Genomic DNA, 144,179 nt, shown 5'->3' on the forward strand with positions numbered 1-144,179 from the left:
GGACCTATGACATAGTGGTGAGGTGGAAGCAGCATGAGGAGACCATAGATTGGCCCAATGACAGAGTCTGGAGGTGGCGGCAGCATCAGGAGGCCACAGAGTGGCACGACGACAAAAGATTGTGGAGGTGGCAGCAGCATGAGGAGGCCACAGAGTGGCATGAAGACAAAGCGTGGAGGTGTCAGCAGCATGAGGAGGCCAGAGTAGCAAGACGACGAGAGATTGTGGAGGTGGCAGCAGCATGAGGAGGCCACAGAGTGGCACCACGACAAAGTGTGGAGGTGTCAGCAGTATGAGGAGGCCACTGAGTGGTACAATGACCAAGTCTGTAGTTGTCAGCAGTATGAGGAGGCCACCAAGTGGCACAATGACAGAGCCTGGAGTTGGCAGCAGCATGAGGAGACCGCAGAGTGGCCCAATGACAGAGTGTGGAGGTGGCAGCATCAGCAGGATCAGGAGGAGGCCACCAAATGGCACAATGAACGAGTCTGGAGGTGGCGGCAGCATGAGGAGGCCACATAGTAGCACAACGACGAAAGATTGTGGAGGTGGCAGCAGCATGAGGAGGCCACAGAGTGGCACGAAAACAAAGTGGGAAGGTATCAGCAGCATGAGGAAGCCAAAGTAGCACGACGACGAGAGATTGTGGAGGTGTAAGCAGTATGAGGAGGCCACCGAGTGGCACACTGACAAAATCTGGAGTTGCCAACAGTATGAGGAGGCCACTGAGTGGCACAAGGACAAAGTCTGGAGTTGGCAGAAGTATGAGGAGAGCACCGAGTGGTACAATGACCAAGTCTGGAGTTGGCAGCAGTATGAGGAGGCCACCGAGTGGCAAAATGACCGAGTCTGGAGTTGGCAGCAGTATGAGGAGGCCACCGAGTGGCACAATGACCGGGTCTGGAGGTGGCGGCAGCATCAGGAGGCCACAGAGTAGCACGACGATGAGAGATTGTGGATGTGGCAGTAGCATGAGAAGGCCACAGAGTGGCACGAAGACAAAGTGTGGAGGTGTCAGGAGTATGAGGACGCCACCGAGTGGTACAACGACCAAGTCTGGAGTTGGCAGCAGTATGAGGAGGCCACTGAGTAGCACAATGACAGAGTCTGGAGTTGGCATCAGTATGAGGAGTCCACCGAGAGGCACAATGACAGTGTTATGGCTTGGTGGTAGTTTGCCGTGACACTTTTGCCGTGTATGATGGTTGCCGGTGGCAACGTGTTGTTTGTTATGCATGCGTGTGCACTACCCCTTTAAGGCTGTTTCCCTTCCCATTTCTGGTGTGTATGGGGTTAAGGTGTGTGCAAGGTGGAGCTGGGTGTGGCCTCTTGGCTCTTATTGTTCTCAGTTGTGAGCCTGAGGTCAGATTGTCTTCAGTGTCTTGAGGATCTGGTGCTTTTCCATCTGCCCAGTCCTTGAGGGCCACCTTATGGGACATCAATGTCACCTTATGTCTTCTGATGTCACCCCTTTGTGTCTGTTTCTGTTACCCTACCTCACTTGTATGTTTGGTGTGGGTTTATGTTTAGGGTTATTGTTATGTCTGGTTTGGTGTTTCATGGCTGGCCTGTTTGGTGTTTCAGGTCAGCATGGATGCCAGACATATCCTTTGTATGTCCGATACCTTCAGAAGAGGGTCCCTGGAGTTCCCCGGAGGGGGAACTACAAGAAGAGCAGCCTGGTGCCGCCATGGTTCTTGTTGCATGGTGGTCCAGGTTGTTACCACTAGTTTCTGTGTTTGGTGTTCGTGCTGGGTCCTGCCTGGTGTGTGTGTTTGGACCTATGCGCATTACCAGGATCCAGTGGTAGCGGCGTGGACGGCTCATGTTCCTGTTGCTGCTGTGTCAGGTAGGTGTCCAATTTGGCAACCATGTCACGGCGCACACAGCCAAAGCCTAGACACTGCCACCACATGCCATAACAGCAACATGTTGCCACCAGCAACCGCAAGCATGGCACCAGTGTCACGGCGCACACAGCAAAGGCCGTGACACTCCCACCCCTCAAAGTCCCCCCAACTGAAAAAGGGGAAACTAAACGGAACACCCAATCAACAACAAGGGGAGGGGGAAAAAAAAGTAGCAGATTCAGCGTCAGTGCAAGGGAGTCTCCCCAGAACTGCCGCCAGCCCCTGAAGCAACACACAGTAACCAGGGCGCCAACCACTAAACAGCACGGAGAGACCGCACTGAACGCTGCGTCCACCTCAGACCCAGTTCACACAAGGTCGCTGCAAGCAAGCATTCCCCAACCAGCACACAGCCAGTACAACGAAGGAATACAGCCAGCACACAACACCAGCAACAGAACCACTGAGAAATGGACGAGGAGAGACGCAAACACAAGTGACGGTTCACACCTACTGCAACCACTGTCACAGAGAACCGCACTGTTAACAGCGTCTCACCTTTCACCCTCACTCTGGAGGATAAGCATGCGCGCCATAAAATGGCAGGCGACACATGCTCTTCCGAAGGCACCAAGCAAGGAGCCTTTGTGGTCATACTGTCACTGTGGGGAGTGGGGGAGACTCCCCACCGTATAGTGGGAACTGTTACTAGGTCAGACTACAGTAAAGGGAGCAGGCCACAACCTACAGCCGCTCTAATCATGACCCCGATCTCCTGACCGCATGAGCGAACTCTGAAGGTGGAAGGGCTCATGCACTGGAACCTGGATCCTGCTGACCCTGACGGTCCCTGGCATAGGGGTCAGGAATAGGAGACAACCGGTTCCTCAGGGAATCAGACGAACCGGAGTCTCCAGCTGCCTAGTAACAGGTGGAGGAAAAAGACCATATGCAGCAACTGAATGGCAGGTAAGTACACAGTGTAACAACAGAACACTAGTAACAACCAACACTTACCTGCTGCAGCAGAGATGGAAAGACGGCACCAAACATCTAACCGGACCTCCATGTGAACACCAGATGCACGGAAGCTCCAGGCAGCGCTGCATACAGGCTTATGGTTTTCCTCCGGGAAACCAGCCCCATCGTGGAGGTACAACACACACAGGCAAAACGTCTTGTACACATGCAGGAACGCCCACCAACAACAGCCCAGACATGTAACAACAAACAAGATGTACAACAAACCCTGAACATAAACCCACACCAAACAAACAAGTGAGGTAGGGTACATAGAGGATACAAGGGAGAAACTGGGAAGACCTTGATGACCACAAGAGTGGCCCTCACTGGACAGATGGTAAAGCCAGGAGCAGTGAACCACCAGCAAACACCAAGCCTGGAGGAACACTGAGCTACAGGCTTCCAGCAGAAGCTAAATAGCCCAAAGCGACCACACCCAATCAGGGGGTTAACCTTTACAGCATCAGACAGGGGAAGGCTACAACTTAAAGGGGTAGTGCACACACCAGCCACCACGTTGCCACCGGCAACAGCATGCGTGGCAACCATGTCACGGTGCACACAGCCAAAGCCGAGACACTGCCACCACATGCCATAACAGCATCACGTCGCCACCAGCAACCGCAAGCATGGCACCAGTGTCACGGCGCACACAGCAAAGGCCGTGACACTTAGTTGGTTTCCAGCTCCCTTTTCCCTGTTTTTAGGACTTGCTGTTACCTGATTCTCCTCACATTGTACGGTGGGGGGGTTTACCCCACTCCCCACCGTGACAGACAGAGTCTGAAGTTGGCAGAAGTATGAGGAGTCCACAGAGTGGCACAATGACTGAGTCTGGAGGTGACAGCAGTATGAGGAGTCCACCGAGTGGCACAATGACAGAGTCTGGAGTTGGCAGCAGTATGAGGAGGCCATAGAGTGGCACAATTACCGAGTATGGAAGTGGCTACAGCAGCAGCATCAGGATGATACCATAGAGTGGCAAGGTGATGTAGTGTGGAGATGGCAGTAGCAGCAGCAACTTCAGGATACCATAGAGTGGCAAGGTGACATAGTGTGGAGATGTCAGTCGGAGCAGCAGCATCAGGATACCACAGAGTGGCAAGGTGACATAGTGTGAAGATAGCAGCATCAGGATGCCACAGAGTGGCAAGGAGACATAGTGTGGAGATGGCAGTAGCAGCAGCAGCATCAGGATACCACATATGGTGACGCTGCATATGTTGACACAGGGCTGTGGTGCCAACATTGATACCCTGGTCACGCTTTATCTTCTGCCCACATATTCTACATATGGCCATGTTAACCTCCTCCGGCGGCTTAACAAAAAACTGCTACACCGCCGAATAGGTGATTTTTGCCCCAACAATCCACACTGACTGACTGCTACCGCTGCTGCTTCCGTGAACCCATGCGCCACTACTTCCTGGGCAGGTAGGCATCGGTGGTCTACCCCTGGCATGCTTGGCTCCCGACCTCGCACTGCTGTCACCTTGCTGACTCCCAGCCATGCTTTCAACACATATAACCACCGAAGTGAACTGAGAATATATTTTTGTTTTTGTACTGAAATAGGGCACTAAATGTTTTCAATGTATTCACGTCGGCGGTTATACGTGTATGTGTTAAAAGCATTTATTGGCCTATTTCTGTACAAATAGAAAAATATATTCCCAGTTAATTTCTGCAGTTATATTTGTTGAAAGCATTTAGTGGCCTATTTCGGTACAGAAAGAAAAATATATACGCACTTCACTGTTGCAGTTATTTGTGGCGAAAGCGTTTAGTGGCCTATTTCAGTACAAAAAGAAAAAAAGTATTCTCAGTTCACTTTGGCGGTTATATGTTGTCAGGATTCGAACCCGTGACCAGCCACATCCCAGGCGGTAGCCCTGCTTACTAGGCTACCATCCTCTCTGGACATTCCTCCCTGAAACCTATTATGTAACCTCAGTCTTGCCAAGCCTTGCTCATCACCCTTGATTTCCCACACCTGGTACTTCCCTATATAAGTCCAGCCCCTTGCACTCTAGCTTGCTGATTATTGAGCTCCTGAGCCTTGATCAAGCTTCTCCTCATCTGCTGCTCTTGCTACTACTGGAAGTCCACTGCTGACCAGGAATTGCCTACCGACTACTCTTCTGCTTTGTCCCTACCTACTGAACTGCTACCACCGTTGCCATCCGGATTGTCTGACCACGCTTACTGCCGCCTGCCCTGACCCACCGCCTGCCTACCGACTACGCCTCTGCCAGACTTCCTGCACCTACTACCTGCCTGCGGTCCTTGCCACTGGGCTCCACTCCTCTGACTCAGGTGAGCCTGTAGGACTGTTACATATGTTTTCTTTCTGTACTGAAATAGGACACTAAATGCTTTCAACACATATAACTGCAGAAGTGAACTGAGAATATATTTTTCTATTTGTACTGAAATAGGACAGTAAACGATTTCAACACATATAACCGCCAACGTGAACTGAGAATATATTTTTCTTTTCTTTTCATCCTGAAATAGGCCACTAAATGCTTTCAACACAAATAACCACGGGAGTGAACTGAGAATATATTTTTCTTTTTGTACTGAAATAGGCCACTAAATGCTTTTAACACATATAACTGCAGAAGTGAACTGCGAATACATTTTCTTTTTGTACTGAAATAGGCCACTAAATGCTTTCAACACAAATAACTGCCGAAGTGAACTGAGAATATATTTTTATTTTTGTACTCAAATAAGCCACTAAACGCTTTCAACACATATAACTGCAGAAGTGAACTGAGAATACATTTTTCTTTTTGTACTGAAATAGGCCACTAAACGCTTTCAACACATATAACCGCCAAAGTAAACTGAGTATATATTTTTCTTTTTGTACTGAAATAGGCCACCAAACCCTTTCAACACATATCACCGATAAAATGAACTAAGAATATATATTTTTTTCTGTAATGCAATAGGCCACTAAACGCTTTCGCCACACATAATTGCAACAGTGAAGTGCGTATATATTTTTCCTTCTGTACTGAAATAGGCCATTAAACACTTTCAACACATATAACTGCAGTAGTGAACTGAGAATATATTTTTCTTTTTGTACTGAAATAGGCCAATAAACGCTTTCAACACATATAACCGCCAAAGTGAACTGAGAATATATTTTTCTATTTGTACTAAAATAGGCCACTAAATGCTTTTGCCACAAATAACTGCAACAGTGAAGTGCATATATATTTATCTTTCTGTACTTAATAGGCCACTAAACGCTTTCAACACATATAACCGCCGACGTGAACTGAGAATATTTTTTTCTTTTTGTACTGAAATAGGCCACTAAACGCTTTCAACACTTATAACCGCCAACGTGAACAGAGAATATATTTTTCTTTTTGTACTGAAATAGGCCACTAAATGCTTTCAACACATATAATCACCGACGTGAACTGATAATATATTTTTCTTTTTGTACTGAAATAGACCACTAAACACTTTCAACACTTATAACCGCCGATATGAACTGAGAATATATTTTTCTTTCTGTACTGAAATAGGCCACTAAACACTTTTGCCACAAATAAATGCAGCAGTGAAGTGCGTATATATTTTTCTTTCTGTACTGAAACATGCCACTAAACGCTTTCAACACATATAACTACAGAAGTGAACTGAGAATATATTTTTCTATTTGTACTGAAATAGGCCAGTAACGCTTTTAGCAGAAATAAATACACCAGTGAAGTGCGTATATATTTTTCTTTCTGTACTGAAATAGGCCACTAAACACTTTTGCCACAAATAACTGCGCTAGTGAAGTGCGTATATATTTTTCTTGCTGAACTGAAAAAGGGCAACAAAACACTTTCAACACATATAGCTGCAGAAGTGAACTGAGAATATATTTTTCTTTTTGTACTGAAATAGGCCAGTAAAGCTTTTAGCAAAAATAAATGCACCAGTAAAGTGAGTATATATTTTTTTTCCTGTACTGAAATGGGCCACTAAACGCTTTTGCCACAAATAACTGCACCAGTGAAGTGCATATATTTTTTTATTTCTGTACTGAAATAGGCCACTAAACGCTTTTGCTACAAATAACTGCAACAGTGAAGTGCGTATATATTTTTCTTTCTGTACTGAAATAGGCCACTAAACGCTTTCAACACATATAACTGCAGAAGTGAACTGAGAATATATTTTTCTTTTTGTACTGAAATAGGCCAGTAAACGCTTTTAGCAGAAATAAATGCACCAGTGAAGTGCGTATATATTTTTCTTTCCCTTTTTCTGGGAATTTTACAATTACCAAATTTCTGTTGATCTGACTTCCATCACGTTCCACCATTTTCTGCTCAATTATTGCTATGTATCCAGCATATACTTCATGTGTATCTTTCTTGTATGTATACTTTTCTGCATAGTATAGCTTTTGCACAGCTATTATATATATATATATTTTTTTTTTTATTTATTTATTTATTTATTTTTCTATGCATGTGTATGGTTATATTTTTGTTTTTTCTTTCATTTAATTTTCATGGGAAGAGTTAACTTAGGTGTGGCACCTTTTCTTGGGGGCGGTTACAGGCCTGTGGAGACAATCAGTGAACACAGGTGCACCCTCCCCTCTAAAAGGTCTCACTTTTAATGTCTTTCTGTGTCATGAAGAAGGGCTGGAATTGTCTCTGGTAGCCCGAAACGCGTAGACAAGACTGCTAATTTTTGTAATTCATGGATGAGTTTTTAACCGCAAGCTGAATAAACGCACATTCCTTTATCCAAGTGGAGCTGGATTTCTTTCAACATATTTTTCTTTCTGTACTGAAATAGGCCACTAAACGCTTTTGCCACAAATAAGTGCACCAGTGAAGTGCGTATATTTTTTTCTTTCTGTACTGAGTTAGGCCACTAAACGCTTTTGCCACAAATAAGTGCACCAGTGAAGTGCGTATATTTTTTCTTTCTGTACTAAAATAGGCCACTAAACGCTTTTGCCACAAATAACTGCACCAGTGAAGTGCACATATTTTTTTTCTTTTTGTACGCTTTCAACACATATAACTGCAGAAGTGAACTAAGAAAATATTTTTCTTTTTCCACAGATATAAGCCACTGAAGGCTTTTCAACATAGCACTTGCACCCCAAGAACAAATTGCTGGAATGACAGAGCTGTATAATGGCTATTTGGATCCCCAAATAATCTTTCCCTGCACTTGTAAATCGCTTTTGTAGCACTGTCCCTAGCTCCTTCTGACGTCTCTCCCTGCACTAAGATGCTGTGAAATAATTCCTCCCTCACCTTTCCCTGCACTTATAAATTGTTTTTTCAGTTTCTTTGTTCGCAATGAGGTTTTTCCTATTGCTGTCCCTAGCGCCTTCTCACGTCTGTCCCTGCACTCAGAATGCTGGAAAATGGCAGAATCTAAAATGACTGCCTTATTTATAGGGCTGTGACATCACAGGGCTGTCTGACTGCTGATTGGCTGCATGCAGGCATGTCAATCTGGGTGATCCCGCCTTCCCAGAGTTTCTTGCTCCATGTCCTCATACGTGTAGCCTCGATTTTAGGAAAAATTGTGATTTGTTGGGTAAGTAACTGGCTCAATGATAGAAAACAGAGGGTGGTTAGTAACGGTACACACTCAGATTGGGTCACTGTCACTAGTGGGGTACCTCAGGGGTCAGTATTGGGCCCTATTCTCTTAAATATATTTATTAATGATCTTGTAGAAGGCTTGCATAGTAAAATATCAATTTTCGCAGATGACACTAAACTGTGTAAAGTAATTAACACTGAAGAGGACAGTATACTGCTACAGAGGGATCTGGATAGATTGGTGCTTGGGCAGATAAGTGGCAGATGAGGTTTAACACTGACAAATGTAAAGTTATGCACATGGGAAGGAATAATGCAAGTCACCCGTACATACTAAATGATAAAACACTCGGTAACACTGACATGGAAAAGGATCTAGGAATTTTAATAAACAGCAAACTAAGCTGCAAAAACCAGTGTCAGGCAGCTGCTGCCAAGGCCAATAAGATAATGGGTTGCATCAGAATGGGCATAGATGCCCGTGATAAGAACATAGTCCTACCACTTTACAAATCGCTAGTCAGACCACACATGGAGTACTGTGTACAGTTCTGGGCTCCTGTAAACAAGGCAGACATAGCAGAGCTGGAGAGGGTCCAGAGGAGGGCAACTAAAGTAATAACTGGAATGGGGCAACTACAGTACACTGAAAGATTTTCAAAATTAGGGTTATTCACTTTAGAAAAAAGACGACTGAGGGGAGATCTAATTAATATGTATAAATATATCAGGGGTCAGTACAGAGATATATCCCATCATCTATTTATCCCCAGGACTGTGACTGGGACGAGGGGACATCCTCTGCGTCTGGAGGAAAGAAGGTTTGTACACAAACATAGAAGAGGATTCTTTACGGTAAGAGAAGTGAGACTATGGAACTCTCTGCCTGAGGAGGTGGTGATGGTGAGTACAATAAAAGAATTCAAGAGGGCCTGGATGTATTTCTGGAGTGTAATAATATTACAGGCTATGGCTACTAGAGAGGGGTCGTTGATCCAGGGAGTTATTCTGATTGCCTGATTGGAGTCGGGAAGGAATTTTTTATTCCCCTAAAGTGGGGAAAATTGGCTTCTACCTCACAGGTTTTTTTTTGCCTTCCTCTGGATCAACTTGCAGGATGACAGGCCGAACTGGATGGACAAATGTCTTTTTTCGGCCTTATGTACTATGTCACTATGTTGCCACTAAGCGTGAGGAAATTCGCATTTGTTGCAATTCCACTCCGTCAGCTTCGATTCGCTCATCTCTATTTATAATATTAAAGCGAAATGATGTTTATTGGGGAAAACTGTACTCCCTCTGGCCTGGATACAAGACAAAATATGGTTGGACACAGAGACATACTGGAGCTTTGTGGAATGTTCAAATTATTTTTTTTGTCTCGCTTTTTAGTTGAATATTACTTTGGGGTTCTTTCTCCAGTTCATCTGAAATGAATCTTGAAATGGGTAAATGGAATTGCTCATTCTTAAAGGGGTTGTCTCCTTTTGCTATATTGATAACCTATCCTCAGGACAATAAGAAGGAGCGATCCCATTGACGTGAACAGGGACAGTAGAGCTGCAATTACACCTGCTTACTGCTGCACTGTAAACATTGAAGAAAACACAGCACTTGTATGACTGCTGCATTATCCTCACACAGTTGATTGGTGTGGGTGCCTTCCAGCCTTTTAAACATTCTTATATAGGAAAACTAGGAAAATATAAGCCACATCTGCAGTTTGCTCCTTCAGGAGAAATGCCCTATATCAGAATAAAGCAGATAGAATCAGCTTTTCTATTTGCAAAGCTTTGGGGGGACCTCTGGGTGGGTGCTATTTCTATTATAGATACCAGTTAATATATGTCATGACCATTGTAGGCTAGACAACGTTCCCTCTTGATTTTTCGAAAAAAATATAAGCAAATTATCATTTCTAACATCTACTGGCCTCAGGTAGACTTAGGAAAGCTAATTTGAATATCTTTCCCAGAAACTGAGAGGGGCATTGCCTAGCCTACAATATTGCACACATGTACTCCTCACAATAGGCGCTCTCCATAATGATAAAGAATACGCCTCAGACAACACATATATATATATATATATATATATATATATATATATATATATATATATGTTGTCGAGAAACACAGAGCAGCATACTGGGCTCTTGCTTTCTCTCATCAGTCAATCCAAACTTTTTGAGAAATTTGGAATGAATCCCGAACCAGTAGAATTTATTTGCTTATCCTTACAACAATACTACAAGATAGCTGAGTAGATCATCACATCAGCAGTTGGGGCAGTGTGTTTCTCTACAAGATTGAAGCGCTCACCATAAGTCCTCCATATTCAAACTCAACAATCCCAGACAGAACCAGTAAAGGGAGCAGGCCACAACCTACAGCCGCTCTAATCATGACCCCGATCTCCTGACCGCATGAGCGAACTCTGAAGGTGGAAGGGCTCATGCACTTGAACCTGGATCCTGCTGACCCTGACGGTCCCTGGCATAGGGGTCAGGAATAGGAGACAACCGGTTCCTCAGGGAATCAGACGAACCGGAGTCTCCAGCTGCCTAGTAACAGGTGGAGGAAAAAGACCATATGCAGCAACTAAATGGCAGGTAAGTACACAGTGTAACAACAGAACACTAGTAACAACCAACACTTACCTGCTGCAGCAGAGATGGAAAGACGGCACCAAACATCTAACCGGACCTCCATGTGAACACCAGATGCACGGAAGCTCCAGGCAGCGCTGCATACAGGCTTATGGTTTTCCTCCGGGAAACCAGCCCCCTCGTGGAGGTACAACACACACAGGCAAAACGTCTTGCACACATGCAGGAACGCCCACCAACAACAGCCCAGACATGTAACAACAAACAAGATGTACAACAAACCCTGAACATAAACCCACACCAAACAAACAAGTGAGGTAGGGTACATAGAGGATACAAGGGAGAAACTGGGAAGGCCTTGATGACCACAAGAGTGGCCCTCACTGGACAGATGGTAAAGCCAGGAGCAGTGAACCACCAGCAAACACCAAGCCTGGAGGAACACTGAGCTACAGGCTTCCAGCAGAAGCTAAATAGCCCAAAGCGACCACACCCAATCAGGGGGTTAACCTTTACAGCATCAGACAGGGGAAGGCTACAACTTAAAGGGGTAGTGCACACACCAGCCACCACGTTGCCACCGGCAACAGCATGCGTGGCAACCATGTCACGGTGCACACAGCCAAAGCCGAGACACTGCCACCACATGCCATAACAGCATCACGTCGCCACCAGCAACCGCAAGCATGGCACCAGTGTCACGGCGCACACAGCAAAGGCCGTGACACTTAGTTGGTTTCCAGCTCCCTTTTCCCTGTTTTTAGGACTTGCTGTTACCTGATTCTCCTCACATTGTACGGTGGGGGGGTTTACCCCACTCCCCACCGTGACAGACAGAGTCTGAAGTTGGCAGAAGTATGAGGAGTCCACAGAGTGGCACAATGACTGAGTCTGGAGGTGACAGCAGTATGAGGAGTCCACCGAGTGGCACAATGACAGAGTCTGGAGTTGGCAGCAGTATGAGGAGGCCATAGAGTGGCACAATTACCGAGTATGGAAGTGGCTACAGCAGCAGCATCAGGATGATACCATAGAGTGGCAAGGTGACGTAGTGTGGAGATGGCAGTAGCAGCAGCAACTTCAGGATACCATAGAGTGGCAAGGTGACATAGTGTGGAGATGTCAGTCGGAGCAGCAGCATCAGGATACCACAGAGTGGCAAGGTGACATAGTGTGAAGATAGCAGCATCAGGATACCACAGAGTGGCAAGGTGACATAGTGTGGAGATGGCAGTAGCAACAGTAGCATCAGGATGCCACAGAGTGGCAAGGAGACATAGTGTGGAGATGGCAGTAGCAGCAGCAGCATCAGGATACCACATATGGTGACGCTGCATATGTTGACACAGGGCTGTGGTGCCAACATTGATACCCTGGTCACGCTTTATCTTCTGCCCACATATTCTACATATGGCCATGTTAACCTCCTCCGGCGGCTTAACAAAAAACTGCTACACCGCCGAATAGGTGATTTTTGCCCCAACAATCCACACTGACTGACTGCTACCGCTGCTGCTTCCGTGAACCCATGCGCCACTACTTCCTGGGCAGGTAGGCATCGGTGGTCTACCCCTGGCATGCTTGGCTCACGACCTCGCACTGCTGTCACCTTGCTGACTCCCAGCCATGCTTTCAACACATATAACCACCGAAGTGAACTGAGAATATATTTTTGTTTTTGTACTGAAATAGGGCACTAAATGTTTTCAATGTATTCACGTCGGCGGTTATACGTGTATGTGTTAAAAGCATTTATTGGCCTATTTCTGTACAAATAGAAAAATATATTCCCAGTTAATTTCTGCAGTTATATTTGTTAAAAGCATTTAGTGGCCTATTTCGGTACAGAAAGAAAAATATATACGCACTTCACTGTTGCAGTTATTTGTGGCGAAAGCGTTTAGTGGCCTATTTCAGTACAAAAAGAAAAATGTATTCTCAGTTCACTTTGGTTATATGTTGTCAGGATTCGAACCCGTGACCAGCCACATCCCAGGCGGTAGCCCTGCTTACTAGGCTACCGTCCTCTCTGGACATTCCTCCCTGAAACCTATTATGTAACCTCAGTCTTGCCAAGCCTTGCTCATCACCCTTGATTTCCCACACCTGGTACTTCCCGATATAAGTCCAGCCCTTGCACTCTAGCTTGCTGATTATTGAGCTCCTGAGCCTTGATCAAGCTTCTCCTCATCTGCTGCTCTTGCTACTACTGGAAGTCCACTGCTGACCAGGAATTGCCTACCGACTACTCTTCTGCTTTGTCCCTACCTACTGAACTGCTACCACCGTTGCCATCTGGATTGTCTGACCACGCTTACTGCCACCTGCCCTGACCCACCGCCTGCCTACCGACTACGCCTCTGCCAGACTTCCTGCACCTACTACCTGCCTGCGGTCCTTGCCACTGGGCTCCACTCTTTTGACTCAGGTGAGCCTGTAGGACTGTTACATATGTTTTCTTTCTGTACTGAAATAGGACACTAAATGCTTTCAACACATATAACTGCAGAAGTGAACTGAGAATATATTTTTCTATTTGTACTGAAATAGGACAGTAAACGATTTCAACACATATAACCGCCAACGTGAACTGAGAATATATTTTTCTTTTCTTTTCATCCTGAAATAGGCCACTAAATGCTTTCAACACAAATAACCGCGGAAGTGAACTGAGAATATATTTTTCTTTTTGTACTGAAATAGGCCACTAAATGCTTTTAACACATATAACTGCAGAAGTGAACTGCGAATACATTTTCTTTTTGTACTGAAATAGGCCACTAAATGCTTTCAACACAAATAACCGCCGAAGTGAACTGAGAATATATTTTTATTTTTGTACTCAAATAAGCCACTAAACGCTTTCAACACATATAACTGCAGAAGTGAACTGAGAATACATTTTTCTTTTTGTACTGAAATAGGCCACTAAACGCTTTCAACACATATAACCGCCAAAGTAAACTGAGTATATATTTTTCTTTTTGTACTGAAATAGGCCACCAAACCCTTTCAACACATATCACCGCTAAAATGAACTAAGAATATATATTTTTTTCTGTAATGCAATAGGCCACTAAACGCTTTCGCCATACATATTTGCAACAGTGAAGTGCGTATATATTTTTCCTTCTGTACTGAAATAGGCCATTAAACACTTTCAACACATATAACTGCAGTAGTGAACTGAGAATATATTTTTCTTTTTGTACTGAAATAGGCCAATAAACGCTTTCAACACATATAACCGCCAAAGTGAACTGAGAATATATTTTTCTATTTGTACTAAAATAGGCCACTAAATGCTTTTGCCACAAATAACTGCAACAGTGAAGTGCATATATATTTATCTTTCTGTACTTAATAGGCCACTAAACGCTTTCAACATATATAACCGCCGACGTGAACTGAGAATATTTTTTTCTTTTTGTACTGAAATAGGCCACTAAACGCTTTCAACACTTATAACCGCCAACGTGAACAGAGAATATATTTTTCTTTTTGTACTGAAATAGGCCACTAAATGCTTTCAACACATATAATCACCGACGTGAACTGATAATATATTTTTCTTTTTGTACTGAAATAGACCACTAAACACTTTCAACACTTATAACCGCCGATATGAACTGAGAATATATTTTTCTTTCTGTACTGAAATAGGCCACTAAACACTTTTGCCACAAATAAGTGCAGCAGTGAAGTGCGTATATATTTTTCTTTCTGTACTGAAACATGCCACTAAACGCTTTCAACACATATAACTACAGAAGTGAACTGAGAATATATTTTTCTATTTGTACTGAAATAGGCCAGTAATGCTTTTAGCAGAAATAAATACACCAGTGAAGTGCGTATATATTTTTCTTTCTGTACTGAAATAGGCCACTAAACACTTTTGCCACAAATAACTGCGCTAGTGAAGTGCGTATATATTTTTCTTGCTGAACTGAAAAAGGGCAACAAAACACTTTCAACACATATAGCTGCAGAAGTGAACTGAGAATATATTTTTCTTTTTGTACTGAAATAGGCCAGTAAAGCTTTTAGCAAAAATAAATGCACCAGTAAAGTGAGTATATATTTTTTTTCCTGTACTGAAATGGGCCACTAAACGCTTTTGCCACAAATAACTGCACCAGTGAAGTGCATATATTTTTTTATTTCTGTACTGAAATAGGCCACTAAACGCTTTTGCCACAAATAACTGCAACAGTGAAGTGCGTATATATTTTTCTTTCTGTACTGAAATAGGCCACTAAACGCTTTCAACACATATAACTGCAGAAGTGAACTGAGAATATATTTTTCTTTTTGTACTGAAATAGGCCAGTAAACGCTTTTAGCAGAAATAAATGCACCAGTGAAGTGCGTATATATTTTTCTTTCCCTTTTTCTGGGAATTTTACAATTACCAAATTTCTGTTGATCTGAATTCCATCACGTTCCATCATTTTCTGCTCAATTATTGCTATGTATCCAGCATATACTTTATGTGTATCCTTCTTGTATGTATACTTTTCTGCATAGTATAGCTTTTGCACAGCTATTATATATATATATATATATATATATATATATATATATTTTTTTTTTTTCTATGCATGTGTATGGTTATATTTTAGTTTTTTCTTTCATTTAATTTTCATGAGAAGAGTTAACTTAGGTGTGGCACCTTTTCTTGGGGGCGGTTACAGGCCTGTGGAGACAATCAGTGAACACAGGTGCACCCTCCCCTCTAAAAGGTCTCACTTTTAATGTCTTTCTGTGTCATGAAGAAGGGCTGGAATTGTCTCTGGTAGCCCGAAACGCGTAGACAAGACTGCTAATTTTTGTAATTCATGGATGAGTTTTTAACCGCAAGCTGAATAAACGCACATTCCTTTATCCAAGTGGAGCTGGATTTCTTTCAACATATTTTTCTTTCTGTACTGAAATAGGCCACTAAACGCTTTTGCCACAAATAAGTGCACCAGTGAAGTGCGTATATTTTTTTCTTTCTGTACTGAATTAGGCCACTAAATGCTTTTGCCACAAATAAGTGCACCAGTGAAGTGCGTATATTTTTTCTTTCTGTACTAAAATAGGCCACTAAACGCTTTTGCCACAAATAACTGCACCAGTGAAGTGCACATATTTTTTTTCTTTTTGTACGCTTTCAACACATATAACTGCAGAAGTGAACTAAGAAAATATTTTTCTTTTTCCACAGATATAAGCCACTGAAGGCTTTTCAACATAGCACTTGCACCCCAAGAACAAATTGCTGGAATGACAGAGCTGTATAATGGCTATTTGGATCCCCAAATAATCTTTCCCTGCACTTGTAAATCGCTTTTGTAGCACTGTCCCTAGCTCCTTCTGACGTCTCTCCCTGCACTAAGATGCTGTGAAATAATTCCTCCCTCACCTTTCCCTGCACTTATAAATTGTTTTTTCAGTTTCTTTGTTCGCAATGAGGTTTTTCCTATTGCTGTCCCTAGCGCCTTCTCACGTCTGTCCCTGCACTCAGAATGCTGGAAAATGGCAGAATCTAAAATGACTGCCTTATTTATAGGGCTGTGACATCACAGGGCTGTCTGACTGCTGATTGGCTGCATGCAGGCATGTCAATCTGGGTGATCCCGCCTTCCCAGAGTTTCTTGCTCCATGTCCTCAGTCCTCATACGTGTAGCCTCGATTTTAGGAAAAATTGTGATTTGTTGGGTAAGTAACTGGCTCAATGATAGAAAACAGAGGGTGGTTAGTAACGGTACACACTCAGATTGGGTCACTGTCACTAGTGGGGTACCTCAGGGGTCAGTATTGGGCCCTATTCTCTTAAATATATTTATTAATGATCTTGTAGAAGGCTTGCATAGTAAAGTATCAATTTTCGCAGATGACACTAAACTGTGTAAAGTAATTAACACTGAAGAGGACAGTATACTACTACAGAGGGATCTGGATAGATTGGTGCTTGGGCAGATAACTGGCAGATGAGGTTTAACACTGACAAATGTAAAGGAATAATGCAAGTCACCCGTACATACTAAATGATAAAACACTCGGTAACACTGACATGGAAAAGGATCTAGGAATTTTAATAAACAGCAAACTAAGCTGCAAAAACCAGTGTCCGGCAGCTGCTGCCAAGGCCAATAAGATAATGGGTTGCATCAGAAGGGGCATAGATGCCCGTGATAAGAACATAGTCCTTCCACTTTACAAATCACTGGTCAGACCACACATGGAGTACTGTGTACAGTTCTGGGCTCCTGTAAACAAGGCAGACATAGCAGAGCTGGAGAGGGTCCAGAGGAGGGCAACTAAAGTAATAACTGGAATGGGGCAACTACAGTACACTAAAAGATTATCAAAATTAGGGTTATTCACTTTAGAAAAAAGACGACTGAGGGGAGATCTAATTAATATGTATAAATATATCAGGGGTCAGTACAGAGATCTATCCCATCATCTATTTATCCCCAGGACTGTGACTGGGACGAGGGGACATCCTCTGCGTCTGGAGGAAAGAAGGTTTGTACACAAACATAGAAAAGGATTCTTTACGGTAAGAGAAGTGAGACTATGGAACTCTCTGCCTGAGGAGGTGGTGATGGTGAGTACAATAAAGGAATTCAAGAGGGCCCTGATGTATTTCTGGAGTGTAATAATATTACAGGCTATAGCTATATAGCTATAGAGAGGGGTCGTGGATCCAGGGAGTTATTCTGATTGCCTGATTGGAGTTGGGAAGGAATTTTTTATTCCCCTAAAGTGGGGAAAATTGGCTTCTACCTCACAGGTTGTTTTTTGCCTAGCTCTGGATCAACTTGCAGGATGACAGGCCGAACTGGATGGACAAATGTCTTTTTTCGGCCTTATGTACTATGTCACTATGTTGCCACTAAGCGTGAGGAAATTCGCATTTGTTGCAATTCCACTCCGTCAGCTTCGATTCGCTCATCTCTATTTATAATATTAAAGAGAAATGATGTTTATTGGGGAAAACTGTACTCCCTCTGGCCTGGACACAGAGACATACTGGAGCTTTGTGGAATGTTCAAATTATTTTTTTTGTCTCGCTTTTTAGTTGAATATTACTTTGGGGTTCTTTCTCCAGTTCATCTGAAATGAATCTTGAAATGGGTAAATGGAATTGCTCATTCTTAAAGGGGTTGTCTCCTTTTGCTATATTGATAACCTATACTCAGGTCAACAAGAAGGAGCGATCCCATTGACGTGAACAGGGACAGTAGAGCTGCAATTACACCTGCTTACTGCTGCACTGTAAACATTGAAGAAAACACAGCACTTGTATGACTGCTGCATTATCCTCACACAGTTGATTGGTGTGGGTGCCTTCCAGCCTTTTAAACATTCTTATATAGGAAAACTAGGAAAATATAAGCCACATCTGCAGTTTGTTCCTTCAGGAGAAATGCCCTATATCAGAATAAAGCAGATAGAATCAGCTTTTCTATTTGCAAAGCTTTGGGGGGACCTCTGGGTGGGTGCTATTTCTATTATAGATACCAGTTAATATATGTCATGACTATTGTAGGCTAGACAACGTTCCCTCTTGATTTTTCGAAAAAAATATAAGCAAATTATCATTTCTAACATCTACTGGCCTCAGGTAGACTTAGGAAAGCTAATTTGAATATCTTTCCCAGAAACTGAGAGGGGCATTGCCTAGCCTACAATATTGCACACATGTACTCCTCACAATAGGCGCTCTCCATAATGATAAAGAATACGCCTCAGACAACACATATATATATATATATATATATATATATATATATATGTTGTCGAGAAACACAGAGCAGCATACTGGGCTCTTGCTTTCTCTCATCAGTCAATCCAAACTTTTTGAGAAATTTGGAATGAATCCCGAACCAGTAGAATTTATTTGCTTATCCTTACAACAATACTACAAGATAGCTGAGTAGATCATCACATCAGCAGTTGGGGCAGTGTGTTTCTCTACAAGATTGAAGCGCTCACCATAAGTCCTCCATATTCAAACTCAACAATCCCAGACAGAACCTGGATTCATCAATCTAGACAATACGGTTCCAGTCCATAACGGTCCAGGTTTCTTGTTCATGACACCACTGCAAATGAAGGTGACAGTGGCTGGCTTTCAATGGCAGAACACATAATGAGCGCCTTGACACCGAATTTCCTTCTGCTAAGTGCCTGGAAATGGTCCAGCCAGAGACAGGGGTGTGTGATGAAGGTGCCACTTGTGTCTGGATGGTGACAACAAAACTGTGGGTTCTGCTCGTGCTTGTCTGCGGATCAAACAATCCTCTCTACTGTTAGTCTGTCTGGGCTACATAGGGCCCCCCAAACTACCATTAGGCAGGAACCCCACCAACAGAGAAATTCTCAAAAGAAAAAAGTTTGCACCCTCCATTCATTACACTGTGGCACATCTTATAGTCAGAGACACCAGATCTCACACACACATATCAACTGTGCTAAATGTTTGCAAGTGCTTTGAGGCATGTCTTGTGGTCAACGATCTCATAACTAGCAGTACACTACCCAAAAGTAACTTCTGAGAGCCATTTTATAGGACAGCAGGGGAAGCACTTTTATGTCCTCTAATCAGACCACACATTTATTAATTTACATATCTGCCTAAGACATACCTGTATGCTGAATTTTGCAGCGATCCAATATTTATATCTGAGTATGTTATTTTTTTCAGTGACTGTATATAGAAGAAGAATTTCTTCATGAATAATATATGTGTAGTAACATATATGTCTAATATAAAATTCTCATAATCCACAGTACAAGCATTACTTTATGATATATGTACAGTAATATATATGTATAATATAAAGGTCTCATAATACAAGGTAGGAGCATCATTACATGTATAATATATGTACTATAACATATGTGTGTAATATAAAGGTTTAAAATACAAAGTAGAGACATCTGTACATATATATGTACAGTAATATATATGTGTAATATAAAGGTTTAATAATACACAGTAGAGGCATCACTATATGTATAATATATGTACAGTAATATATATGTATTATATAAAGGTCTCACTTCCCAGTCCATAGCTCTACCTGCACCTATGCCCAGTGCCACATACTTGTGATATATGAATATTATAGGTTGCCACACAGGAGAACATTATACTTCTACTATTCTTGCTAGTTCTGACAAATTCAACTAGGTCTTGTCTCCCTCACATACAGGGGCGTAGCTATAGGGGGTGCAGAGGTAGCAGTCGCTACTGGGCCCAGGAGCCTGAGGGGGGCCAAAGACCCTTGTGCCACATAAGACACTGGCATTATAGAAAGTGCATACTGGTCAATTTACACCTCTGGCTGGAGGGAAGGGGTTAGGTTAAGAATTTGGCATGAGGGGGTGCCCTTTCAATGTTTGCCTCAGGCAGCAGGAAGGCTATGTGCTCCCCTGCCCCTTGCCAACAAGCACTGAGGGACGGGGGCCCAAGCTGAACTCTTGCACCAGGGCCCATGAGCTTTTTGCTACGCCCCTGCTCACATAATACACTCACACACACACACACACACACCATGTTTTCACACTTGCTGTACCAAGCGTGACCTGAAGGTGTTCTAGAGTAGTGTACCTTCTGTATAGACTCTCTCGATCCACAACCACTTACCCTGACAGCCACGTTGGCTGCCTCCCTGTTGTAATGCCTGTGTGAAGATGACAGGTAGGGGCTGGCTGGCAAATTTTAGCCTGAAGGGCAAACACACAGCACTGACACATGAGTAGCAGGACATCCTTAAACTCTTTAGCTACGATGGCAGTATAAAGGCATCAGAGGAAACTGGGCTTTAAATCCTGACACCATTAAAATATGGTGACAAGTGTTTGTTTTTCTAATGTTTTGAATTCTAGCCTACTTATGTCTCTACCCCACCCCAATGACTATTTATTACATGCCGTTAAGACCCCCCATTACAAATCAACTGGCCATACTATTCCCATGAATATATGATAAGTCATGCTGTGCCCAGGTAATAATATAATAACCACAACTATTACCTGGCATTCCCATGCCATCTTTCAACTGCTGCCTTAGCCTCTTCTGGATGGCACCGGTGGAACGATGCAGTGCATCATCTCATTACCTGCGTCATAGACAGGATAACGAGTTGAGGGACAGGGACCCAAGCAGGGCTTCTTCCAGCACTACTGTCATATTCAGTTGCATCTTAGGGAAACAGCTACAACTGATTCAAGTAAAGCACATGTGCCTACAGTACGTCAAGTAATACTCAAACAGCATGTTGTGGCCAGAATGTGGTCAAACTATTAACTTGCCAGAAGACTCTTGACCTGGAGCAGCCCCCTTAACCCTTGCACCCCTTATTTTTCCTCAATTTTCCATGTAAATAACTATATTTAAACATAAACCACAAAATCCAGCTTTTTTTGCACTGGCCACTAAGCGTCTCTTCTTGGTTTGTTCAGATCACTTTACTGCGATTACCTGATTATCTGTCATTCTAATCTTGTCTGTAATAATATCACCTCTGTGTATAGATAAGACAGGATCCACCATTCACAATAGGTGATTGTCAGAGCTTATCTACTCCTTCCTTGTACAATGACCTCTGCACATGACACAGAGCATGCCTATAAAAAAACTCCCCCATAGAAGTCAATGAGTCAGCTCCTGTCCATTGTGTCTATGGTCCATGTGGCTGCCATAAAGTAATTTTTGGAATGCTTTCTAAATGCTGTTAAGAACCGCTTCGACAAGATGGCCTCCCCCATAATTATGTTCAGGATATAGAATAGAAAAATCTGCAATCAGAAAAAAAAAACATATTAGAAAAAAGGATATGTGTTGCTATGTGTTTTTTTTCAGAAATATTTGGTGACACATTTCCTTTAAAACTGGGTGAGGACCAGCCAAACTCTGCTACTAAGGTGAGGTTGTGGGAGACAGTTTCATGTGACAGGTCCTACACCATGGCAAGACTGAGCATAACAACAAGACTCAAGGTAGTTATAATGCATCAGCAAGGTCTCTCCAAGGCAAAGATTTCAAAGCAGACTGGGATTTCATGATATGCTGTTGAAGCTGTTTTGAAGAAGCACAAAGAAATGGGCAATGTTGAGGACCACAGACAAAGTCATTGGCCAAGTAAACTAAGTACAGCAGAAGAAAGACACAACATGCTTACTTACTTCCGGAAGATGTCCAGAAGTGCCATCAGCTCTGAACTTGCAGAAACTAATGGGACCCAGGTACACTCAGGTGTGCAGGACCACCCTAGCCATCCAACAGATGCAAAATAACGTTGAGGTTTACAGGTTCTCAGTCAGAAGAGAGCTGGTTTGGAATATCTCATAGTGCACAAGGCTGCCATTATAAGGTATGCTGGCTGTTATCTGTCTCATGGATAGATTGGGCACATACCTGGCTTTTGGCATATAGGCTTTGTGTGGTTGTCTATTGTATGTCGTACATAATAGGAGTCTAAGATGCATCCAGATATCCTCTTAATGCTGTTGCCAAACCATTTTGATGGGGTTTCCATTAATTTCTAACCTTTTTTTTATGAACCAGACACCCTCTTCTCTTCCGAGCAGGGGGTGCCTGGGGTTCTCCCGTTTACTTCCATTGTATTTGAGCACCCGAATTATTCGGCCGAGCACTCGGATCTGCCGAGCATAGCGATGCTCGAGCCGAATAGCAGTTCGGCCGATTATGCTCGCTCATCACTAGCTGTAACCAAAAAGGGTTGTTCCGTCTGTAACAGGTGGCATATACGAAGATATATGTAGAAATCCGTATGTGGTATACGCAACCTGTCATGTAGGACAGAGAAGGGTTGCAAAGTATCTTGGAAAAAGAGGTCAGTCACTTTATGTATACCCTTGGAGAACCACAGGATAAGGAGCTCTAATGATTGTATCGGAGCAAACGGGAAAAGGGATATGTGTTAGTGTTGACCTAACGGATGGAATTTCCTCCACGCGGTGATAGCTGAGGAGACAGTATGTGGGAGTGTCTGAGGTAAAAATTTCTCATTTAAGGAGGCTATGAGGAGCTCTTTAAAATTGTGCGATGGAATAAGATAGAGCTCAATATGTAGCTAATGCTTTGAGACATCCTCACACCACCACTCCTTGAGTTGCCCCACACAGGTTGCCAAATAGTAATCGTGGATTTTCGGCAAGCTAAGACCCCTGTACCGTTTATGTGTCTGAAGAATGCTCCTCGCTATGCGGGATTTGCCTCTATACATAGTAACATAGTAACGTAGTATATAAGGCCGAAAAAAGACATTTGTCTATCCAGTTCGGCCTGTTATACTGCAAGTTGATCCAGAGTAAAGCAAAAAAACCTCTGTGAGGTACAAGCCAATTTTCCCTACTTAAGGAAAACCTTTCACCGATTATTACACTATGAACTAACTATACAGACATGTAGAGCGGCGCCCGGGGATCTCACTGCACTTACTATTATCCCTGGGCGCCGCTCCGTTCTCCTGCTATGTCCTCCGGTATCTCCGTTCCATAAGTTATGGTAGGCGGAGTCTGCCCTTGTTCTTCTGTAGAGCTGGCCAATCGCATTGCAGAGCTCATAGCCAGGGAGAAAATAACTTCCTAGGCTGTGAGCTCTGCGCTGCGATTGGCCAGCGCTAGAGCAGAACAAGGGCAGACTCCGCCTACCATAACTTCGTGACTGGAATCTCCGCCTACTATAACTTAGTGAGCGGAGATACCGGAGGACATAGCAGGAGAACGGAGCGGCGCCCGGGGATAATAGTAAGTGCAGTGAGATCCCCGGGCGCCGCTCTACATATCTGTATAGTTAGTTCATAGTGTAATAATCGGTGAAAGGTCCTCTTTAAGGCGGGAAAAAATCCTTCCCGACTCCAATCAGGCAATCAGAATAACTCCCTGTAACAACGACCCCTCTCTAGTAGCTATAGCCTGTAATATTATTACACTCCATAAATACATCCAAGCCCCTCTTGAATTCTTTTATTGTACTCACCATCACCACCTCCTCAAGTAGAGAATTCCATAGTCTCACTGCTCTTACCGTAAAGAATCCTTTTTCTATGTTTGTGTACAAACCTTCCTTTCTCCAGATGCAGAGGGTGTCCCCTCGTCACAGTCACAGTCCTGGGGATAAATAGATGATGGGAGAGATCTCTGTACTGTCCCCTGATATATTTATACCTAGTAATTAGATCTCCCCTCAGTCGTGTTTTTTTCTAAAGTGAATAACCCTAATGTTGATAATCTTTCAGGGGACTGTAGTTGCCCCATTCCAGTTATTACTTTAGTTGCCCTCCTCTGAACCCTCTCCAGCTCTGCTATGTCTGCCCTCTTCACAGGAGCCCAGAACTGTACACAGTACTCCATGTGTGGTCTGACTAGTGATTTGTAAAGTGGAAGGACTATGTTCTCATCACGGGCATCTATGCCCCTTTTGATGCAACCCATTATCTTATTGGCCTTGGCAGCAGCTGCCTGACACTGGTTTTTACTGCTTAGTTTGCTGTTTATTAAAATTCCTAGGTCCTTTTCCATGTCAGTGTTACTGAGTGTTTTACCATTTAGTATGTAAGGGTGATTTGCATTATTCCTTCCCATGTGCATAACCTTACATTTGTCAGTGTTATACCTCATCTGCCACTTCTCTGCCCTAGCCTCCAATCTATCCAGATCCATCTGTAGCTGTATATTGTCCTCTTCAGTGTTAATTACTTTACACAGTTTAGTGTCATCTTCAAAAATTGATATTTTACTGTGCAAGCCTTCTACAAGATCATTAATAAATATATTGAAGAGGATAGGGCCCAGTACTGACCCCTGAGGTACTCCGCTAGTGACAGTGACCCAATTTGAGTGTGTACCATTAATAACCACCCTCTGTATTCTATCATTGAGCCAGTTACTTACCCACATAAAGACGTTTTCTTCCAGTCCGAGCATTCTCATTTTATATGTGGTACAGTGTCAAATGCTTTGGAGAAGTCCAGATATATGACATCCATTGATTCACCACTGTCAAGTCTAGAACTTACCTCCTCATAGAAACTGATTAAATTAGTTTGACATGACCGATCCCTCATGAAGCCATGCTGATATGATGTTATTTGCTTGTTTTCATTGAGATCCTCCAAGATAGCATCTCTTAGAAAGCCTTCAAACAGTTTACCCACAACAGATGTTAAACTTACCGGCCTATAATTTCCGGGGTCTGTTTTTGCACCCTTTTTAAATATTGGCACCACATTTGCCATGCGCCAATCCTGTGGAACACTCCCTGTCAGTATAGTCTGTAAATATCAGAAATAAGGGTCTGGCTATGACATTACTTAATTATTTTAGGATACGGGGGTGTATGCCATCTGGTCCTGGTGATTTGTCTATTTTAATCTTTTTACGTCGCTGTTGTACTTCTTCCTGGGTCAGACAGGGCACATTTAATGGGGAATTTACTTTTACATTCTGCGTTTCATCTGACAGTTTATTTTTCTCAGTGAATACAGTGGAGAAAAAAATATTTGCCAGATTAATTCGGCAAAAAAGTCAGCTAACCTTGGTAAGGAAGGAGCTTGGCAAGAGAATTGGCAATGTCCTGAAAAGATACAACGGTTTAGGTAAAGAATGCTGCAGATTGGTTTAAGTAAGGAAGGTTTAGAGTACTCAAAAAAGGAATCTTTAGCCTCTTGTGAAACCACTGGGGCAGTGGGGTCGTCCTGCAAGTTGTATAAGGTGGAATAAAAGGACATAGATCTGTTGGCTAAAGCCTTGGGTTTATATGTTCCGGAGATGTCATGTAAGAAAGCTATATGAGAGTAAAAGGTTCTAGACTTCACTGCCTGGGCCAATAACCAACTTGCTTTATTTGACTGGGAATAATATTGGATTTTAAGCCTCTTAAGAGAAAGCTTATATTTGTGGAGAAGGCATTCTCATAGGCGGCTACGAATGTCTTGTATTTTTGCTGTTTTAAAAAAAAGGCATTATAAAAAAAAGGATTCGTTTAAAGCTGCGGCTATCTCAGGTTGATACCTCGAATCTGTCAAAAGATAGTTATTCATTCTCTGATTGGGGGGACATTAAATGTTTTATGTAATGTTAAGGTTATAATGGTTGGACCACGTGATTTTGAGGAATCTTTAGCCACAGATAGAGAATCCCTATCTAAAGTAAAGTAGTCAATGCGTGAGTAGGAATTGTGCGGCGCCGAGAAGAAAAAATAATCCTTGCTATGATGAATACACATCAAAAAGAGAAAATGTGAAAAGGTGTATTTACTGTATGGGACCTAAGTGGAGCAAAAAAGGGGGGGCAGCCAATAGCAAGCCGCAATGAGTACAAGGCATATGACATAAGAAACAGTGGCTTGTTTTGCCCAAGCGTTCAAAAATGATGTGTTAATAGTGGCAGAATATTAATACACTTTGAACAAGCCAGGAAAAATTCTCCCTTTTTATTTGGAAGCAGCAGCAGTACAGTATGGATGTAAAAAAGGTAAGGTCTGTAGGGGTAATAGTGGTAGCAAAAGTAGCGACAGCAGTATCAGCATAGCATAGAATCGACAAGGCAGTAGATGTAGGTGCGGCTGTGTTGGGGTAGTAGAAGTATTAGTGGCAGCTGTATAGGGGTACTGGTAGTGACATTAGAGGTAATGGAAGTAGTAGTAGTGGGATTAGCAGCAGGGACTAGCAGCTGCAGCGGTGACAGCAGCCATATGTTACGGAACATGATAGTAGACACGTAGACAGTGGCAGTGTTGTGATGGGGCTGGCAATCAATATCTACCATCAGCAATGGCAGATCTATTCATAGGTCTCAACAAAGGTGTCTGAAAATCCTCATGGATTCATGCTTAATTCGTTTTGATGAAAATGATGTTTTGTAGACTGCTGAAGGACAACTTTGTCATTTTGGGAATGATGATGCCACCTGCTGTGCTGAAAACCCTCTCCGAGATAGCATTGGAGGCTGGATAAGACAGTACAGAGAGAGCATACTGGGCCAGTTCCTGCCACTGTTCCAATTTAAATAGTGTTGTAGAGATCCGCTCACCCCTGCTCTCTCAAGGTAGGTGCACCAACCAAAATTTGAGACACCCCTCAAAAAATGGAATAAACGTGAAAAAAGAATATGGATGGGCACTCGTATATGGAAATACAGGACAGGATTTATTGAAACGTACAACAAAACAGCAGATAAAATACTATTAATAAAAATAAAAAAAATATAGAAAATACTTTTTGAACAGAGGTCGCCTGGTCCAAATAAACCTCACTGGAGTGTATCCCAATACAATTGTAAGGGGGAGAGGTTATATTGGATAGGCAGCCTTCGCCAAAAAAACTGATCTTATCCTCTATACCATTAAAAATGCATTAAACATTATAATCCTATATCCAAATGAAACATACACATGAGTATTGAACGCCGCTAATTGTCCTTAGTGAATAGACTGTTATGAATACACAAATGTATCAACTCTGTATCCTATTATGAATGCACAAATAGCGCTATGTGTATCAACTATGTATCCTGTTATGTATACACAAGTAGCGCTAGTGCACAGGTGACTTCTCCTATCTAATTGGCAATCTTTGTGAGAAGTATCCAGTCTCTATTTATCCGCGATATAATTCAAAGAAGGACTGGAAAATGTTCTTAAACAAATAACCAAGTATAGTTCATCAGTTTTTCGATCTTATTGATCTATTGCCTCTTGACTCTTTACCCACTATGTGGGCTTACCTTTTGCCTGGTTTTCAACTTTGCTGGGACTAGAAAAACGACCTCTGCTCCGTGCTACAAGCACCTTGAAGATCAGGATAGCAGAGCACCTAAATAATATCATCAAGGGTTATGACAAACACTCGCTATCCAGACACTTCAAGGTGGCACATAACCAAGACCCTGGGGGCCTCTCCTTCATGGCGCTGGAAAAGGTGGACAAACATTGGCGAGGAGGGAATCAGATTGAGAGACTATCAAGGGCAGAGTCTAGGAAGATTTACGAGTTTGGCAGTTTGTTGCCAAGGGGTTTAAATGCAGAATTGGAAATATTCGGATTCATATGAGGATAGGGTGGTCCGTGTGGGTGTCGACGCAGGGTTGCATGCCAGGCTGCTTTGTTTCAGCGCTGCAACCCTCCCTCTACCCCACATGGACAACCCGTTTTTCTACAATGCCTCACCTGTATTACCCTGAAATATCCCCTTTGGCAAAAATCTGTGTCATATATGTAGACTACCAAAAAAGATCCACACAAACAGAAGAACGTAGATAAAAATAGAAAATCACAAAATAACGCCAGATAGATCTATTCAGTGAATAAGTCCCCCATATATTGAAAACTGTTTATATTTAATTTTAAATATTTTTTGAATTTTTTACTTATATGTATTTATTGTGTATATATATGTTGCCATTTTTATTTGGTAATATGTATTTTTAAACAACAAGTGATAGGAATATGCATTGAAGAGATTGGTATATAGAAATATATATTAATATATAGAAATTCCTATATTAAAATGTATAATCTGAGAATAAAATGTTATTTTTGAAAATTAGTAAATGGAATAGACTAGAAATATAAAACTGTAACCATTAAAGAAAAAAACGCATCTTCATGAAAAAACCGCACAGATATCGCAAATAAGCCGCAATACCATAAAATGACACTTAACAATTCGAGCCAGACCGGCTTTCTGTCCGAACCCTAGGTCCGAACCAGATTTTGAGAGAGACCAAGAACAGGTATAAAAGAAGTGGATCTATAAAGTCGGGGTATACCACTGAGGAAGGGGAAAGCGTCTCCCCGAAACGCGTTTGGTGATAATTGGAAGAATACCCCGCTCTTCATGAAAGAAAAGTGCACTTTAAAGAAGAAGAACTACTACTATTTTTTCTATCTTGGAAAAGACCTCTAACACGTCATCTACCTGCGCCTGAAATTACAAGCACGCAGCTCTCACACTAAGTCAGCTGTTGGAAGTAGCTGCGCAACACACGTGGGACGCGACGGACTCCACAGCCGGGACGCCGGCTTGTAGCACGGAGCAGAGGTCGTTTTTCTAGTCCCAGCAAAATTGAAAACCAGGCAAAAGGTAAGCCCACATAGTGGGTAAAGAGTCAAGAGGCAATAGATCAATAAGATCGAAAAACTGATGAACTATACTTGGTTATTTGTTTAAGAACATTTTCCAGTCCTTCTTTGAATTAGAACGCGGATAAATAGAGACTGGATACTTCTCACAAAGATTGCCAATTAGATAGGAGAAGTCACCTGTGCACTAGCGCTACTTGTGTATACATAACAGGATACATAGTTGATACACATAGCGCTATTTGTGAAATCATAATAGGATACAGAGTTGATACATTTGTGTATTCATAACAGTCTATTCACTAAGGACAATTAGCGGCGTTCAATACTCATGTGTATGTTTCATTTGGATATAGGATTATAATGTTTAATGCATTTTTAATGGTATAGAGGATAAGATCAGTTTTTTTGGCGAAGGCTGCCTATACAATATAACCTCTCCCCCTTACAATTGTATTGGGATACACTCCAGTGAGGTTTATTTGGACCAGGCGACCTCTGTTCAAAAAGTATTTTCTATATTTTTTATATTTTTATTAATAGTATTTTATCGTTTTACTGCTGTTTTGTTGTATGTTTCAATAAATCCTGTCCTGTATTTCCATATACGAGTGCCCACCATATTCTTTTTTCACACTGTTCCAATTTGCCTGTCCAGAAGTCCATGGGGTCAGGGAACATGGTATGCATTGTATGGAACATCTCCCAGACATGGCCAACACTTTCTGCAAACCACAGTACATTTTCAAAAAATGTTGCACGACTATTAAATTTATCACATGTGCCATATGCAATTTCAAGGAGTGTACAATGTTCTATGCCAAGTGACAATACAGGGCAAAGATGGCTTTTTTGTTGAAATAATGGCAGCTAGGTATCTTCCAGCGAAGATGAGAACACACCATTAGTTCCCTAAAGGCAGCAGAATCCACTAAGTGGTACAGTAGTGACTGCACCACCAGCAACTTGGCCAGTTAAAAGTTAAGCTTGCACACGGTTGGATTGCAAGGTGTGTAGAGTTGTTTCCTTCCCACACTTTCCCTTATTGATGACTAATGATGAAGCGAAGTACAGTAGGAAGAAGAGAAGCAGTAACTTATGATGTTGACCTTGAGACTGTACTGCATGTGGATGCGGCCTGGAAGACGCAAAGCTGTTCTAGCTGGTGGCCAGTTCTATTTTCCTACTGGATTAGATGATGCCATTTCATTTGTTGCAATAGAGCCATAGTGCCTACTTTTGTGTTTGAACACCCACAGCTTATTTTACTCTTTCAGATCTTGCACACGTTGATGCTTTTGACTTCCCGGACTATGGAGAAAAACTGCTGGATGGGAGACTCTCACACAGCCAGAAAGCTAGTGGCAGCCAAGCTTGGCTTAGCTCTGGTATGCTTTGAGCCTGCACCCACAATATCAGCAACATCACCAGTTCCATAGCCGACCATGATAAAATCAGATCTGGTCCTGGCAGTTTTTTGGAAAGTTCTGCCCATACGATGCCTCTGCTCTTTACTGTGGCTGCTGGTGACACCACCCTCCTCCTATTATGTCACCTCCTCTTCCTTAGCACCCCAATCTGGCTCTCAGGTCCTGTCTAACACACAATCATCGTAATAATCATTCTCCTCCCTCCCACTTTTATCAGACTCTGATTGTGATTGAGGGCTCTTTGGCCCCCCCTCCTGATTCCCTGCTCTGTACTTGCCCCTAGTACCACTGCCTCTACTGCCACCACCATACCTACAATTGCCATTATGCATGGGGTCCCCTGCCTCTGCCTGAACCTCCTCCTCATGGCAGTCCAAACACTGACTGTTCTCACACAAGTCATCAACAGAGAGACTATCTTAAGTATTTTCCATGTTTTTTTTTTGTCTTTCCTTAGGAAAAAGAAGGTACCCCTACTAGGAGGGATGGAGAAGACATGATGAGAGAGATGATGCAACTGAAAGACTTCTCTGAGGGTTGTAAGGAAAAAAAGCAGTAGGAATTCTGTTACTCCTGTCTCCAAGCACGGTGTCAGAAACAGAGGTGACCTTGACATCATCCTGCTGTGATGATGAGGCATAGGTCTTTCATTTGCCACTCTTCTGTTTACTACACATTTTTTATTAGGATTATAAATGAAACGTTTGGAACACTGTTTATGAAATTGCAGATGTTTTCTGTAATTTAAAGACAGAAGCGCAATTAAATGTCCCTCCCCTTCTACAAACATTCTGCACAGTGGTATTGACAATTTACAATGGTAATACTGTTTTTGCCATAAAATGCTTTTGCTGTAACTGAATAGTATCATGCAGTAATACAACACTTTCACTAAAACGGGTATAATAATGATGCGATTGCAGTAAAATGTGTTTGCTCTAATACTGAATGGTATCTTGCTGTAATATACAACACATTCAATAATAGGGGAATAACAACTGAGTTATTGAAGTAAAATGTTTTTGCTATAACTAACCATTATCTTGCAGTAATATACAATGCATTCCATAACATGGGTATAATATTATTGCAGTTAAATGTGTTTGCTGTAACACTGAACAGTACCTAGCAGTAATATACAACACGTCCAATAACCGGGTAAGATAGATGCTTTATTGTAGTAAAATGCTTTCGCTGTAGCTACCTGTTATCTAGCAGTACTATACAATGCGTTCAATAACACGGGTTTAATAATGAAATTATTGCAGTAAAATATGTTTGCTGTACTTAATGGTATCTTGCAATATTATACAATGAGATCAATTATGCGAGTATGATAATGGTGTCATTGCTGTAACATGTGTACAGAAAAAGATATGACTATTCTATATTCTAAGTAGATTTAACTAAACAAATTAAAGGGGATATGCCACAATTCATGTAAAAAAAAATGAAATTCAGGCATCATATAGTACATGATAACCTATACCTTTCATGGATCCAGACTTCTCCCCATTCATTACTCCAATTGCTCTGCTATATTCTCTTCAAGCTGGCAGCTCGGGGGTGTGTCCTTTCTAGAGGGTGTATCCTTTCTATTGCAGCTCAGGAGATGTCTCCTTTCTCAGGGAGTGTATCCTTTATGCTGCAGCTCAGGGGGGGTGTCCGTTCTCAGGCAGTGTGTTCCTTCTGTTGCAGCTCTCTCCCTGTAACTGTCGCAGTTTCTAACAAAAGATCCGGCTGGTGGCAGTGGAGGGATAGAACTGAGCATGTGTGACCACCTCAGTAGGCTGACGTGCACATTACTACACAGATTAAACACCAGGGGGCACTATAATTAAGTAAAAATGTCTCACAACTTGAGTTTCTTGGAAAAGAAAGTAAATTACAAAAGTAAATAGTTTTTCATGCTGAATTATAGATAACATTGCAGCATGCCAGACCACAGGGGCAACAAGTGAGGCTATGGTGGGCCGATGGGGGTAGTAGTTGTTTGTACTTACGGTTAGCAGAGCCTCCCTGGGCCGGCAGTGCAGTGATGGGGAAGACAGCACTAAATCCTCCAGGGCACTCCCTATTGCAGGGAACACCAGCCAGATAAAAGTTGAGGTGCCCTTGTTGTAAATGGATATGCTTAGGGTGCTTTGGTGGCTGGGTCCCTGTGTTCATGACGCCAGCACTGTAAGGTGCAAATGTTGAGTGTAGTAGTAGAAATGATGAGGAGTCGGTTGTAATCAAACAGTTGAACATTTACTGAATCAATTGTCTTCAGGTAGTCAGTACAGATACAGTTCATTTGTATGGCATGAGTGATGACTGATGAAATAGGTTCAATATTATTCCTTTTATCAGGTTTAGGCAATTGTCAGTTGAGGAGGCTGACAATTTACAGGCAAGACTTCTGTAAGTCCAAACTATAGCACTCTGGTACTAAATATTCTGTTTTCTACTTATCTTGAGCTATCCAATAAGGGCGTTTCTCCCTCGCGGCAGGCAAACTCTCTGTGACATTATTTGCAGGTTGCTCCCCTGAAGTATTCAGGTTCACTATATCCCGGAAGGTTTCTAGTGAATAAGGATAATTATGGCCTTTAATCTTCCAGTCGTGTCTAGGAACTTGGAAAGTTACTCTTGGTCACTTGTGCTTGTGAAGTCCATAGGCCAGACCTCAGCTCTAACCTTTACTAGGCTTGCTTTATATTTAGACGTAGACTTACTGTCCAGTGCTTAGCAGTTTGTCCTCTCCTGATCAGGTCACGGAGGAAATAAATTGCTACATGGTGGATAAGGCCTGTTTCTCTCCTCCATACACTTGCTTCTCTCTTCTACAACACTCTGAACTGAATTCACTTCCTGTCTAATGTAATATTCGTGTAATGCGCGCGAAATACAGGCGTGGGTCACTTTTGATACATTTTCCAAGCTGCTAGAAGTTTCCTGATACTGGAGAAAATTGTTGGCCTGGCAGAACATTAAAAATGGCTTTATATGCAGTTAGAGTGCTCCAATATATTCACGATTGCGCAAATCGGCACTAACGATGCGCATTTTGGCGCAATATGTGAAACTTCACATTTTAGCAGGTCTGCATGTATGTATGGACAGCAGAACCTATCACAGTACTTAACACACTGCACTGGAACAGCTACACTATATCAGGATATAACCTACACTGACTATCTCCCACTATCTGTATTATATATATAAGCTAACTAACTATATATCTAATGTAGTGTGGAAAGCACAGAGCACATCAATGACACTGCTGTCTCTCTCAGAACTTTTAAAAACTGTAGAAAATGGCCGCTGGGGAGGTTCTTATATAGTAAGGGGTAGGCAACTTTCCTATTGGTTGCTAGGGATGTTGCTAAGCTCAGACAAAGACATTGGAGCCTTCTCATTGGCCCACAAGCAAGAAGGGAGGTTACTGATGGAAAAAAAATCTAGAATATTCAAAATTACGAATATATATCACTATATTATAAATATTCGCGAATTCTCAAAGTGCCGATATTCACAATTAGAATATTCGTGATCAACACTAGTAATGGCAATGCCAGCCTGATAGTAGGAAATACCATAAATTGCAAATACATTAGATAAATAAGCAGATGTTTAAAGGGAGTCTTTCACGCAGATTCACCCTATTAACCTAATGTGACGAAACCAACCTCGCCACTTGGTTTCGGAGGGGCCTGGCTACCAGCCTCTTGCCTCGGGATTATGGCCCATACTGACTTTAAAGGAGCAGACAGACCGGCCGCAGAGAGTAAATCTGTCTTTGCAATTGTATTTTATTATGTGAGGGTACCCAGATAGCAAATTTTATTGTATTTGTATATTCTGAGTGCCATTCACCTAATTATATGCACTCAGACTTGAGCTATCTGGGAATATGTTAAAAGTCTGTGTTTGCTGTGGGGGTGTGACATTGTGTGTTTGGGTGGTGATTCCTGTCCTGTTGTATCCACATGTGTATTGGCGATTTCCCTTTGTCCTGAAAGATAATTGAATTACTCCTCGGGTGTCTCCAGGGCAGAGAGGAGGAAACCATGATGCATTGTGGGGATGTGTTGTGTCTGTGTATCCTGAGTGCTACGTATCTGTCCTGTGTCACAGTCTTCCTTCTGGAGTATTTATGCAGATGGGGACCTGCATAAATACGGGCGGGTAGCCCTCAATAAAGTGTTCCTGTTTAACAGTCAACATAGAGCCTCGTCTCATGTGTGTGGGGATTGCTATACGTGTATACTCCCCTGGCTATTACTCCTAGCTCTTGTAAGAGCTGTTCCTGTTCCTGGTTCCTGTGGTGGTATCGCTGTCGAGTGGAGTGCTTGGTGTCCTCGGGAGGCACTGGGAGCCTTTATCAACGGAGGTACCCGGTCGGGGTGCTAGGAGATCCGTTACACCTAATAACAGTGTTATGTCCACGGCATCCCCCCTATTAAAACTGTGCTTACCGTTTGTTCCTTGCTAGCATCGTTGTGGAGAAAAACACATTAATCCGCATGCAAATGAGTCTGTGAAGGTAACCAGGGGCGGCGTTACAACGGCCGGTGCCCAGGCCCCTGGGTCATTTTTATACAAAGGCACTCCCCCCCCGCCGCGTATGCCCGCCCTTAGTCTCTGTTCTAACCTCCCTCCTCCCGTCCGTAATCCCGCACATGCGCCGATGAACGCGATATTGGCGCGTGCGCATTGAATGAGCACTGTCGGGCCGGGGCATCGCAGTTTAGCGTGCGGGAGGAGGGAGGTTAGAACAGAGACTAAGGGCGGGCAGACGCGGCGGAGGGGGAGTGCCTTCGTATGAAAATGACCCAGGGGCACCTTCACAGACTCATTTGCATGCGGATTAAAAGTGTTTTTCTCCACAACGATGCTAGCAAGGAACAAACGGTAAGCACCGTTTTAATAGGGGGGATGCCATGGACATAACACTGTTATTAGGTTAATAGGGTGAATCTGCGTGAAAGACTCCCTTTAAAGTGTCCTTTTTACACACACATATGTGGGAAGCTGCAACATTTGGCGCCACAAACCCTTTAAAAGAAAATCTCCAAGAAGTGGTCTGAATTCCACCTCCTAGCTCTCCAGGGGCTTATCCTGCTGTTCTGTCCCTCCCTCATGCTTTATACTACAGCGCTATCTGTTCTGCAGGAGCCCACCGGTAACTCAATAGCAAGTCATAAACAGTTGTCTTCCACTAGAAATATAACAAAACCCACATGTAAAAAAAGCTATACCTAGCTATAGCTAGTGAGGACATAGATTTTATAGATCAGTCCAAAGATTTAAAGAGAAGACTACTAGAGAGGAACGACCCCGAGAAAATAATTGATAATTCCTTTTTGAGTGCAGTGAAGGAGAGTGACCAAGGAGAGAGAAGAAAAAATAAACAAATAGAAAGAGAAAAAAGAGAGAGCAGTGTTAACCTTTAAATACTGTATACACCTATTACCATAACCATAACCATAAAAAGCCATCCTAGATAATTGGAATATACTTGCCTATGATGAAGATTTAAAAGAAAAAACAAAGAATACACCCTTGATCAGTTTCAGAAGAAGTCAGACCATTAAAGGGTTTCTGTCACTAGAAATACCTAAATTAAACTGGCTGACAATAGCGATGTGATAATTTCAGCTAAACCTAACTAGCCTATTCCTAGTTTTCTCCCTGCCCCCGTTACTCCATAAATGTAACTTTTATAAAATGCAAATTAGCCTCTAGGAGCGGGGGCGGGGGGGGGGGGGGGGGGGTGTTGTTCCTGCTCCTAGAGGCTCCGTTCTCCCACCTCTGTCACCTTCCTCCAAGTCTTGTTTGACATGCCAGGCAGCGTTCGCATCCTCCTGCCGGCCCTGTGTGCATGGTAAATCTCTCGCCTGCGCTGTGCTGTTCAGTATTCAGCATGAAGGATGCTCACTGGCCGAATTCCCTACTGCGCCTGCGCTAAATACTAAATGGCATGGTGTATTGTAATGCATTGCAGAGGGGATCAGACCCCCAAAAGTAAAGTCCCAGAGTAGTACAGAAATAAAGTTTAAAAAAAAAATCAAAAAAGAGTGTTTAATAAAAAAAAACGTTTCAAGTAAAAATAAGAAAAAACGCCCCTTTCACCTTATTGTATAGAAAAAAATTGAACAAAAAAAAGAAAACACACATATATTAGGTATCACCGCGTCCGTAATGAGCGGCTATATAAATATTTCACATGTTACACCCTGTCTGATAAACAACGGAAAAATAGTAAAATAAAAACTGTATAAAAAAAGCCAATTTTGTCACCTTACATCGCAAAAAGTGCAACACCAAGCGATCAAAAAGGCGTATGCCCCCCAAAATGGTACTAATAAAACCGTCACCTCATCCCGCAAAAAAAGAGCCCCTAAATAAGACAATCGCCCAAAATTTTTTAAAACTATAGCTCTCAGAACATGGAGACACTAAAACATAATAATTGCATTTTTGAAACCCAAAAAATTATGTTAAAGTGAAATAAATAAAAAAAAAGTATACATATTAGGTTTTTCTGCATCTGTAACAACCAGCTCTATAAAAATATCACATGACCCCTCAGGTGAACACAGTATAAAAAATAAAATAAAAACAGTGCTAAAAAAAGCCACCTTACAACTTACATCACAAAAACTGCAACACCAAGCGATCAAAAAGGCATATTCCCCCCAAAATAGTACCAATCAAGCCGTTACCTCATTTCGCAAAAAATGACTCTCAGACAATGGAGACACTAAAATATGATTTTTTTGCTTCAAAAATGCTATTATTGTGTTAAAGTGAAATAAATACAAAGAAGTAAATATGTTAGATATCGCCGTGTCCGTAACAACCTGCTCTATAAAAATATCACATGACCTAACTCCTCAGGTGAACACCATAAAAAAAAAAAACTGTGCCAAAAAGCCATTTTTTGTCACCTAACATCATTTAAAGTGCAACACTAAGCGATCAAAAAGGCGTATGCCCCCCAAAATAGAACCAATCAAACCATCATCTCATCCTGCAAAAAATGAGCCCCTACCTCAGACAATCGGTCAAAAAATAAAAAAGCTATGGCTCTCAGACTATGGAGACACTAAAGCATTATTCTTTTTGTTTAAAAAATGCTATTATTGTGTAAAACTTAAATAAATAAGAAAAGTATGCATATTGCCACGTCCATAACGACCTGCTCTATAAAAATATCACATGACCTAATTCCTCAGGTGAGCGCTGTAAAAATAAATAAATAAAAACTGTGCCAAAATAAACCAATTTTTTTGGTCACCTTACTTCATAAAGTGTAATAATGAATGATCAAAAAATCATATGTACCCAAAAATGGTACCAATAAAACCATCAACTCTTCCTGCAAAAAACGAGCCCCTGCACAAGACGATTGGCATAAAAATAAAAAAAATATGGCGTTCAGAAAATAGAGACACAAAAACATATTTTTTTCAAAAATGCTTTATTATGTAAAACTGAAACAAACAAAGAAAGTAGACATATTTGATATCACCGCATCCGTAACAACCTTCTCTATAAAAATAGCACATGATCTACCCTGTCAGATGAACGTTGTAAAAAAAATAATTAAAACAGTGCCAAAACAGCTATTTCTTGTTACCTTGCCTCACAAAAAAAACGTAATATAGAGCAATTCAAAATCATATGTACCCCAAAATATTAGCAATAAATCCCCTAGTTTACAAAATAGGGTCACTTTTGGGAGTTTCTACTGTAGGGGTGCATCAGGGGGCTTCAAATGGGACATGGTGTCTAAAAAACAGTCCAGCAAAATCTGCCTTCCAAAAACCATGCCGCAGTCCCTTCCTTCTGCGCCCTGCCGTACGCCCTTACATCAGTTTACGACCACATGTAAAGTGTTTCTGTGTAAACCTCAGAATCAGAGTAATAAATGTTGAGTTTTGTTTTGCTGTTAAAGAAAAAAATGGATTAAAATGGAAAATCTGCCAAAAAAGTGAAATTTTTTAATTTCTTCTCCATTTTCCTTTAATTGTTGTGAAACACCTAAAGGGTTAACAAAGTTTGTAAAATCGGTTTTGAGTACCTTGAGGCGTGTAGTTTCTACAATGGGGTCATATATGGGGGGTTTCTTTTATGTAAGACCCACAAAGTGATTTCAGACCTGAACTGGTCCTTAAAAAGTGGGTTTAGCCTTCTAACGTCCCCCAAAAATAAAATGACATTTACAAAATGATGCAAACATAAAATACACATATGGGGAATGTTAAGTAATAAATATTTTATGAAGTATTACTTTCTGTTGAGAAATTAAAATTTAGAAAATTGCAAATTTTTCTAAATTTTTGGTAAATTTGGGATTTTATCATAAATAAAGGTGAAATATATTGACTCAAATTTATGAAGTACAATGTGTCACGAGAAAACAATCTCAGAATGGCTTGAATAAATAAAAGCGTTCCAAAGTTATTATCACATAAAGTGACACATGTCAGATTTGCAAAAAATGGCCTGGGCAGGAAGGTGAAAACTGGCCCGGGGTAGAAGGGGCTAAATACATGTTTGTGTATCGTTGCCATAGCGATGACGTCAGATGCAGCATAAAGAGATGTGCGGGCTGACGCCATCATGTGGGAGGCCAGACAAAGCGCAGATAGCGCGAAACGGCCGTCGCTTGTAGCTGAGTGAGTGTCCGCACCAGCGACCATGTTTTAAACTTGAATAAACAAGCTGCAAAAAAATCTGGTGAGTGCCGCAAGTTTATTTCTTCTACAAATTGCATGAGAAATATAACAATGATGATAAATGATGTGATAGTTGAAGCCTTGGAGATCTGCCATCCTGAGAAATGGAAATGTATGTCTTATGCTGATTAAATTAGGTTTATTATAGTTACCACAGCAAACATATGTACATTGTCATTTGTATTCTGCATGGACATTTCCTGATCCAGGGGCACAGAAAATCATTGTAATAAAAAAATGTTGATTTGGTCTATAACGCTTATATACGGTACAGTGGATTGAAGTGATGAAATGCTGTTGCATGTGCAGGGATGGTTCGGTCTGGGCCCAGCTAGGTATCACACGTTAATGCAGTGGCGTAACTAGAAATGACTGGGACCCACAGCAAATTTTTGAACTGGCCCCCTCCCCAGCAACTTCTTCAGAAATCCCCTCCTCTCGTGCAACCCCCACTCCAATGGCTAGTCAAGATCTCACTCTCTCAGACGAGGCCCGGCAGCCGCTAGGTCAGTTTTCTACAGTGTCACTGTAATATAATGTCATTGTATGATACTGTTGAGGGTGCCCTGACAATAAAATCTTTTAGTACTTCTCCTGGGTAGGCCCCTTCCCAAAGCAGCCGCTTTCCCTATATCTATGCCCCTGAGTTAATGGGAGGTGGTCCCAATGAGAGAAATTTTCTCTGGTAGTACAAACTATAGCTAAATAAGCATGTATCTAAGCAAAACTGTGTCAAAACTGTATTACATGTACCCTAAGTACTCTGTACTCCAGGGGTGACAAGACTTTTTAATCATAGAAACTGTGCCTCTGTGGAATAGTCTACCTCAGGAGGTGGTCACAGTAGAAATAGGTGACCACTTCAGAAAAGTCTTAGATTACAGATGAGCTAATTTCCTGAAATTTGACTGGCTTCTGATTCTGTCAATTTGGCTTTTTGATTTTATTTGGTTTGAATAACTTCAATCAGAATTCAAAGTTCTCAATTGTCCTGAAAAGTTGTGTAAGACACTCTGGCTCTCTGCAGGGCTGTATCCAACGCCCTCCAGAAGATGCAATGGCTCGTTTTTAACAAGTAGTTAAAAAATATTCTCTTTTCGGGGGAGTAGTAACGGGTTGTTTGAAGGAAAATATGCACAGTTGAGTCACATTGTTGTGACCACTTCCTACTTTTGACGTTGGCAGCTCGTAGCTCATGAAGGAACTCAGGTGTCGTGAGCTGCCTTGGTGGGTATATTTGGTGTGCGATAGACTGTCTGCACACACATCCCTCATTACTGTCATGGGTAAAAAGAGCAATTTATTAGAGTTGCAAAAAGGGATGATTATTGACTTTCGGGCAATGGGTGGCAGTATTTCTGACATTGTGCTGCTGTGGTGAAAGGGTATTGTCGGTGGACAAATGGCACCATTGAAAATAAGCAACGGGGAAACTGCGGAGCAGCACGTGCCATTGATGTGAGAGGTTAACATTGGCTACGAAGGTGCACGAGGATGGACCAACACTCTACAGTGGATCAGCTTCAAAATAAAGCAGATGGCTACGAGATGTGTGTCTAAAACAATAGTTCAGTGAACCCTACAGTGTATGGGGCTTGTAAGCAGATGGATGGTCACTGCACCACTGCCAACGAAATTGCTTCGGCAGAAATAGGTTCAATTTTCACAGCAGTATCATAGAATGGATGGACATTGGTGTGTCAATCAAGAAACCTCAGGGAACAGACACCCTGAAACCATTGCTAGATGAACACAAGCTGGTGGTGGCAGTGTTATGGTCTGGAGAATGTTTTTGTGGCATTCTTTGGAAGGCACTCTCAACCGATTTGGGTATGGATCTATCCTTGCAGATCACGTACACCGTTACATGCTATTTGTGTTCTCTGAGACAAATAGGATCTTCCAGCAAGACAATAAGACCAGGGGTGTACATAGAAATCACTGGGACCCATAGCAAAAATCTAAATTGGGCCCCCCATGCACCATTCATAGCCCCTCCCTCTAACCGTTCCTGGCCAGTATATACAGCAGTGTACTGATATGAAAGGTATGATGTATACATTACAGCACGTACCTTACATATCAGTAAACTGCTGTATATACTATATATCTTAGAGAGAGAGCAGTGCACTGATGTGAGCAGTACACAGTATAACAGTGCAATGTGTACAGATTTATGTGGTATGTGGTCCGTTATATATTATGGTTATTGTGTGAGGTAATAGTACATGAGGTCGTGCTGGTTGTAACTGTCTGCAGTACTTTATATACGAGTGAGATATGAGTAAAAATGGGGAATGGGGTACAAATGAAGAGAAATGGGAGGACCTCCTCTTACCACTCCATTCTAATCTCAGTGGAGAGCTCATGGTGCAGTTCTTGTCCATGTTGTTGGGGGTTGTAGGACCTGTGATCATGCTCTGTGCAGTTCCTTTACTAAATTATGTCATCACAAGTTCTGGCTGATACTCCTAACTTACCTGGGAACTACTGTATACCATTCTTTGTGCAGTTCCTTTACTAGATGTACAGGACCTATGATGACATCATCAGAGGTCCTTTAGCTTTCTCCTCTGATTATAGGGTTAATATACTAGAGCTAAACTGTAATAAGTGTAATTAGGAGATGAGGCCTTTTGTTTCCTGTGGGCCCCTATTCCCCATGGGCCCCATAGCAGCTGCATGGTCTGCCTCTATTGGAGGTACACCACTGAATGTTACATATCACATTGCTAGAAATCTCCAATATTGGTTGGAAGAGCATGACCAAGATTTCCAAATACTACTTTGTCCCACAAATTCCCCATACTTGAACCCAATTGAGCATCTGTGGAACCACCTCAATTGTCGTGTTTCCTCCCCATGCACCCTCCATTCACCCTCCTGTGACAACCTACCAAGACCTTATAGCGTCACTCCCAGCCCGTCCAGCTGCTGTCTGTGCTGCACATGGTGGTTACTCTGGATATTAGCTGGTGGTGATAATAATGTGACTCGATTGTGTATATTGCCATGGAAAATGAAGAAGCAATGGCTTATACAAAATCCATCAATAAATTATCTCTTTATTGGGAGCAGTTTCAAGTTTGCAGGGTAGAGCTCCCAGCAGCAGCAGTATAGCATGGAACATGATAGACAAGGCAGGAGATGTGAGACTTTGTAGGGGTAGTAGTAGTGGTAGCAGGGGCAGTAACAGCAGTACAGTATCTAACATGATGGACAGGCAGACAGAGGCAGTGGAATCATTGATAAATAACCAGTCCCCACTGTCAGTAATGGTAGATACAGTATATTCAGTGGCATCAGCTGGAGGTTTGTAAAAATCCTCATTGGAGGACTATTTTCGGAGAAATTTTTTATCTTTTTTGTTGTGACGAAACCACCCACCTCACTGAATACCCTATCCACAGTACACTGGAGGGTGAATGAGACCACAGATCCAATCAGCTGACCCAAGAATTCATGGGGTCATGGATCATGGTATTTGCAAGAGAAAGGACAAAGTCTAGGTACAATTGAATCAGGTAATTCAGGTGGTGTGTATCCATTTGCTGATGTGTTTCAGGTTGGCAAAGAAAACTGTATTGGCTGCTACTGTTTCTGCTACTTTTAGCAGTAGAACTGGCAGAGGCGGTGAAGCTATGAGGAGCCATCTGCTTAGTGAATGCTGAAGCAATCTTGTTACAGAGCATATCCTGGTAATATTCTCCAAAAACAGCAGCGGCATCATATGTTCCAGAGCTGACCAAAGAAGATGGAGATCTGCCCCTGGCAGGTTATTTGATGTTTGTTCATACATTGGTTCCGCAATTTATCACCCTCATCACCTTCTCCCCACTTTTCATCCACTCCTTATCATCTCAGACTGTGATATGTCATTGGATCCTTGCACCCCACTTGATTCCTAACTCTGTATGTGACCCAAGTGCCAATATCACCATGGCTATTAGTGCCCCTGTTACCACCACCACCATGGATACAAGTGCCACTACTACCACCGTATTAACAGGAATCCTATCTGGAATACTTTCTTTAGTATCTGGGGTGTTGTCTATTAGCAGAAAAGCAGAAGGAAAGGTACCTGAAAGCAGAGATAAAGGGGAAAAAAAAAAAACTTCTATCAGGCCTCAAATTAACTGTTATGGAGGAGGAGCAGAAGGAACGAGCCCATGGGCACGGTGACAGACTCAGGGGTAGCATCAACGTTACCCTGCTGTGTTTTACACTATGAGTAAGTAATCTACTCCAAAACGTCATCAGCTTTCTTTGCAATAATAAGCTGTTGACTACCAGAGATGAGGGACAACTGAGGCCTTTTACTACTGGTCGGACAGCTTGTGCCAACCTTGCACTACAGCCACCCAAATTCCCATTAGTAGATGATGTTCAATTTTTCATTACCCCGTTCATTGCCACTCTTTTACTAGACACATTGAGCGAGTTTTATCTTCCCCTTTTGCCTGTTATCTGGCATAAAAAAGTCACAAACCTGGTGTATTAAACACCATTGAGACTAAATCTAGTTGCATTTGGTGTTTTTACACCTCCCTCACCACTTTCTGAAAATAGGCTGTAATGAGGGGAGGGCTCGGACAGGACCATTGGCCCAGCACATTTAGCATCATTTGCGGCAACACTTAGCTGGAATAGATTTAAATCAGGCATACGAGTATAAATTTAAGGCATCAAGACCGGTCTTGATAAATCAGGGTCTTTATTCTTAGCACAATACCTATCAAGAAAAACTAAAAGTGCACAATATTGTTGGAGAGAGTCCATTACAAAATAACTGCAACAATACGTCCGGCTAAATAGTGTCTGATCAACTGAATTTTTAAAGTGAATTAAAAACAATGTATTTAAAAAAAGGTCAGTTGGACAGAATCCAGAAGAAAACAACTGTCGCAGAACAATGCATCAGGCACAATAGTCTCTGATTAACTGAATTGATTACATAAAATGTTTAAAAGTGTCTAAAAAAAATGTTCAGTTGATACTTTAGTCTGCGATCAACTGAATAAACTTTGAAAAAGTCCACCACAATATACAATTGGTAATTGTAACGCACACCAATAAATCAGGGAGACTAGTATGTGAGTAACTGAAATTAAAAATTACATTTTTAAAGTATTTTTTAATTTTATAAGGTCTGTTGGAGAGAGTCTACTACAGTATATGGCTGGTAAATGCGACTGTCTGTGACTGTGAATTATGTAATGAAGATTGGGCTGATTCATAGTAATAATATATTGAGTAGTATAGCTCTACATTCTGCACATTGGCAGAAGCCGTATAAAACGCCTGCCACTACCAGCCTCCTGAATGAGTTAAACCCAGCTCTCTGTCAAATAATTATAAATCTAACTAGCTATTGTCTTCTCCTCACTGTAAAAAAAAAACAAAAAACTCTGACACTAATTTAGCTGTTTTCTGTGGTTTTAAATATATTTCCTCTCTCTAACAAACTTAATGTCTCTTCAATGTATGAGCCCAGAAAAGCATGGCAGATCCGGGCTCGGACGTTGCCTACGTGCTTATGACGCGTCCACTGACATCAATGCTTTAGTCCCCCATGATTGGCTAAAGCTGACTGCAAGGCATTGTAGGTAAGTCTGCTGGGACAGGGTCATGTTATTCTCCATCTTCATCTTCTCATCTACCCTGTATTCTAATATGTAAAATAGCAGATGCCATTTTGAGAGGTTCCTGTGAGACAAATTCCCAAAACTTTGAAATTGCTAGAAACTGGGGCTTTTGGGAAATGTGTACAATATATTTTTAGTGTAGAATCAATTGGCTCATATTTAGCTTAGATGATTTCTTAGAACAGAATAATATTCATTCTAACATAATTCTTGTAGGAATGTTGATCCAGACTGATTACCTTGTGTGGTCATGTAGGAAATGTTTAGCTTTGTTCATACTTTGTTTTGTTTTTTTCATTCCTCTGTATTAAAAATGTGGAAACTAAGTTTTAAAAATGTAGCCCAACCTCTTCCTTTCATCCACATGTATTGTACTTTTTCATCCTTAAGCTGGCCATACACATTAGATAACTGTCGTCAGACCGTTCATTCAACTGAAAACTATCTCTTTGGATCCCCCATGCACATGCATGCTCATCTCCATTGAGTGTGCATGTTCTCAATAAGGAGAGGGTAAAAGCTGCCAGACAACTCTTGTGGGGTTTCATCTCCCATGAACGAAAGGATCAGGAATGTTGAAACCCTTTTCTCTCTCTCCAAACATCTGCCATCGAGGAAGAGTCAGGATGTCCCACTGACAGTGGTGGGTTCGACTGACATAATATTTATGACCAACTTTGCTATCTATTCTGTATGTAACTATGTACTGGTTTAGTAGTTATCTAGACCAAAGGCATATAATTAACACAGTATATATAACCAGGAGAGCAAGATAAATTCGAAAGAGGAATGTGTCCAAAACATAAGCAACAAGTAGCCACTCTTTGTGAATGTTCTGGTTCTTCAGGTGGACTCGGATACCTGTGATCTCTTTCGCAATGTGATTTAGAGCTTCCAAGTATTTCATGTACACTGTTTTCAGTTGTGCTGGCACATAACATTCACTTTCCTTTTCAGTCTTGTAGTCGGCAGGTATCTCTGGAAACATGGAAGTGCAAACATGTCATTAAAATATAGAAACGTTAATGATTGAACCGTAAAATATAGAAACGTGCTCTATGTCTAACATCACAGTTTTTGGAATTTAACATTTTACAAGCATTTACAGAGATATGATAGTTTGATGTTAACATGAAGGTCCGGCTTGACCAAAAAAGCATGTTATTTCATTAGTGGTTTGGGCAGGTGTAACACGCCGGAGTGGTGTTACCACTCCTGCACCCCGCTACTATCTCTAATGGGCTAACCTGAATGTCATCTGTGTATCTTTATGCAACTGCTTTATTACATGTAATGTGCCTGGTTCACCAGCAGGTGGCAGTGCAAATGGCAGAGCTACAGTTAGAGAGAATGGAACTTACCATTCCATTATCCCCCCTTTGGGCAGAGGTGGACGAGTCCTGCTTTCTGCCGGAAGGGTGGGGCAGAAGTTTCCAGAGAGAGTTAGTGGAGTTCTAGACAGGGGAGGAGGAGTGTGAGCAGGGGAACGCGCAGGCGTGCCTACGCCAGCCAGAGTACCCTAAGCTCTGCTGGCCATGAAGAATGATGTCTGGAAGCCATATGGGCCAGAGGAATAGTTCTTCGGCCACCATAAAAAAAATCAGCAAGAGGAAGGGTTGTTCGGCTGAAGATAAGTTTTACTTAGTGTCTAGAGGGAAATAACAGTTGACGGCACCCCATCCAAGGATACCAGGACAGTCCTAGGTTATAGAGACCAGAATTAAGCAGAATTTAGTGCAGCATAAAGAAAGAAAGCAAAGCAGAGAAAGGGAACATGCAGAGTTATTGAAGAAGCCTGCCAGTTTATGCTAACGCCTGCTGGGACCAAGATAAAGCTTAAAGATTGTTTTGGATGAACATTTACTCAAGGAAAGCTGCTTTTCAACAACATAATTTACTCAAGGAAAGCTGCTTTTCAACAACATACAAGGTCTGGACTCAATCTTTCTTTTATCCCTTAATTATTCCCCCCTTTTTATTGCTTTGGAGCCAAAGTCTTGGGCCCAGCAGTATCCAGAAGGGAGCACCTTGACACATATAGAGACATTACACCACTTGGCATTCCAACTGAACCTGGGACGCAATAGGGCCTTGGGGCGTGGCGCACGTTGCACAGGACCTTCAAGCAGGAGTGGATGAAGACTAATCATGAATCCTGGGCTGTAGAAAATTGTGGGCTACCCACCAGTCAACATAAGCTGCCAGCTGATTAGCATTGCCTGGCCTATAAGACTCTCTAAGCCAGTTATGATGCTTTCTGCAAAGAAAAACTGTAACCCATGAGAGACACATGATTTGAATCGAAAAATACATTTTTTATACCAATAGTATTGTTCCTCCAATGATGGTAACAGCGGTCTCTCTTGGCTTTACATCTGTACTCTCCACTTTCTTGCTGTTTGTCAACATCTTTGGAGGTAAGTAATAAGGCAGTGCTCACATCTACATCTGAGACTCTTCCAACACAGATTCCCTCAAAAATATTGGAACAAATGGTCTTACCTGCAGGGCTGTTTTGTAAGCTAAAATGTTGGACTCCCTAATGGAAACTTGATGGACCCCATCATAGTCAATGTGGTCCATAAGCAGTAACCCAGTGAATCTCTGCTAAAAGGATAAATGTGTGATGTTTTATGTTGCTGCTTTTTTTATAGATGTATTTCTTCAGATACTGCTATTTTATAGTCTTGAAGATTGTGTATACAGGGTTATTTGCAACAGCAACTAAAAAAGGGGCAGGTCTAACCCATGAGCTTGGTTCTTTCCTATGTTAGCAAGCCATTGAGGGACATTTATCAAGATTGGCATTTCCTTACACCCATCTTTATCCCTGTGCGCTGGAGTGAGATGTGCCTAATTTATTAAGAGGCAGAACGCTGTACGGAGATCCGTCTTCGTACAGCATTCAAATGTATGCGCTCCGGTGGGGTGACTGCTTATCCCCGAAGCCTCGCGAGGGGATAATTTACATGATATTTGTGTAGTGCAGGTTGTTATGGACCTGGCGTTACTAAACATGTGGGGGAGATTTTATTTTTGCATTTTTTGCACTGAAAAGCGTATTTTCAATGGAAAAAAAGCCTTCCATCAGACAGGAGACCACAACCAGGGTGGCCCAAGGGGAATCAGCGTGCCCCCTGTTCACTCTGCCCAGAGAGCATTGGAGCAGGTCCCCAGACACCTTGAGTAACACCATCCTCTCCCAAGATTACCATTTCCATCCTTTCCCCCTTGCACCTCCCTTGAGGGCTACAACACCTGTGGCACCAGTAGTGTCAGATACGTTGCTGGCACGTCCATTATTTTAGTTATTCTGCTCCTGTAAATGAGCAGAACAGTGGAAATAATTGGCACAGATGTGAAAGCAGTCCAAAAACCTGTTCAGCAAGTTTGGTTTCCAACATGACTTTGTGCTGTTTGCACACTTTGGCAAATAATCCTTAACCCCTTAAGGACCCCCGCCGTACATGTACGGCGCTGTTGGATGTCACTTAAGGACCAGCGGCGTATATGTACGGTGGGCTGATTGGGCGGATGCAGGAGCTGCACCCGTCCGATCAGCGGCATGGACTCGGCAGTCACTGACAGCCAGGCCCCTGCTGCATACGCCGACATCAGTGAAGACACCGATGCCAGCGTATTAACCCCTTGTATGCCACAGTCAAAGCTAACCGCAGCATGCAGAGGGTTTGTGGAAGGTACAGGTGCCCTCCACATCTCCATCTGGGCCCGGCGCTGCAGTGGCGGGGATCCGATGGCAGAGAAGGCAAGCCCAATGCCTTACATAGTCATCGGGGCTTGCCTGCAACGAAAGCCTGTGAGATCAAGCCCCTTAGGGCTCATGCCCACGGCCGTGTGCCGGCCGGGCCCGTGCTGCAGACCGCAAATTGTGGTCCACAATGCATGGGCACGACAGTGGGGCAGCCGCATGCGGATCACGGACCCATTCACTTGAATAGAGTCCGCGATCCGCATCCGACGGACCGCACAGCAAAAAAGTAGTGCATGCACTACTTTTTTGCGGTGCAGAGGCACTGTCAGAAACACCACGGAAGCACTCCATAGTGCTTACTTGGGGTTCTGATCCGTGCCTCCATTCCGCATCTCCGTGATTGCGGACCCATTGAAGTGAATGGTCCGCGATTCGTGGTGCAGAGTGCACACGGCCGATGCCTGTGCATTGCGGACCACCTGTATGCGGGCAGTAATACGGCCACGGCTAAGGCCGTGTGCATGAGCCCTTAGGCTGGGTCTCACAGGCCGGCTGTCAGCATAAAAGCTGACAGCCAATGCATTACAATACAGGTTGTAATCTAATGCATTGCAGAGGGGATCAGACACCAGAAGTGGGACAAAAATAAAAAGTAAAAAAAAAAGTAAAAAAGTGTTTTTCATAATAAAAAAAAGTTTCAAGTAAAGAAAAAAAATATATAATTTCCCAAAATAAAAAACATAAAATTGTAAAACAAAATTGAAAAAAATGAAAACTAGACATATTGGGTATAGCCACGTCCGTAACGACTGGCTCTATGAAAATATCACATAATCTACCCCCTCACCCGAACGCCGTAGAAAAAGAAATAAAAAACTGTGCTAAAACAATACATTTTTTGTCACTATACATCAAAAGTGCAACACCAAGCGATCAAAAAGGCGTATGACCCCCAAAATAGTACAAATCAAACTGTCACCTCATCCCGCAAAAAATTAGCTCCTACATAAAGCTATCGGGCAAAAAATAAAAAACTATGGCTCTCAGAATATGGAGACAATACAACATAATTTTTTTTGTTTCAAAAATGCTTTTATTGTGTTAAAAGTAGAGTTGAGCGAACACCTGGATGTTCGGGTTCGAGAAGTTCGGCCGAACTTCCCGGAAATGTTCGGGTTCGGGATCCGAACCCGACCCGAACTTCGTCCTGAACCCGAACCCCGTTGAAGTCAATGGGGACCCGAACTTTTCGGCACTAAAAAGGCTGTAAAACAGCCCAGGAAAGGACTAGAGGGCTGCAAAAGGCAGCAAAATGTAGTTAAATCCCCTGCAAACAAATGTGGATAGGGAAATGAATAAAAATAAAAATAAAATAAATAAAAATTAACCAATAACAATTGGAGAGAGGTCCTATAGCAGAGAATCAGTCTTCATGTCATAGCAGAGAATCAGGCTTCACGTCACCCAAAACTGGAACAGTCCATTGTCAGATATTTAGGCCCCGGCACCCAGGCAGAGGAGAGAGGTCCCATAACATAGAATCTGGCTTCATGTCAGCAGAGAATCAGTCTTCATGTCATAGCAGAGAATCAGGCTTCATGTCATAGCAGAGAATCAGGCTTTACGTCACCCACCACTGGAACAGTCCATTGTCAGATATTTAGGCCCAGGCACTCAGACAGAGGAGAGAGGTCCCATAACATAGAATCTGGCTTCATGTCAGCAGAGAATCAGTCTTCATGTCATAGCAGAGAATCAGGCTTCATGTCACCCACCACTGGAACAGGCCACTGTCAGATATTTTTAGGCCCCGGCACCCAGACAGAGGAGAGAGGTCCCATAACAGAGATTCAGGCTTCATGTCAGCAGAGAATCAGTCTTCATGTCATAGCAGAGAATCAGGCTTCACGTCACCCACCACTGGCACAGGCCACTGTCAGATATTTAGGCCCAGGCACCCAGACAGAGGAGAGAGGTCCCATAGCAGAGAATCTGTCTTCATGTCAGCAGAGAATCAGTCTTCATGTCATAGCAGAGAATCAGGCTTCATGTCACCCACCACTGGAACAGGCCACTGTCAGATATTTTTAGGCCCCGGCACCCAGACAGAGGAGAGAGGTCCCATAACAGAGATTCAGGCTTCATGTCAGCAGAGAATCAGTCTTCATGTCATAGCAGAGAATCAGGCTTCACGTCACCCACCACTGGAACAGGCCACTGTCAGATATTTAGGCCCAGGCACCCAGACAGAGGATAGAGGTCCCATAGCAGAGAATCTGTCTTCATGTCAGCAGAGAATCAGTCTTCATGTCATAGCAGAGAATCAGGCTTCATGTCACCCACCACTGGAACAGGCCACTGTCAGATATTTTTAGGCCCCGGCACCCAGACAGAGGAGAGGTTCATTCAACTTTGGGTTGCCCCGCAATATAATGGAAAAATGAAAATAAAAATAGGATTGAATGAGGAAGTGCCCTGGAGTACAATAATATATGGTTAAGGCAGTGCTTCTCAATTATTTTCTGTCATGCCCCCCCTAGGAAGAAGAAAACATTTCGCGCCCCCCGCGCGACTGTAAATAGTATAATTTGTCTATAAAATTGTTATAAGTACACCTCTGCATAACACTGTATCCTTATTAACGTATAAGAGAATAAAAAAAGAAAGAAATGTGGATCGGACACACACTTATGGGGGTATCTGTGGATGACGGACACTTATGGGGGGATCTGTGGATGATGGACACTTATGGGGGGGATCTGTGTCTGGCACTGTTACAGGGGGATCTGTGGCTGGCACTGTTATATATGTGCCATCCACAGACCCCCCACCCCATAACAGTGCCATCCACAGTGCCCCCCCAGCCCATAACAGTGCCATCCACAGACCCCCACCCCTTAACTGTGCCATCCACAGATTCCGTGTGCCCGCCGCCGCAGTTTAAAGTTATTAAACATGCCCCCCTCACTCCTAATAGTACCGTATATCCGAATTTCTTCTATATAATGTCTGCGCCGCCTGCTTCATTCATAAAGCAGGCGGCGCAGGCACGTGACATCACTGAGGGATGCCTGCCGGCATTATACGGATATACGGTACTATTAGGAGTGAGGGGGGCATGTTTAATAACTTTTAATTCAATAATACATTTTATATTAGTATACCGGAGGGAGCGGTGGGGCGGGGCTATAGTACAGTGACCGCACCGCCCCACCGCTATTGCCGGCCCCCAGCTCCTCCTCCCAGTCCCTCCCCCGGCCCCCGCTCCGTACATCGCGTCCAGCGCCTGCGCCGGCCTCTGATCAGACGGGAGATGAGCGCTTCCACAATGGAAGCGCTCATCTCCCTGCCGCATATTACACTGCGAGCTGTCGGCCGCCCGGCGCCCCTGTTGCTATGGCGCCCTGTGCGGCCGCACAGCCCGCACACCCCAAAGGCCGGCCCTGAACGAGCCCCCCTTTACGGAGCCTGGCGCCCCCCCTGGGGGGCGCGCCCCACTATTTGAGAAGCACTGGGTTAAGGGGAGGTAGTTAATGTCTAATCTGCACAAGGGATGGACAGGTCCTGTGGGATCCATGTCTGGTTCATTTTTATGAACGTCAGCTTGTCCACATTGGCTGTACACAGGCGGCTGCGTTTGTCTGTAATGACGCCCCCTGCCGTGCTGAATACACGTTCAGACAAAACGCTGGCAGCTGGGCAGGCCAGCACCTCCAAGGCATAAAAGGCTAGCTCTGGCCACGTGGACAATTTGGAGACCCAGAAGTTGAATGGGGCCGAACCATCAGTCAGTACGTGGAAGGGGTGTGCACAGGTACTGTTCCACCATGTTAGTGAAATGTTGCCTCCTGCTAACAAGTTCCGTATCAGGTGGTGGTGCAGTTAGCTGTGGCGTGGTGACAAAACTTTTCCACATCTCTGCCATGCTAACCCTGCCCTCAGAGGAGCTGGCCGTGACACAGCTGCGTTGGCGACCTCTTGCTCTTCCTCTGCCTTTGCCTTGGGCTTCCACTTGTTCCCCTGTGACATTTGGGAATGCTCTCAGTAGCGCGTCTACCAATGTGCACTTGTACTCGCGCATCTTCCTATCACGCTCCAGTGCAGGAAGTAAGGTGGGCACATTGTCTTTGTACCGTGGATCCAGCAGGGTGGCAACCCAGTAGTCCGCACACGTTAAAATGTGGGCAACTCTGCTGTCGTTGCGCAGGCACTGCAGCATGTAGTCGCTCATGTGTGCCAGGCTGCCCAGAGGTAAGGACAAGCTGTCCTCTGTGGGAGGCGTATCGTCATCGTCCTGCGTTTCCCCCCAGCCACGCACCAGTGATGGGCCCGAGCTGCGTTGGGTGCCACCCCGCTGTGAACATGCTTCATCCTCATCCTCCTCCACCTCCTCCTCATCCTCGTCCTCCTCGTCCTCCAGTAGTGGGCCCTGTCTGGCCACATTTGTTCCTGGCCTCTGCTGTCGCAAAAAACCTCCCTCTGAGTCACTTCGAAGAGACTGGCCTGAAAGTGCTAAAAATGACCCCTCTTCCTTCTCCTCCTCCTCCTCCTTCTGGGCCACCTCCTCTTCCATCATCGCCCTAAGTGTTTTCTCAAGGAGACATAGAAGTGGTATTGTAACGCTGATAACGGCCATGTTGGTGGAGTACTCGAAACAGCGCAACAGGGCACACAGGTCTCGCATGGAGGCCCAGTCATTGGTGGTGAAGTGGTGCTGTTCCGCAGTGCGACTGACCCGTGCGTGCTGCAGCTGAAACTCCACTATGGCCTGCTGCTGCTTGCACAGTCTGTCCAGCATGTGCAAGGTGGAGTTCCACCTGGTGGGCACGTCTCATATGAGGCGGTGAGCGGGAAGGCCGAAGTTCCGCTGTAGCGCAGACAGGCGAGCAGCGGCAGGATGTGAACGCCGGAAGCGCGAACAGACGGCCCGCACCTTATGCAGCAGCTCTGACATGTTGGGGTAGTTGCGAATGAACTTCTGCACCACCAAATTCAGCACATGCGCCAGGCAAGGGATGTGCGTCAAACCGGCTAGTCCCAGAGCTGCAATGAGATTTCGCCCATTATCGCACACCACCAGGCCGGGCTTGAGGCTCACCGGCAGCAACCACTCGTCGGTCTGTTGTTCTATACCCCGCCACAACTCCTGTGCGTTGTGGGGCTTGTCCCCCAACGATATGAGTTTCAGAATGGCCTGCTGATGTTTACCCCGGGCTGTGCTGAAGTTGGTGGTGAAGGCGTGTGGCTCACTGGATGAGCAGGTGGAAGAAGAGGAGGAGGAAGCTGAGTAGGAGGAGGAGGAGACAGGAGGCAAAGAATGTTGCCCTGCGATCCTTGGCGGCGGAAGGACGTGCGCCAAACAGCTCTCCGTCTGGGGCCCAGCCGCCACTACATTTACCCAGTGTGCAGTTAGGGAGATATAGCGTCCCTGGCCGTGCTTACTGGTCCACGTATCTGTGGTTAGGTGGAACTTGCAACAGATGGCGTTGCGCAGTGCACACTTGATTTTATCGGATACTTGGTTGTGCAGGGAAGGCACGGCTCTCTTGGAGAAGTAGTGGCGGCTGGGAACAACATACTGTGGGACAGCAAGCGGCATGAGCTGTTTGAAGCTGTCTGTGTCCACCAGCCTAAATGACAGCATTTCATAGGCCAGTAGTTTAGAAATGCTGGCATTCAGGGCCAGGGATGGAGGGTGGCTAGGTGGGAATTTACGCTTTCTCTCAAATGTTTGTGAGATGGAGAGCTGAACGCTGCCGTGTGACATGGTTGAGATGCTTGGTGACGCAGGTGGTGGTGTTGGTGGTACATCCCATGTTTGCTGGGCGGCAGGTGCCAACGTTCCTCCAGAGGCGGAGGAAGAGGCCGAGGCGGCAGCAGCAGAAGAGGCCGAGGCGGCAGCAGCAGAAGAGGTAGCAGGGGGAGCCTGAGTGACTTCCTTGTTTTTAAGGTGTTTACTCCACTGCAGTTCATGCTTTGCATGCAGATGCCTGGTCATGCAGGTTGTGCTAAGGTTCAGAACGTTAATGCCTCGCTTCAGGCTCTGATGGCACAGCGTGCAAACCACTCGGGTCTTGTCGTCAGCACATTGTTTGAAGAAGTGCCATGCCAGGGAACTCCTTGAAGGTGCCTTTGGGGTGCTTGGTCCCAGATGGCGGCGGTCAGTAGCAGGCGGAGTCTCTTGGCGGCGGGTGTTCTGCTTTTGCCCACTGCTCCCTCTTTTGCTACGCTGTTGGCTCGGTCTCACCACTGCCTCTTCCTCCGAACTGTGAAAGTCAGTGGCACGACCTTCATTCCATGTGGGGTCTAGGACCTCATCGTCCCCTGCATCGTCTTCCACCCAGTCTTGACCCCTGACCTCCTGTTCAGTCTGCACACTGCAGAAAGACGCAGCAGTTGGCACCTGTGTTTCGTCATCATCAGAGACGTGCTGAGGTGGTATTCCCATGTCCTCATCATCAGGAAACAGAAGTTGTTGTGCGTTAGTGCATTCTATCTCTTCCACCCCTGGGGAAGGGCTAGGTGGATGCCCTTGGGAAACCCTGCCAGCAGAGTCTTCAAACAGCATAAGAGACTGCTGCATAACTTGAGGCTCAGACAGTTTCCCTGATATGCATGGGGATGATGTGACAGACTGATGGGCTTGGTTTTCATGCGCCATCTGTGCGCTTTCTGCAGAAGACTGAGTGGGAGATAATGTGAACGTGCTGGATCCACTGTCGGCCACCCAATTGACTAATGCCTGTACCTGCTCAGGCCTTACCATCCTTAGAACGGCATTGGGCCCCACAAAATATCGCTGTAAATTCTGCTGGCTACTGGGACCTGAGGTAGTTGGTTCACTAGGACGTGTGGCTGTGGCAGAACGGCCACGTCCTCTCCCAGCACCAGAGGGTCCACTAACACCACCACGACCATGTCCGCGTCCCTTACTAGATGTTTTCCTCATTGTTACCGTTCACCACAATAAGAAAATATTATTTTGCCCAATGTATTGAATTCAAATTCAGGCCTTCTTTTACAGACACCTAACACTATCTGGCTATCTATTTAGGTACCGTATTACATTAATACAGGCACAGCAGTAATGACAGATTTAGCTGAATATAAATTTGAGGCCTATTATTTAGGCGCTGGGTGACAGGTATACGTTTACGGACAGAATTAGACTTGGATCTGCACAGTAGCGTGGGTGTGAAGTTATTGAGAATGACCCTATCAGCACCTTGAATCTAATATACCCTTTTAGGGATAGATTTAAAGTAGGCCTGATACAGCAGAAACCACTAATTTAGAGAATTGCAAAATTGGGAATTGTATTTCAACCCAGAACAAAAACTGTGCTTTGACGGACACTAAATAACTTGACCAGCTAAAGCAATAATGACAGATTTGGATGAATATAAATTTGAGGCCTATTTTTTAGGCGCTGGGTGACAGGTATACGTTTACACACAGAATTAGACTTGGAATTGAACAGTAGCGTGTGTGTGAAGTTATTGAGAATAACCCTATCTGCACCTTGAATCTTATATACCCTTTTAGGGATAGATTTAAAGTAGGCCTGATACAGCAGCAACCACTAATTTAGAGAATTGCAAAATTGGGAATTGTATTTCAACCCAGAACAAAAACTGTGCTTTGACGGACACTAAATAACTTGACCAGCTAAAGCAATAATGACAGATTTGGATGAATATAAATTTGAGGCCTATTTTTTAGGCGCTGGGTGACAGGTATACGTTTACACACGTTTATTGAGAATAACTTTGTGACAGGCTCAGCTTGACCCTGATGTAGGATATAGCCAAAAAATAACCACACTATTGATGGTTAAATGCACTTGGTGACAGGCTCAGCTTGCCCCTGATGTAGTATATGGCCAAAAAATAACCACACTATTGATGGTTAAATGCACTTGATGACAGCTTGACCCTGATGTAGGATATAGCAAAAAAATAACCACACTATTGATGGTTAAATGCACTTGGTGACAGGCTCAGCTTGCCCCTGATGTAGTATATGGCCAAAAAATAACCACACTATTGATGGTTAAATGCACTTGATGATAGCTTGACCCTGATGTAGGATATAGCCAAAAAATAACCATACTATTGATGGTTAAATGTACTTGGTGGCAGCTTGTGCTGGCGCACCACAAGACACAAAATGGCCGCCGATCAACCCAGAAAAAAGTGAATGAAAAACGCTCTGGGCAGCCTAAAAACAGTGAGCAATTGAATAGCAGCAGTTCAATGATCCACAGCTGTAGATCGATCACTGAATGAAGTCTTTTGGAGGAGTTAATCACTGCCTAATCTCGCCCTAACGTCGCAGCTGCAACCTCTCCCTATACTTGTATCAGCAGAGTGACGTGCAGCGCTACGTGACCCAAGCTTATATAGAGGCTGGGTCACATGCTGCACTGGCCAATCACAGCCATGCCAATAGTAGGCATGGCTGTGACGGCCTCTTGGGGCAAGTAGTATGACGCTTGTTGATTGGCTGCTTTGCAGCCTTTCAAAAAGCGCCAAGAAAGCGTCGAACACCGAACCCGAACCCGGACTTTTACGAAAATGTTCGGGTTCGGGTCCGTGTCACGGACACCCCAAAATTCGGTACGAACCCGAACTATACAGTTCGGGTTCGCTCATCCCTAGTTAAAAGTGAAAAATAAAATAAAAAAGTAGACATATTAGGTATCGCCGTGTCCATAAAACCAGGTCTATTAAAATATCACATGACCTAACCTCTCAGATGAACACCGTAAAAAAAAAAAACGGTGTCAAAGAAGTCACTTTACATCACAAAAAGTGTTATACCAAGAGATCAAAAAGTCATACACACCCTAAAATAGTACCAATCAAACGGTCATCTCATCCCACAAAAAATGAGACCCTACCTAGGACAATCGACAAAAAAATAAAAAAATATGGCTCAGAATATGGAGACAATAAAACATGAATTTTTTTTGTTTAAAAAAGTGCTGTTATTGTGTAAAACTTAAATAAATAACAAATATATACATATTAGGTATCGACGTGTCCATAAGAAACTGCTGTATAAAAATATCACATGATCTAACCCCTCAGGTGAACACTGTAAAAAAAAAAAAAAAAAGTGTGTCAAAAAAGCCATTTTTTGTCACTTTACATCACAAAAAGTGTAATACCAAGCGATCAAAAAGTCATATGCACCCTAAAATAGTACCAATCAAACCATCATCTCATACTGAAAAAATTGAGCCTCTTTATAAGACAGTCGTCAAAAAAAAAAAAAAACTATGGCTTTCAGAATATGGAGACACAAAAAAAATATATTTTTTTCAAATATGCTTTAATATGTAAAACTGAAACAAACAACCCAAAAAAGGTATTTTTGTGTCCATAACAACCTGCTCTATAAAAATACCACATGATCTAACCTGTCAGAGGAACATTGTATATAACAAAAAATAAAAACTGTGCCAAAACATCTATTTTTAGTTACCTTACCACACAAAAAATGTAATATAGAGCAACAAAAAAATCATATATACCCTAAAATAGTACCAACAAAACTGCCACCTTATCCCGTAGTTTCCAGAATGGGTTCACTTTTTTGGAGTTTCTACTCTAGGGGTGCATCAGGAGGTCTTCAAATGTGACCTCCCCTCCAAAAACCATATGGTGTTCCTTTCCTTCTGCGCCCTGCTGTGTGCCCGTACAGCAGTTTACGATCACATATGGGGTGTTTCTGTAAACTAGAGAATCAGGGCAATAAATATTGAGTTTTGTTTGGCTGTTAACCCTTGCTTTGTTACTGGAAAAATTGATTAAAATGGAAAATATGCCAAAAAAGTGAAATTCTGAAATTTCATCTACATTTTCCTTTAGTTCTTGTGGAACACCTAAATGGTTAACAAAGCTTGTAAAATCAGTTTTGAATACCTTGAGGGGTGTAGTTATCGAAATGGTATTCCCTTTTTTGGAGTTTCTACTCTAGGGGTGCATCGGGGGTCTTCAAATGTGACATGGCAACTTAACCACTTAAGGACCACAGGTTTATACCCCCCTAAAGACCAGGCCCTTTTTTACAAATCGGCACTACACTACTTTCACCGTTTATTGCTCGGTCATGCAACTTACCACCCAAATGAATTTTACCTCCTTTTCTTCTCACTAATAGAGCTTTCATTTGGTGGTATTTCATTGCTGCTGACATTTTTACTTTTTTTGTTATTAATCGAAATTTAACGATTTTTTTTAAAAAAAATGACATTTTTCACTTTCAGTTGTAAAATTTTGCAAAAAAAACGAGATCCATATAGAAATTTTGCTCTAAATTTATAGTTCTACATGTCTTTGATAAAAAAAAAATGTTTGGGTAAAAAAAAAATGGTTTGGGTAAAAGTTATAGCGTTTACAAACTATGGTACAAAAATGTGAATTTCCGCTTTTTGAAGCAGGTCTGACTTTCTGAGCACCTGTCATGTTTCCTGAGGTTCTACAATGGCCAGACAGTACAAACACCCCACAAATGACCCCATTTCGGAAAGTACACACCCTAAGGTATTCGCTGATGGGCATAGTGAGTTCATAGAACTTTTTATTTTTTGTCACAAGTTAGCGGAAAATGATGATTTTTTTTTATTTTTATTTTTTTCTTACAAAGTCTCATATTCCACTAACTTGTGACAAAAAATAAAAACTTCTATGAACTCACTATGCCCATCACGAAATACCTTGGGGTCTCTTCTTTCCAAAATGGGGTCACTTGTGGGGTAGTTATACTGCCCTGGCATTCTAGGGGCCCAAATGTGTGGTAAGGAGTTTGAAATCAAATTCTGTAAAAAATGACCAGTGAAATCCGAAAGGTGCTCTTTGGAATGTGGGCCCCTTTGCCCACCTAGGCTGCAAAAAAGTGTCACACATCTGGTATCTACGTACTCAGGAGAAGTTGAGGAATGTGTTTTGGGGTGTCATTTTACATATACCCATGCTGGGTGAGATAAATATCTTGGTCAAATGCCAACTTTGTATAAAAAAATGGGAAAAGTTGTCTTTTGCCAAGATATTTCTCTCACCCAGCATGGGTATATGTAAAATGACACCCCAAAACACATTCCCCACCTTCTCCTGAGTACGGCAATACCAGATGTGTGACACTTTTTTGCAGCCTAGGTGGGCAAAGGGGCCCATATTCCAAAGAGCACCTTTCGGATTTCACAGGTCATTTTTTACAGAATTTGATTTCAAACTCCTTACCACACATTAGGGCCCCTGGAAAATGCCAGGGCAGTATAACTACCCCACAAGTGACCCCATTTTGGAAAGAAGACACCCCAAGGTATTCCGTGAGGGGCATGGCAAGTTCCTAGAATTTTTTATTTTTTGTCACAAGTTAGTGGAAAATGATGATTTTTTTTTTTTTTTTTCATACAAAGTCTCATATTCCACTAACTTGTGACAAAAAATAAAAACTTCCATGAACTCACTATGCCCATCAGCGAATACCTTGGGGTCTCTTCTTTCCAAAATGGGGTCACTTGTGGGGTAGTTATACTGCCCTGGCATTCTAGGGGCCCGAATGTGTGGTAAGGAGTTTGAAATCAAATTCTGTAAAAAATGACCAGTGAAATCCGAAAGGTGCTCTTTGGAATATGGGCCCCTTTGCCCACCTAGACTGCAAAAAAGTGTCACACATCTGGTATCTCCGTACTCAGGAGAAGTTGGGGAATGTGTTTTGGGGTGTCATTTTACATATACCCATGCTGGGTGAGATAAATATCTTGGTCAAATGCCAACTTTGTATAAAAAAATGGGAAAAGTTGTCTTTTGCCAAGATATTTCTCTCACCCAGCAGGGGTATATGTAAAATGACACCCCAAAACACATTCCCCACCTTCTCCTGAGTACGGGGATACCAGATGTGTGACACTTTTTTGCAGCCTAGGTGGGCAAAGGGGCCCATATTCCAAAGAGCACCTTTCGGATTTCACAGGTCATTTTTTACAGAATTTGATTTCAAACTCCTTACCACACATTTGGGCCCCTAGAATGCCAGGGCAGTATAACTACCCCACAAGTGACCCCATTTTGGAAAGAAGAGACCCCAAGGTATTCGCTGATGGGCATAGTGAGTTCATGGAAGTTTTTATTTTTTGTCACAAGTTAGTGGAATATGAGACTTTGTATGAAAAAAAAAAAAAAAAAAAGAAATCAGCATTTTCCACTAACTTGTGACAAAAAATAAAAAATTCTAGGAACTTGCCATGCCCCTCACGGAATACCTTGGGGTGTCTTCTTTCCAAAATGGGGTCACTTGTGGGGTAGTTATACTGCCCTGGCATTTTCCAGGGGCCCTAATGTGTGGTAAGTAGGTAAATGACCTGTGAAATCCTAAAGGTGCTCTTTGGAATATGGGCCCCTTTGCCCACCTAGGCTGCAAAAAAGTGTCACACATGTGGTATCGCCGTATTCAGGAGAAGTTGGGGAATGTGTTTTAGGGTGTCATTTTACATATACCCTTGCTGGGTGAGAGAAATATCTTGGCAAAAGACAACTTTTCCCATTTTTTTATACAAAGTTGGCATTTGACCAAGATATTTCTCTCACCCAGCATGGGTATATGTAAAATGACACCCCAAAACACATTCCCCAACTTCTCCTGAGTACGGCGATACCAGATGTGTGACACTTTATTGCAGCCTAGATGCGCAAAGGTGCCCAAATTCCTTTTAGGAGGGCATTTTTAGACATTTGGATACCAGACTTCTTCTCACGCTTTGGGGCCCCTAGAATGCCAGGGCAGTATAAATACCCCACATGTGACCCCATTTTGGAAAGAAGACACCCCAAGGTATTCAATGAGGGGCATGGCGAGTTCATAGAAATTTTTTTTTTTTGGCACAAGTTAGCGGAAATTGATATTTTTAATTTTTTTCTCACAAAGTCTCCCGTTCCGCTAACTTGGGACAAAAATTTCAATCTTTCATGGACTCAATATGCCCCTCACGGAATACCTGGGGGTGTCTTCTTTCCGAAATGGGGTCTCATGTGGGGTATTTATACTGCCCTGGCATTCTAGGGGCCCTAAAGCGTGAGAAGAAGTCTGGAATATAAATGTCTAAAAATTTTTACGCATTTGGTTTCCGTGAGGGGTATGGTGAGTTCATGTGAGATTTTATTTTTTGACACAAGTTAGTGGAATATGAGACTTTGTAAGAAAAAAAAAAAATAATTCCGCTAACTTGGGCCAAAAAAATGTCTGAATGGAGCCTTACAGAGGGGTGATCAATGACAGGGGGGGTGATCAATGACAGGGGGGTGATCAGGGAGTCTATATGGGGTGATCACCACAGTCATTGATCACGCCCGTGTAAGGCTTCATTCAGACGTCCGTATGCGTTTTGCGGATCCGATCCATCTATCAGTGCATCCGTAAAAATCATGCGGACATCTGAATGGAGCTTTACAGGGGGGTAATCAATGACAGGGGGGTGATCAGGGAGTCTATATGGGGTGATCACCACAGTCATTGATCATGCCCCTGTAAGGCTTCATTCAGACGTCCGGATGCGTTTTGCGGATCCGATCCATCTATCAGTGGATCCGTAAAAATCATGCGGACGTCTGAATGGAGCTTTACAGGGGGGTAATCAATGACAGGGGGGTAATCAATGACAGGGGGGTGATCAGGGAGTCTATATGGGGTGATCACCACAGTCATTGATCACGCCCCTGTAAGGCTTCATTCAGACGTCCGGATGCGTTTTGCGGATCCGATCCATCTATCAGTGCATCCGTAAAAATCATGCGGACATCTGAATGGAGCTTTACAGGGGGGTGATCAATGACAGGGGGGTGATCACCACAGTCATTGATCATGCCCCTGTAAGGCTTCATTCAGACGTCCGGATGCGTTTTGCGGATCCGATCCATCTATCAGTGCATCCGTAAAAATCATGCGAACATCTGAATGGAACTTTACAGGGGGGTAATCAATGACAGGGGGGTGATCAGGGAGTCTATATGGGGTGATCACCACAGTCATTGATCATGCCCCTGTAAGGCTTCATTCAGACGTCCGGATGCGTTTTGCGGATCCGATCCATCTATCAGTGGATCCGTAAAAATCATGCGGACGTCTGAATGGAGCTTTACAGGGGGGTAATCAATGACAGGGGGGTGATCAGGGAGTCTATATGGGGTGATCACCACAGTCATTGATCACGCCCCTGTAAGGCTTCATTCAGACGTCCGGATGCGTTTTGCGGATCCGATCCATCTATCAGTGGATCCGTAAAAATCATGCGGACGTCTGAATAAAGCTTTACAGGGGGGTGATCAATGACAGGGGGGTAATCAATGACAGGGGGGTGATCAGGGAGTCTATATGGGGTGATCACCACAGTCATTGATCACGCCCCTGTAAGGCTTCATTCAGACGTCCGGATGCGTTTTGCGGATCCGATCCATCTATCAGTGCATCCGTAAAAATCATGCGGACATCTGAATGGAGCTTTACAGGGGGTTGATCAATGACAGGGGTGTAATCAATGACAGGGGGGTGATCAGGGAGTCTATATGGGGTGATAACCACAGTCATTGATCACGCCCCTGTAAGGCTTCATTCAGACGTCCGGATGCGTTTTGCGGATCCGATCCATCTATCAGTGCATCCGTAAAAATCATGCGGACATCTGAATGGAGCTTTACAGGGGGGTGATCAGGGAGTCTATATGGGGTGATCACCACAGTCATTGATCATGCCCCTGTAAGGCTTCATTCAGACGTCCGTATGCGTTTTGCGGATCCGATCCATCTATCAGTGCATCCGTAAAAATCATGCGGACATCTGAATGGAGCTTTACAGGGGGGTGATCAATGACAGGGGTGTAATCAATGACAGGGGGGTGATCAGGGAGTCTATATGGGGTGATCACCACAATCATTGATCATGCCCCTGTAAGGCTTCATTCAGACGTCCGGATGCGTTTTGCGGATCCGATCCATCTATCAGTGCATCCGTAAAAATCATGCGGACATCTGAATGGAGCTTTACAGGGGGGTGATCAGGGAGTCTATATGGGGTGATCACCACAGTCAGTGATCATGCCCCTGTAAGGCTTCATTCAGACGTCCGGATGCGTTTTGCGGATCCGATCCATCTATCAGTGGATCCGTAAAAATCATGCGGACGTCTGAATGGAGCTTTACAGGGGGGTGATCAATGACAGGGGGGTGATCAATGACAGGGGGGTGATCAATGACAAGGGGGTGATCAGGGAGTCTATATGGGGTGATCAGGGGTGATCAGGGGCTAATAAGGGGTTAATAAGTGACGGGGGGGGGGGGGGTGTAGTGTAGTGTAGTGGTGCTTGGTGGGACTTTACTGAGCTACCTGTGTCCTCTGGTGGTCGATCCAAACAAAGGGGACCACCAGAGGACCAGGTAGCAGGTATATTAGACGCTGTTATCAAAACAGCGTCTAATATACCTGTTAGGGGTTAAAAAAAACACATCTCCAGCCTGCCAGCGAACGATCGCCGCTGGCAGGCTGGAGATCAACTCTCTTACCTTCCGTTCCTGTGAGCGCGCGCGCCTGTGTGCGCGCGTTCACAGGAAATCTCGGCTCACGCGAGATGACGCCTATTGGCGTTAGCGTAGCCTGGGGGAGCCGCCGCAATGACGCCTTTTGGCGTTACAGTTGCGGGAAGTGGTTAAAATTATCCCAGTGAAATCTGCCCTCCAAAAACCATATGGCGTTCCTTTCCTTCTGCGCCCTGCCTTGTGCCCGTACAGCAGTTTACGATCACATATGGGGTGTTTCTGTAAACTAGAGAATCAGGGCAATAAATATTGAGTTTTGTTTGGCTGTTAACCCTTGCTTTGTTATTGGAAAAATTAATTAAAATGGAAAATCTGCCAAAAAAGTGAAATTCTAAAATTTCATCTACATTTTCCTTTAATTCTTGTGGAACACCTAAAGGGCTAACAAAGTTTGAAAATAAGTTCTGAATACCTTGAGGGGTATAGTTTCTAAAATGGGGCCATTTATGGGTGGTTTCTATTATGTAAGCCCCACAAAGTGACTTCAGACCTGAACTGGTCCTTAAAAATTGGGTTTTGGAAATTTTCAAAAAAATTTTAAGATTTGATTCTAAACTTCTAAGCCTTCTAATGTCCCACAAAAAGAAAATGTCATTTACAAAATTATCCAAACATGAAGGAGACATATGGGAAATGTAAAGTAATAACTATTTTAGGAGGTATCACTATTTGTTTTAAAAGCAGAGAAATAGAAATTTTTTCACATTTTTGGTAAATTTGGTATTTTTTTTATAAATAAAAATGAAATATTTTGACTCAAATTTACCACTGTCAGTAATATGTGATGAGAAAACTATCTCAGAATGGCTTGGATAAGTAAAAGCGTTTTAAAGTTATCACCACATAAAGTGACACATGTCAGATTTGCAAAAAATGGCCTTAAGGTAAATAAGGGCAGGGTCCTGAAAGGGTTAATAGGTGAATCTGACATCATCAAAACATCATTTTAAGTGTAGACAAATGAACTTTGAAACCATCCATGATATCCCATCTTGCTCTTCATCTTTTTTTCACTCACTGCCCCTGACACTTTGCAGGCTCCATTCTAAAGACCCACACCTATCAGACACTGGGGACATATCCTAGCGATATGCCCCCAATGTCTGATATCCCCTTTAACTATGAGACAAGCCCTTTAATTATTTTGCTGACCTCTAAGCTATAGACATGCATGTAAGGTAAAAGCAAAGTGTTTTTTGGGTGGCGTTGTTTAGTCACATGCTTCACTTGCATTTTTATCCGACTTTTTTCTTATAAAGAAGTCTATATGATATTTCTATCTATAATTTCTTTCTAGAATATTTTTGTCAATTGAAACCAGATAGTGACTGACTTTTTTCTAGTCTGTTTTTATTTTCTGATTGTAGATTTTTTTTAAAGTCTATTTCCTGAACAATGACTATGAGGCCGCCATCTTGTTCTTGTTGTTAACAGCATTCAGAGATATACTTGAGAATAGTCACCGTGGGCGATAGTCACAATGGTCTGGAGGGGATTCAGTGACTTCTAAGGGAGAGTTTTCTAGGCATGATCTGTGACCTGTACCGCTGTGATATCACCTATAGTGAATGGTGGATCCTGTGCTATCTATACTGGTTTTATCTTCCATTGAAATCCTGCCTGAGATGATAATACAATGACTGCTGAAAAGTATTCTGTACAGAACAGCAGTCTGATAAATTCTAAAATAAAAAACTTGATTTAAATAAGTCATTTTCTGATGACACATACCCTTTAAAACCCTACTGCAATTAATCACAGTGTTTGTACAGCGTTTTATGATTTCTATTGGCAAGCATGTACTATGGCGCTGGCATTGTTTGCTCCTAAAAATAGCAACAGAAAAGTCACTTACTAAAAAAAAAACTTTGGTTGAAACCGACCAAAAGCAAAGTTTTTGCTTTGATCAGTGGTTTTTGTAGCCTTTTTTTTTGTTTTAGATGTTTTTGCCCATATAGTTTGTTCTAGCACCTGGTGTTTTTTAATGGCATTTTTTGTATGCCTATTATCTTTTTATAGGAAAATACCGCATGTGTGCCCTGTAATGTCACTTCCTCTGCGAAGCTGTATAGGAAAAAAACATTGGTGAATAATAATAATGCCATGCAAAAACGGCATTAAAAATACCAACACATTTCACAGATTTTTTGAAAGGCAGTAAAAAATTTTTTTTAAATGGAGGTCTATGGGAAAAAGCACCCAACAAGGAGAGTAAGGTGGGTAGAAGGTGCCCATCGCTCACTGGCCAGCATAGCATCCGCACTCTCTTTCTAGTATAAGGCCTCCTGCACATGACCGTATCTGTTTTGCTGTCCTCCAACGTGTACCATCTGGTTCTGGCATTGTTTGCGCCTAAAAAAGTGACAAAAAAGTCACTTACTAAAACCAGTAATAGCCTATCCTGTCTATCCAGCAAAAGCCTATTCTTCTCCACATGAAGGACAAGTGCAGGACAGCTTCTATAATTGGCATCCCGTCCACACAATGCGAAAATCAAAGAAATGAATGGGTCCATGTGTGGGCCACAAAATATGCGGATTGGAGACGGACCAATAATACGGCCGGGTGCATGAGGCCTTAGCCTAACATTGCTACAGATTCCTTCCTTTTCTAACACTCACCACTGCTGGCATCTTCATTATGAAAACAGGTTCCAGGACCAGATACATCAGGTCGTTCTCGACCCTTTATGGAGATAAAAAGTGTCATCTTCTCCAGGACTAATGTTCTTAACCACTTGGGAACCTCTGGCCTGAGATTGCACTGATAAAACGATCGGACGATCAAGATGCTTTGTGTTAGACTTATCAAAAGCAGAAGCATGCACAAAGCAAAGTATATACCTGGAAAGAAAGGGCAATGGCATAGTCACTTCACACCAAAGTCAACAGGAGGAACAGAACATCATATCTAGAGCCACCAGTCATGTTCATATTTGGCCTATATTTGTACTGAAAATACATAGGGGAAGATTTATCAAAACTGCCCAAAGCAACCAATCAGAATCCACCTTTCATTTTCCAAAGGAGCTGTGAAAAATGAAAGGTGGAATCTGATTGGTTGCTATGGGCAATTAAGCCAGTTCTACTTTACACCAGTTTTGATAAATCTCCCCTATTGTTCTAAACTAAGGGTGTGAAGTCTAGCTTGTATTTTGCTTGTACCTCAACAAAATTATAATTTGCTAACTAGAGTTAACAGACATCCCAACCTGCAAAAACTCATTTCAGGGAGGTGCACTTCTCATTTCAGGGAGGTTTTCTTTTTTTTTCTTTTACAAACTTTTTATGACATTTTCCAAACATATGCAGTATCTGCACACTTTGCTCTATGGTGTGGAGGACGGGGCTCATTGCCCTGCCCCAAATTATCATATTTATGTATATGATTAAAGGGATTCTGTCACCACCTATAAGCCCTGTGAGCTAAACATATGCTCATGTCCAGGGCAGCATTCTGATTTCTAAGGTGGCCTCATAAAAGCTATTTGTGGCTTTATTCTGCGGAAAAACCGGTTTTACTAACCTGTCAATCATTGAATTAAGGTGCCCAAGCAGGGGAGGTCTGTGGATGCATGGTGCCCGGCCGCACGCATCGCCGTTCGTGCCCAGCGCCGCCTTCTACTCCTCAGTGCCGCCGCTCCCTCCCTCCCCCTCCTCCCGCTTTGAGATCCTGCGCGTGCGCACAGGCTCAGCCTGGTGCGCCATTGCGGACTGCTGGCATCGGCTTCTTCTTGCACTGTGCGCACGCGCCGAGAAGGGGGACACTGCTACAGGTTGCCGGAAAGGTTTACTGCGAGTAAACTAGAGATGGGAAGTTCGGATCTTTCACATGAATCGGTTCATTCACTGAGCTGACAAGAAGCAAGTGAACCGAAGCTTAGGTTGCACAATGCGCATGCACGGATGCTTCCATTCACTTGCTGACTCGCTGAGTCGGTTCTTGGTCTGAGTCAGGAAGTTTATTCTTTAAAACCCTGTGTGTAATTATCTACCCCACTGTAGGAAAAAAACAAGCATCCAGGGGGTGAATTTAACACTGGGGTAAATAATATAATTAAAATGGAGGGTTAAATGTGTAAATGTATTTAAAAAAAATACATCTCTCTCAAAAATTCTATAGCTACTGAATGAGACAGAAGAAGGGATGCCTTTAACATACACTGCTCAAAAAAATAAAGGGAACACAAAAATAACACATCCTAGATCTGAATTAATTAAACATTCTTCTGAAATACTTTGTTCTTTACATAGTTGAATGTGCTGACAACAAAATCACACAAAATAAAAAAATGGAAATCACATTTTTCAACCCATGGAGGTCTGGATTTGGAGTCACACTCAAAATTAAAGTGGAAAAACACACTACAGGCTAATCCAACTTTGATGTAATGTCCTTAAAACAAGTCAAAATGAGGCTCAGTAGTGTGTGTGGCCTCCACGTGCCTGTATGACCTCCCTACAACGCCTGTGCATGCTCCTGATGAGGTGGCCGACGGTCTCCTGAGGGATCTCCTCCCAGACCTGGACTAAAGCACGTGCCAACTCCTGGACAGTCTGTGGTGCAACACAGTTGGTGGATAGAGCGAGACATGATGTCCCAGATGTGCTCAATTGGATTCAGGTCTGGGGAACGGGCGGGCCAGTCCATAGCATCAATGCCTTCGTCTTGCAGGAACTGCTGACACACTCCAGCCACATGAGGTCTAGCATTGTCTTGCATTAGGAGGAACCCAGGGCCAACCGCACCAGCATATGGTCTCACAAGGGGTCTGAGGATCTCATCTCGGTACCTAATGGCAGTCAGGCTACCTTTGGCAAGCACATGGAGGACTGTGCGGCCTCCAAAGAAATGCCACCCCACACCATTACTGACCCAATGCCAAACCGGTCATGCTGGAGGATGTTGCAGGCAGCACAACGTTCTCCACGGTGTCTCCAGACTCTGTCACGTCTGTCACATGTGCTCAGTGTGAACCTGCTTTCATCTGTGAAGAGCACAGGGCGCCAATGGCGAATTTGCCAATCTTGGTGTTCTCTGGCAAATGCCAAACATCCTGCACGGTGTTGGGCTGTAAGCATAACCCCCACCTGTGGACATCGGGCCCTCATATCACCCTCATGGAGTCTGTTTCTGACCGTTTGAGCAGACACATGCACATTTGTGGCCTGTTGGAGGTCATTTTGCAGGGCTCTGGCAGTGCTCCTCCTGTTCCTCCTTGCACAAAGGCGGAGGTAGCGGTCCTGCTGCTGGGTTGTTGCCCTCCTATGGCCTCCTCCATGTCTCCTGATGTACTGCCCTGTCTCCTGGTAGCTCCTCCATGCTCTGGACAATACGTAATGTAATCTAAACTCTGTCTTGTCACTTCTCTTATCTCTCTGCTCTGCTATCAGTAAACCTTTCCGGATATATTGTCTCACATGCTGGCGTCAGGGAGCTGCTATCTAATAGCGGGAGACTCCCTGAACCTCCGGGAGACTTGAGATCCCTGAGTTAAAGGGAACCTGTCACCATGAAAATGCTGCATAATCTGCGGGCAGCCAAAGCCGGAGAAGCTGAGCAGACTGATATGTGGTTTTCTTTGAAAGGATTCAGTAAAACGTACAATTTAATCATTTAAACCTTTGCTCTTTTTATGCTTAGGAGTCATGTGGGCGGTCCTACTCTGTGATTGACAGCCTTCTCTATATGCTTAGTCATGCAGAGTTAGCTGTCAGTCACTTATAAGACCGCCCACATGGCTCCTTGACATTAAAATGGCAGATATAAATTAATAATTTGCAGGTTTTACTGAATATTTAAAAAAAAAAAAAAAAAAAAAAAAAAATATATATATATATATATATACACTCACCTAAAGAATTATTAGGAACACCATACTAATACGGTGTTGGACCCCCTTTTGCCTTCAGAACTGCCTTAATTCTACGTGGCATTGATTCCACAAGGTGCTGATAGCATTCTTTAGAAATGTTGGCCCATATTGATAGGATAGCATCTTGCAGTTGATGGAGATTTGAGGGATGCACATCCAGGGCACGAAGCTCCCGTTCCACCACATCCCAAAGATGCTCTATTGGGTTGAGATCTGGTGACTGTGGGGGCCATTTTAGTACAGTGAACTCATTGTCATGTTCAAGAAACCAATTTCAAATGATTAGAGCTTTGTGACATGGTGCATTATCCTGCTGGAAGTAGCCATCAGCGGATGGGTACATGGTGGTCATGAAGGGATGGACATGGTCAGAAACAATGCTCAGGTAGCCCGTGGCATTTAAACGATGCCCAATTGGCACTAAGGGGCCTAAAGTGTGCCCAGAAAACATCCCCCACACCATTACACCACCACTACCAGCCTGCACAGTGGTAACAAGGCATGATGGATACATGTTCTCATTCTGTTTACGCCAAATTCGGACTCTACCATTTGAATGTCTCAACAGAAATCGAGACTCATCAGACCAGGCAACATTTTTCCAGTCTTCAACAGTCCAATTTTGGTGAGCTCGTGCAAATTGTAGCCTCTTTTTCCTATTTGTAGTGGAGATGAGTGGTACCCGGTGGGGTCTTCTGCTGTTGTAGCCCATCTGCCTCAAGGTTGTGCGTGTTGTGGCTTCACAAATGCTTTGCTGCATACCTCTGTTGTAACGAGTGGTTATTTCAGTCAACGTTGCTCTTCTATCAGTTTGAATCAGTCGGCCCATTCTCCTCTGACCTCTAGCATCCACAAGGCATTTTTGCCCACAGGACTGACGCATACTGGATGTTTTTCCCTTTTCACACCATTCTTTGTAAACCCTAGAAATGGTTGTGCGTGAAAATCCCAGTAACTGAGCAGATTGTGAAATACTCAGACAGGCCCGTCTGGCACCAACAACCATGCCACGCTCAAAATTGCTTAAATCACCTTTCTTTCCCATTCTGACATTCAGTTTGGAGTTCAGGAGATTGTCTTGACCAGGACCACCCCCCTAAATGCATTGAAGCAACTGCCATGTGATTGGTTGACTAGATAATTGCATTAATGAGAAATAGAACAGGTGTTCCTAATAATTCTTTAGGTGAGTGTATATATATATATATATATATATCAGTCTGCTCAGCTCCTCCTGCTCTATACCCTGCTGCCTGTAGATTATCATGGTGACATGTTCCTTTTACAGCCTATACACATGAAAGGAATTTCTGCAGTATTTGCTGATTCCAGGACTACCCAACTATCTCATGTATATAGGGGATTCCTGACTCTCCCTGGACAGATGATGTTGGGTGAATAACGGGTCAGGCATGTTGACGTTCGACATGACCAATCCTTCATTCTCACATCCTCAGTCCCCGACTGCTTACAGCACCCAAGGTGCCTGACTGTGCAGGCGCAACCCAGGTACATTGTGGGTTGAAACCGGGCTAGGATAACATGCCCAGTGTACAGTATGTGAACCTGGACGTGCATACAACCAAATAAGACCAGGGAGTCCAGCGCTCGCCTGCAGGGATGGACTGGGAATTTAACGTGGCCCTGGAAAAAAAAGCTAAAAGTGCATCACAAAATTTATCCCCAGGAACTGCCATGTTCTGTCCTCCTTCCCCAATTATCACCAACAAGATATGGAGCAGTGGGCTTAGGAGGTGAGATGTGGGCCACAGCAATGAGCCAGCCCTACCTGCAGCATACTGGATAGACTTCCACTAGTAATGTTCCCTATAGCCAAGTCACCATCACTAGTGTAGGCCACAGGCCTCTTCCAGCCTGTGGCCTGAGAAGCCTGTGACCTTGTGCCATTTGTATATTGCCTGATATAGTGGCTTATGAAGGTGAACAGCAGGTAGCTATGGGTTCCAATTCCCAAATACAGCATTTAATATTAAATCTTGAAGATGGCGATACAGTTGTACTCAGTAGGACACCTGTGGCCACTGGCCAGGTACATAATTACCTGAAGCTCTCTGCATCAACACTGAGAGCATCAGATCATTGTGTCCCCAGCCAGCCGCAGTGGGAAGGGCTCAGGTGGCCCCTGAGCATTCGGCCACTGGGAAATTTTCCAGTAGGGTGTATGGCCAGTCCGTCCCTGCTCGCCTGGTGGGGTAATGTTAATCATGATAAGGCAATACTTGTAATGCACATCACAGGGGGAAAGATGAGATTAAAAAAACTCAGATAACCCCTTTAACAGGTGTCATGGCTGCTACCTTGATGTCTCCACACATGGGTACATTTTCAAAGTTTTTTTGTAATTTCTTCACCCTTTACTTATCTGTCTACTTTATGTGTTTCTGCATAAAAACAATGTCCTTATATTCTGTTTCCTTCATTATTTATTCTTGTTTCCCTCATTGCGTTTTGATTGCTTTATTCCCAGAAAGATATTGATATATTTTGCTTCTCATCAGTTTTATTCTTCCAGACAACTTAATTTCATGCATAATTTTATTGTCTCATTGTTCAATATCTGAAGCCGAAAAATGGAGGAATGACGCATCAACACAGAGGAATGTGTTTTGTGGAAGTTAAATGCAATTACATGGATACATCACAAACAACAACTGAAATGTACGTGTGTGTTACACAAGTTTTACTGTCACGTGAAACCACCGCGTTCAGGTTTTGCTGCAATTTAAAGGGGTATTCCAGGGATAGCAAGTTATTCCCTATCCACTGGATAGGGGTAAAGTGTTAGATCCTACTGCTGGGACTCCTGCTGATCGCAAGAACAGGGACCCCATACCCCATGAGTTCATGTAAAATTAATGGAGTATTAGGTTCAGCATGTGCACTGCCGGCCCTGCTGCTCCATGCCTCTCTATGGGAGCTCCAGAGATAGCAGAGTACAACACTCCCATAGAGATTAATAGGGCGGCAGTGTGCATACTCAACCTACCACTCTGTTCATTCTGGGGGCCCTATAGGCTATAGGGTACCCTTTCTTGTGATCAGTTGGGGCTCCAGTGGTAGAATCCCCACTAATCTAATAGTTATCCCCTATACTGTGGATTGGGGATAAAGTGCTACAAGCGGAATACCCCTCTAAACATTTCCGTGGTACTCAGTCATTATGTCTAAGTCAGAGGTCAGCTTTTATTTCTTAAATGGGATATCCCATGAATAACATAAAAAATGAAAATCAAAAACAATCTATTTCATGACAATACCTTTCTAACAAAGCTAGAACAAGCCCTGCACCTCACATGGATCCAGAGATCTCCCCATTCACTGCTGCAATTGTTCTGACTTTAATAAGATGTCCCTAATGCCCTAATAAAAGTTTTTCTAATATACTTTATTAATTAATTTTGTATTTTTATTAGACTTTTCCCTGCCCCATTAAATGTCTCTGAAAGCTGAGCTCTGATTGGTTGCTGTGGGCAGCTAAGAGTTTTGCTGTTACCACCTAAATGTGTTGTAAAGTGGTCAGGTCTTAAAGGGAACCTGTCCACATGGAAATGCAGTGTAATCTGCAGGTAGCGTGTTATAGAGCAGGAGGAGCTGAACAGATGTATATATATGACCTCTGCCCTTTCTATGCTTCTGAGTCATAGGGGCGGTCCTATTCAGTGATTGACAGCTAACCCAGCACGACTAAGCCTAGCAAGTTAGCTGTCCATCAGTGATTAGGGCGGCCCACATGGCTCCTAAGCATAGAAAAAGCAGGAATTGAATAAATTCTTATAATTAGGCTTATTATCCTGCAATGTTGATCCAGAGGAAGGCAAACACCACATGAGGTGAAAGCCAGTGTTCCTCAACTCAGGAAAAAAAAACTTCCAATTTCCAAAACTGGTGATCAGAATAACTGTCGATGATCAATGAGCATTCCCTAGAAATCTAGTAACTATAACGTAATATTCTGACACAAAGATCCCATTGGTTATGAGAACGATGGTCTCCAAGTCCCATGTGTGAACTGCTTCTCCATTCCCTTGTGTTGGAAAGTACTTGGCTATGTCCATCATTCCCATAGAATTGAATAGAGAGGTGGTCACTCATATACAGTACCTCTTTATTCACACTGCATTCAGATCCCCATCAATTAGACATTTTTTTTACCTGTAGATCGGTTATAAATTTTGGCAGTGGTAAGCCCCTTAATTCCAGTATAATACCAGTTTGGTGGCCAATACATTTCTCTGTACAGTATGTTGCTGTGGTCTCACCTATTAATGGAGCTCCGGTTGCAGGTAATGTATCAGATACAATGATGAGGAACACAGAGTAGCCCAAAAGAAGAGTGATCTTGAAAGATATCCTCTCTCCACTCTCTGGTGGAATATAGAAGCCAATAATATCCATGATCATGAGGAGAATGCTGGGGAGAATCAGATTCACAATGTAGAAGAGAGGTCTTCTCCTGATACCAACCTTTGGTAAACAAATGTAGGAAAGATAACATGCAAGCAGACAGATATAATGTGATTTATACAATATGAAAATGATCTAGGTTCTACTATTACAGAGGCTGACAATGACTTTGTATTCAAACTTCCAATGATCTGAATTATCAAGAAGAAGAACGAACAGTGGACACTTACGTAGAATGTAATTTGACCAAACTTTAGGCTATTGTCGGTGGTTTCTTCGTAACAGGGCACCACGCTTACTATATCCCATTCTCCCTCATTCTCAGAAGATTCTTTGACTAATTGCATGTCCTTTGGTGTTCTCCAAAAAGAAATGTTTATTTCCTGAGCTGAAAAATATAGTTAAAGAGGTATGAACCATCTCAGATTCAGATCATGTAGCATGATTTGGATTTATGGGAAGATTCACCTGTTGTGGTGACCTGTTATTAGAGGGATTCTTTCAACAGTATTGACCATGCTAAACATCTGACAGCACTAGGTAGGGATTGGAAAGAGCAGTACAAACATTTTATGGGCCTTTTAAAACCAGTAGTGGTGTGAATATAAACTTTTATTCTGACAGATTCTGCTCCTGTAATTGTCTGGGAGACAGAGCTTCACTGGGAAGTGCACTCTGCATTGAGCTACTTCACTACCTTACCCCTTGGCTCTGAGTGACAGCTGTAGAATCCAACCAGGAGAGCAGAACATCTGTCATACAAAGTACAGAGCACTTACATTAAGTGCACTTACAGTGAAGCTCCACCTCCAGTGCACGTGCAGGGACAGAATCTGGCAGAATAATACTTCATATTCATACTACTCCTGTTAATAAAAGCTCCAATAAAGGTTTGTCCTGCTCTCCCAGCCCCTATCTATAGCTTTCAACAGTTAAGTATAGTCAAAACTGCTGACAGACTCTCTCTGATACATTTGGATGAACATATTTTGTAAGAAAATTCTGATAATCTTACTTGAATGAAGCCAGCTTCTGAACGAGAGGGAACAGTTCAGGATATCAAAGGGGAAATAGTAGATGTCAAGACTGCAGGAAGTCATTATGTGTATGGGGTTGTTCTTGAAAACTCTGCCATTGTTCTTCACAAAGGCGTACGGTGCGTCTGTAGACTCTCTAGCGCCCACTCTGGAGACAGAGAACAATGATCAGTCACTTGTCAATGTGTGCTGAATATTTCTATAGTATAGACAATGGGACTCAGATTGTACGGACTCCTCATGTTCATGTCCATTTTAGAAAACCATTTTGTTTTATTAATCAAAAACAGTCCCAAACATCATGATAGCTCTGTCTTCTTATATGTATCTACTTATCTCCTGCAGAGACATAAAATTAGAAGTGTATTCATGCGGGTGTGTCCATTTTGCAGATTGCAAACTGTGGATCTGCAAAATACCGGCCATGTGCACCATGCATCGTGGTGCGAACCCATTTACTTCAATGAGTCCGCAATCCGCAAGATGAGGCCAAAGATAGGACATGTCCTATGTTTTGCGGCACAGGGTGCACATGGCTGTTGCCCATGTTTTGTGGATCCGTGGTTTGTGGTCTGCAAAATGGACACATGAATACACCCTAAAAGATAAAATTCTGTCTGCCTTCAGCCATCGGCATACATTAAGGTGAACCCGTCAGTCGCTTTAGTCCCCCCATAGTGATTAAGGATGGGAAGAATGATTACAAGCCCATTCTAAATCTTACACACATCTTCTAGTTCCTGGATATGTACATCAGTGGAGCCAGTGCAAGTACACCCAGTTTTACTGAGCATGCCCGGGAACCAGAGGACAATACCACATATGCGGAATTTAGAATGGACTTGTGATGATGTGTCCTCAGGACCTCGAGAACATTGGTCAAGCCATAATGGCTATGTTTAAAGAGTGCACCATGTCCACGACTCCGAGATTTACATACATCGTATGATGCACTGTTCCAGGTTCTTCTTTTGGGTAATGCAGTAATGAGCAATTTATATAGGTAGAAGGTTAGAGAGGTAATCAGTGACCATATAAAAGCAATGGTGGCACTTCAGGTGAAATATAGATGCAATAATCAGCCGCTGCTCTGTCCATTTCGGGGGACTGCATGTGGTATGGGGCCCCCATTCCTGTGATCGATGGGGGTCCCAGTGGTAGAATCCCCCACTGATTTCATAGTTATACACAGGATAGGGGGTAACTTTGTATAACTGGAATGCCTATAGGCTCATGGTCATCAGATAAGATGCCTATAACCAGATACAGAGCATATATGAAGGAATCATAGATCAGAAGGTAGAGTTTTTCCTTAGACTGCGACCCCCAATAACCATGCACTAATCCCTATGTATGTATCTCAGCTTTTGGAGATGGCACTGTACTCATATATTTAGTCTTCAGCTCATTTTTATTTACCATTTACAATTTTGGTTCTTTTCCCCCTTATCTGTGTGTGGAAGCCAAAGACACTGATTATTTATTGCCTTAGACTTACATTTCTTCAATCATAATATCTGGAAGCCATACTGAATGTGTGGGAAGGTAGATGTGAGTGATGTTGTCAAACTGGATCGGATCCCACTTAAGAAAATCATCCACCCATGACTGTATAAGATAAGATACAAACAAGATGCTGACATCACTGCAATTCAGTTTATTAGCTACTTGATATTTATACTACAGGGTGGGCCATTTATATGGATACACCTTAATAAAATGGGAATGGTTGGTGATATTAACTTCCTGTTTGTGGCACATTAGTATATGTAAGGGGGGAAACATTTCAAGATGGGTGGTGACCATGGCGGCCATTTTGAAGTCGGCCATTTTGAATCCAACTTTTGTTTTTTCAATAGGAAGAGGGTCATGTGACACATCAAACTTATTGGGAATTTCACACGAAAAACAATGGTGTGCTTGGTTTTCACGTAACTTTATTCTTTCATGAGTTTTTTTACAAGTTTCTCTTTGTTTACAGCCATTGACAAGTCGCCGAGGTTAACACGTGAGGAGCGGATAGAAATTGTGTTGATGTCTGGTGAACGCAGTAACCGGGTCATTGCAGCAGATTTCAATGCAAGACACCCTACGAGACCACCCATCTCCCATGCTACAGTTAGCAAACTGCTTGATAAGTTTCGTGAAACTGGTTCAGTGTTGGATTTGCCAAAATGTGGACGCATGAAATCTGTCTCTAATGAAGAAACATCAGTGGCTGTCCTAGCTTCATTCAGCAAGAGCCCACAGCGTAGCACTCGCCGCATGTCACTGGAGAGTGGCATTAGTCGAACATCCCTTCGGCGGATATTAGCTACTCACAAATGGCACCCTTACAAACTCCAGCTACTGCAGCATCTCAACGAGGATGACCCAGATCGGCGCACTGAATTTGCAGAATGGGCAAAACAAAAATTGGAACAGGACCCTCAGTTTATGCAGAAGATTTTGTTCAGTGATGAGGCAAACTTTTATGTGAATGGTGAAGTTAACAAACAAAACCACCGCTATTGGTCTGACACTAACCCACATTGGATAGATCCCTCCAAGACTGTTGGAACAAAAAAATTGATGGTATGGTGTGGTATATGGGGTACAAAGATAGTGGGGCTATTCTTCATCAATGGAAACCTCAAGGCCACTGGATATGCGAAATTGCTACATGAAGATGTGTTTCCCTCTTTATGCACTGAAGCTGGCACGTTCCCTGAGTTTTTCCAGCAAGATGGTGCACCACCACATTATGGGTGTCAGGTCCGAGCATTCCTAGATGAACAGTTTCCTGGAAAGTGGATTGGTCATCGTGGGCCAGTTGAATGGCCCCCAAGGTCTCCTGATCTGACCCCCTTAGACTTTTATCTTTGGGGTCATCTGAAGGCAATTGTCTATGCTGTGAAGATACGAGATGTGCAGCACCTGAAACTACGGATACTGGAAGCCTGTGCTAGCATTTCTCCTGCGGTGTTGCTATCAGTGTGTGAAGAGTGGGAGAAGAGGGTTGCATTGACAATCCAACACAATGGGCAGCACATTGAACACATTTTATAAGTGGTCAGAAACTTGTAAATAACTCATGAAAGAATAAAGTTACAACCAAGCACACCATTGTTTTTCTTGTGAAATTCCCAATAAGTTTGATGTGTCACATGACCCTCTTCCTATTGAAAAAACAAAAGTTGGATTCAAAATGGCCAACTTCAAAATGGCCGCCATGGTCACCACCCATTTTGAAAAGTTTCCCCCCTCACATATACTAATGTGCCACAAACAGGAAGTTAATATCACCAACCATTCCCATTTTATTAAGGTGTATCCATATAAATGGCCCACCTGTATTATTATTATAATGCTGTAAGAGGGGGTTCCTTCTACACAATATCTGGAACATTACCTGGTTGTACCAGATATAGCTCTTCACAATTTGGTTTTTCTCATCCTGTTAACATAGGAAGAGAAGAAAAGACATTTATACAAATATTAACACAGCAAAGAGACACAAAGTATTCAATGTCCTAGCAAAATACTATCTGTGCTGTGTATCCGCTCATTTTATTTCCACTCTGAAAGCTATGAAGTAGCATTCCTATCTGGGTAATTTACAGCATATGGATAGGATAGGATATAAATATCAGATAAGTGAGGGTTCCATGTATGGAACCTGCTCATGTCTCTGAAGAGAAGGGGGAGCAAGTGCAGCGAGCCCCCGAGGAGCTGATGCAGAGGATGGGAGTGGTATCGGCCCTGATGTGATGACGTGTCATGGTGTACTTCCTCAGGCTGTTGCTCCCTGTGTTTCGGTGCAGTGAAAAGGTAGTTTGAAGAATCAGATCAGAAGTAAACTCTCTTTATATAGTGCAAAATATAAATTGTGGCACATCCAGCAGTATTAAGTACAAAGTGCAGTTTCTCGCACCAGATGAGGAGTTGTGGTGGCTGGTTGTGTGGCAATTTTAATAGCACTTGCAGGCACTTTTGGATATAGGTGTCGACTGTGATACTGGCTTGAAGTTGGTCTGGCCTGGAGGTGGTTTGGGTGATGGGTGTCTGAGCTGTAGATCCTTACTTGCAGCAGTGTCTATAAAGCTAGAATTTTCCTGATCATTCTACTGTTTTGTCACACTGATGCTTTCTGGAAGCAGTGTACTTGATACTGAAAATCTGTCTGGAGTGTTGGTATTACGGGAGAATTGGATATAGTTCCTAGGAGTAGGAACTGGCATGTGCTTCCTCTCCCTTCACCAGCCCACTTCCACCAAGAGTGGAGGAATGGAATATAACACATAATATGACATTAGGACAAAATATAACAAACAATTGCAGAAACCCTTTGTGGGGTATTGCACAAGACAGCCACTCTCCATTCATTGCTTTGGGACTTCCAAAAATAGCTCAGCTCCACGGTTATTTTCTGAACTCCCATAGTGGTAAATGGAGCCAGATGGGACAACCCTTTTAACCCCTTAGGGACTTAGGACGTACCGGTACGCCATGTTTGCCGAGTCCTTAAGGACCCAGGACGTACCGGTACGTCCTAACTTTAAAACGGCATTGCGGTGCGGCGAGGGTTAATCGCAACAGGATGTCCACTGAAATCATTCAGCGGGCATCCTGTCACAACCCCGGGGGGGGGTCATGTGACCCCCCCGCATCGGCGATCGCCGCAAACCGCAGGTCAATTCAGACCTGCGGTTTGCGGTTTTACCTTATCCGGCGGGCGGCGGTGCCATCGGATCCCCATGCGGCTGTAGGGGGGACCCGATGGCATGGAAGGCAGCGCAATGCCTTCCTGAGGCATCGCCGCTGCCTTCCTGTGACGTGCCTGTGAGATCCACCCCCCTAGACCTCACAGGCTAGAAGCTGTATGAGTAATACACACTGTATTACTCATACAGCCAATGCATTCCAATACAGAAGTGAAAAAAAAGTTGAAAAAATAAAGTTTTCCCCCCCAAAAATTAAAAGTTTCAAGTAAACATAAACAAAAACGTCATTTTCCCCAAATAAAGTAAAAAAAAGAAAGGTAAAAAATAGGGGGGGGGGGGAGTATACATATTAGGTATCGCCGTGTCCGTATCGACTGGCTCTATAAACATATCACATGACCTAACCCCTCAGATAAACACCGTAAAAAATAAAAAATAAAAACTGTGGTAAATAAACAATTTTTTGTCACCTTACATCACAAAAAGTACAACAGCAAGCGATCAAAAAGGCGTTTGCCCACCAAAATAGGACCAATCTAACCGTCACCTCATCCTGCAAAAAATGAGCCCCTACCTGAGACAATCGCCTAAAAATTAAAAAAACTATGGCTCAGAATATGGAGACACTAAAACATAATTTTCTTGTTTTAAAAAAGTTGTTATTGTGTAAAACTTACATAAATAAAAAAAAGTATACATATTAGGTATCGCCACATCCGTATCGACCGGCTATATAAAAATATCACATGACCTAACCCCTGAGATGAACACTGTAAAAAATAAAAAATAAAAACTGTGCTAAATAAACCATTTTTTGTCACCTTACATCACAAAAAGTGTAATAGCAAGCGATCAAAAAGTCATATGCACCCCAAAATAGTGCCAATCAAACCATAATCTCATCCCGCAAAAAATGAGACCTTACCTAAGATAATCGCCCAAAAACTGAAAAAACTATGGCTCTCAGAATATGGAGACACTAAAACATGATTTTTTTTTGTTTCAAAAATGATATTATTGTGTAAAACTTACATAAATAAACAAAAAGTATACATATTAGGTATCGCAGCGTCCGTAATAACTTGCTCTATAAATATATCACATGATCTAACCCCTCAGGTGAATACCGTAAAAAAATAGAAATATAAACGGTGTAAAAAAAGGCATTTTTTGTCACCTTACATCACAAAAAGTGTAATAGCAAGCGATCAATAAGTCACACGCACCCCAAAATAGTGCTAATAAGACCGTCATCTCATCCTGCAAAAATCATACCCTACCCAAGGTAATCACCCAAAAACTGAAAAAATTATGGCTCTCAGACTATGGAAACACTAAAACATGATTTTTTTAGCTTCAAAAATGAAATCATTCTGTGAAACTTACATAAATAAAAAAAAGTATACATATTAGGTATCGCAGCGTCCGTGACAACCTGGTCTATAAAAATATCACATGATCTAACCTGTCAGATGAATGTTGTAAATAACAAAAAATAAAAACAGTGCCAAAATAGCTATTTATTGTTACCTTGCCTCACAAAAAGTGTAATATAGAGCAACCAAAAATCATATGTACCCTAAACTAGTACCAGCAATACTGCCACCCTATCCTGTAGTTTCTAAAATTGGGTCACTTTTTGGGAGTTTCTACTCTAGGGGTGCATAAGGGGGGCTTCAAATGGGACATGGTGTCAAAAAAAACTGTCCAGCAAAACCTGCCTTCCAAAAAACGTATGGCATTCCTTTCCTTCTGCGCCCTGCCGTGTGCCCGTACAGCGGTTTACGACCACATATGGGGTGTTTCTGTAAACTAAAGAATCATGGCCATAAATATTGAGTTTGGTTTGGCTGTTAACCCTTGCTTTGTAACTGGAAAAAAATTATTAAAATGGAAAATCTGCCCAAAAAGTGAAATTTTGAAATTGTATCTCTATTTTCCAAAAATTCTTGTGGAACACCTAAAGGGTTAACAAAGTTTGTAAAATCAGTTTTGAATACCTTGAGGGGTGTAGTTTATAGAATGGGGTCATTTTTGGGTGGTTTCTATTATGTAAGACTCGCAAAGTGACTTCAGACCTGACCTGGTCCCTAAAAATTGGGTTTTTGATATTTTCTGAAAAATTTCAAGATTTGCTTCTAAACTTCTAAGCCTTGTAACATTCCCAAAAAATAAAATATCATTCCCAAAATGATCCAAACATGAAGAAGACATATGGGGAATGTAAAGTTATAACTATTTTTGGAGGTATTACTATGTATTATAGAAGTAGAGAAATTGAAACTTGGAAATCTGCAATTTTTTACAAATTTTGGGTAAATTTGGTATTTTTTTATAAATAAAAATTTATTTTTTTGACTTCATTTTACCAGTGTCATGAAGTACAATATGTGACGAAAAAACAGTCTCAGAATGGCCTGGATAAGTCAAAGCGTTTTAAAGTTATCAGCACTTAAAGTGACACTAATCATATTTGAAAAAAATGGCCAAGTCCTTAAGGTGAAATAGGGCTGAGTCCTTAAGGGGTTATAGGGCATCTGTCAGCAGATTTCTACCTATGAAACTGACTGACTTGTTCCATGTGCTCTTGGCAGCTGAAAGCATCTGTGTTGGTCCCATGTTCGTATGTGCCCACTTTGCTGACAAAAATTATGTTTTAATATATGCAAATGAGCCTCTAGGAACAACAGGGGCATTGCCGTTACACCTAGAGGCTCTGCTCTCTCTGCAACTGCCGCTCCATCTGCACTTTAATTGACAGGACCAGGCAGGCGTGATTATGTTTTCCCTGGCTGGCCTTGTCAATCAATGTGCAGAGGGCACGATAGTTGCAGAGAGAGCAGAGCCTCTAGGTGTAACAGCAACACTCCCGTTGCTCCTAGAGGCTCATTTGCATATAATAATAGGCTCATTTTCATATATTCCATTTTTCTCAGCAATGCAGACACATATGAACGTGGGACCAACACAGATGTCTTCAGCTGCCAAATGCATATGTAACAGGTACAGAACTGCTGACAGATGCCCTTTAAGGTTTTCCAAAACAGAATGCTGTAATCAGCCAAGTTTTTGTTTTCTGCATTGATGTGTGTTCAGACTTGACTGTGGTGACTTTGACGTTGAGGCTGTCAGTTCAGAGGAATGTCAGCTATCCAGAGGGTATACATAGGTGGGTCTCACTCTGATGAAGACTGATCTCAGAGCAGCGTAAAGTTGGCTGCAATATTGTCATGAAACAAACCTAACAGAGATTTTTTGGTGCGGTTATAATATTTCTTGCTGCTTTATCTCCCATAGAAAAACCATAAAGTCATCTTAAAGCGTCTCATCTTACATGTGCACTGCTCTCCATTCACTTCTATGAGAAATCAGGAAACACATGAGTTGCATACTCCCCCACAGCTTTCTCCCTATTAATAGCATAAATGTGGGTTAATAGAAAGGACTGGCTGGTACATATCATTGACAGGACTCCTAGGTCACACAGCGCTTGGCTCGCCCCGCACCAACTAAACCATGATGTAGTGAAAATTTCACTATACTGACAAGTAACACCCCCCACCCCTGAAATCACACTGCCTGTCACTACTTTATGATGATCTCAAAAAGCACAGAAAAAGTGCTCATGCACACATGCGTGTGTGCCCGTGCTGCATAGGCAATGCACGGGCACCGCCTGTGTGCACGCCGTTTGCAGATGCGGACCCACTGACTTGGGTCCGTGATCCGCAATAGATGGTCTGCACCACAAAAAATAGGACACGTTCAGTTTTTTTTGCGGTGCAGAGGCACAAACCAAAATCCCACAGAAACACTTTGTAGTGCTTCCGTGGGCTTCCCTTCCATTCCTCCTCCCCAATCAAGTCATACAGCCGTGTACATGAGCCCTAAACCTGGTATTGTTTTCTCTTTCATAGATTTAGTTCCTTGTATTCACAGGGTTTTTTAAACCAGTTCTGGACTGCCCTGTCGTATAAAGTCTACCGGCAGTAAGTTTAAAGTGGTAAAGGCTAAGGGCGGTATTTAACTCAGTAAGCACTTTTATGAATGTCATTACAGAGTTTGCCACTGCATGGAGATTATAGCTGCAATAACCGAGGAGGGGGGGGGGGGGGCGCGTGGGGGTCTGTTTCCAGTGACATCTGGGCTCCCCATAGAGATGGCAGAGATGGTATACACATGGATCAATAAGCGCTGTGTACACAGATCATGTAGTGTCCATGCAGTTTCCTGCTCCTGTCCCAGCGATCACTGGGTGCTGGGTATAAATGGGGGCACAAGATTAAAGAGAACCTGTCAGGTTGAACACAGTGTCTGAGCTGCAGGCAGCAGGTTATGGAGCAGGAGGAGCCAAGCAAATTTATATATAATTTTATGTAAAAAACTAATAAAAGTGGCCAAACTAGAGACCGAGAGATTAATTGCCAAAGAGAGTAAAACTAACTCTAAAATGTTCTTCAATTATATAAATGGTAAAAATTATAAATCTGAAGGCCCTTTACAGAGTGATGACGGGGGAGTTGCAGAGAGCCATGAGGAGAAAGCAAAGCTATTAAATATTTTTTTCTCCACTGTATTCACTGAAGAAAATAAACTGTCAGATAAAATGCAGAATGTAAAAGTAAATTCCCCATTAAAAGTGCCCTGTCTGACCCAGGAAGAAGTACAGCGGTGTCTTAAAAAGATTAAAATAGCCAGGACCAGATGGCACACACCCCGTATCCTAAGAGAATTATGTAATGTCATAGCCAGACCCTTATTTCTGATATTTATGGACTCTATACTGACAAAGAGTGTTTCACAGGACTGGCGCATAACAAATGTGGTGCCAATATTCAAATAGGGTCCAAAAATAGAGCCCAGAAACGAATCGGTCATGTCAAACTAATTTAATCATTTTCTATGAGGAGGTAAGTTTTAGATTTGACAGCGGCGAATCAATGGATGTCGTACAGTATATCTGGACTTCTCCAAAGCATTTGACACTGTACCACATAAAAGGTTAGTATATAAAATGAGAATGCTCGGACTGGGAGAAAATGTCTGTATGTGGGTAAGTAACTGGCTCAATGATAGAAAACAGAGGGTGGTTATTAATGGTACACACTCAGATTGGGTCACTGTCACTAGTGGAGTACCTCAGGGGTCAGTATTGGGCCCTATTCTCTTCAATATATTTATTAATGATCTTGTAGAAGGCTTGCACAGTAAAATATTTTTTTTCGCAGATGACACTAAACTGTGTAAAGTAATTAACACTGAAGAGGAAAGTATACTACTACAGAGGGACCTGGATAGATTGCAGGCTTGGGCAGAGAAGTGGCAGATGAGGTTTAACACTGACAAATGTAAGGTTATGCACATGGGAAGGAATAATGCAAGTCACCCGTACATAATAAATGGTAAAACACTGGGTAACACTGACATGGAAAAGGATCTAGGAATTTTAGTAAACAGCAAACTGAGCTGCAAAAACCAGTGTCAGGCAGCTGCTGCCAAGGCCAATAAGATAATGGGTTGCATCAAAAGGGGCATAGAAACATAGAATGTGTCGTCAGATAAGAACCATTTGGCCCATCTAGTCTGCCCAATATACTGAGTACTATGGATAGCCCCTGGCCCTATCTTATATGAAGGATGGCCTTATGCCTATCCCATGCACGCTTAAACTCCTTCACTGTATTTGCAGCTACCACTTCTGCAGGAAGGCTATTCCATGCTTCCACTACTCTCTCAGTAAAGTAATACTTCCTGATATTACTTTTAAACCTTTGCCCCTCTAATTTAAAACTATGTCCTCTTGTAGCAGTTTTTCTTCTTTTAAATATTCTCTCCTCTTTTACCTTGTTGATTCCCTTTATGTATTTAAAAGTTTCTATCATATCCCCTCTGTCTAAACTTTCTTCCAAGCTATACATGTTGAAGGGCTTCTGTCACCCCACTAAAGTAATTTTTTTTTTTCTGGGCTAGTTAAATTACTTATACTGCGATAAATGAAAATATAATGGTCTTACTTACTTTGGTTCAGCAGTTTCTTCTAAAAACGAACTTTTATAATATGTAAATTAGGTCTCTACCAGCAAGTAGGGCGGCTACTTGCTGGTAGCAGCTGCAGAAAACCGCCCCCTCGTCGTGTTGATTGACAGGGCCAGCCGGGATCTCCTCCTCCGGCCGGCCCTGTCAGCATTTCAAAAATTGCGCGCCTGTGTTCATTCGGCGCAGGCGCTCTGAGATAAGGAGGCTCGCCTCCTCAGAACTCCCTCAGTGCGCCTGCGCCGATGACATCACCGAAATAGAAGACGTCATCGGCGCAGGCGCACTGAGTTTAGTAGGGTGACAGAAGCCCTTCAAGGTCCTTTAATCTTTCCTGGTAAGTTTTGTCCTGCAATCCATGTACCAGTTTAGTAGCTCTTCTCTGAACTCTCTCCAAAGTATCAATATCCTTCTGGAGATATGGTCTCCAGTACTGAGCACAATACTCCAAATGAGGTCTCACTAGTGCTCTGTAGAGCGGCATGAGCACCTCCCTCTTTCTACTGGTAATGCCTCTCCCAAAAAGACGACTGAGGGAAGATTTAATTACTATGTATAAATATATCAGGGGTCAGTACAGAGATCTCTCCCTTACTGAAGGCTAATAGCAATTCATCCATAACTTCTAGTAGAAATAATAAAGGAATGGCACAACATAGAGTCATAGGAATAGATGTGCAGGAATTGTTATTGCATGGGGAATGCAGGAAGCTATTAAAACAGACCTGTCAGGAGCGGTGGAAGGTCCTCTTTAATAGCTGCACGGCACCTTCAACACCACGCGGACATTAAGAATTCAGACCTATACAGTGCGGTCTTCATTAGTTAAACATGAGATAGCGGTGCCCTAATTGGCCACATGGTTCTCGACCACAGCCACGCTCTGAGCAGCTCACGACAGCTCTGTGTGGTCGTACCCTTAGGCTAGGCGCAGTGATAGGCAAACTGCGGCTCTCCAGCTGTTGCAAAACTACAACTCCCACCATGCCCTGCTGTAGGCTGAAAGCTGTAGGCAGTCTTTGCATGCTGGGAGTTGTAATTCTGCAACAGCTGGAGAGCCGCATTTTGCCTGTCACTGGCTAGGGCAACACAGAGTCCACGGGTTGCAGTGTGGCAGTGCAGCCATAGAAATTAATGGGGTCGTAGAGCAGGTTTGCTGCATCTGTGACCCAGAACAGCAAAAAAATCCACCAGGGTCCAATCTTTTTGCAATTCTGGGGTCGGAGTTGCAGCAAACCTGAGAGACACACTGTGACTCCATTCATTTCTATGGACTCCCTGCCACACTGTGATACTCCATAGTGCACACCCAAGATGTCCATGTAACCCCCAGCCTTACATTTGTTAGGACGACATAGAAATAACTATTTTGTAGAGGGTGGTTTTGTTTGGTCTCGGCAGTGCATTAAGTAGAGGTTTATCAGGAGGCAGTTGTCAGACCACCAGGGGGTACTTCATTTCTGTTTCTATTCTGAATAATAAGAGCCAAATATTAAAGAGGGTCAATCCTCTCAGAAAAAAACATTTTGATCACCAGGGTTGTTTCCAAAGCTTAGGAAGGAGCTAGAGATGAGTGGTCTGCCATTTGTTCAGATCAGAAGTTAAAAAAGATAACGGAGGAGGTGTGTGTATGTACACCGGCAGCCATTTGCCGCCAAAAAGTTAAAGGTTTTTGGAACATTTTATAAAACAAAAAAACATACAAATCCTACGGTGCAGTTTACTTTTAAAGAGAATGTTTGTTACCACCTAGAACCATGCATTTATCCATAGCTATATATGTCACTGGCATGCTAATGCTGACTCCCATTAAAAAACTTAGGCAGGGTACTGGCTGACCTGAAAAAGACCAGTCCTGTATGGAGTCTGGAAGTACACCATGGAGACTTATTGGCAATGCCCCATAGGAAAACAATATGCAACGTTGGATCCCCTGAGAAAAGAGAGCCATCTTTCTAGCACCACCTTGTGGAAGTGGCACCCTTCTAGTAAGTCTCCATACAGGGGTGGTCTCTTTAAGGACAGCCAGCACCCTGCATCCAAGGTATCAGACTCAGCCATCCAGAATCTACTTGATACAGATGAGGGGTATGCACCCTGAAACAGCTGTCTACGGATAGATATTTAACTATTTTCTCTTGTCATATCCAAGAGCTTGTTTTTTCATTTCTAATGATATCCAAAGGCTTGTTAAAAAAATAATAATCTGATTTTGACTTGTAGGTCTTCACTTCCACAAGGTGGTGCTAGCAAGATGGTTATCTTTCCTTAGGAGATACATCTTTGCACATTAAGGAGCTTGAAATTAGTTGTCTACATGCAGGAGCCCAGAAAAGGGTCACTGCAAAGGGTTAATTAACGTAATGTTATATTGCTAGGTTAAATGTGGTGTTTTATTATATTTGTGTACCTAATAGCATCTTATGAACAATTAAAAGTTAACACCTTGGCTCATCCTTTTAAGTTGCCAGAAGATGAACCTGGGTCCATGTCCTTGTTAGTCAGAGAGATAGAGAAAGAGAGAGACCAGTTCTGCCGGAGGAACAGTGAAGACCTACATGAACAAGGTCCTCAGAGCTAGGTCTGAGCTCACAGAACCTTTATCTCTGAAACATGTACAACCAAGGAAGCTACTTTACCATTAAAGTGCTCGTGAGAGAGGGGAATGAGAAGGTCCAGAATCTACAAGGCCGTGCACTGGAGTCAGTCAGCAAGGTAGTGTGCACGTTTATGGCTGAGAGACTTTGTTGCTGTGAGAGGGAATATTAGCAATGCACCCTTCCATGCATTGAGATGGTTTGTCCAATTGTCCATCTTTTATCTGCATCCCCTCAGCTTGGGAACTGCAGAAGCAGTTAACAAGAACCTCATTGTCCTCTATAGTTCTGCAGAGAGACTTTAGAGAGACAGAGAGAAGGAGTACTGCAACCTCCAACATTGCTGATATCTATACCATATGTTGCTAATATCAAGGAATGATACTGTGATCTACTTGGAACTGTGCCTTGTTACTACAACTCCTATTCTCCACTTTAATAAAGAGAGACTTATTTACACCTACTACCCTGGTTATTGACTCCACCATTCGCTGGCCAGTCCGGCTACTCTCCTGCTTTGCACCGAGAACAATACCTAACACCAACAGTCCCCCAACCACCAGGGGAGCCCAAATACCAGGGAGTGCCCTGATGGAAGAAAGGGCGTGCCTTCCGGTCACTGCATGGTCCTAGGGACTGCCAGTATGAGGATCGCGATTGTGATTTGCGAGTACAACTACTGCCAGAGCCATTGCCGCTCCCATCCTCCATCTGCTCCTCCTGGGCCTCTGGATACAGTCCTCAGAGATCTCAGAGTGTCATATACAACTTTTCAGGGCAATTGGAGCATTTTTTATTTTTGTCAAATTTATCCAGACCCAAATCCAATCATCTGTCTGATTTTCAAGAATTTCAAGATATTCGCTCCTCACTTGTAGTAGCATTTGCCACCATGGTACCACCGGGTGTTAGAGCACAGACACCAAGTGTAACATTGTATTCTGTATATTTTCTCATATTTTTTGCTTTAAACAAAATGAAGACTGCAACAGCACCTGCATCCAACAGATGCAGTGAAGCAATATAATAGGGTAGGTGCACAGGTGTATGTATCCCTTTACGGATAGCTCTATTTAGCCAGAATATTTGCCTATTTCAGTAGGTACAGTGGAAACTGCAGAGCCTGACAGTCTGAACCTAGAGATGCATTTTTTTTCCAGCTAATGATTCAAGCTGCCAAATGTTTTCTGTATTAAAATTCATAGAGTCTAATTTTCTTTTCCTATTGAGACGACTGGTACGAAGCATAATTTGCAAAACAAATGGTTGTTTTCTAGGTTTTAGATACACTTGTGTACAGCAGTTTTATCAAGTCGTTTATCAAGAAGTTAACATATCCTGACTCTGAAGACTGAGCACGGCTTCTCTTTAGATCTCATGCACGCGACCGTGGTGTGTTTTGCGGTCCGCAAATCACGGATCCGCAAAACACAGATGGCGTCCGTGCGCGTTCCGCAATTTGCGGAACGGCACGGACAGCCTTCAATATAAATGCCTATTCTTGTCCTCAAAGCGCGGACAAGAATAGGACATGTTTTTTTAGCGGGGCCACGGAACGGAGCAACGGATGCGGACAGCATACGGAGTGCTGTCCGTATCTTTTGAGGCCCCATTGCAGTGAATGGGTCCGCATCCGAGCCACCAAAATGGCGACTCGGATGCGGACCAAAACAACGGCCATGTGCATGAGGCCTTACACGGGGGTTTCTCTATGTAGGTTATATACGGTTTTGCATATGATGAAATGTACTTATTGAAACATTGGGGGTTTTCATCCCTAGGGTTCTTTGACAATAAGCTCATAACAAAGTGTCCTCCTTCTGGGACTTCTACCAACCTGCTGGGAAACCTGATCATTATCTGGATAATGCAGAACAGCACACATCCTCTGGTGTTAGAGGCGATCTTTGTAACTGCTCTTAAAGGGGTTGGTTACCCAACCTCAGGAAAGGTCATCAAGATCTGATCAACGGGGGTCCAACTCCCAGCACCCGCTGATCAGGTGAGTGCTGCAGCTGCGTTCATTGATCACATGGTCTAGTTGCAGGTCAGCCCCATTCAAAGTGAAAGGGCCTGAGTTGCAATACCAAGCACAGCCACTATACAATGTATGGCGCCATGCCTGGTAGGCTGTGAGGAGGCCGCATCACAGTCACCTGTTCGATGTGAGGGGTGCTGGGTAGAGGTGAGCGAAGTTTTGAAAATTTTGATTCGGCTGATTCACCAAAGTTCACCAAAGTTTCGCAACCAATAACAGTAAATTTACGTCGGTGGCCGATCATTTAAAATGGTGTCCGCTGGCGCAGAAGCCTGGTTTGAATACACCGTTGCCTGTACATCGAGCTTTGGCACAGAATCCTTTTGGTTCTGTGTCCCTCATGACCCGGCGCTGAATTTATCACACCCGGGTCACTAGCATTGGATCTAATCGCGTAACCCCATCACAAGGCCAGGACCTTAGACAGTGGCGTCGCCAAGGGGGGGCCAAGGCCGCCCCTACATCACGCTGTGACCCCCCCATGTGCCCCCCAACTAAAATACCCCCCCAACTGAGCGGCCGCAGCCGGGCACAGGGAGATGAGCGCTTCCATTGCGCTCATCTCAATAGTCATCTGCTTGTGCTAGTGCGGCGGGGCAGGGGAGGGAGAGGCGTGTCTCTTCCCCTTCCTCTGATAGGCTGCAGGCACTAGGCCGGCAGCCTATCAGAGGCCGGCATAGGCAGCGCGATGACGTCATAGTGCCGCCTGAGCCATACAGTGCGGGACACAGGTCGGAAGAGGCCTGCATCGCATCGCTGACATGCAGGAAAGTATAAGTGTTTTTTTTTTACATGTACAATAGTTTTACAGGCACATTAGGGGGGCTCTTGTTACTGGCACATTGGGGGGCTCTAAGCTCTTGTTTTTGGGCTGGCACATGATGGGGGGGCTCTTACTGGCACATGGGGGGCTCTTGTTACTCGCACATGGGGGGGCTCTTGTTACTGGCACATGATGGGGGTCTCTTATTACTGGCACATAATGGGGGGCTTAATACTGGCACATGATGGGGGGTTCTTATTACTGGCACATGATGGGGGGGTTCTTAGTAATGGCACACAGGGGGGGCTCTTGTTACTGGCACCTGATGGGGGGCTTATTACTGGCACATGATGGGGGGGCTTGTTACTAGCACATGATGGGGGGCTTATTACTGGCACATGATGGGTGGGCTTATTACTGGCACATGATGGGGGGCTTATTACTGGCACATGATGGGGAAGCTTATTACTGGCACATGATGGGGGAATCTTATTACTCGCACATGATGGGGGGGCTTATTACTGGCACATGATGGGGGCACTTATTACTAGCACATGATGGGGGGCTTATTACTGGCACATGATGGGTGGGCTTATTACTGGCACATGATGGGGGGCTTATTACTGGCACATGATGGGGGGCTTATTACTGGCACATGATGGGGGGGCTTATTACTGGCACATGATGGAGGGGCTTATTACTGGCACATGATCGGGCTCTTATTACTGGCACATGATGGGGGGGCTCTTATTACTGCCACATTGGGGGGCTCTTATTACTGGCACGTGATGGGGGGGTCTTATTACTGGCACATGATGGGGGGCTCTTATTACTGGCACATGATGGGGGGCTCTTATTACTGGCACATGGGGAGGCTCTTGTTCCTGGCACATGATGGGGGCTCTTGTTACTGGCACATGAGGGGGGGCTCCTATTACTGGCACATGATGGGGGTCTCTTATTACTGGCACATAATGGGGGGGCTTAATACTGGCACATGATGGGGGGTTCTTATTACTGGCACATGATGGGGGGTTCTTATTACTGGCACATGATGGGGGGTTCTTATTAATGGCACATAGGGGGGGCTCTTGTTATTGGCACATGATTTGGGGCCCTTGTTACTGGCACATGATGGGGGGAATCTTATTACTGGCACATGATGGGGGGCTTATTACTGGCACATGATGGGGGGCTTATTACTAGCACATGATGGGAGCTTATTACTGGCACATGATGGGTGGGATTATTACTGGGAGATGATGGGGGGCTTATTACTGGCACATGATGGGGGACTGGTACATGACAATAACTCATGGAAATTTAAAAAAAAATGCAACTTACCACTCCAAGAATTGCATATATGGCTACTTCTATAAATACAGTGGTGGTTTTTCTCCAGTTCTGCACGGGTCTTACCCCTTTGTGGTAGCCATCCATAAGGAAGTCTGAGAGCTCCACCAATGCTGACTTATTGGATTTCAGGTCATATGACTCTGGTTCAAGGATGAAAAAAAATATTAACATTTATATACTGTAATATTATATATATCTACTGTATGTGTGTGTGTCAACCAATGACTAACAGGTGCTGCTCCCGCTTTCTCCGTTCCAACAAGTTATTACCTAGTATTTTATCCCTAACTCTTCAAAAAGAGCTTCTGCAGCAGCTGAGGATACTGTGTTTCTGAAAATACGTCACTATATCTACTGAACACACATATAAGTCATGCCCCCCTCTTTCTATACATCCATATACAATATGTGCGTATACAAATACACACAGCATATAACTATATAAAAAGAGGTAATGATATGCAGCATATATCAATACACGGGTATTACAACTCATTATAGTGGGAAGAAAAACCTAATAAGTAAAAGTGCCCTAATGGCTCTATAAGAAATAGAAGAAGAAGCGGGAGGAGAAGTTACATAGTTAATACGGTTGAAAAAAGACAAACGTCCATCAAGTTCAACCAAGGGATAGGTGGGGACACGAATCCCAGAAGAAAGTGAGACTCATATTTCTACACGTTTTTATAAGCATTAATGTAATTTGCTTTTAAGAATTCATCTAAACCCTTTTTAAATTGTCCACTGTTCCTGCTGTGACCACGTCCTGAGGAAGTCTATTCCACAGATTCACAGTTCTTACAGTAAAGAAGCTTTGACGCTTCTGGAGGCTGAACTTTTTCTTCTCCAGTCGGAGGCAGTGCCCCCTTGTCTTTTGAGGGCATTTTACATGGAACAGTTTTTCACCGTATGTTTTGTATGGTCCATTTATATATTTATAAAGGTTAATCGTGTCCCCCCTTAGACGTCTCTTCTTGAGACTAAATAAATTCAATTCTTTTAATCTTTCCTTATAACTAAGACCCTCCATGCCTCCTAACATAAAAAAATAAAAGTAATAAAAATAGATTTAACCACCATTTAAAATCTCACTGTATATACTCCAAAATGATGCCAAAAGCTGATCTGTAAAGCCCTGGTGCACTCACCTGTATATGGGAAGAGCACAAGCAGGATAAGCACAGTCACCATAGTGGCCGTTACCTCCAGAGAAGAATCCAGACTTATAGTTCATCCCCAGCGCCTGATGAAGTCAGTATTTACACAAGGCTGCTTAGTTTCATTTTAAGCCGCACTCTCCTCCCTGTCACTTGCACGTCATCCTACAGTGGTGCTTGCTGCAGGTATCCTTTATGTTCTCCTAATATACACAGTCCACCCATGGAACGGCTCCTCCTTTATAAGCAGAGGACCGAGCCCTCCCTCTGTGTAGTACTGTAGTTACAGCCACGTCATGGCGATCATACTACAGAGTTATGTGTTTCGTCAGTTTAGTGGTCTGTTCACGTTACCACTTGAAGCCTTTTTTTTTTTTTGCTGGAGGAGGGGTGTGGAGGTCTGAAAGACAACATTGTAAGGCCTCATGCACACGGCCGTATATATTTTGAGGTCCGCCAAAAATACAGATGACGTCTGTGTGCATTCCATATTTTGCAGAACGGAACAGCTGGCCCCTAATAGAACAGTCCTAGCCTTGCCTGTACTGCGGACAATAATAGGACATGTTCTATTTTCTTGCCGAACGGAAATGCGGACATACGGAAACTTCCGTTTTTTCAGACCCATTGAAATGAATGGTTCCGTATACGTCCGCAAAAAAAAACGGAACGGACACGGAAAGAAAATACCTTCGTGTGCATGGGGCCTTAGTCTATGGAGCATTTATAAATGAGAGCGATGACTCCAGCCGATTAAGTGAGGGTCCCAATACTGGAGGGGCAGCCACGTCCCGCTGCAGGTTCATGTCGCAGCACATGGAGGCTTGCTCAGCTCTTTTCTTTACTTTGATGACCAGGACTACACAGCGATCTTGGGGGTGACAGCTGCGCGACTAAGGACCTCAGTGTAGCAGGGCAGCCATAGAAATGAATGGGGTTGCAGTGCGACTCTTAAGTTGCCGCACCCGCAACCCTGAAATCAGAAAAAATCCAACCCTACTATTTTTTTTAGATTCTGGGTTCGCGGTCGCGGCAACTTGAGAGTCGCACTGCAACCCCATTCATTTCTATGGCTGACCTGCTACACAGCGATCCTTAGTTGGCCTCAGCTGTCACACTGCTCAGGGTTCGCTATAATTGTGTTCAATTCAGTAACACAAAGCTGGTCGCAGTGTAGGAGGAAAGCATTAGCCCGGAGCTGAGGCTGTGTATACGACTGTATCCTGTAGATCCCTTAGGTTCAGTTCGGGAAAACTTTTCCAGAGACACTGACTTTTCCGAGCCTTTAGGGCTCATTCACACAACAGTATTTTTGGTCTACATCCGATCAGCATTTTTTGCGGATAGGATGTGGACCCATTGAATTGAACTGAAAAATGTGGACAGCACGCCATATGTCTGTTCTGTAGTCCAGCAAAAAAAATAATTGAACGTGTTCTATTCTTGTCTGTTTTGCGGATAAGGATAGGCATTGTTACAATGGATCCGCAAAAAATACGGATGCAACACGAATGTCACACTGACGCCACCCCAATACATACGGTCGTGTGCATGAGCCCTTAGGCTACTTTCACACTTGCGTTGTTGTTTTCTGGTATTGAGATTCGGCAGAGGTTCTCAATACTGGAAAAAAAGATATAATCCGTTTAGTCCTCATGCATTCTGAATGGAAAGAGATCCGTTCAGGATGCATCAGGGCGTCTTCCGTTCCGGCAGCATTCCGTTTTGTGACCAGACAGAAAACCACTGCAAGCGGCAGTTTTGTGTCCGGTCACAGAAACAGAACAAACTGCATCCGTCACTAAATACAATGTAAGTTAATGGCGACAGATCCGTTTTTTAGGAGCCTAAAAAATTCTATACCCCATTGACTATCAATGTATTTAGCGCCGGATCCGTTTTTTTTCTTCACACAACCGCATTCTAACGGAATGGATTCATCCTGATGTGCAAAATCAAAACGGATCTGTTTAATTCCGGTATTGACATCCTCTGCCGTATCAAAATACCGTGATTAACAGCGCAAGTGTGAAAATAGCCTTACAGCAGGTTACTTGCTGCGAAGCAAATTTCTACAGCTGCTGCTGAAAGAACTAAAGAAAGATTTCTGCCCCCGTAATCGAGTAAAGAAAATGAAACGGTGCAATCAGCGGTGACTAGTTTCAGCATATAGTTATCTATTGCGGGTGCGAAGTATCTCAAGATATGTGATTCTGACACCGACAACCAAATAGTCTGACAAAGCAGGACACGGGGTATGGATTGTTTTACTCCATATTTTATTTAGAGGAATTCGGGTGACAATTATGAATATAGTCCTGTGACAGGCATGTGACATTGGGGAGTGTCAGTGGCAGCTATGTCTTTTTGAAAAGGGTAACCAGTGCCACAGTGGTCCATAGGTTGAAGACCTCCGCCCATCAGTCACAGTGCCATAAATATAGTTGGGGCTGAGTCGGGTATTACATCTCAGTCCCAGTTACTGCAAGCGCTACAGCCCCCTCATTCTGCTAATTATCTTCTACGGAAAGACCATCGGCATTAAATGGCCTCGTTTCTCAAACCCCACTACTCTCCTCTTCTATCCTCCAATGCAGGTGCTTCGGCAGCAGTCCCGGTAGTTGACTTTAGTGGTCCTGTTCCTTCTTATTGCTGAGTGGTGATGTCTGCAGTATGGCTCGTGACCCCTTAGGTTCCAGCTGCTGGGGCTTCTATGCTGGATCGGTGGGGAAGGGGGGGGGGCTAATATTTTTTAGAGCATTTGCTGCAGTTTTTTTGTCTTTGATTTAATTTTTTAGAGACTGGATAAGCCTTATAAAGTCTCAGAAAAGCACTTTAAGGGCTCATGCACACGACCGTATGTATTTTTCAGTCTGCAAAAAATGGATCCGCAAAACATATGGATGACATTTGTGTGCATTCCGTATTTTGCGGAACAGAACAGTTGGCCCCTAATAGATCAGTACTATCCTTGTACGTAATGCGGAAAAAAATATGACATATTCTATTTTTTTTGGTAGCAGAAATATGGACATACCGAAACGGAATGCAAACAGAGTAACTTCCGTTTTTTTGTGGACCCATTGAAGTGAATGGTTCCGCATACGGTCTGCAAAAAAAACGGAATGGACACGGGAAAAAAAATAGGTTCGGCTCCCCCTATATCATGACAATATTCACATGACGCAAGGGGCCATGGCCAGTGATGAGCTGCAGGTGGCATCAAACTGGATCTTTACAGCGAAGGAGCCCAGTGGAGAAGGAGCGGGGAGCCAGCGCCGGAAGCAGGTAAGTTAGCTTCCCTTTACAGGTCTGGCCAAGTGGGGCAAGTTAAGGTTTATAAGAATGCCTGCAGTTACAAGAGGATGCACCCTTTCTTCTGTTGGGGTACACCCTGGTGTTGGGGCGCCTGCCTAGTGGTAGTTGGGGTCCCCTTGGTGCCCGGAGTACTGTCATGAAGTCAGTCACCAGGCCAGTTGTAGTAAATAAATAAGTCTCTCTTTACTAAAGTGCACAATATGAGTAGTAGTACATCCAACAGTATCAAGGCACAATTACAAAAGCAGTTTCTTCCCAATAGCAATGTGTGGATGACTAGCAACAATGATGGGGGTTGTTGTACTCCCTTTCCCTCTCACAGCTGTAAACATGCCCAGTCACTTGCTGACTGAATCCAGCACATGGCGCTGCAGGTTCTGGACCGTCTTATCTTCTTTCCCCTTCTTTGGCCTCTTGCACACGAACGTTTATTTTTTCCGTTTCCATTCCATTTTTTTGTGTTCCGCTTGTGGTCCGTATGCGGAACCATTCACTTCAAAGGGTCCGAAAAATGACAGAAGGTACTCTGTATGCATTCCGTTTCCGTATTTCCGTTCCGTTCAAAGATAGAACATGTACTATTATTGCCTGCAAATCACGTTCCGTGGCTCTATTCAAGTCAATGGTTCCACAAAAGAAACGGAATGCATAGCTATCTATTGAAAATGTTATGCCCAGCCCAATTTTTATAGAACTTACTGTTTAAACATTATTGTATGCTTCTGTTTCCGTTTACGATCCTCAAAATACAAAAAAAACAGAAGATCCGTTTAAAACGGACCGCAAAATACAGATAAAGCCATACGGTCGTGTGCAAGAGGCCTAAATCTGTGTTCTTAGCTGAAACTGTCTCAGAGATGATGGTTCTCCAGGACTCAGGCCTAGTCCTTAGGGGCAAGCAGATGTGCCCACTCAGTAATACAGCTAGACGACTCTCTACTGATTAGGGCAGACCCAGGTCCATCTCCTAGCATCCAAAGAGGCTGGGTCACAGTTGTTAACCCTGACCTATCCATACAGCAAATTCAACATATCAGAACATTTCAATTATCCAGATAATATCCCCGGAAGAAGCCAGATCTACTGGCGAAACGGCGTTGGGTCAGGAGTTGGCCGAGAGATCTTTGCACCATTCAGGGTATGTTTAATTGTGTTCCTTTGTGTTCCTTCCATCTTAACCTCAGTCTCCACAATCGCCTCTGTTGCATTGTGTTTGGGGCATTGCTGCTATGAGACTCTGGGGTATGCTCTTTCAGCTAGTATTCTTTTTCCCTGTATTTTTGTGCACTGATCTCCCGGCCTCTCCTTGGGTCCTGCTCCTCATCTGTGTGTCCCGCCTTGTGCTGCCTGTTTTATAATACATGTATGTACTGTTTATATATATTTACAATAAAGCTTTTTGGATTTTCATACATACGAAAGTCAGTTTCATTTTTTTGGTGATTATTTTTATGAGGAACATCAGCAACCACATAAATAGGCAAGTGATGCACCTTGGTTTTATGTATACTGAAGATTGAAGCGCATTATCCTAGTTATTATTATCACTAGCGGCACCACAACTCTAGGGGGAGCACATATCTTTGTAGCAACTTTATTTTACTATACGGCACCTTTTAGCACGGGTCGAACCTTTTACCTTTTTTGATGTTAATCTAATTTGGAGGTTATTTTGGCAATTAACCCTCCGTCGACCCAGCAGCGAGGCACTTCCACGGAGTGTGAAACAGTGCAGTATCACCTCTTCCTCTGTATGGCAGCGCGGGTTCCAAAGTTGAATTTACTCTGCAGTTTATCTAATCTGATCCCTGTGAGATTTTGTTACACCTCAGGATCGTGTTTTGGGTTTGGGTCCACAGGAAGATCTTCTAGGCGTCTAGCTGGCCAAACTAACCCTAATTTTAAATAAACCGTCAAATTTAAGCAAACTTGTTTCAAGAAGTTGGGAGAACAAACCTGTGTGTTTATCTGTTAGGTCGGTTCTGAGCTTAAACATATGAATATGGTCAGTAGAAAAGTTTTATCTACTCAGAACCATCACCTAAATCCAGTATTACACGGGCTAGATCGTTAGCGATGATCGGGCAGTGTAAATGTACCGCTGATTACCGATGAACGAGCCAAATGCTCATTCATCGGCTTATTCAATCATTTGTGCGCCACAAAAATTGCTACCCAGTGGCAGATTGTGCTGTGTAATCACGTTCTGCCAGTCAGTATGGGGAAGAGCAACGTCATTAGGGATTGTTCCTCCCTATACTCTGGAGGAGATCGCTGCATGTAAATACAGCGGTCTCCTCAACCAGCAATCAGCAGATTGTCAGGAAGGAACGCTTCCTTCACAACTATCTGCTGCTCTGTCATCCCATGTAAAGGGACTCTTAGGTGCAGAGGTAGCAGTCACACCAGAGCCACTTTGTCACATATAAAGAAATAGACCAGTATTATAAATGACACGTGGTATATGGGGGGGAAGGGGGGCTGTGCAGATTTTGTACCACAAGGGCCACAAGCTTCAGTTTACACCTGTGCATCCACTTACCTAGTATGCAGTTTAAGCTGACTCCCTTGGACAGTGTCAGCTATGTTTTTTTTTTAATCTATGGCTATGTTCTCATCTGTGTCGGAGCCTCCACTGCAGATTGCATCAAAATGAGCGGACAAAAAAGTCCCATACAGAACTTTTTGGCCTGTTAAAAACAGTGTCTGGAATGGACCCCATTATAGTCAATGGGACCTAATAACGACATCTTGCTTCGATTATGTGCCAAATCCAGCACTTCTCTTATTTTTTTGTTCTGCTTCTCTAGCCCTGGTGTGAGCCAAAACCTGCCTCCTTCTGTCACTTGACTAAGACATGACGCAGGGGGGCAGGTCACCGCTGAGGCCAGTGATTGTAGCAGCGTCAAAGCGGATGTTGACAGCGGGGGACCCGATCAAGGCAGCCAAGGCTGGAGAGTGAAGGAGCAGGGACCCAGTGGTGGGGAGCAGGCAAATATGCTTCCTTTCAGCAGGTCTGGCCAGGAGAGGGGTTTGACAAAAACACAGTAAAAGGTAGTCAACCCTTTAAGATTAAGATGGAAGTAATACAATAAAAATTGTCAGAAATGTTACAGAGCTAACCAGACTGTCTGCATCATCTTAAAAACCTTGAATTTTTTTTTTACTTGCAGCTTTAAAAAAAAAAATGTTTTACTTGGCCAGCTGTTCATCAATATCGAAATATAGAACATGCAAAAGCAAAAAAATTGCAAAGCAAAACATAATACGCATGGAAAGAAAGCAGGGATTTTCATTTTATATAGAGTTCTGGGGGAGCAGAATAAAATAGAGAAATAGATGCAAAATGGGACGGGATGCAAATGAAGCTTTAAAACCAGAGTATATTTAAACTTCATCTTTCATGCTATGCGATCCAGGCCATTATAAATACATTGTTAAACTGATCGTCTAGAATGACTTTGGAACATTTACAAGCTTAATTTGAAATGTTAAAGTTTAAATTATAATTAAAGCTACAACTGAAGAAAGGAAATCTGAGAAAGAAATCCTTCATTAGATACCTGAACATAAAATGACATTGGGCCCAATCCATGTGCCACTTATAATACTGGTGTCTTTATACCTGCTACAGCAGGGGTCAGCAACCTCCAGCACTCCGGCTGTTGTGAAACTACAATTCCTAGCATGCACAATTTATTGGCTGTTTGTGCAACAATCATAGACGTTAATAGAGCATGCTGGGAGTTGTAGTTTCCCAACTACTGGAATACCAGGGATGCTGACCTCTATGGTAGAGGGATTTTGGGGCTCCCTCAGTCAGCAGGGCTTGGGTGAAACTGCCACCTCTACATCTAAGGTGGTCAAACATCCGGCTTTAGGCTGCAGTTCGTTTTCCTAGAATCTGATTAGGGCAATATCTGCATAGACTCCCATAAAAGTGAATGGAGCATGCTGGGAGTTGTAGTTTATCAACTGGAGCTGGAGTGCCAGAGGTGGCTGACCTCTGTCACCCACCATAGTTTATCTTACTGAAAAGTTAGCACACAAACTCTAGAAACTCTAGGTATTAGGGTTAGGGCCAGTATTTAGTCATGGGTCAGTGTTATGGGCCAGGGGTCAGTTAGGGGCCAGTTTTAGGGCTAGGGGGTCAGTGTTAGGGGCCACATCACAGAAAAGCGCCTGGAATGGAGGGGCAGGGAAAGGATGGCTCCCTTGTTCCACCAGCACTGCTGGATGCTCAATTGTATCTATGAGGCAGATACAATTAAGTGCAGGGGCTCCAGAAACCAGGTGAATGCACCTGGTGCCTGAGGCCCCCTAGTAATGGTTAATCCAGCCTTTGTTCCTGGGCTTCTTTTCTGCCATCCATAATGGCCGCACCGCACCTCAGATGAATGGATCTATAATGTGCATTTGCTAGCCTGACACTTCCCGCTGCCCTTGGATTGGCCAGTACTTCTCCTGTGAACACTGTTCAGTGGACTGCTGAGAAGTGCTTAGAGTATGGGAGTGGTAGGTGTGGCTCTGAAGATGGTGGTGGTACTCAGAGTTCACTCTGGTGCTTGTGGTAGGTGCCAAAAGCAATAATCCTTCAAACAGCAGTAAGGTCTCTTATGCCACAAACGAGTGAATACCTTGCTGTGTGAGGCTTGCACAGGCTGGTTGGTTCTGGCAGTGCCCCCTTGTCTTTTGAGGGCATTTTACATGGAACATTTTTTAATTTTTTTTTTTTGTATGGCCCATTTATACAGTATATTTGTATAGGTTAATCATGTCCCCTCTTAGATGTCTCAAGTCTAATCATCATCTTCCTCTTTGTATGAATATATAATCAACATCAAGCGATGAACCATATGATTACCAGGCCTCAGCAGTGAACAAATACTAGAATACAAATACAAATACAGAGCCCTAAATAAATTCCACTGTGTAGTACCTATATGACATTTGACTGCACTAACTAAATATTGCACAGTGCACATGCAATGTGCTGCCCCAACAGGGCCGATCGTGTCCCAGGTCTATAGGAATGCCGAGTGGTGTGGTGCGGCCTTAACAGTCTCTGTGTGTCACGGTGCACCTACCTGGATACTGTCAGTTCCGAGGGCTTGGCTCCAAAGCAATAAAGAGTATAAGTAATGGTGAAGGTGGAGAATAAGTCAAGTCCAGACTCTTATAAAGTTCAACAGCTTTACTTGCATCAACTTGTATCCAGATAATATTCAGACTTTCTCTTGGTTCCAGCAGGCTTTGGCATAAGCTGGCAGGCAAACTTGAGTACTCTGCTTTCTCTCTCTCTGCTGTGCTAGACTTGGTTCTATTCTGATAGCTGGACTTTAGGACTGTTCTCTGCAGTGGGGTGCCTTTGGCTGTTGACCCCCTCTGGACACTCTGTAGGTAAATCTGCAGCTCTATGAGCTGCTTGCCTCTGGAGAGGCTCCTGTTGCAGCAGGGGGGCCTCCCCTATCTCTTACATCATTATACGTCTGACTCTGATGCTGCCCTGGCTTAGAAAGACTACACAATTCTTGCTGCCCCTCCCTTGGTAGGAAATGGGATTAGCCCACTTCCGCCCAAAAGGGGGAGAATGGAATGTTAAGTTCCATTCTGTCTAAAGATATCTCTGCCATACACGCTGCCAACTACTGGTGAACCAGGCACAATACATAAACAAAACAGTTTCATAACAACATTAGGAATGCACAATGTAGGAAGACCTGGAACAAATACATAGATTACCCCTCTGGGCTATTACATTCCCCCTTACTTAAAACCAAGTGTCATGCCCTGCTCAGGTTATGTGTGGAGGTCTGCCAGGTTAGCAGCACGAGTGTAGTTTTTTGTTTTTGTTTTGGAGTTGAGCTGTATCCGCCTCTCTTCAGGTGCACTGCGTGGGGTCGTTTGTATGAGTTTAAATTATGCCCCTTCCCAGTGTCCTGTGCAGGTTATAGCTTATATCTTGCTCAGTGGAAGGAAGGAAGGAAAGAAGGATTTCCTGTATCTGCTCTGTGACAAGATAAGTTGGTTTTGTTTTCTTGTGTGTGTTCTGTCTAAGCTGTTAGAGAGACGCCTGCCTCCTCCAGGTCTGAGGAAGCAAGCTGTCTCTTTCCCCCTGTCACCATCTTAGGGATTTTAGGGAATCTTCAGCCTTAGGCACGAGGGCACGTTTATTCCCACCTCTAGGGTCTGAACGTGGGCACAGAAGTCTAGGGAGAGCTGGTAGGGATTTGTAAGGAGGTGACCTTTATCCCCAGATTCTGGCCTAGACACTTGTTTGTGGATTTCTGTTGTATCTTGTATCCTGTCCAGTGTGACACCAAGCCACCCTCAAGTTGTGCTTAGGGTATGCTTCAGGGTTCCCTTGATAAGTTAGAGTGCTGCTTTATATCACTTTATATTATCATATACAGAAACTGAACTAGCAACGGCTACCCACCGGTCTCTGCCCTTTTGAGTAGGGTTTCTCATTTCCCTCTCGGTATAACCAGAGAACCAAAAGACTGCACCAAGCGATCATTTACTGCATGACCTGGCCAAAGTCGTACTGTATATGGAGTGTGAGGGTGTCATGTATTGTAATCCCTCGACGATACAATAAAGGCCTGCAAATAGAAGGGTGGCTTCATTCTGTAATCCCTTCCTGGCATCAATGTCTAATCATGCTTTACGCTTTGTCACCTTGATGTCTAAACTGGTAGCTTTTCACACATTTTTTCTAAGGCATTGCACAGTGCCTAAAGGCACCTAGAACCAGGAGGAGGAAATTGTCCACCTTCCATAGCTCTTATGAGAGCTAGTACCCTCTTAACTCACATTTTTAGCAGTGGGGTTACCCTTTAAAGATGTTTAGACTGCTTGTGACTTTACCACTTGGTCCTCCCTATGTAGCAACAGCACATGAACCCAAAGACAGAGGACATACTGGCTCTTTACACTACCAAGTCAGTGGAGAGAAAAGGTTAATGGCATATTCAAATAATACAATACAACGCCTAGGCTTTCTACACTGACACAAGGCAAAGTGGGACCATTAGTATTCGGCGTCCTCAGAGGCAGTCCATAGGAGCAAAGAAGCAAGGATGCTAACTATCTTGCTAAAAGTGCAAAGTCCAATGTCCATTCAAAGTGCATCCGGATCACAATGTGGTATCCATAAAAGAGTCCATACAATGGGCAAAAGTGCTTGAACGTTGCAGAACCGTAAACTTTAGTGCAACAATGTAGTGAAAACATGTGCAAGGTTCCCGATCTGTGGATGATGGATGGAAGGTGCTAGCAACAACACAGGTGGGGCTCCCACTACTGGATCCATGAGGTAGTTTTACAAAGTAAAAAATCACAGCAATTTGTGGTGAGAACCCATAAGGCAGGTGAGGTTCCCACTTAACCTGAGAAGGGGGGAAAAGGGTATTTGGCTCTGGTGGGCGCTACTTGGGGTACTGTTGTCATGGGCGGAGTCCTAACAAGACTTGACCCTCTGGATGAGGACCAAACAAGGGCAACAAAACAAACAAAGTGCAGTTTATCCAGTGGCTCCGACTGTCCATGATTTTTTCTGTATGGCAGATCAGGAACTTCTTAGAGGAGGAACCTGAAGTCCTCCTCGCTGCTTGAGCTGCTGAAGCTCATGAGGGATCTCTCCTGCCCCTTGTCGGCAATCGATGTAGCAGATATAAAACGCCACTTTCCTCTGGTAAACACTCCAGGCTTGAGCAGGGCTGCTGTACTGGAAATAGCACCAGGGACCTCTTGTTTGATGGTGCTGGAACCTCCTGCCACAGCAGGGGGCCTGAGGATCTCTGGCTGTAGGGGCTGCTGTAGCTGGACCTCCTATAGGGGCCTAGAAAACCGGTGTCCTCCCGGTGTAGCCGACAGCATCTTTCAAGGCAATTGGTACCGCACAGTCATGAAAGAGCGGAAGAGGGCTGGGGCAGCATGGGACGTGATGTTAATCAATGGCTGTGGAGGTAGGCCTCGGATCAATACCTCTGGTGACGGCTGCGGCTTCTCCTGGAAGTGGAGGACTCCCTCTGCAGTCTTCTGCAGGCAGCCTACCTGGGACGGTACTGCTGGATCCTCTGGCCAGATTTCAGGTGCCGTCGCTGTAACCAGTGGTTTGGCAAGCAGGGTCAGCACAGCACCAAAGCAGCCTATAGCAAAGCCCATGGAGGTATATTCTACTCGATCCCCCGCTTAGAGGCTGTGTCGGGCTTGTGGCAAGTAAGGCCGCTTCACTGACCTGCAGCCTACGAAGAGCTTTTCTTTGGTTTTGTCATCTGCTAGGAAGCCGCTTCCACGCCCCACGCAGAACCAGATCACGGTCCCCAGGAAGCGCTCCAACTTCAGGTCTTCCTGCGCGGGTTGTCCGAAACTTGGATGACCCACTCTTTCACTGCCTTTTTGTACTCCCAGGTAGTCTGGGCATGGGCCACCACCAAAGCCAGAACTTCTAGATTCAGTCAGGTGGGGGGTACAGCGACTCTGGGCGGCGGAGTGGACGCTCCTGCCGCCTCTGCCGCAGCAGCCAGTACAGTGGACACTTCTGGCCCGCCAGGTGCCCGCTTCTCTAGGGCAGCCTGGATCTCAGCAAGGGCCTCTTTTATTTCGGGCTCATCGTCCCACACCATTTTTCCCCAGTTGGGTTGCAGCTGGCTCGCCATCTTGCTGGACTCAGTCTGGATGGAACTGACTAGTAAGGGGGGGGGGGGATCCTGGTGAGTCTCTGCATCCTGCACTTGGGCGGATGGGCGCCCTTGGACGGATCTGTAATACCCCAGAGTGGTATAACCATTTCTTCATTCTGCTACTGTCTCTAATGGTTAACATAAATGTCATCCTGTGTATTTTTTCAAGGTCCTTCACATTGTGCATTTATAATCTTGCTATGTAACTGTTATGTTCATGTACTCTGCCTGGTTCACCAGCAGGTGGCAGCGGATATAGCAGAGATATCTTTAGTCATAATGGAATTTTGCATTCCATTCTTTCCCCTTTTTGGGAAGAAGTGGGCCAGTCCTGTTTCCTACCAAAGACGAGGGTCTGCAGGAAGTCTAGTCAGAATAAACTAGGGCAGCATGAGAGCCAGACGTGCCCATGATGTAGCAGCAAGTGGAAGGGTCCCCTGCTGCAGCAGGAGTCTCTTTAGAGGGAAGTAGCTCGTAGAGCACCATGACTCTTTGCAGATTTAACTACAGTGTCTGGAGGGGGTCAACAGCCAAAGGCATCCCACTCCACAGATAGAGAACAGAACGAAAGTCCAGCTACCAGACTAAAGCCGAGTTTAGCACAGCAGAGAAAGAAAGCAGAGTTATCAAATTTGCCTGCCAGTTTATGCTAAAACCTGCTGGAACCAAGAGAAAGCTTGAATATTGTCTGGATGCAAGTTGATGCAAGTAAAGCTGGTTAACTTTATCAAGGTCTTTACTCGATTTATTCTCCATCTCCTACCTCAACTATTCCCCTTTATTGCTTTGGAGCCTAACCCTGGGTATCGGCTGGACCCAGGTAAGAGCACCGTGACCAGGGGCAGATTAAGTGCATGATAGGCCCGGGGCTGCCTACCCAACTTGGGCCCCTCCCTCCATTTTAGTTTAGATTTTTTTGCATTAAGTATTCTCTTCCTAGGCCATATGACATCTTCAGACTAAAAAAATACCCCAAATTACCCCAAATTGGGTCCTAAACTGAAAAATTGGGCGGCCAAATTTAAAATACATATAATTACAATAAAAAGGAGATGGAGGAGAATACAGCACCACATACTTCTTACATCCAGTGACATCTCCTGTCATGTAGACCTTCTCTTTCCTCTTATCCTCCATTTGACCCAGACCACCATGGCAGATTCTTTCAGCCGCATCTCGTCTCTACAGAGTTGGTAATACAGACACATTAGATTACTTAATTTTTCCATCAACCTCCCCATCCTGGTGTCCCCACAGTGTCTTTCTGCTGCCACTCCCAATACTATGCCCATTGTGCTCCCCAATGTCCCAGGTACTATACTGCTGTAAAAATAGTGACCCTAATAGACATAATTGGGGTCATTTATCAAACTGGTATAAAGTAGTACTGGATTTCCAAAAGAGCTGTCAAAAATGAATGGTGGAACCTGATTGGCTGCTATGTGCAAGTAAGCCAGTTCTAGTTTACACCAGTTTGATAAATTACCCCAAATGTCCCTATAGTGTCAACAGCAGCTATTATGTCCCCTAGAGTGCCCACAGTAATAATAACACCCTATATTGTGCTCCAGGCAATCATCCCTGTATAGTGTCCCCAAAAATAATAGAATTGCCCCTAAAGTGCTTCCCACATAGAAATGCCCCAATATAGTAATTTCCCCCACACTGCCCCCACATAGTAATCAACCCATAGTAATTTGCCCCCACACAGTCATTTTCCCCAAACTGCCCCCTCACTGTAATTTCCCCACACTGCCCCCACATAGTAATTTCCCTCACACTTCCCCGATATAGTAATTTCCCCCCACTGCCCCAACACAGTAGTTTCCCCCACACAGTAATTTTCCCCAAATAGTAATTTCCATCACACTGTCCCCATATCTTCTCCCACATAGCAATTTCACCCACACTGCCCCCACACAGTAGTTTCAACTCACACTGCCCCACATAGTAATTTGCCCCCCACACTGCCCCCACATAGTAATTTGCCCCAACATAGTAATTTCCCCCACACTGCCCCCACATAGTAATTTCCCAAACACTCCCCCCACACAGTAATTTCCCCCACGCTGCCCCCACATAGTAATTTCTCCCACGCTGTAATTTCCCACATACTGCCCCATATAGTAATTTGCCCCCACACAGTAATTCCCCACACACTGCCCCCACACAGTAATTTACCCCACACTGCCCCATATAGTAATTTGCCCCCACATAGTAATTTCCCCCACACTGCTCCACATAGTAATTTATCATATAGTCCTTCCCATAATATTTTGGCCCCACAAAGCCCCCACATAGTAATCCTTCCATAATAATTTTCCCCCACATAGTAATTTGCCCCCATACAGAACCCCAATATAGTAATTTACCCCGATGTACTCAATGTTTCTAAATATGTCCTCCTGTGTGTCCCCACCCCTCATGTCCTCCAAAGTAGGCACATGAAAAAAAAAATGAAAAGAATTAAAGCTAAATACTCACCTATGGCCAGGGCCAGGCGATTGCTCGCAGAGGAAGGTGGGATGAGGCAGGCACGCACACGTCACAGTGCTGTGTCCCGGAACATGTTCGCAATGACATCATCACGCCCGCCTGCGTCGGGATTTCACTACCGCAGAGGTCTCAGGCCTACTAGGCCTGAATCCTATGGCGGTAATTGGCGGCAAGGTAGGGAGCTATGCGCTCCCGTGCCCCGCCGCAGTATGTGGGCATTCAGGTCGGTGTTGGGCCCGGGGCTGCCGACCCAAACGTACCTATTGTAATCCGCCACTGACCGTGACATACACAGAGACTATTCAGGCCGCTGCAGCCAATCACATGTCACAGCAGTGACTTCAGTTGTGTTTTCCTGTCACTGCTATGCCCTTCATATGTCAGTATTAACACATCATCGCTGGAGCAGGAGGAACAGAGACCAGGGGGAGACAGAGAAAGTGCTGGAATATGAGTGGAGGGAATTGGTAAAGTGATTATTTCTTTTATTAAATTAGTACAGTAACATTTTAAGTGTTTTTTAAGGATGTAGCCTCGTTTGGAACTAGTGCTTTCTCATAGGCACTGTTCAAAAGTCACAACTTTTTTGTTTTTCCATTAATATAGTGCAGTATAAGTGGCAAAATTACGATATTCTGTAGGTCAGTAAGATTATGTCAGTACTAAATTTATATAAGCTTTTTTTTATGTTTTACTACTTTTCCACAATAAAAACTTGTTATTGAAAGTTTATTTTTTGTGTTGCTGTATTCAAAGACCCATAACATTTTTATTTTTTCTTTGACGGAGCTGTAGGAGTTCTTGCATTTCTTGGGGCAAGTTGTAGTTTTAATTTATGTCATTTTGGGGTATATACAACTTTTTGGTCACTTTTCATTGCAGTTTCTGGAGGTAGAAAAGACAAAAAAAAGCAATTTTTTTCATCATTATTATTTTTTTTACACTTCACTGTACTTGGCAAAAAATTTGACCATTGTATTATATGGGTCATTACAGATGTGGCAAAACCAATTATATATAGTTGTTTTTTATTTTCTTTTTTTTTACCTAAATAAATGTGCTTGCAAGTGATAAAAAGTTTTTTTTTTTTTTTTTTAAACTTCAAGCATTCCTTGCTGTCTACACAGATACCATTCTGGTGCAACTAATAAACTAATACACTTTAAAGTAGTATAAAAGCTTCACATTATACATTCATTTAACTATTAACCCCTTAAGCCATATTGCCATACTATCATGTAGCTGCAAGTAGATATTTAAATGGGTATTCAAGTTAGGCCCCTTTCACACGGGCGAGTTTTCCACGACAGGTGAACGCATTGCACCCGCACTGAATCCGGACCCATTTATTTCTATAGGGCTGTGCACATGAGCGGGGATTTTCATGCATCACTTGTGCGTTGCGTGAAAATCGCAGCATGTTCTATATTATGCGTTTTTCACGCAACGCATGCCTCATAGAAGTGAATGGGGCTGCGTGAAAATCGCAAGCATCCGCAAGCAACGGGCGGATGCGGTGCGATTTTCACGCACGGTTGCTAATGTCTTCAGCTGCAGGGAGAAAGTATACTTAAGGCTAGGTTCACATCACGTTTTTGCCATATGTTTAACAGATACAAAAATCGTATACATTAACGGATGCCACAGACAGATGCCATACATCGGTATACAGTGCCATAAAGTTCCATTGTAAAAAACAAAAACAAAAAAATAAACATAGAAACATACCATAGTGTGCTATGCTTTTGTATCTTTTTTTTCAAAACTTTTTCCTACGTTAAACAGAAGTCAAAACGTGATGCGAACCACCTCTTAGACTTGTGTTCCACATTTTGAATTATTATGACTTTGTCTAGAATCTATTTTATTTTTAGCCATTGAGGCAGTGAAATTAGAGGAACTAGTTTTCATATTTTATACCATCGTTTCTAATAGGGGTTATCCAATCCCTATAATGACCCACAAAATGTCCGGGCTTCTCATCTAGAGCATACTTGTAACACCCCAGAGTGGTGTTACCACTTTTGCACCTTGCTTTTTCTTTTAGGGTCTAACCTGTATGTCACCTATATATTTCTTTCCAGGTCCCTCAACACTGTGCATTTATGTTATGTAACTGTTCATGTAATGTGCGTGGTTCACCAGCAGGTGGCAGCAAACACGGCAGAGCTATTTTTAGATAGAATGGAACTGACCAATCCATTCTCCCTCCTTTGGGCAGAGGTGGACGAGTCCTGCTTCCTGCCGGAAGGGTGGGGCACTTCTGTTTTGTGCTGGTGAGACTCCATGTTGGAGCTGCCAGGATTCTAACCTATTCCTTGGCTGAAGATAAGTCCAACTAAAAAGTGAAGTGCAGCATAAAGAAGAAGCCAAGTTACCAAGTCAGCTTGTCAGTACAGCAGAGTAAGAGAAGGATAGAGCAGAGTTGAGTTTGCCCACCAGTTTAATGCTAAAGCCTGCTGGCACCAAGACAAATCCTGTAAACTGTTTGAAGAAACGTTTATTCAAAGTAAAGCTGCCATTGATCTTCATCTCAAGGTCTGGACTCAAGTTATTCTTTCCAATCATTCAATTATTCCCCCTGTGTATTGCTTCGGAGCCAAAGTCTGTGGTCCAGCTGTATCCATGTAGGAGCACCGACACACATAAAGAAACAGATAGGCCGCACTATACCACTTGGCATTCATACACCTTGGTTGCGTTATAGAGAGGGCCCTGGGGGGAGGCAGCCTTTTGCATACTTACAGTACCTGCTCCCCTGCACCCTTGATACTGAGACTTTGCAAAGTAATAACTGCGGCTCATCGGAGCCAATACATTCTAATAAAGTACGGAGCAGGAAATTTTATGCGAATCGACTTCGGATTAAGCATCCAAAGTCGATTCACTCATCCCTACTACTAGATATTAGGAAAACAGTGTGTATAGGTATACTTTATACTAGTTTTAGTACAGCATGTATAGTTTAGCATTGCATACATATAGAGTAGATCTTCAAAGAGTCAATAACTATCCTAGCAAACAGATATATCATTTACCGACAAGTACATGTAGTTTGTTTCCTTTCTCTTTTATTAGCTGTTGTCAATAAGGAATACTGATTGAGCACTCCACAAGCTCTATTAGGTTTGGAGGACATCTATTTTGCAAAAGAAATCATGATCAGCCATATTGAAATTGATGCTTAGCTTAATTTGTATATATTTTTTTATTTTAATAATGTCTAGCAAGCATCTTCTGATAAACCACATTTGGTTTGGTAGAAATATCCAGTAACTTTAAATATTATTTTAAGATGCTAATTTGAGGTAAAGTACTTGGCGGGTCATTTGTTTATGTACTCCACGTATGACTCGAATAAACTAAAAAACCATGAAATGTCTGGTAATCCATATATTCAATTAAAGGGGTTTTCTGGGATTTTAATATTGATGATCTATCCTCAGGATCGGTCATCAATATCAGATTGACGGGGGTCTGACACCTGGCACCCAGGCCAATCACCTGTTTGAAAAGAAGGCCATCTTTTCATTATTTATCTGCTCACTGTCGACATCAGAGCAGTGAACAGGTGTAATTAAAAGCCACCCCCTTCACTTCTATTGGACAGCCCGTTCTGCGACTTGTGATGCGAACCCATTCATTTATATAAGATTACGGCTATCTTATGAACAACGCAGATGTGAAAGTAGCATGATCCTGGTTTGTAATTCTTATTTGTTATGTGAAACTAATTGATCATTTTGATGATGTTAAGCGACAATCAGTGAGCAAGTGTCAGAGTCATGTAAAAAGAAATAAACATAGAGACGTTCCTCTTTACTGATAATTGTTTTTACTATTATTGCAGTTAGGGGTGAGTAAATCGTGCTTTGGATCCAAGATCTGAAGTCGATTCGTTCCCCAGCTTTATTTAATGCTGTGCAGAGACCTGTCTATATACAGCATTAAAATGTATGCGCTGCATGTGCAGTGTCCCACTATGTGTTATATGTGAGCACTTTAAACTTTTGATATAGGTGTATTTAATGTATTGTGGTATCAAGCTGTAATTCCTGTTACCAGGCTGTTAGAGTGTCTTTACATCTATTCGCCCCTAGGTGGTGCTGGTATCACTGATATACTGTATATATCCTGGGGTTTGCTAATAAAGGGAGTTGAGTTAAGTGGAGTAGTTGAGAGTTGAGGAAGTAAGTTAATGGAGGAGCAGAACAGGCCTAGTCCACCATGTAGCTGCCATTTTAGCCCCTTGGCCCTAATCAAGCTAAATTAGTATTCAGAACAGTATTACAGCAGCACAGCACAGACCATTGAGTCTACGTCTGTATATAGAGAAAGTCTAGTGGAGATTAGAGCTAAACTAGCCAAAGGACTTCACATGCACCAGTGACCAGGAGGAACCTAAAAGTACCTGGACACAACCGGATGATTAGTGCGCAGAATTATCCTTTACCACATGCCTATATGGACATAGTGGACCGTAATCCTTCAGTGAGCATCCTTTCCAAAGAATGGAGCAGAAGACTGATGCCTGCCATTAGGGAGCCGCCCTGTGGATTTCTACTGAACAGTAAGAGTCTATTATATTCAGTACCTGAGTGCTAGAGTGTGGACAAAGTATAGACAGAGAAACTCCTGAAGATACAATTACAGCTAAACCAATATATGAGTCACATCTTTATGCCATGTAAATGTACTGTACTGACTACCTGGAGACAAGTGATTCTAAGTAAAAGTTTTGTTGTTCACAACCATTGACTCCTCATACTTTCTACCACCAACCTTTCCACCTAACGGTGCTGGCGTCATGAACACCAGGGCCGCAGCCTCCAAAGCACCCTAAACACCTATACCAACAAGGGCACCTCGACTACCATCTGGCTGGTGATCCCTGTACTAGAGAGCGCCCCAGAGGATTTAGTGCTGTCTTCCCCATCACTGCATGCCGGCCCAGGGAGGCTCTGCTAACCATGAGTAAAAACAACTACTACCCCCATCGACCCACCATAACTCACGTGTTGCCCTGCAGCCTGGTCGCCGCACATAGAGGCAAAATTCAAGACTTCGGTGAAGAACTTCGGGCTTTGATTCTACAACTTTAAAAACATTTTAAAACATAGTTATGAAGTTGTCTTCGGTACCGAGATACCAGCTGGTACAGAAGCCAACTTTGGATCCGTGTTTTAAAATGTTTTTAAAGTTGTAGAATCGAAGGCCGAAGTTATTCATCAAAGTCTCTTGAGACTTCGGACTTAAAGAATTTTGTCTCCGCTCAGCCCAAACATTTTAATGCTGTACGGAGACAGATTCATCACAAATTTCACTAAAATTCTTCCAAATGAATGAAGTTTTTCGATTAGTTTCGAATGGCACCTGCCATTATATTTTTTAAATTCAGTACACTAGTGAAGGAAACAGGGTAGAGAGGATGACGACAGAAGATCCCATGACCTCGGGAGGTGGGCTTGCCCACAATACTTTTCAGTCAGCCTGACAATCGATCACTGGAGGTTTCTTTCCTCCCTGAGCTCGCCTTAGGACAACTGTGTTATTGTTTGACAGGTATACTGCCCCAGTCAAATAATAGCTGGTTGTCACAACCAGACAGCTGAGAAGCTCTGACAGGAGCCGTCCAGATCCTCCTCCTTGAGTTTCTCTGTTTTGGTTTCTGTTCCTCACCTCGTTAGTCTATCTCAGCTGTCATGCAGTCAGACTGATTACCTCCCTTTAAATTCCTCCCCATAAGGCAGTAGTGTGCGGCTGATACAACTTCCTGGAGTGTGTGTGCATGCTGTTCCCAGCTCCCAGCTCCCAGTTCCCAGTTCCCAGTTCTCTGTCCACTGTCGTCTTCAAGATAAGTTCTGTTTATGTATTTATGATTTTCTGTTTTCTGGATCCAGGTGACCCTGACTCCCTCCGTGTCTGTGTAGGGAGCCGGTGGTCGTGTCCCCTCACTATTGTAGGGCCTTCAGGTCTAAGATAGCCGAGGTACGTGGATATGCGCCCATCCACCTTTGGGGTGGTCGCATAGGCTGAGCAATAAGGGAGAGCGGCAGGTCGATTGCAGGGGTCTCCCTTTTGTTCCTTAGTTGTGGGTCCAGTAAGTCATTGTTTGTATTGTATTATCTTGTTTCCTGTACACCATCCGTGACATTATCAGCCGCCTAAACCGTCTAAAGCATGGATCCGGTTACACTTTTGGCTGAACGCTTTCAGGGTCTTGCTTTGGAGGTAGCTGACCTCCGTAAGACTTTTTCTCAGTTTCAAGTGACCGGTTCAGCTTGCGTTCATGGAGTTTGTGCTGAGCCTAAGATTTCGCTCCCGGATACGTTTTCCGGGGGTAGTGAGAATTTTGTACGTTTTAGAGAGGCTTGCAAACTCCATTTTCGCCTTCTTCCCCATTCTTCTGGTGATGAAGAACGAAGAGTGGGTATCATTATATCGCTGCTCAGGGGTAACGCTCAGTCCTGGGCCTTTTCGCTGCCGGAGGGGGCACGGCCCCTCCGTTCAGTGGATGAATTCTTTTTAGCCCTGGGTCAGATATATGATGATCCGGATCGTATTGCTCTGGCTGAGTCTAAACTACGTCTGTTATGCCAGGGTAAACAATCCGCAGAGATTTACTGCTCAGAATTTCGGAGATGGGCAGCAGATACGGGTTGGAATGATGCTGCACTCCGAAGTCAATTTTGCTATGGTCTTTCAGAGGGATTGAGAGATGCATTTGCTTTTCATGAAAGACCTACCTCCTTGAATTCTGCTATGTCTCAGGCTGTTCGTATTGACAGGCGTCTTAGAGAGAGAGGAGAGATCTCTCCTTCCTGTCATACTCAGTCCCGGGACAGTGCAGCGGTCTCATTCTGTGCACAGGGGTCTCAGTCGCTGTCAGCCCCTTCTGAGCAGGAGCCCATGCAGCTGGGGTTGATTGCCTCTGACAATAGAAGATTCAGCCCGCAGGGGAGGGTTTGCTTTTGTTGTGGAGGTATAAATCATCTGGCAAATGTTTGTCCCTCTAGGAGATTCAGGCAGTTTTCTGGGAGTAATAAAGAGACAAAAAGGAAGAAATCTTTTAAGAATGTTCCGTCTGTTACTATTGGCAGGGTTGAGGCGGAAATTGAAGGTTTTCCTTTTGCTTGTAGTTCCCGTTTTGTCCTGCAGCTAGGGTGGCGCTAGAGAGCAAGAGCATTTTTTTGTGAGATTTTTGTGGATAGTGGAGCAGCTGTCAACCTCATTGATAATCAATTTGCAATAACTCATGGTTTCCAGGTATGCACTTTGGGAAGAGATATTCCTGTTTTTGCTATTGATTCAGCTCCACTTTCTCAGAGATCATTAAAGGGCATAGTTCACAATATCCGTTTAATTGTGAATGATGCTCATGTTGAGGATGTGTCATGTTTCGTCCTTAGCGGTTTGCCTACTCCTCTAGTGTTGGGGCTACCCTGGCTCACTAAACATAACCCCACCATTGATTGGTAAGCGAGGCAAATAAATGGTTGGAGTAACTTTTGCAGAGAGAATTGCCTCATAACATCTATTTCTGAGGTTTCTACTAAAACTGTACCACCTTTCCTCTCTGAATTTTTGGATGTTTTCTCTGAGAGTGGAGTTCAGGGTTTACCTCCGCACAGGGAGTATGATTGCCCTATTGATCTCATCCCAGGCGCCAAGCTGCCTAAATCTCGTTTATACAATCTTTCCCAACCTGAGAGGGTCGCTATGCGTGCTTATATCTCTGAGAGTCTGAGAAAAGGACACATACGTCCCTCGAAGTCACCTGTTGCCGCTGGTTTTTTCTTTGTTAAGAAAAAAGATGGTTCTTTAAGACCTTGTCTGGATTTCAGGGAGCTGAACAGTATCACTATTCGTGATCCTTATCCGCTTCCTCTGATCCCGGACTTGTTTAACCAGGTTGTTGGGGCGAAAGTCTTTTCCAAATTAGACCTAAGAGGGGCATACAACCTGGTTAGGGTCAGAGAAGGAGATGAATGGAAGACGGCTTTCAATACCCCTGAGGGCCATTTTGAGAATTTAGTTATGCCTTTTGGTTTGATGAATGCCCCAGCCGTTTTTCAGCATTTCGTCAACAGCATTTTTTATCATTTGATGGGAAAATTTGTATTAGTGTATTTGGATGACATTTAGATTTTTTCTCCTGATTTCAAGACTCATAAGGAACACTTATGTCAGGTCTTACTCATCCTGCGGGAGAATAAATTATACGCGAAACTGGAAAAATGTGTGTTTGCGGTTCCAGAGATCCAATTTCTGGGGTTTCTTGTCTCCGCTTCTGGTTTTCGCATGGACCCCGAGAAGGTTCGCGCTGTGCTTGAGTGGGAGCTTCCTGAGAATCAGAAGGCGCTGATGCGTTTTTTGGGCTTTGCTAATTATTACAGGAAATTTATTTTGAATTATTCCTCTGTTGTTAAACCACTCACTGATATGACCAGAAAGGGGGTAGATTTTTCTTCCTGGCCGGTAGAGGCGCGTAAGGCCTTTTCTAATATCAAGGAGAGTTTTGCTTCCGCTCCCATCCTAGTACAACCTGATGTTTCGTTACCCTTCATAGTTGAGGTTGATGCTTCTGAGGTTGGGGTGGGTGCGGTCTTGTCTCAGGGTTCCTCTCCTGCCAAATGGCAACCGTGTGCCTTTTTCTCAAAGAAGCTCTCCTCCGCAGAGAGAAATTATGATGTGGGAGATAGGGAATTGTTGGCCATCAAGTTGGCTTTTGAGGAATGGCGCCATTGGCTAGAGGGAGCCAGACACCCTATTACCGTGTTTACTGACCATAAAAATCTGGCCTACTTGGAGTCAGCCAAGTGTCTGAACCCGAGACAGGCCAGATGGTCTCTGTTCTTTTCAAGGTTTAATTTTGTTGTTACGTTCCGCCCTGGGGTTAAGAATGTGAAGGCAGATGCCCTATCACGTTGTTTCCCGGGAGGTGGGAATTTTGAAGACCCGGGTCCCATTTTGGCTGAAGGTGTGGTGGTCTCTGCTCTTTTTCCTGAATTGGAGGCAGAGGTGCAGGCAGCCCAGTCAGAAGCTCCTGATCTTTGTCCTCCTGGGAGGGTGTTTGTGCCTCTCGCTTTGAGACACAAGATTTTTAAAGAACATCACGATACGGTCCTTGCTGGGCACCCGGGGACAAGAGCCACACTGGATCTCATTGCTCGGAGATTCTGGTGGCCTGCGCTTCGTAAGTCGGTTGAGGGTTTTGTGGCAGCTTGCGAGACTTGCGCTCGTGCCAAGGTCCCTCATTCACGGCCATCAGGTCCTCTCCTTCCTTTGCCCATTCCTTCCCGTCCTTGGACACATCTATCCATGGACTTCATAACGGACTTGCCTCGTTCCTCAGGGAAGTCTGTGATTCTGGTGGTGGTGGACCGTTTTAGCAAAATGGTGCATTTTATCCCTTTTCCTGGTTTGCCCAATGCTAAGACGCTGGCGCAGGCATTTGTTGACCACATTGTCAAATTGCATGGGATTCCTTCAGACATTGTCTCTGATAGGGGCACGCAGTTTGTTTCCAGATTCTGGAAGGCCTTCTGTTCTCGCTTGGGGGTTCGCTTGTCATTCTCTTCTGCTTTCCATCCGCAGTCGAATGGCCAGACAGAGCGTGTCAATCAGAATCTGGAGACATATCTGCGCTGTTTTGTGGCGGAGAATCAGGAGGATTGGTGTTCTTTTTTGTCCCTTGCTGAGTTTGCTTTAAATAACCGTCGTCAGGAGTCCTCTGATAAGTCACCATTTTTTGGTGCATATGGGTTTCATCCGCAGTTTGGGACTTTCTCTGGAGAGGGCTCTTCTGGTTTGCCTGATGAGGACAGATTCTCCTCGTCTTTGTCATCTATTTGGCAAAAGATTCAGGATAATCTAAAGAACATGAGTGAGAGATATAAGCGTGTGGCGGATAAGAGACGTGTGCCTGGTCCGGACCTGAATGTTGGTGATTTGCTGTGGATGTCTACCAAGAATATCAAATTGAAGGTTCCCTCCTGGAAGTTGGGTCCTAGGTTTATTGGGCCTTACAAGATCCTGTCTGTCATCAATCCTGTTGCCTACCGTCTTGATCTTCCTCAGACTTGGAAGATCCATAATGTTTTCCATAAGTCCTTATTGAAACCTTATGTTCAACCTATTGTACCCTCGCCTTTGCCTCCTCCTCCGATTATTGTTGATGGAAATCTTGAATTTCAGGTCTGTAGGATTGTGGATTCTCGTCTTGTCCACGGTTCCCTCCAGTACCTCGTTCATTGGGAGGGTTATGGTCCTGAGGAGAGGATGTGGGTCCCAGTGACGGACATTAAGGCCTCTCGTCTCATCAGGGCTTTCCATAGGTCCCATCCTGAGAAGGTGGGCCCTGAGTGTCCGGAGTCCACTCCTAGAGGGAGGGGTACTGTCACAACCAGACAGCTGAGAAGCTCTGACAGGAGCCGTCCAGATCCTCCTCCTTGAGTTTCTCTGTTTTGGTTTCTGTTCCTCACCTCGTTAGTCTATCTCAGCTGTCATGCAGTCAGACTGATTACCTCCCTTTAAATTCCTCCCCATAAGGCAGTAGTGTGCGGCTGATACAACTTCCTGGAGTGTGTGTGCATGCTGTTCCTAGCTCCCAGCTCCCAGTTCCCACTTCCCAGTTCTCTGTCCACTGTCGTCTGCAAGATAAGTTCTGTTTATGTATTTATGATTTTCTGTTTTCTGGATCCAGGTGACCCTGACTCCCTCCGTGTCTGTGTAGGGAGCCGGTGGTCGTGTCCCCTCACTATTGTAGGGCCTTCAGGTCTAAGATAGCCGAGGTACGTGGATATGCGCCCATCCACCTTTGGGGTGGTCGCATAGGCTGAGCAATAAGGGAGAGCGGCAGGTCGATTGCAGGGGTCTCCCTTTTGTTCCTTAGTTGTGGGTCCAGTAAGTCATTGTTTGTATTGTATTATCTTGTTTCCTGTACACCATCATTGACACTGGTCTATCAGGTTCTGTGCTAGTTCGGAAGCATAAACGCCATTGAGAGCTCAGCCACAGTAGGATAGAATGTGTCTGCCATGTCTCTGACAGCCATTTTAGTTTTGTAGAGACAGTGTAGAGATTGTGAAGATGATATATTTAGTTAGATAGATTAAATCAATAAGTAGAATGGTCAGGTTTTATCATTAGGGAGAGCATAGGGGCAGTTAGTGATCAATGTGTCTTACAGTCAGGGCAGCTGGAGCTGTTCATAAATAAGAGATGTCCCGAACTATTCCCCGGCGAACAGTTCCCGGCAAACATCGCTTGTTCGCGTTCGCCGCGGAGGGCGAACATATGCGATGTTCGGTCCGCCCCCTATACGTCATCATTGAGCAAACTTTGACCCTGTACCTCTTAGTCAGCAGACACATTCCAGCCAATCAGCAGCATACCCTCCCTCCCAGACCCTCCCACCTCCTATCAAAAAGCAAGGACAGCATCCATCTTAGATTCATTCTGAAGCTGCAGTGTTAGTGAGAGCAGGGAGAGTGCTGCTGAATTAATAGGGAAATCGTTAGCTAGGCCAGTGTTCTGTGTCCACTCCAGTCCTCAAAGACTCATCTGATCTGCTGTAAGGACAGCGTCCTGACAGCACCCCAAAAAGCCCTTTTTAGGGCTAGTACATCAGTCTGCTTTTTTTCTTTTTATATATATATATATATATATATATATATATTGCAGTTGCCTGCCAGTGTGTGTCAGGCCCACAGAGTGTACTGTGCCCACTGCCAGTGCCCACCACTCATATCTGGTGGCACAGTAGCTTGCAGATAAAAAAGTAATACCATTTTTTCTCTGTAATATAATTGCAGTTGCCTGCCAGTGTGTGTCAGGCCCACAGAGTGTACTGTGCCCACTGCCAGTGCCCACCACTCATATCTGGTGGCACAGTAGCTTGCAGATAAAAAAGTAATAAATTTTTTTCTCTGTAATATAATTGCAGTTGCCTGCCAGTGTGTGTCAGGCCCACAGAGTGTACTGTGCCCACTGCCAGTGCCCACCACTCATATCTGGTGGCACAGTAGCTCGCAGATAAAAAAGTAATACAATTTTTTCTCTGTAATATAATTGCAGTTGCCTGCCAGTGTGTGTCAGGCCCACAGAGTGTACTGTGCCCACTGCCAGTGCCCACCACTCATATCTGGTGGCACAGTAGCTTGCAGATAAAAAAGTAATACAATTTTCGCGTGCCCTGCGAAGAGTGCTGGATCAGGCCGTAGATGAGCATGAAGAGGAAGAGTTGTGGTCACCATCACCACCAGAAACAGCCTTATCAGCATCGCTTGCTGGACCTGCAGCAACGCTGGAAGAGGAGTCTGAGGAAGAGGAGTCAGAGGAGGAATGTGGCTTTGAGAAGGAGGAAGACCAACCACAGCAGGCATCCCTCGGCATCCAACCTTGTGCAAATGGGGTCTTTCATGCTGTCATGCCTGTTGAGGGACCCTCGTATAAAAAGGCTGAAGGAGAACGACCTGTACTGGGTGGCCACGCTACTAGACCCCCAGTATAAGCATAAAGTGGCTGAAATGTTATCAAATTAACGGAAGTCGGAAAGGATGCTGCAGTTCCAAAACAAGTTAAAAAGTATGCTTTGCACAGCGTATAAGGGTGATGTCACAGCACAACGGGAATCTAACAGGGGAAGAGCTAAAAGTAATCCTCCTCCTACCACGACCACGCCGGCAAGGACAGGACGCTTTACAGACTTGTTGTTGATGGAGGACATACGGAGCTTTTTCTATTCGATACACGTCCCCTGGTAGGGGATGTAACAGGGATTAAACTGATAGGAATAGTACTACTTAACACACCACTCATATAGGGTGGCACAGTAGTACATTGCACGGCGCATGCGCTGTGCCCCAAATTGGAAGTAAGATGACCAACCAAGCATCTTTTTCCATTTCCCGGTTCCTAAAATCTATTCCATACACCGGCCCCTGATAGGGGACGTAACAGGGATTAAACTGATAGGAATAGTACTACTTAACATACCACTCATATAGGGTAGCACAGTACATTGCATGGCGCACGCGCAGTGACCCAAATTGGAAGTAAGAGGACCGACCAAGCATCTTTTTCCATCTCCCGGTTCCTAAAATCTATTTCATACACCGGCCCCTGATAGGGGACAAAACAGAGATTAAACTGGTAAGAACAGATTTTTTTAATTAAAAAAAAAGAGGACAGCCTCTGCGGAGCTGGGTATTTTTTGGCCGCGTTACTGAATGCTCATGCACAATGGCTGTAGGCTCATGCGTCCTTTTGCGGAGGTGACAAACCTGGTCAGTCAAACCCAGGGCAACATCATCGACCTCATCCCATATGCATTTTTTCTGGAGCGTGCCCTGCGAAGAGTGCTAGATCAGGCCGTAGATGAGCATGAAGAGGAAGAGTTGTGGTCACCATCACTACCAGAAGCAGCCTTGTCGTCATCGATTGCTGGACCTGCGGCAACGCAGAGAGAGGAGTCTGAAGAAGTGAGGAAGAAGAGAGGGGAGTCTGAAGAAGTCAGTGGGGACAAGGAACGGGACATGGCTAGCTTGGTATCCAACCTTGTGCAAATGGGGAGTTTGCGGTTGTGCAAATGGACCGTTTGCGGTTGTTTGCGGTGCGTTAAACGGGGAGTTTGGTCTGTCAGAGTTTGGTCTGTCACTGTGAAGCGGGCATAACCCTTACCCTACCTGATCGATACAACATCATACCTGATGTTTTAAAGCACGTTATTCCAAACAATTTAGGAATGTTAGGTGATTTATGCCCTTCATGGATTAAAACCCGACTCAACTACGTAATTTTCCATGGGAGTTTTGCCATGGATTCCCCTTCGGCATGCCACAGTCCAGGTGTTAGTCCCCTTGAAACAACTTTTCCATCACTATTGTGGCCAGAAAGCGTCCCTGTGAGTTTTAAAATTCGCCTGACTATTGAAGTCTATGGCGGTTCGCCCGTTCGCGAACATTTGCAGAAATTCGCGTTCGCCGTTCGCGAATGGAAAATTGTATGTTCGCAACATCTCTATTCATAAAGTTGTGTGTTGCACTGCACAAGACAATGCTCTTTAAGGAGACAGTCCTCTTTTTTCTGTTCATGACAGCCTTTTGTGACCTGTTGCAAAGTTTTTACAGTTCATAAGTGTTTTATAGGCATATTTTTAGCTTCACCGACATATATTTCACTGCATACCCTGCGCAATTGACCCTTTTTCTTTCTAAAAACCTGTTGCAAATTTTTCTACTATATAAAAGAGTGCAAATAATCTTATTTTAATCTGTCAATAGCAGCCAGGCATAGACAAATTAGCCTTTATGTTTTTTAAAACCTGTTGCAATTTTTCTTATGTACATAAGTGGTTTGTTAAAGTGTTATTTGCAGTGTATAGTTTGATTGCAACCAGGGGACTTCCATTTAGGCCTGTCTTTCTTTAAAAAAAATAAATAAATAAATAACTTCTACCATATATAAATGCACAATGTGCCTCCATTACATTGTATAGTGTGATGGCAGCAGAGGACATCAGATTGGGCTCGTATTTTTTCCATAAAAACTTGCAATTTTTCTACCATATATAAATGTGCCATTAATCATATTTTAGTGTGTCAATAGCAGTTTAGAACAAGCAAGCCACTGCTTCTTACAATACTAGTTTATGGGAGTATACATGGGCAGCCATCTTCAGGCATCATTTTTGGATGTTTGTTCAAAACAAGCTACTACTGTCCGATATTAGAGTGTGTGTGTGTGCATAAACACAAGCAGGCATCTGCCCTAGTAATGCATTCATTTTGAAATGCTTGTTTGGAACAAGCCATTGTTTTTTTGATACTACCATGTGTGTTTTTAAACACCAGAAGACATCTTCCCCCAGTGCAGGACAATTTTTTGAACATTTGTTTAATTTAAGCATTAATATGAGGGTGCAGTGTTCCTTTTTTTAAAGGCTGTTTGTTAACACTATCAACCATGTGCTTATCCATAGCTATATATGTAAGTGACATTATTTCTATTGCTGTTTTTGCATGAACAGTTTGGGAGTGGGGGATACTACATTGTGTCATACCCATTGGAGCACTTTTGATTTGGGTAGAATTGATTCAGACCGGAATCAAATTTTTAAACCAATTTGTTAGAATTGGATTTGGACCAGGAACTAATTTCTAGAACTTTTTGCTCATCTCTACTTACAAACTATGCTACAATGTTACTATGCTTGGTAGAGAGGAATAAACATGACTACTGAATGGATTATAAGAAGAGTGAAACATCTACATCATTAATTGTTTTGTAGGCATGTTTGTTTCTACACCATCAGTAAATTATTAATGAACAGTGAATATTCATATTATGAGCCATTGATTCCCAGCTAATACATGTCCCTCTGTATCTTTGTTGCAAAATTTGTGCAGATAAAAAAAAATTCCGGAGATATTGATTTAATTCTATTTTTGAGGGTATTTTTGGGAAATAAGATACTTTGTTTGGAGATCCTTGTTTACGATGAAGATTTCTATGAGATTTCAGATATTACAGATCTAAACCATCTTTGGGAAGTCTTTGGACATAGCATGATCAAATTTTGGCAACAGTCGATTAAAATCATCTGATCATCAGCAAGTGACCACAAAGTCAACAGCTAGTTACTTTCAAAGCAGTGCATTGAGTCCTTCCACTTGTAGAAACATGTAAGAATGGCTTCACAGAGGACAGACAGCAAATACCTTATGCACAGGGACTGATCAAGTGTATCATAGGCCGGGGCTATTTACCCATTTTGGGCCCCCATCCAACCATTTGCCCCATCCATCCCCTCTTTTGTGTTATGCCCCATGTTTTTTTTTTTCTGGTAAATATTAATAAAAACTATGCCACATATAGAGTGTCATTGCTCATCTACCCCTGAGGACTCCAGAGATCTGGCTAAACATTCTGGGGCCAATATAGGAACCGATTTAAGAAGACAGCTATCATCAGTGCTGATGCTAAACTTTGCAATGAATGTGATTTATTAAAGGGATATTCCCGTCTTGGACATTGAAGGCATATTGCTAGGATATGCCCCCAATGTCTGATTGGTGTGGGTCACACATGCTTGGCTATTTTTGGCAGTTGCATTTAAAAGAATGGGAAATGCACCTCACAAGTGTGGGCACTTTTCCATTCACTTTTATAGGGCTTGCAAAATAGCAGTTCGCGGACATTTAACCCTTTAGATTCAAAGGTAAAATGTGACCATTGAATCTGCGATGATAAAAAGCAGAAGAGTGTATTTCTGGCCATGCTCTGGCTCCCCCCAGTTAGGACCAAGGGAGCCGGAGTGTATGTGCAGCAGCCCCAGCCTTCCTGAGTAATAGGAGGCTGCTGCACATTAGTTCCAATGGAGAGCCTGCCTGTGGCAGGGCTCCATAGGAACAATGTAATATTCTCATAGACTCCAATGCTAATGGATTGGAGTCTATGACAGAAGCAAACTAATTAGAGACAAGCAAACCAGTCAAGGTTCGTTTCGGGTCCAGTCTGCTGAATTTTTTAAAATGTTCGGTTTGGACACAAATCGGTTTGGGGCGAATCAAAGATGCTCCAATTGCCCTGAAAGTTGGTATGTAACCTCCTATAGCCTCCTAGGAATTCAGGAAAATGTTATCTTTTTTCATTAATGATTTGTTATAATTTTTATTCTCCTTCCCAAGCTCTGGCACGCCATGGTCGCAGCATGTCTCATGCTTTTTCATATTCCAAAGCTTCCAAAAATTGTCCCTTATCAGAGGCAGATGATGTTTAAACTCACAGTATTATGAGAAAAAAAGAAAATTGGCTTGAGGGAATGTGATGGTTGACAACTGGCATTATGCAGGCTGCAGCAACAGCCATACAGAACATGATGGTAGATGGGCAGAGGACAACTTGGTCCATTTGGGTGTCACCGACCCTGCACACCCCCCTTCCCACTCTATCATGTTGAGGAGACTGAAATGGCTGCTGCTGCTGCTACTGCTGCTACTGCTGCTGCTGCTGCTGCGGCTTCTGCTACTCGTGGCGGCAGGAGGGGGAGTGACTTTGTGGGGGTGGAGAAGGGCCTCCCTTTTAGACATGCTGGCGGCAGGCGTCTGCTCACTGTAAGCTGCGGCAAGCTGCGGACACAGCGCTTCCTGGTAATAGTGTAATTTTTCCTCCCTTTCTGTGAGAGGAAAACATTCCCTGGTTTTGCCTAGGTAGTGAGGGTCTAAAAGCATGACTATCCAGTAATCATCAGACTGCTTGATGTCAACGATATGCCTGTCACTGCATAAGCAAGCCAGCATGCCCGAGGAGCCACTTCTTTCTGGCTCTGCCCCCCCACTGAGGTGATTAGGTGTCTTGGCTGGTACCATCCTCATCATAGTCCTCTTACTCCTCCATAGAAGATTCCAACAGCTATAGGGTGGACTGCAAGATCCATCAGCTGCTCTTCTTCCACCATGGTCCCCTGCTGCATGGGTGTCAGTGTCTATTCTAATTGATTAAAGATCACAGCAAAATGAGCTTCAATTGGAATGTTTTTATTAACTTGAATGCATTAGATAGACATGTGGCAGTTTCGTGTTAACGTTTTCGGCACGTAGGCCTTCGTCAGACACTGCGACTATAATGGAACAAAGTTCATCAAAATGTAGAAAAAAGGAAATAGTTTATAAATCTTATCTCGAAATCAAAATAAAAAAATGGCCATCTATTCTGGAGCAGGTGTTATTCATCTAGTCAACAATCACATATCAACAAGCTTATAGAATAATCACATATCTTTTAGCAGGTAATCATCACAAAATAATCACAGATTAATACAGTATCTGTCAGATAAACAACGGGGGGGGGGGGGGGAAGGGGGTATAGAGATGATCTAACTCAATTACAAGTTTTGATGCACAATACATTCTATCTATTTTATATACAGGCGATAATTGTTTGCCGCCCAGATGGCAGCCCTCGTGCTTGTTGCAAGCTGAAAACACCATGCGTTCCACCCGCCGGAAGTAAATCGGGCGGTGGAACGCATCAAACCGGAATTGCGTTTCATACAAATAGGAAGTGCTTCCTATTTGTATGAAACGCAATTCCGGTTTGATGCGTTCCACCGCCCGATTCACTTCAGGCGGGCTGCCATCTGGGCGGCAAACAATTATCGCCTGTATATAAAATAGATAGAATGCGGACCTCAGGTACACCTCTTATCCTAAAGTGCTATATGCACCATCTCACTAGGTGTGAATACCTTTTCTATCTTGGCTATCGACTGCGGCATAGGTAAGTCTGGTAATGGGGATCATGACCGATACATAGAGTCTCAATATACAAGCAGGGACGACAGCACACATCGTATTCAAGTGGGTAGTGACCTCTATTTTTAAATTACTCCACCACATTTGCTGACTGTGTTGATACTAATGTGTACTGTTCGCCTCTGGTTTTTAAATATAAACCAGAAGTGGGAATGTGTCATCTTCCTTAATTTTTTATTCCCCCCCCCCCCCCCCCCTCATACATGGATTCAGCTATTACCACTACGGCAGTCAGAATACCCTGAGAATAGATGGGACAACTATCGTATTGTACTTAATACTCTACTTACCTTATAGTGTATGAATTAACTCTTTGTAGCCTGTATCATGAACTCAGCACTTTATTGGAATCATGTATCGTAATATTCAGTGTTTTTCCGCATATCATGTATTGTGCATCAAAACTTGTAATTGAGTTAGATCATCTCTATACCCCCCCCCCCCCCGTTGTTTATCTGACAGATACTGTATTAATCTGTGATTATTTTGTGATGTTTACCTGCTAAAGGATATGTGATCATTCTATAAGCTTGTTGATATGTGATTGATGACTAGATGAATAACACCTGCTCCAGAATAGATGGCCATTTTTAAATTTTGATTTCGAGTATTGCATCAGTCGTGTATAAGATGTATAAACTATTTCCTTTTTTCTACATTTTGATGAATTTTGTTCCATTATACTCGCAGTGTCTGACGAAGGCCTACGTGCTGAAAACGTTAACACGAAACTGCCACATGTCTATCTAATGCATTCAAGTTAATAAAAACATTCCAATTGAAGCTCATTTTGCTGTGATCTTTAATCAATTATATACTGGGGTGGGAACCCTTTACACAGCAACACCAATAGGGAGTGCGACAAAGCTCTTACAATTATAGTGTCTATTCTAAGATATTTATGAGAGGGATGACATTGTTCTTGGCCTCAGTTGTCCCTGCTAACAAACTTTGTGGCCTCTTCAAAGGGCTTAGGCACCGGACAGGTGTCTTGGATGAGCTACCACTGCCTGATCTGGAAACAACACATTTTCCCTGCTGTTGAGGCTGTCTGGTGCATAACAAAATCATTCACAGATTTTCGCTGCTCTTACAGATGTGCGAACATGTGAAATGTAGAATTCCAGCAAGTTGGCACATCGTGGATTAAGCAGTGTAGTGGCAGGCTGTTTTGTCGCTGCAGGTCCAGGATAGCGTTCCTAGCCATGTAAGAGTGGCTGAAGTGTTTTGGATTCCGATCGGTTACCATGGCAGCCAGGAGTCACGCTACTGAAGTCCTCGCTGCGATGGTATGTTAGTGAGCAGCATTAGCAATGCGCCGCACAGACCTATGAGAAGAAGGAGCGCCCAGCGGCCACGGCGCACGTGAGTATAATGCTGCTTACTAACATACCATCGCAGCCAGGACTTCAGTAGCATCCTGGCTGCCATGGTAACCGATCGGAGCCCCAGCATTACACTGCTGCCACTCCGATCGGAACTGCCCACTGCCACCAATGATGGGGGGGAGGAGGGGGACCCTGTGGCCACTGCCACCAATGATTAATACTGGGGAGGGAGGGGGGGTGGGTTTGAGTTACCAGAGGGGGCTGATAAGAGGGAGAGGCTGGGGGGCTGATCAGAGGCGTGAGGGCACATGAGAGGCTGGGGGGCGGATCAGGGGCTGGGAGGCACATGAGAGGCTGGGGGGCTGATCAGAGGCTGGGGGGCACATGAGAGGCTGGGGGGCACATGAGAGGCTGGGGGGTACATGAGAGGCTGGCTGCCATGGCCAGCTCCCTGCTGTTGTGTGCACAAAGCACAGGGCAGCAGGGAGAGTGTAAAGTCCTATTCACCCTAATAGAGCTCTATTAGGGTGAATATGACAAGGGTTCTAGCCCTTAGACCCTTAAGGACTCAACCCTATTTCACCTTAAGGACTTGGCCATTTTTTGCAAATCTGACCAGTGTCACTTTAAGTGCTGATAACTTTAAAACGCTTTGACTTATCCAGGCCGTTCTGAGATTGTTTTTTCATCACATATTGTACTTCATGACACTGCTAAAATTGGGTCAAAAAAGTTAATTTTTTTGCATAAAAAAAATACCATATTTACCAAAAATTTTGAAAAATTTGCAAATTTCAAAGTTTCAGTTTCTCTACTTCTGTAATACATAGTAATACCCCCAAAAATTGTGATGACTTTACATTCCCCATATGTCTACTTCATGTTTGTAGCATTTTCGGAATGATATTTAATTTTTTGGGGATGTTACAAGGCTTAGAAGTTTAGAAGCAAATCTTGAAATTTTTCAGAAATTTACAAAAACCCAATTTTTAGGGACCACTACAGGTCTGAAGTCACTTTGCGAGGCTTACATAATAGAAACCACCCAAAAATGACCCCATTCTATAAACTACACCCCTCAAGTTATTCAAAACTGATTTTACAAACTTCGTTAACCCTTTAGGTGTTGCACAAGAGTTATTGGCAAATGGGGATGAAATTTGAGAATTTCATTTTTTTGCCTAATTTTCCATTTTAACCCATTTTTTCCACTAACAAAGCAAGGGTTAACAGCCAAACAAGACTGTATCTTTACAAAGAGTAGTAAGCAGGTGGCTCCCTCTGATTTATCACAATAGGTGCACAGGTTCAAAGAAACACCCCCTAGTTCTATTGGTATAAATGTATGTTGGATGGAATCGGCACTCAAACAATAGGAATTCATGTGGAACTTGAAATATTATTTAAAATATTTATTAAACCGTATTTAATATAGCCTGTGTGCACCAGGTTTAAAATTAATCTAAAAGAAGCATATAATAAGCATATACAATCATGTGTATCAATCAAATAGATATCTGGAGTTGGACACAAACACCTGTGAACACCGGCACAGAGGGGTGCATCCGTGTCCCCCCACTTGGGTTAGGCTATTGGATCACAGCCGTCTGTGGCAGAGCAAACAGGGCAAACTATATGAGCGTGCCTCAGATATAATCAGTTACCTAAAATTTACATACAGATTTCACCTACTTAATAATGCATACCAATAAAATCTTATGCCACCTAATAGGATATAAGATATAAGATATTCAGAGTTTTTCAGAGATAGTCCGTAATTCACACTATGTGTGCATTATCTGTCTGCTAGAATCGTCTCAATATTCTGAATGCGCCATATGTGAAAAAGTCAGTTGTCCAGCAAGTATATTGCCTCCGTACGTGAATCGTCTATACTTCAACGATTCAATACAGCTTCACTTAGGTTTGTATAATGTCTTTACTCACTGTGTACCATAGAGGTTCACTGCATAGATTCCGCGGAAGGATCACTGCCGTGGCGTTCCACACTTCCGCCTTTCTCCGCTTTGCTTGTATCAAGTGAGGTCTTGGCTTAGGTCCCGTCTCTATTCTCGCGAGAGCCTTGTATCGGGTATTTCACTTTCGTGAGTCCTGCAGCCAAGCTTGATCTTACGTGAGTTAGAAGTGGATGAATCTTTCGTCCTTTAGTACATGGCCATGCACCGCTGAGATAGTAACTTCACAGGTAGTACGCCCAACATTCCTATTGTTTGAGTGCCGGTTCCATCCAACATACAAGACTGTATCTTTATTGCCCTGACTCTGCCGTTTACAGAAACACCCCATATGTGGCCGTAAATTACTGTACGGGCACACAGTAGGGCGTAGAGGGAAAGGTACGCCGTATGGTTTTTGGAAGCCAGGTTTTGCTGGACTGGTTTTTTGACACCATGTCCCATTTGAAGCCCCCCTGATGCACCCCTAGAGTAGAAACTCCATAAAAGTGACCCCATCTAAGAAACTACACCCCTCAAGGTATTCAAAACTGATTTTACAAACTTTGTTAACCCTTTAGGTGTTGCACAAGATTTAATGGAAAATAGAGATACAATTTCAAAATTTCACTTTTTTGGCAGATTTTTCATTTTAATATTTTTTTCCAGTTACAAAGCAAGGGTTAACAGCCAAACAAAACTCATTATTTATGGCCCTGATTCTGTAGTTTACAGAAACATCCCATATGTGGTCGTAAACCGCTGTACGGGCACACGGCAGGGCGCAGAAGGAAAGGAATGCCATACGGTTTTTGGAAGGCAGATTTTGCTGGACTGGTTATTTTGACACCATGTCCCATTTGAAGCCCCCCTGATGCACCCCTAGAGTAGAAACTCCAAAAAAGTGACCCCATTTTAGAAACTATGGGATAGGGTGGCAGTTTTTGTTGGTACTAGTTTAGGGTACATCTGATTTTTGGTTGCTCTATATTAAACTTTTTTGTGCGGCAAGGTAACAAGAAATAGATTTTTTGGCACGTTTTTATTTTTTGTTATTTACAACATTTATCTGACAGGTTAGAACATGTGGTAATTTTATAGAGCAGGTTGTCACGGACGCGGCGATACCTAATATGTATACAATTTTTTTTATTTATGTAAGTTTTACACAATGATTTCATTTTTCTAAACAAAAAAAATGTTTTAGTGTCTCCATAGTCTAAGAGCCATAGTTTTTTCAGTTTTTGGGCGATTATCTTAAGTAGGGTCTCATTTTTTGCGAGATGAGATGACGGTTTGATTGGCACTATTTTGGGGTGCATATGACTTCTTGATCGCTTGCTATTACACTTTTTGTGACGTAAGATGACAAAAAATGGCTTTTTTTACACCGTTTTTTTTTTTTTTTTTACGGTGGTCACCTGAGGGGTTAGGTCATGTGATATTTCTATAGAGCCGGTCGATACGGACGCGTCGATACCTAATATGTATACTTTTTTTATTTTTATTTAAGTTTTACACAATGATTTCATTTTTGAAACAAAAAAAATCATGTTTTAGTGTTTTCATAGTCTAAGAGCCATAGTTTTTTCAGTTTTTGGGCGATTATCTTGGGTAGGGTATGATTTTTGCGGGATGAGATGACGGTTTGATTGGTACTATTTTGGCGTACATGCGACTTTTTTGATCACTTTTATTACCTTTTTTGGGAAGTAAGGTGGGCAAAATTTCAATTTTCTCATAGTTTTTATTTTTTTATTTTATTTTTATGGCGTTCACCGTGCGGGGAAAGTAACATGACCGTTTTATAGATCAGGTCGTTACGGACGCGGCGATACCTAATATGTGTAGTGTATGTTATTTTTATTTTTTTATTCATTGATAAATGTGTTTTTTTTTAATCTTAACTTTTTTCACTTTTTTTTACATTTTTTTGACCCAGACCCACTTGGTTCTTGAAGATCCAGTGGGTCTGATGTCTGTATAATACAGTACAGTACAATATATATTGTACTGTACTGTATTTTACTTACACTTTGTCTGAACAGATCTCTGCCTTTAGCACAGATCTGTTCAGCACCATGGACAGCAGGATGCCTGAGACGGCGTCCTGTTGCCATGGGAACCTTCCCCGTCTGCTCAGTAGTGATCAGAACTGCGCAGACGGGGAAGGGTAAGGACGGGGGTGTCGGGGGGCTGTCTGGGGGCTCTCTCCCTCTACCATCGGGGGGCTGCAAAGGCACAGCAGCCCCCCGATGGGAGAGGGAGCTCCCTGAGCTGTTAACCTTTTCCATACAGCGGTCCCTACGGACCGCTGTATGGAAAGGGTTAAACGGCTGACATCGCATCACCGATGTCAGCCGTTTATACCAGGGTGTCAGCAATGTGCTGGCACCCTGGTATACCCACTAGAAGCCAACGATTATTCAAGGGGAGGCGGGCAGGGGATCACGATCCCGCCTGCCGCACCGCCCGCCTCCCGCACCGCCTGCGAAAACTTAATTTCGGGCGTTTTAAAGTTTGATCCCCGCGGTCAGAGACCGCGGGGATCAGAATCGGCTAAAAGCGCAGCAAACCGCAGGTCTGAATTGACCTGCGGTTTGCTGCGATCGTCGATACAGGGGGGTCACATGACCCACCTCAGCGTTGTGACAGGATGCTGGCTGAATGATTTCAGCCGGCATCCCGTTCGGATTAACCCCCGGGGCGCCGCAATCCTATTTTTAAACTCATGACTTCGGGACCCATGCGTACCGATACGTACTAAGTCCTTAAGGGGTTAAGGAGGCTAATAGTTATTAAATAAAAGTTAAAAAAAAAGAAAGTTTAAACACCCCCCCCCAAATATAGAAAACAATATATCGTGATATATATCGCATATCGCACATGCTTAAAATTATATTGCAATATAGATTTTAGGCCATATCGCCCACCCCTAGTGTCCATCGTGGCATGAACCTTGCCACACAACGAGAATCGCAGGAAGCGGCCCACATTCTCCGCCACGTGAGAAAAATACTAAACGTGAATATCCAATTCCTCTCATTGCTTGATTCCTACCTCCACTGTCATTCATAGACATTTTTCAAAACAACACCTTGAGATTATATTAGATTCATAGTAAAAACCACTGCTGTGAATGAATATATTACATATTACAGCATCCTATTTTATTTTGAAAGCTAATGCAGTTGCAATACAACACTCCATATGCATGGCCTCATCTGTTAATTATTTAGCATATTATCTGAATAAGTATTGGTTCTACAAATAACATAGATTTTTGTCCCATTATACATAAAGGGGTATACTGCTTATTCTTTGACATTAGGCATTGGGCCAGTAAACCTCAAACACTAGGATATTGAGCCCATATAACTGTCATGGAAGCCATATACACAAGTATGATTAATACATATAGTCGGAAAAGGAATGTATCAATGATGTATCCAACGTGAAGCCACTCTCTGGCGTCACACTGATGAGTATTCTTCTTCAGGCACTCTCGGAAGGATACAATTTCTTTTAGAACTCTGAGAAGTACTTCCGAGTCTTGTGTGGTTGACAATTGCCCGTCATGCTTCATGTTCCCATCATTGTAGTTTGCCAGTGTCTCTGCACATAAAAACCCAAGTATAAATCCACTAATACAAAGTATATCTATCATAGCTGCTACTACTAAGTGGTGCCTAAACACTTCTGATCAAGAAACAAAAATGGGCCCATCTTTCTCTTCCCATAAACACAATCAGCACACCTTATACAAGGTCATGAAAAAGTACAGTAAGTGAAACCTTTTGAATTACCTACATTTCTGCATTATTAATAAACTGTTTACTATATGTCACACTTATACATAAATCAGTCTAACAAAACAAATAACACACTATTTCTGTCTTTTATTGAGTAAATACCAACAGTACAAGAAAGTAAACCCTTGAATTAAATAGCCTGTAGATCTCCCTTTATCAACAAACAAACATTTCTTGTGGTTACAAATATGAGTTGCATGATGTTGAGGAGGAATTTGGGATCATTCCTCCCTTTAAATGTGGTTCAATATTCCTGTGATGCCTTGCAAGCACAGGTGCCTGCAGGTCATACCAAAACATTTTGACAAGGTAAAGGGTAGGACTCTGACTTGGCCATTATATATATTTTTTTCTAACAATTCTTTAGTTTGTACTTGTATGATTTGTATTTATTTTAGAGAGAGTGTTGGGATCCTCACACAGAGTCACACTCTCAATAAAAAAAAATACAAACTAGTTCCACATCCAGAAAAACAAAAGAACCTGAACATCTCAAGAGAAAATTGCTTTGCTCAATTCACTGGCCTTGGAGGGTACTCTTCACTGTGCTCTTTATCATTACGGAAACCAAAAAACATTCATGCTGAGCACTGTATTCCGGGAAACATTGTTTTAGCTTTCTGGGAATAATATATACAAATTCATATATCTTAATTTTGTTGGCATCAGATAGGATATCCTCTATTTTCTATTTTGTCAGGTAATCTAATTTGCATACTTTTCAGTTTCTAAAAAAAAAGATATTCAATTAAGCTTTTTTTCCAAAAAAGAAAAGAATGGTAATCTTATCAAATGCCAGCTGAATTAAGACATACAAATTTGCATAAATTCTTCATAGAAACCAACAGCAATGTTGCCTGTCATTTGATACTCATGCTTATTCTTTTGGTATCCCTATGTCACCGCTGTGTCATGGTCTGATGGTGGTGGACCGTGACACTTTAGCCGTGCATGCTTGTTGCCGGTGGCAACGTGTCGTTTTTAGCTTGTTTACACACTTCCCCTTTAAGGTTGTTGTCCCTTCCCATTCTGGTGGGTATGGAGTTAAAGTGTGAGCAAGGTGGAGCTGGGAGTGGCATATCCCGCCTTCCTACATTGTATGGACAACAACCTTAAAGGGGAAGTGTGTAAACATGCTAAAAACTACACGTTGCCACCGGCAACAAGCATGCATGGCTAAAGTGTCACGGTTCACTACCACCAGACCAGGACAAAGCTGTGACACCCTAATGATGAAGAGCACTCTGAAGAGCACCCAGCCCTCCCAAAGCCAGTCAGATAAGTGAGGCAGCTTTCTCTTAAGACATTCTGGATCTTTTGTTCTTCCGGAAGCAGAGCTAGCTTGCATGGCTTCTTGACTGAAATGTAGCTCTGTTGTTTCACTTTCAGTTGAATGTAGGGGCTCTCTCAGGGTTGTTTTAAATGAACCCTCCCAAAAACAGTTTTTTTTTAGAACTTACTAAGAATTTTGAATTTTTTTGCTCATCATTAATTCTAACAAACCCAAACATATTTCAATTCATGGAAAACATGTGGAACACAGGAATAAAAAAAAAATACAGAATAGCCTTACAGAGTTAAACAATAGTTAAACCTTCCTTGCACCAGCAATGCAGGTAACTTGAGCTTTTCTACTTGAGAGCCCCTTGGGGAAACCTCTGGGTGTGTACTACTTCTATTATGGGGACCAGTTAACTCTTGTAGGCTAGACAATGCTCTTCTTGATTTCTGGGAAAATATATGCAAACTAGCATTTCAACATCAGTTAGAATCAGAAATAATTTATTTTGCTGCATTTTGTAATTTTAATTATAATTATTTAATTTGAAAATCAAAATGTCTGATGCCAGCTAATAGCCATTCTCAATAGCATATATATTTCCCAGCTAGTCATCACATATTGGTCTCCATAAAATTAATATTACCCATACAAAGGTCCCCCAAGGCCTCTCAGCTGTAAATAAACCTACTTTCTACTGTTGCAATGGTAAAAATAAATTGTTTGTTCTGGAACAGCTATTGCACCAGTTATGTTAGGAATCTTGTGTAAGTAGTTGAGCAATGATTAGAAAGCTACACTATAGTTATGAAACACTAAACTTTCCTAATCTTTTTAGGTAGAAAGCACATGTTTTTTACATTCAGGTCTCTCTCTTCGACTAAAATGAATCACAAAATATTTGGGTTTGCTAGAGTCAAAAATGTTTGCAAAATTCTGAATGGATTCAAAATTAAAATAGATTTGATTTGTTGATTTAATTAGTTGAACTCTAGTATGTATATTTATACATATCTCCTTGTGCTTCATAGATACATTTTCTCCAATTTTTTGGTGTTAGCCAATCATAATAAGAATTCCTCTTGGTGGTAGCCTGAAACTGTTTAATCTGTGTCTTTTCATTATAAGATTTTTTATCTGTTGTTGTGCTTGCATTCCCACATAACCCTTCTCTTGAAAGGAAACATGCACGTTAGCCTCTTTTCTAAAAAACAAAAAAGGAAAGAAAACCGAGAGAATCATACTAGGAATCCAGCATTCCAACACCCTTTAACAGAGCAAATCAAAGAAAAGTTGCTTGTTTGCCTGAGAGGCCGTGGATCGCTTCTTATGGAGGAGGCAGAATATGCAAGAGGAGTATTGTAAGCCAGTCAATGCTCCCCTGGGTTTCTGCGAAAAATATATGAAAAGTGGCCTAGGAAAGCTAATTTGAATATCTTTCCTAGAAACCGAAATGGGGATTGACTGGCTTATGATACTTGCCACATGTACTACACATACCAGGAGATTTGTTAGAATTTACATTTTTTTAAAATTTGGGATGGATTCCAAACCGGTAGAGTCAATTTGCTAATCTTTATTGGATATCTTTCCATATGATTCTTTACACAAAGCATATTGTATTCCCAGTCTAGATATAACTAATTATCCATGTAGTCATTAGTCCCATTCTATAGGAAAATGTTATATATTAACTCCTTCCTGGCATCCACTGTACATGTATCATGGATGTTGGGCCGTTAACCCCTTAAAAACAATACCATTTTCATTTTTGCTTTTTTGTTTTTTCTCCCTACATTCTAAGAGTGATAACGTTTTTTAAATTTACCATTAACAGAGCCATATCTGGTCTTAATTTTTGTATGCTTTTATTAGACCATGTAATTTACCATGTTGTGTATTGGAAAAAAATTCTTGGTGGGATGAAATTGAAAAAACCCACAAGTCTGCCAAGATTTTGTGATATTACAGCATTCACTGTGCAGTAAAAATGACATGACATCCTTAATCTGCTGGGGTATATGATTAGGTTGATACCAAATTTGGATAGTATTTATTTTGTTTTAGTACTTAAAAAAAAAAAAAAAATCCTTTAACATAATTTTCTGTTTCTGACAGCCATAACTTTTTTATATTTCTGCATACCGAGCTCTATGAGAGCTTGTTTTTGCAGGATGAACTGTAGTTTTTATTGGTACCATTTTTGTAGTATGTATGACTTTTTGATCATCCTTATTCAATATTTATATTTTATATTTTAATAGCTCAGACATTTTTATTTATGTTTATTTTTATTTGTATAATTGTGGATTTTGAATGATTTTTTTTTTACCCTTCTAAGGGGGCTAAAACATGTGATCTTCTGATCTATGGGATTCTGTCATTTGGTCTGCTGAGCCATGCCTTGTGCGCAGCTTTACAGTTAACTAGAGATGAGCGAATCGAAGTTGACGAAGTGGAATTCTATCCGAATTTCAGGAAAAATTCGATTCGCACCGAATCCGAATTTCCTCACGCTTTGTGGTAACGAATCGCATTTTTCCTAAAATGGCTGCTGCATGTGTTAAGACATGGAGCAAGAAACTCTAGGAACGAGGGATTACCCACAATGCCATGCCTGCAGCCAATCAGCAGCCAGCCAGCCTTGTGATGTCACAGCCCTATAAATAGCCTCAGCCATCTTGGATTCAGCCATTTTCCAGTGTACTTAGTGCAGGGAGAGATGTCAGCAGGCACTAGGGACAGTGCTAGGAAAGACATTAAAACTTTTATTTTGCTGTATAGAAGTTCAGGGAAAGGATAGGGAGGAATCATTCCACAGTATTAAAGCAGAACAATGTTCAGTAGGGGAGTTTACAGCCTGGGTAATAGGAACAATCCTATTACACTTGGTGCACTAACTCCAGCTCCAAATTGCCATTATACAGCTCTGTAATTCCAGCAAACCATTCTTGTTATTGGGGTGCAAGTGCTGTTTGATGCAGCCATTAACAGGGTTTATTACAAGAAAATATTTATATGTCTTATTTGCCCTTGTGCGGTGCAGTTATATGTTCTAAAGCATTTTTTGGCTTGTATTAGTGGCAAAAAAATATATATTATTTGCCGTTCAGAGGTGCAGTTATATGTTCTAAAGCCTTTTGTGGCGTGTATAAGTGGAAAAAAATAAGGGCCTACTTGCCATTCAGTGGTGCAGTTATATGTTCTAAAGCCCTTTCTGGCATGTATTAGTGACAAAAAATATATATTATTTGCCGTTCTGCGGTGCAGTTATATGTTCTAAAGCCCTTTTTGGCGTGAATAGTGGAAACAAATATATATTATTTGCCGTTCAGCGATGCAGTTGTATATTCGAAAGCTTTGTATGGTGTGTATAAGTGGAAACAAATAAGGGCCTATTTGCTGTTCAGCAGTGTAATTATATGTTCTAAAGCCCTTTTTGGCGTGTATTAGTGGCAAAAAAATATATATTTGCCGTTCAGCGGTGCAATTATATGTTCTAAAGGACTTTTTTTCATGTATTAGTGACACAAAAAAAAGTTTTTGCCGTTGTGTGGTGAAGGGAGAAAATTACAGCCCTTTTTGGCGTGTATTAGTGGCAAAAAAATATATATTTGCCGTTCAGCGGTGCAGTTATATGTTCTAAAGCCATTTTTAGCATGTATTTAGTGGCAAAAAATATATATTTGCCATTCAGCAGTGCAGTTATATGTTCTAAAACCCTTTTTGGTGTGTATTAGTGGAAAAAATATATGTATTTGCCATTCAGCGGTGCAGTTATATGTTCTAAAGCCTTTTGTAGCATGTATAAGTGGAAAAAAATAAGGGCTTATTTGCCGTTTAGCGGTGCAGCTATATGTTCTAAAGGCCTTTTTGGCGTGTATTAGTGGGAAAAAAAGGGCTTATTAGCCTTTGTGGGGTGGGGTGTTTAAATTTTTTTTGTATTTATTTATTTATTTGATCTAACACTATGTCAGGCAGAGAAGTGCCAGGCCCTGCACAGGGGAGTGGCAGAGGCCTAAATGTTTCTGGCGCAGGCACAGGTCGCAGAAGAGTAAGGGGGCATGGCAGCAGGGGTCGCAGCGAGAGGCCTAAGCTCCCGGTGTCATCTAGCGATCGTGTCTTGACCAGCAACCCAGTGGTTCTTGAATGGTTGACTCGGTCATCCATTTCATCCCATGTGACATCAGACACCCCCAGCCAAGAGTCGGTGGGTTCCTCTGACACGACGCTTAGTTGGCATGGCCTGGGAGCTGGCCCTGTGCCCCCACCTGTCCTGAACCTTCCTCTGTCATTTTAAGTTCCATCACCGTGAGAAGTATTATATCCTGTAGGCTCAGCTCCACTTTTCAGCGAGGAGGATCTACTAGAGGACAGTCAGCAGCTACTGCCCAGCCAAGATCTGGAGGAAACATCCGCCGCTTCTTCCGGTAAGCGGGCAAGTAGTATTGAGGAGAGTGGCGTGGGAGCTGGTGTTGCGAGCGGTCGGGCTCCTGACCCAAAAACCGTTGAGGAGGACATCAGTGACGTGAAGACAGTACTCGATGATGATAATGTAGCTGATCGCACTTGGGAGCCAGGTGAATTAGGGGCTTCATCATTATCGGGAGAAGAGGGTGGGAGCTTGCCCGTGAGGTAGCAGCGGAGCAAGCAAGTCGCTAGAGTGGCCGGGAGTCAGCAGGGTGGCAGCAGTGGGAGGTCAGGAGCAAACATGCCTGGGGTAGACCAACCGCTTTGCCAGGGCCTACCTGCCCGGAAAGTGGTGGTGCAGGGGTTCACGGAAGCAGCAGCGGTAGCAGTCAGTCAGTGCGGAGTGTTGGGGGTAAAATCACCTACTCGGCGGTGTGTCCGTTTTTTGTTAAGCCGCCAGAGGAGGTGAACATGGCCATTTGTAGAATCTGTGGGCAGAAGGTGAAGTGTGGCCAGGGTGCCAATGTTAGCACCACGGCCCTGCGGCAAAATATGCAGCATCTTCATAAAGTGGCCTGGGAGAAAAGTTGCTCTGTTGTAGTGGTCCAGCCTGCAGCAGCAACTGCTGCATCACCCAGCGGCACGTACCTGATTTCAGGCAATCAAGGCTCCACCACCCAGCCGAAGGGAGCTGTCTGTCCTTCCCATCATTTGCTGGTCCTGATGCTCCTGCTCCTCCTCGTCAGTCATTCCGTCAGCAATCAATAACCAAAGCGATTGCCAAGAGACAACAGTATGCGTGCACTCATCCAATGGAGCAGAAGCTGAATGTGCTCATGGCCAAGATGGTGGTGCTGCAGTCCCTCCCTTTCCGAATGGTGGACTCTGCACCTTTCAGAGAACTGATGGCTTGTGCCGAGCAGAGGTGGAGAGTCCCAAGCCGTCATTTCTTTCCCAAAAAGGCAGAACCAGCCCTGCACACATATGTAGAACAGAAGGTGGGCCAATCCTTGAGCCTGTCGGTATCTGCCAAAGTGCACGGCAGTGCTGACGTGTGGAGTTCTAACTACGGTCAGGGACAAAACATATCCTTTACGGCCCACTGGGTGAATGTGGTTTCTGCACAGCCACACCAGCAACTTGGCCAGGTGACGCCGCTTCTGCCTCCCCATGTTAATCCTGCTGCAATGTCCGCCTCTGCCTCCTCATCCTCCACCATGTCCTCAGCCTCCACTGCAGGGACAAATCACAGTGCCCCTCCAGTATACTACATGTGCAGGGCACGGTGGAGTCACGCTGTTCTGCACCTTGTTTGCCTGGGCATACAGAGTCACACAGGGGAGGAACTGCTCCATGTCCTTCATCAAGAAATCGAATCCTGGCTTTCTCTGCGACAACTCAAAATCGGAAACATGGTTACCAACAACGGGAAGAACATGGTATTGGTGCTGGGTCAAGGAGGACTGAGTCATGTTCCCTGCATGGCACATGTGTTCAATCTGGTTGTCAAGCAGTTCCTGAAGTCTTCCACCCATCTACAAGACATCCTAAAAATGGCCAGGAAACTTTGCATGCACTTCAGCCACTCGTACACTGCAAAGCACACCCTCCTTGAGCTGTAGCGGCAGAACGGCATCCCCCAGCATAGGCTGATATGGGACGTTTCCACGCGCTGGAATTCCACCCTTCATATGTTGGACTGACTATACGAACAGAGAAAGGCCATAAACAATTTCTTGATAATCCAAGCAGACAGGAGTACTCCCCTGTGTAACTTCGATGTCAGCCAGTGGCAGCTCATGCGTGCTCAGGCCCTTTGAGGAGGCCACGTTATTTGTCAGTCGCCAGGAGTACGGGATGAACAACGTCATTCCACTGCTTCATGTCCTGGAACAGATGCTGGTAAATCTGGCTGGTCAGGGGACTGGAGACGTGGCGCCTACATCTCACGGCCACATGAGCCCTGTGGGGGCTGAACTGGAGGAGGAGGACATTGGAGCACAAGCAATGTGTAGTGAAATGGGTGGTTTTTATACACAGGTGACAGGAGAGGAGGAGCAGGAGCAGCCAGAGGAGCTACAGGGCGATGAGGAAGACAAGGCAGAGGACCCAGACACACTGTGGCAGTATGCAGTGGATGTGGAGGCAGGGAGTCCCTCCGAGTCACTTGCACAAATGGCCCGATGCATGCTCACTTGCTTGTGTAGTGACAGCTGAATTGTCAGCATTTGGCAGAGGGATGACTTCTGGCTCTCCACCTTGTTGGACCCTCACTCAGAGGGAGGACACCCACTCAGAGGGAGGACAAACTGAACTACTATAGAGATATCCTATGTAGTCAGTTGGCCGCTGCCTATCTGCGCCATCGTCCATCCTCTTGCAGGTCTGACCGGGGGGGCCTCTGCCATGGTAGGGGTAGGAGCAGTTCCAGCTCCATCAGCAGCAACTTGAGTCTAGAGTCGCTGATGAGCAGCTTTCTTCACCCGCCTAGTGAAAAAACTACTCACCAGCAGCAGCAGCAGCTAGACCTGGAGCAGGACCTGAACCAGCAGGTAGTGGCATACTTGGACAGCACCCTGCCACCCCACATTAAAGATTCACTGGACTAGTGGGCAGCCAAACTGGATTTGTGGCCGCAACTGGAAGAGTTTGCCCTGGAAAAGCTGTCCTGCCTGACCAGTAGTGTGGCATCAGAGCGGGTTTTTAGTGTGGCGGGGGCCATAGTTACCCCAAGAAGAACTCGCCTGTCCACCCAACATGTGGAGAGACTGATCTTTGTCAAGATGAATCAAGCGTGGATCAGCCAGGATTTCCATGCACCAATGCCTGATGCATCAGACTAGATCATCCATGGTGCCACACCAACAGTTTGACAAGAGAGATCGGTTTCTTCTGGCTACCTGCCACCTGCTGCCACTCGCCTGATGCCAAGTGCTCCTTCTTTCACCCACCATCTTCTGCTGGTACTGGTATTGCCACCCACCTCCCCACTCTGTAATTGGCCACTCTGTGGTCTCCTCATGCTGCTTCCACCTCACCACTATGTCATAGGGCCACACTGTGGACCTCTCATGCTGTTCCCACCCTCTCCTCTTCATGACTGGGCCACTATTTTGCCTTTCGGCCTGTCTGACATCATCATTTATTTGACCCTTCTACTGATCTCTCAGAAGGAAGGAAAAATGAGACACACAACAGATCCTGTCTGTGTAACAGCTGTAAGGCTGGCATAACATGGTCTCTATTTTGCATCAAAATTAGCTTATGATTTGGTAGCAAAAGCAGGAGTGGGTACAAAACACAGAAGACATGCAAATATTCCATTCACGTGTCATCTCTGTTTTGGATCCACTCCTGAGTGAAGGCGGATGCTCCACAGAGAGGAACCTTTTTTTGGGGGTTATTGTACTGACGGATCATAGGAAGGGCAAAATAATCAGTGATGTCAACACAAACTTACTGCTGACACCCTCTCCACTCTGTTGGGGGGGGGGGGGCTCTACTTGTATAAGCGTTTAATAGAACTGGTTCTGTAGAAATCTATGTGAAATCAGTGAATTGGTTTAAAAGGAGTGCGTTCTTTCACGCTATAGTAGGTTCTTTATACCTGGCACTAACATCGACCTGTAAGGCTGAGTTGACACTTGAGTTATTTGGTCAGTTTTAGCCCCGTATCTGCTCAAATAAGTGAAGTGTGCAGTGATTCTAAGGGCGACGCCTGTTATCTGCATATCATACTGACTCACAGTATTGTTTCACTACCACAAGAGACTCCCTATGCGTGTTACTGCAAGGCACAGTGTTCTACACCACTAGAAAGGCTCTCTGCAGCCAGGAAATAGCTGTTTTTTAATGCAATTCGCCACAAATAAACTCGTATCGAACTGAATTTTTTCAAAAAATTCGGCAAACCGGCCAAATCGAATTTTTGAGAAATTTGCTCATCTCTAAAATACATTAACATGTCAGTTTTACCACATAGGGAACGCAATAAAAATGAAAATCATAAAACAATGGTAACATTCATAGCGTTTTTATTTAAAATCTACCTCTATATTATATGAGATATTAAGTGGTAACATTAGAAAGTAAAACTTGTTCTAAAAAAAGCCCTGATATGGCTACGTAAACAGAAAAATGAAATTTTTTTATGGCTCCTGGAAGGCAGGGGGTAAAAAATGAAAGCTCAAAAAAAAAAAAAAAGTCTGCTTCAAGAAGGGGTTCATGAATAATGTTTATAAAATATTATTCAGGAAGGGGATAAAGTAGACAAGGAGGAGGGGTAAGACAGATGTAC

General features: G+C 43.4%; 1 protein-coding gene across 1 annotated transcript; it reads right to left on the reverse strand.

The window, feature by feature from the left end:
* Positions 1-43,221: 43,221 nt before the first annotated feature.
* LOC120989751 (5-hydroxytryptamine receptor 3A-like) lies at positions 43,222-94,314 on the reverse strand. The gene is made up of 10 exons (XM_040418085.1): positions 94,272-94,314; positions 93,112-93,263; positions 79,025-79,069; positions 77,132-77,241; positions 75,612-75,781; positions 74,827-74,984; positions 74,452-74,656; positions 66,918-67,139; positions 45,853-45,969; positions 43,222-43,427 (listed from the first exon to the last, which is right to left on the reverse strand). The coding sequence occupies exons 1-10, from the start codon at positions 94,312-94,314 to the stop codon at positions 43,222-43,224; spliced, it is 1,428 nt and encodes a 475-aa protein (XP_040274019.1).
* Between the last annotated feature and the right edge of the window lie 49,865 nt (positions 94,315-144,179).

This window comes from Bufo bufo, chromosome 1 (genome assembly GCF_905171765.1).
Source record: "Bufo bufo chromosome 1, aBufBuf1.1, whole genome shotgun sequence".
Lineage (NCBI taxonomy): Eukaryota > Metazoa > Chordata > Amphibia > Anura > Bufonidae > Bufo > Bufo bufo.

Excerpts from the sequence above, each read along its gene's own strand:
- LOC120989751 (XM_040418085.1), bottom strand. The coding sequence starts at position 94,314 with ATGGTGACTGTGCTTATCCTGCTTGTGCTCTTCCCATATACAG. Across the intron at positions 74,657-74,826 it reads TTGGTCAAATTACATTCTAC|GTTGGTATCAGGAGAAGACC; the intron begins GTAAGTGTCCAC and ends TGTTTACCAAAG. Across the intron at positions 45,970-66,917 it reads TAATGAAGATGCCAGCAGTG|AGATACCTGCCGACTACAAG; the intron begins GTGAGTGTTAGA and ends CCATGTTTCCAG.